This window comes from Melopsittacus undulatus, chromosome 1 (genome assembly GCF_012275295.1).
Source record: "Melopsittacus undulatus isolate bMelUnd1 chromosome 1, bMelUnd1.mat.Z, whole genome shotgun sequence".
Taxonomy (NCBI): domain Eukaryota; kingdom Metazoa; phylum Chordata; class Aves; order Psittaciformes; family Psittaculidae; genus Melopsittacus; species Melopsittacus undulatus.
In genome coordinates this window covers 10,614,376-10,758,554 of record NC_047527.1, presented here as the reverse complement: position 1 = coordinate 10,758,554, position 144,179 = coordinate 10,614,376, and the positions used below count along the sequence as shown (strand labels likewise).

Genomic DNA, 144,179 nt, shown 5'->3' with positions numbered 1-144,179 from the left:
TGGTATCACAAAACCACAGCAAAGGAGTGACAATATGCACAATGTGCTAGAGAATGAGCAAAATCTGAGAAGAAGGGAATGAAACAAAACATCACATACAAATATGATGAGTGGTAGCTGGATATATAAGTTAGTGGTGGCACACCGTCATGCTAGAGTGAAAAGTTTATGTTTACATAGTTCATGTGGGAGGAACATGTTAGTAGGTGCTACAGCCACTGAACAACCATATCACATGTTTACACAGAGCTATGCCATGACAACAGCTGAATTTATAGAGAAGAAAAAGAGCAAACTTCATGGGAAATTGATGTTGTGATGCCCACTCAGCATAATGGGAGCCAAAAGCAGTCTTAATCTTTAGAGCAGGACTCATGAAGAATACTTTCTTACAACTCCTGGTAGAAGTACCCTCTTCTACCATTTCAGGATAAAGGCCTGGAGCAAGACCTATGTTATCACAGATCCTGTGAAAGCAAAAGACCATGTTCTGCACACGGAAAGACTATAAGAGCTGGCAATCCAAAGCCATTCTCTTTTCTCCTTCCTTGTCTAGCTAAACGGATCTTCTCTATCGATGAGAACAAGTAGGTATGTTCAACAAGGAAGTGTAATTGTGCCACGATAATCTCTAGTGCAATAGACAATATTTAACATGTAGCTGCTACTTTGAATATTATTTAAACTGAAAAAAATGGAAAATTAAAACCAAGGCTTTGTACACCTTCATTGTTCTTTGGGGAAAAAAAGAAAAAAACAAAAAAAAGAGCCTATGATAAATGGGAGATTTGAGAAATACACGGAAATCAGATTGATAATCAACCTCAAAGCAGTGTATTTTAACTGAGAAATTGATGACACAAAGATGGAGGCGCTGTTCACAAAGTTACCATAGAATCATAGAATGGTTTGGTTTGGAAAGAACCTTCAAGATCATCCAGTTCCAACTGCCCTGCCATGGGAAGGGACACCTTCCACTAGAACAGGTTGCCCAAAGCTCCATCTGACCTGGCCTTGAACAGTGCCAGGGAGAACCTTGAATAACGGAGATGGACTGGAATACAAAAATACTAAATGCAAGGTCCTGTATCTGGTAACTAATGCCACTAATATTTATCACAAATAGGGGCTTAGGAAATTCCAATCACACATTTTTAAAGCAAGTTAAAATGGGAATAGGTAAAAAATTCTAGAATAGTACAGGAGAAATAAAATCTTGTCAAATAAGAAATACTTTTTCTTACTCAGTCCAGCAAAACAGATTGTCAGGAATAGAGGTTTTTTTCCCTATAGCCATAGAGTATGAACTAGAGAGTGAAAAAATGTATTTAAGCTGAAGGACTTTGTTGACTCAAGAGGGAATCAAGTACACACCAGCCATGAATACAGTCAGTTTGGAAACTAGAAGAAAATTTCTAACTATCAGAGTAATTAATCTCTATAAGTTTCCATAGGAAAACCCCCACAGGATAAACAGCATTATGATGGAACTTGATAAATTTATTAAAGACATTTTTAAGACATATTTACCTCCAACGGACTGGGAACAGATTCAGTGAACCAAGAGACCACTTCCCACTCTACATCTAAACCAAATTCACTCTTTGTACAAAACACAAAACTCCAATTTAAAATGTTCTTAAGCCTACAGTTTAAATAGTTTTAGAGTCTCACCCATGGCGCATTCCTTCTGCAGCACACATCTGTTTGGCTCTTAGGGAATTACATGTAGTTTAGAGAGAGATTTTTTTCCTGTGTTTTTTGGTAACATATGAACACCAGGTTAAAAGCAACTGCATCAAACCTGGCTTAGGCATCAGTGACAATATTAAGATTTTCCCTCACTGAAAGACAGGGTTTCTTCGCGCTCCGTTGGCTAGACATCATTTTTACATCTGGGAGCACAAAGTGAGAAAAGCTTAGGGAAAATATAAAAAGAAATAGTAATGCTCATTCTGGCTGAAGCAAAGTGCCAGATCTTGCTGCAGAAAATGACTGGTTTAGTGCTTATGTAGGCTTTTTCTGCCCAGTTTAAAGGGAAAACCCCTTTGTTTGCTCTGAGCAACATTTCTGCAAAAAGAAAGTTAAAGTTAACACTGGGAAAGTTAGAGACAGCTATATTGCAGGGAGCACATCAGATTTTCTCTTTAGTTGATATGTATCAATGAATTGGAAGCAAATTGCTGAAACCATGCTACCCAGGATACACACAGCTCAGGTGCTGACCTATGTGCAAAGCTTACCTTGACCTTGTGTCAATGTGGTAGTACCAGAGACTGTTCCAGTGGATTTAAAATCTAGGTGAATAGACATTCACAGGAACCATGGAAATTCATATTTGTGTTGGACCCCTCCAATTATCTTGCTGCTTTGTTAAACCCTGATCTTCTTAGAAGACTTAACCTGTGGGCCCTGATGCCTATGTGCACATTCAAGGACAGGGACAAAGATGTTATACATTATCCTCTGCTCCAAACTGTAGTGTCATGAACACCAGCCCTCTTGAGAGCTGATTTCAGAAGCATCAGCACCCTGTGCCTGGCTCTCAGTGCTGTCCATGACACAAGCTGTGGGTGAAGCTCTTCCCATATCTGAGACGTCTACAGGAGCTCTCTCTGGGGTGGATTCTATACTTCCTATCCCACAGCTGAAGGTGTGTACAGAATCACATTTATTATCCAACTGATAATTTTCACTAAACTTAAAAGACCATACTTATGTTTGCAGTTTGTTCTCTTCCACCAAATATGACCAAAGTTAGCAAACAGGTTCAAAATGTGCCAGCATAAGACATATGAACATGCTCAAACATTGTGTTGTAACATAAGCTTCTTTTCGAAGTTAAAAAAGTTAAAAAGCCTGTCCTAGAATCTAGAAAATTAATTAAAACACAGAAGAGTATTTGTTTTTCTTTTCAAGACTTGGGATACAAGGAGCCTTCCTATCACTTTGTTGACTGCTCAGCTGGTTGATGGACACAGGAGTGACTCCTGCACTCACAAAAGCAGCAAGATTTGGATTCATCCCATTGCATGCAGGAAGAAGACTCCCTCTATATTTAATTAATTACCTCCCCATGATGTTTTCATCTCTGTGTTGGTGACAGAGAAAGCCCAGAGTGATTATGATCCTTGTATGTGCTGACTCCGGCTGGAGCACTGTGTTCATCCCACCATAGCATTTTTACTGGCACAAATTGTTCTGAAAAAGCTGAAAAAGCCTCTGAGCAAAAACTTGATCCAGAGCCCATAATAGCTGCAGAGAGCTCTGGTTCTGTGCAATGGAGGAGAATGGTGCAAAGGTTAGTGCTTCAGGAATATTAAACACAGGTAGCAACTATATAATTTATCTTGATGGTACCAGTTTGTCTCCTTTACAGCTCTGGCATAAGGAAAACATTTACTGCCGACTTTTCTGTGATTTGCCATTTTTACTGTGCCAAAGCAAGGTTTTATAAGTGTTCTCTGTCTTTGCACATTAAATCCAGGGTGTGTAAGGCAAAAAGAATGTGGGGCTGGTGGAAAAAAACACATAGGATTTCTTAAGGAAATTTTGCATTGTGTGGTAGAGACAAGAGAACCAAAGGGTCTTTTATCTGTAAAAGCACAGAATTTGAGAAACAAATTTTAGGCAGGAAAGTCTAATGGTTTTTCTGCTTCCTTTGGCCTCAGGAAATGGGGAATCACTTTAAAGATGAATTGTGAGAGAATGCTTTAATTTCTTTTCCCATTTCAATTCAAATGGGTGCCCACTCTTAGATATTTCAAATAAAAGCAACACTTCTGAGTAGCACTTGGTCAAAGAAATGAAGGGCTGGCTCAAAGAAGAAGGTTAATCCAGCAGTTGGAGTATTAGCACAGACTTTTCAAAACCTATTGCAGAACAGAGAGCTGAATACAAACCTCCTGTATGACCTTAAATTAGATTGCCTTTCTTTGCCTTACCTTTGCTTTCCACATTTATTTGAGGTGTTTTTACACTACGGTAGAAACAGGCACTGGACAAAGAGATGGATTAAACGAAGCAAACATGAAAACCAACTTCAAAACCAACTCAGTTGTTGTGTTGAGCATTAATTAAAAAACCCAAAAACTCAAGTGGGTTATTTTAAGTTTCTGGTCCCACTGCAAATACTTTGCACCAGTCTTTAAAATAGAACCTTCTCTTGCACATCAAAAACTTCAGGGGCCTAGCCATTGTCTTATGGGTGAAGGTGGATGAAGTATCTTGGAGGAAACGAATGCAAGGGTAATAAGTGAGAGAAAAAAAACAATCTAAGGTGCATTGTCAGGCTTCAGTCCTGCGAGACTTGAAGTCTTTGAGCAAACATCTGGTGGGTATGCAGACATCTATGTAACTCTGTACCATCAAAGCCTACTGAATCAACTTTTCCACCTTTACATTTCACAACTATACATAAATACAAAAAATACAAAAAATCCTACAACCATCTCTAGCTAGAAATCTCTGACCTCATTCCAGCTAACCTAGCTTTTTTCTTTCCTTAACTTTGTGTTAGCTAGATGTTAGCTATAAAAGCCCCTTCCTGACAGACTTAAAGTCCTTTGTGCTTTTAGTCATGTTCCAGTATGAATGAGATGTTTGAAACATTAGTCATAAAAGAACTATCCCTCCAGAAAAAGTGTCATTATCCGACACTGCACAAAGTGCTTGTCAAATTGCTCTTAACTTTTAGTCACTTAAGGCTTTTAATTTCTGAATGTAATTGTAAAAATGAAAGCTTTGCTCCCCCCTCAAGCTTTGTGAATCACATAGTTAAAAAATCAGACAAACAACATCAACAAACTCAGCTCAGCCTGGTCATGGTTGCCACCTTCACAAAGAGACTGAACAGATTTTTTCATCTCCACAGGATGCAAGAATGGGACTTTTTCAGAAGTGTAAAAGGTGATGCTTCATTGTCTTAATCTTGTTTTATTTTAGTAATCTATCATTTATTTCTCACTGCAGTCACAAATCATAGAATCATAGAATAGTTAGGGTTGGAAAGGACCTTAAGATCATCCAGTTCCAACCCCCCTGCCATGGGCAGGGACACCTCACACTAAACCATATCACCCAAGGCTTCATCCGACCTGGCCTTGAACACTGCCAGGGATGGAGCATTCACAACCTCCCTGGGCAACCCATTCCAGTCCCTCACCACCCTTACAGTAAAGAATTTCTTCCTTATATCCAATCTAAACTTCCCCTGTTTAAGTTTCAACCCGTTACCCCTTGTCCTATCACTACAATATGTTTTTATTTACATTAACCTTAAATATCTCAGAAAAGGCTTCTTTTTCCTTCTATATACCTTTATTAAATACATTTTTTCATCAACAACTCCTGCTTTGGCCTGTATTGGAGACATCACTTTCTGATATGATGCAATACTTTGCATTCACATGTTCATTTCCAATCCCAACTCGTGCAATGGTAATGAGTGCTTCAGGAAGACAGAGAGGCAGATACCCAAGTTTGAGCTCATGTTCTGATTTCTTCCTTACAGTAACCCTCAATCCTGCCTCATTCCCAGCTTTTGTTACCCATTGCCAAGTCATAGCTAAATGCAGGGCCTGAGCATAAAACCTCATCTACCCAGATGGATTCCTGCGTCTCTCTGGAGCCTAGCACCTCTGTTTGGCTCCTTACTGGTGTGAAGATTTGTTTACAGTCATGCAAAAGCCAGATTAGGGCTGATGCGGATGAACCCCTATAGGTATTCTGTTTGACAGTGAAACCTCAGGCATGCGCACAGAGCCAAGTTCACTAAAACTCTGGAGCAGCAAGGACCCACCAGCAAATTCATTTTCCAAAGTAATATTGTGTCAGATCTGCGGATTGCACTGATGCCACCAATACTTTCATCACTGGGTATTAAGATTTCTTCTTCTTTACTTTAATCTTCGAATATACAACTTTCCGCCTGATAAAAATCAGCAAAGTATGTTGATAAGCACATAATCAGTTACGCCTTTAGGTTAGGTTAGATTTGATTTAACATTATTAATTATTCTGCCTTCCAATGAGTAATTCAGCCATGTGATTGTCTACCCAAGCCATAGCAGAGCATCCACACATATTGCGTAACATGCAACTGTGCTAACCTGGAGGATTCTTCACAGTGTAAAGATCCAGATAGAAGACTTGATGAACTACATAGGAATTTCTTCAGTAGCTATAGTCATCTGTAGGCAAAACATCTGGACACCATGTCCAGTTTGAAAGGTAGGATGGACAAGAACTTAAGCAGAAGGATTGTATACTTTGAACACATTTTAACATCAGTAACCTTCATACCTTCTGAGCAATAAAATAGCTGAAGTGTCAGAGTAAGGCAGAGGAGGAACCTAAAAGTGAGCACAAGGCAGATTCCCAGCTAATGTGAAGCAAAAAGATAAGAAAGTGTGGTAAAAAGAATTCCAAAGCTTTATGCCAGCCCAGGGTGCAGTCAAGAGAGTCTTATAAGCACACCAAAACCACTAAATGTTTCCGCATAAATGTAAAGCCAGACAGGGCCACATTAAGATTAAACCTAGCTTCTGTATGACATATTACATCAAATCACATACTACACTTCTGGGCTGAGTGTAGGAGTTTAGGTTTGACTAAAGCTCGTCTTGCAGGGAAATGCACACAGTCCTGATTTGAAGATGTCAAGAAATGGAAGATCCAGTCCTGTCCTGAAGGACTTTACTCCAGATTTAAACATTTAAATAAATAAATAAATAAAATAAAACCTATCCAAACAAAACCCACAAGAAAACAAACAAACAAATAAAAACATAGTGACAAAACTTGAATTCACCTCCCATCCCTTGTTTATGATTATGCCTTTCTGTCCTGAGCAGAGTTCAATGCCAACTATTTTCTTTCCTGGAAGTATTTGTGTTTCGCAGTCAAGTTATCCCTGTATATTTCTTGCTAAATTAGGAAGATGAGTATCTTCAGGTTTCTTACTGTTGCTTCTGCTTAGAAGAGTTTGCTAACTAACCTGAAATTACAGCCAACAATCACAGTTTGTGTAAATTGAGTTACTCTGTGACCCTGAGAATTTTTTTAAGATTAAAAGTGGCAAAGAAGAGAGAAATTCTGATTAAAACATCAACCAGACACAGAATGGGGAGTTCCTTGTGGTCTGTTACTCAACCATTAGATGTCCCCATGTGTCATTGGGATAGGGCACTGGCCCAGCAAACAAAAGGGACCAGGCAGCAGCTCAAACTGAGCAGAAGCCTCTGGATTTGTTGCATTTGTTCTGTGTGTGTTTCATACATGCTTACTACCTGAGATCAGTATGATGAGTAGATTTCATCTGAATGGTGAAAATAACTGAATTGTTCCAGAGGAAAGCTTCCAAAGCTGAAGTTATTATGAAAAATCTCACTCAGGATCTTATTTAAATAGTCACAGGTTGATTCGTAGTTATTAATATCAGTGGTCCCTGTACAAAGAAGCAAGGTTCAACTAGACAACAAAGGCCAACTTATTGATGGATATTTATTTACATACAGATCAAATCTAATTACTTGGTTCTCTCACACTAGTGGCCAAATTGCATTTACCCATCAGAGCCACACATGACTTTAGAAGGCAAACAAGGCAAGACCATATCTTCAGGTGCTCTAAATCAGTCAATTACCATGTGTCAACATAAGTGAGATGTCTGGAACATTACTGCTCACAGAGATTGCCAGCCCTGCCATTGGGGCAGCCCAGCAAATGCCCCAGAACCACTGCAGTTTACAGAAAGGCATGTGAAAATAAACCTTGGTTTGGAGTTTCGGCCATGGTGGTTCAAGATCGGCTTCACCAGTACTTCAGCAGGACAATGACCACCAGGAAAGAAATGGCAAGGACAGCTTGAAGCAATAACTGCCTCAGTCATCTCAGTTCAATCTGCCTGGATTTACAAGTGACCTTCCCCTTTCAGTGACAAGCATAAATACGTTCAATGACATTTTTAGTTTAACAGCAGGTGCTTGAGAGTGATTACCTTTATTTATCTATTATTTCAGTTAGCGGACTGCTGAACTTGTAACCCTGGTTGTTCTACTGAACAGTGCAACTTTTTTGCTTATGATGAGCAAAACATTGTAGTGTTCTAACCAATATTTATTCTCCTTTCCACAAAATCCTATTATTTATTAAAACAAGTACAAATAAATTGTCCTATTTAGCTCTACTAATTACTAACATTTCTTAACTTCAACAGATTAACCGCCAGGGGAAAAAATGATCATTAAAGAATGCAGTGATAGCTGAAGGATCATTTCTAGATATGCTTAGTCAACACACAGGAACATGGAGACACTCCCCTTTTCATTAACCTGCGAGTCAGCCTGGAGATGGCACAGGGAGTTTCACAACACTTCCTTTCTGCACACATGAAAGGCTGCACATTATTCAGTAGTGAAGGTGAGGAAGACAGGAACATCCAGGATGACAAGGATATCCACACCCATTAGCAATTTTTAACCAGAGGACTGAGCCACAAGCAAATACATGTCAGCTACCTCTATAAAATTATTTCTTTAAATCGTTCAAGGACAATGCTGCGAAGACTTCAGAAGAGAATTTGTTGCAAGCCCATGTGAAGAGCTGGGCACTTCAGCAGAGGTGTCGATGCGGTTGGCCCAAGTATCTACAGCTGGAGTCAAGTCAAGACCCTGCACACTCAAGGAAAAGTTTCTTGAGGCATTTGAGGACATTGCATTTTTCTACGTCTCAGATGCTGTGCAAGACATTAGTGGCACTATATGCCTTACATGGAAAAAAACATTAATTTTATGGCAATAATGAATATACAGTCAGAAATGCCCTTGCTCCACCACACACACATCTCTCACTCCCCCATGCTAACCAGCAGGATTACAAGCAGGAATACATGCTCTTCCTTTCTCCCCATCCATCTTTCTCTCCTCTCCAGACAGCAGGTACTTAGTCTGGCAGTCAGTTTCACAGACATACTTGGCTCATCCCACAAGTGGTTAACCAAGACATCAATAAACTACTCAGCGGAGGACTCCGGAGATTTACCTCTGCTCTGTTCTCCCTTGTGGCTGGATTCCAGCAATGCGAAGCCAGCTTCTGGCTCCAGGTCCGCTAGGAGCTGGCTGGAGCCCTGGACCCCAGCCTCTGGCTCCCTGCAGGCTGCACACTGAGGTTTTGGCTCTGGGTCTCCAGAATGCATTGCCTCCCGCTCACTTGCTTTGGCCACTCTCGGACAGCTGGCCTGAATCTTCCCTTGTTGCTGTGCAATAATGGTTTGAGGAGGGCAAGGTCAAGGCAGGCCAGGGGACCTGGAGAGCTCTGGTTGGAATAATGAGGGATTTGTTTCAGCCGACAACAGGCAGCAGGTTTGACACTTTTCCAGGGCCAGAGCCATACTAGAAAAGGGCTGAGGTTTTGACTCCAGGGCTACAGCTGGCAAGTCAAAACCTCCTCGTGTAGATGCACTTTTTATGGGCTAAAACAAGCCCACATAAAGTTTCTGCCAGGTCCCCAAGCAGCATAAAAAGAGCATTTCTGTGAAGGAATAAAGGCAAGCTCACAACAGCTTGGGTCAGTCCCAAAGAGTTGGCTTAGATCCCAGAGCCCTACCTGGTATTTGGTGCACCTACAGAAGCTCCTTGGTTGGACATAGCCACCATCCAACTTAAAAGGAATGAGGCAGGGGCTGTGCAGCCATGGGGACTGTGTCACATTGTATAACCAGGAGAGCCCTGACACCCTTAATTGCACTCCCATGTAAAGCCAGACGTTACCATCTATGTAAATTTCCTGTTGGAGACCAATGTGCAAGGATGAAGGATACACCAGACTAGAGCACACTGAGCTAACTGAGGGGGGTTAACCCTATCTCTCCACCTCCCTGTAGGTTAAACCTGCCTCTCCTGGCTGGTCTCCTCCCAGCTGTCCCCCTCCTACCAGCCTGGGAGCTCCTGAGACCAATCCAGAGGTCAATTTAGCAAACTGAAGTAGCAGAAACCCAATCACTTTTTGCTGGGCAGCTCAGTCTGGAGAATTAAATCAGCTCTCAGAGAAGCCTGCCTCCTAGAAAGTCACAAAGGGTTCCAGTAGCTGGAGTGGAAATGTAATAAGCTTGACCTTGAGACAAGATGCAGTTTCCTGGGGGTAAGGATGATTAAACACTGGAACGGTTTGCCAAGTAAGAGGAGGATTCACTTTGCTTAGATACTTTACAAGAAGATTAGATCTCTTTATCAAACCTATGACTTAATCTCATTTCTGGGGAGAAGATCTACTGTTTAAGTAAGCCAGAGGGGAGAGAGGAGTGAAGCTTGCAAATCACTGCCTCCTTCCTGACCTGGAGTCCATCTGTCTCTGAACATACCATAACTAATGGCAGTGGTGGTGCAACAAGATCAGAAATATTTACTCCTTCATCCAGCACACCCTGCCTCAAAAAAAGAAAAAGAGGTGGAGTGCTGGAGGACCTATGGATTTCTGCTTTTAATAACCCTACATTTCACAAATCAGATGGTTTGATAAGCAACATTGGAAGTGTCTCTTCCACCAAGTTTCCTATGGACATAAAGTCACATTTGAGTGCACGTACTCCCTGATTTCCAAACACTGTGTCTCCTAATCCTGATACAAATGGTAGCTTTCCCCAGTAGGCTACTCTGGTCCCTGAGCTCCCACAGCAAGAATGAGGTCAGATCACATTGCTGCCAGTGTCTGGGATGAGGCATAAGGTGAGCAAGTGAGAGGCTCTCCCAGGTAATACATGAGACTTGACAAGTCTGAATGTAGCCAAGTAGGTTTTAGACCTTCCAGTGATTCCCTTAAAGCAAGTTGATTTCCATCAAAGGTGACACAGCTAATCTTTTCTCCCCTGTGCCCTTCAGGGAAAAGGAAAGGAACAGAAGCAGAACCTGGTCTACAGAGTAGTTTATATCATGGCTAACAGCATCCTCCTACTACATTTGGCTTCTCTGTTCTACTCCTGGGCTTCACACTCTTCTTCGCAAAAGCACATCAGTTCATCCTCCAAACAAGATAGAAAATTAAGGAGAAAAGTGGCAAATTAGTAAAAATTTCTTAGCCAGCAATCTCTGCAAGAATTCCCTTTCAGCTTATGTAAAATATTCTGAAACTCTAAAACCTGTAAGATACCAGACCAATAGACATTCATACTTGGGGGATTGTTACAGCGTTTATTCTGGCACTAATCTCACTACTGATGGTTCATAGAGTTTAAGGTCAGATGCTTAGGATCACTCAGGTAGCATAATACAACTGCTAGATTTCAGACACAATTTCATCCACATCAATCCTGTACCTTCAGTTCAGCAGATTGCTTGGGCAACACCTTTGAGCACAGTGAGATCTTTGATTTGTATACAGACTGTTCCTTTCCATTGCCTTTGAAAATGATGGCTAAGGTTAGAGGAAAACAGGAGACAACAACAAAACTATCTCCCTCAACAGACCTCCCACCCCAGAAAGACAGTGAGGAATTCTGAGTAATTTGCACCAGAGGCACTCACATACTATGCAAACTACCATAAAGTGGAAAATGCCCGGTGACAGCCCCATACTGGAGATGCTGCAGCCCCCAGTGGGCTTATATAAAAAGACATAATACACATAAAAATCTAATGCGCCTTCAAAATTACCTCATCTTTTATTTAGAGGTTATTTCACCCTTGTCTTCCTTTATCGCTGTTTGTATGAGTGAAGTGGGGAAGCTGGACAAAATTGAGGCAATTTTGGTTACTAACTGGAGCTAGAGTTTATGGTCAAATTTAGGCTCTGGAGGAAGAATTCCCTGTCACCACCAGCATAGCCAAGCCACTTCTGCTTTGCAATCAGCTTTATTTAGGTGTTTCTTCCCAGCTCCAATCCCCACCCTCCGCCTGGTGATAAGGCTGTCTACTAAAAGAGGAAAATACAAAGAGAAAGCTATGGAGGGCAGCTGGATGGAGGATAAAAATAGCAGCAGGGGTGTTTGTAGCAGCATCCTTTGTGCCATTAGAATTAAGATTATGACAGCATTTCTGTTTCATGGGGTCCATATCTCCAAGGGGCAGTGACACACATACAGCCACCCATCAAAAGGGAAAAAACCAATAAGCTATAGATTGAATTTGGGGCATATCAGTGACATGAGTGAGAAATCAGCTTGAACTACACAAAAGACAACACCCAGGGTAGCAGTAGAAAACCCTTCCTGGAGCACAAGGGATTGGAGGACACAGGGTAGAAGTCAGTTCTGCTGCTCCCAGCTCCCACCTGCTTGGCAGCCTGAACTCACACTGCCTTCCCCTATCTTTTTGCTGTGCCCCCTCCACCTCTTACCTATTTTAAGGCTATTTGGATCAGGCTGCCTCTATCTGTGTAGCACCTGGAAGACTGATTATGATCTCTAGGCTCTACCGTAACATAAATAGTAAGACTCCAATTGGCTCCAAGGTCCACATATCTCACTGACTGCTAACAAGTTTAAAATTCCTACTTGGAGGGAAAAAAAGAAGACAAAAAGAGCTATTAGTTTTCAAATGAGCAGTAGCAGCAGATCCACAGCTAATTTTTTCCCATGTAAAACAGAAATAGTGCTGAAGAGCAAGATGGAGTCATTGAGGGAAAAAATGCCAATATTAGTTTTTCTTGCTCTGCAGAAAATTCCTTATAGTCCCAAATCCCTCTCCTGTTCTTGCTGGTATAAATTATCCCTAAACCTATGGGGATTAAGGCAACATTTTGACAGAGATTGATTATCTATCTCCTAACGGTCTGCTGTAGCCTTCCAGTGAAGCTGCTAATATTGGGTATCTTCCAACACCAGATCCCAGACCCTTGTCTGAAATTCTCACTCTGCTCCAGCATTTCTATTGTATTCTGCTCCTCTGAAGGCCTTTTCCAACAACTGTTATAGCATAATCTGCCAGTGATATCACTGATGTTCCCCCATCATCTGGCTGGATTTGAAGAACTTTCTGCAAGCTGCTGAGCAAGCAGACTTTGCTGGCTCCTGTCTCTTAAACTGCCAAAAAAACCCTCTGGATCCAAAAATCCAAGGTTAAACTTTCAGGAGAACTGAATTATGGAGTGAATTCAAACTCTGAAATTTCAGTTTGGGGTGTAATTTAAATGCAAACCTGTGGTTTTCAAGCTTACAATACATCAAATCAAATGTTTTCTGAAGTTGACTGAGGACTGAATTAGTCCCTTCAGGTAGATATTCTTCTGTTTGCTTTTGAGGATGACACAGACATAACTCAGTAGCTAATCAATAATTTAATTTTGATCCCTAACTAAATGAAGCTTGATAAATATCAGTCACTTTTAAATTGGGTTTAATTAGTGTTTATGCATGTATTTGAGGGCTCTGATTCATAAACTGTGGTAACTTCACACTGAAGCAACCTAACCTTGTCTTTCTGCTAGAAGCTACAGCCCCGTGTCCATTTCAGAGGTAGTAGATGGTCCTAAGACATTCAGGGTTCATGTGCCCTCATTCTGATGGGAAGTAATCCCATAAACTGTTATCACGACACCTGTACAAAGGGAGCAATGTCAGCGGTGCAGCAGGGGAAAAAAGAACATCAAAGAGGTGCCTGGGGAGGGGCCCAGCTTTCAATTTCCAACTGTGGGTAAGAGGCAGCTCAGGAACAGCTGATGAGAGTGATGAGCAGCACAGAAATACGTCAGCACTGGGAGAGATGGAAGAGATTGCATCTGCTTCCTTCAGAGACTATGCAAACAAGGAGTGACATAGTGGAAGCATGTAAAAGGATTAATGGACTAGAGAAGTAATGGCTACCTATCATGTCTTTCAACACACAAGAGCTCTGAGCAAACAGGAGGCAATTGCATTTCAGCAGATTGATATTTTAAGGGTAAAAACATCTACAGATCTCATTCTTATCACTGGTCAACACAAGAATCACACCAGCTACACACTGAGCACATCCACAGGGACGGCTCCCGGTTGGCCTTATGGAAAAGACTATCGTGCTCTGGGGAGAAGGAAGGATTAGTTCCCTGAGCACAAGCCATGCCATGCCTCTTGCCCTCTGGGTTGCAGCAGGCCCTGGCCTGCTTTGTGCACCAGCACGGACATGGCTGGTCAGGTGGAGGAATTAGCCAGAATCCAAAAGGTTTGAGATCCTTATCAGGACCCAGCATTGCACTCAACGGGGAAGGGAAATATGAAGACAGAAGCCAACAACATTTTGGTGGAGATCACAAACAAACACACTCTAGGGACATGTTATTCCTGACATTTCCCTACTCTGCCTCAGAAGTCACTGGCTTCAATGTTTGGAGAACCATTGGGCTGACACTGAGGCTCCAAAACTGAAGCTTAACAGCCACCACCTCCCAATAGAAATTATCACGGTCCCACCAGCTAACTAGCTCTGTCACCTTACAGCTTTCCTAGCTGCAGCACATACACACACGGCACACACTGGACTGGTGTGGGAAAGCCACATCCCACGGGCAAAGGAAGATATGCTCCTAAATGTGCAGTTTTGTCAGTGTAACCATATTGGCCCTTAGGATCTCTGCCTAGAATGCTGCGGTGCTAGAAGCCCATGCTGCTTCATGCCTTGACATAATGAGGGTGTGTATTTATCTATCCTACTTCATTTTAAATAAATATCAATATTTTTTCCTCTGGGCTCTCCTTTCTTGCTTTGTCAAGAGCAATGATTGTATCATAGCCAACATTATGATGCAAAATTAGAGGGAAGTAAATGAATTAGAAAAGTGGCATCACCTGAAGAGATGCGATGGCTGCTTGTATTAGCTCAAACATCTTTCTCCCTGAAGTCTGACCCTAGGTGTAAGTCAGAGAAGCCTGACGGGACAGAAGGAGAAGTACTATCCTGTTGACCCAGTTTTCATAGAGAGCAATGTGTGTAATTATTTTGGCCACCTGCAGTTGATAAAACAATCCCATGTGAGATTAAAAATTACCCAGGCATTTACTGGTGACACAGCAGTATGCTAGAAACCTGCACGGCAAACCTGCTCAGCCACAGCTATGCTGGAGGGAGGTGTGGTGATGTATGATCCGGGACTGAGATAGCTCTGCTGGCAGATGGCCTCAGCACTGAGAAAGCTATACAGGCTTCTGCTTAGGTGGTTTATTTTGTTCAGGGATGGTAAAATAAGTGATACCACCAGTACCTCCTTTTGTGATAAGCTGCATGAGTGCTGCATGTACAGAACTCCAGCCTGCTGGAATATCAGTACTTTTCAGCAGTAAATAAAGCATTCTTGGAAATACCGCATTGCTGCAGGAAAATCACTCCTCATTGGAAAAGTTATACCACTAAAAGTGCAAATTCTTTCTATAAATAGCATCAGAGTAAAGGATTTCTGCCAGAAAAGCTGTGACACTGAGGGTGCCCCCTCTGCAAGCCCCAGCAGATGCTGTGCCTGTGGAAGCCCACAGCAGAGACTAGGAGGAATGTGCTGAGATAGCATCCTTCGTGTCTGTGTGGATGACGCCACTGCTGTGCATTACCAGACTATGATCATGCTCAGCAAGGACTGCAGTGCTGAGCTTCACAGCTTAGGTTCACACAGTGTGTTTCATCCACAGATGAGGCTGGTGCTCCCTGGCAGCAGGGCAGCACAGGTTAGGCAGCAAGGTATGAGCATGACGTTCAGATGTCCAGTGGGTTCTGCAGCCCCTCCATCATGGTGTAAATGCAGCCCCTCACAAACCACTGACTCGTCACCATTTTTTGTCCTCCCTTTCCTCCTTTCTCAGATTTTTACTGTATTCTTCACAGGCTGAAACAGACCAGAATAATTTTATTTACATATATAAATATACTAGGTTTATGTAGAGAACATAACCTTTTTGGACCACCCAACTGGGGTACGAGGGACAAGGTTTTCTGTTTTCACCTTTTTGCAACTAGAACATACTTCTTTTTTTCTATGTGATGTGTCATAGAGCCTCAGTTAATACCCAGAAATAAATAGTGATATATCTGTTACTAATTCTTCTAAAATTAAGCGACCTACTTGGGAAAGCATTTTCCCTCTAACTAAAGGCAAGAACACAAATGGATATAATTATATAGGCATAACTTTCTAGTCTGTCTTTGCTTCATTTATGTCATTTGGGAAGGGATTTAAGCTCAGCCAGAACATTCAAATTTCTACTAAAAAAGCCTTAGTGAGATTCTTAAGATAAATGATAGTTATATTACACAGTCTAGTACATTGGTATTAATGGTAATGGTATAATGCACCATATAAAAAAAATAATTCCTGTATCTACTATTACAGTTTATATCCTGATTTCATGCAAAATTGAAGTAAGCTATTAATAGCAGTGGAATTCCTAAAGATTTACTCTAGATTTAAAGATCCTCATCTGCTCGTAGTGTGGAAACTGCAAATATTACTTTACTTTTATACAGGCACAACTGAACTGTAAACCAGCTCATTATGTCTCAGATCTATGCTGAGAGCATGCTACATTAGAAACATCAGTACAGGAAGGTTTTCCTTTATAAGATTTCCTTAGGACTAGCCAGCTAAAGAATGGGGTTCAGTCACGATACTGAATTGTTTTCCAGTAATTACTGAGATTTGCACTCAGGTACTGGAAGTATGCATCAGACATAAGTTCCATGTATCAGCACAGTTCACCATGTCTGTGTGATCCATATCCCCATGAGGTACCATGCTTATAATACATCTACCGTAATCATATCTACTGGTGAAGCCTACCCTATGCTCCCTGTGACATAACCTAATGACATCTGTAAGGAGACTGCTGCTCAGCAAGCCAAGCACAACACAGGTCCTCTGCTGAGAAGAAATGCTTTCCCTACCACCAAAGCTAACCAGAAGTCATCATACTGTGGCTCTTGTTTGCCCAGTGCCATTTTGCTGTGGAGGCCAGGCCCAGCACCAACCCAAATTCAATACTCTCTGATGGCTAAAGAAGTGTCAAGGGGTCCCAATGGATGCACTGGTGGGACAGCTGTGCCCTGGTGGCACTCAGATGTCACCCATGGCCAGCCTGGCAATGGCAACCACCCTGTATGATGTGCTGTGGGTGGAAGACACAGGTTGCACCTTCCCCTTTGCTTCTGCTTTCATCCTGCAAAGATTGTGCTTTTCACAGATCAGTTATTAAGGCAGATGGCTGCCTGCAGAGCCCAAGGCAAATGGACAGATGGGCTCCTATCCCCTCAAAACTACGAGCAAAATCTTGCTGACCTTGCCTGTTTTCTTGGCTGGAATCAGTCACAAAAACTTTACTGCAGCTTCCATTCCTACTTCCACTTGGAGTAAACTGGGATCAATACAAATCTTGGTTTTCCTGGCCTGCCAGCAGAGAACCAACACCACCAGGCTGGGGCTTGCAACTCAGAGATGGGCCTGAACTATTCCTAAACTCAATCATGCTTCATCTCCTGAACTCAAATTTCTCCCGTACTGCATTTGTTCCAGATCTGATCAGGCAAAGAAACATTCAGCACTTCACCTCTATATACTCCAAGAAGCACATTACCTTTGTTCATATTAATGATTATATGCATTTATGATACCATAAATATTTAGAAGAGCCTTCAGGATCCATGTGGCTTGGAAGGAGGGAAGAGATAGTAGGGAATATAAAGGAAAAATTTATGTGGGAACATCCTGATCTCAGAACAAATTTAATCTGATGCTTGTACAAGCTCTCACATGGAAATACCTCTGACCATCACATGATTCCCCTGGAGGTAGACATGAGAAATATGGAGGGAGCTAAAAACAGAGGTAACACAATCAGAGCTGCAAAGCACAAAGATCCTCACCCTCCAAAGCCAGAATGGGAGTACCTGTTTGGAAAAACAATACGCAGAAGTTCAGGGAGGGCTGGCTGACCTCTGGCAGTCCCTTCTTACTTAAACTATCATTCAGCTCATGAAAGTAGGACATGGGACAAACATCCAAAAATATCCTTCATGGTGAGAGTGAAAAGAATCAGTTTGGTCCATCTGCAACTTATACCATCGCTTATCCAGCCTCTGCAATACAATTTCAGGTATCAATGCTGTGGGATACATAGAGCAAGGAGAGAAGTGGGCACTTTTGGGGACAATGAGGCCTTTGCATTTGTACCAGAAGTGTTGCAACAATCTGAAAAGTGAACCAGATTTACTGAAAAGAAGCCTATAGAAACTCAGTATGACAGACCTGCCCCAAAGGCTTGTGAGTTTTAGTAAACCCCTCAAGAAGCCTGGTTTGAAATGGGAATTTGTGACACAATTCCAAGTCAACAGCTTTATTGTAAATATTTAACACTGAAGTTGATTTGCTCTCCTTCCCTTTTATAGCAACGTTGCTTCATGTTCTTTCCCAGAACTTTGTTCCTTGCAATGCTTTGTGGTCCTACAATCTTCTGCTCAAGAATGTCAAGCCACAAAAAAGGCCAGGAATATTGCATCCAACAGAAACAGGAATGGAGGAGACAGGTGAAGCCATGGGATGTAACTTCCCAGCAACACATTTTGGTGTCATGAAGCTGATGTTATGATTTCTCGGTAACATCAGGGCAGTCCTGATGAGCTTAAGAGGCAAACTGGTGGCTTTTAGCTCACAGAGCTCTTGACTCACTGGAGCAAAAATCCCCCATCTACTTGCTGAAGTCAGTCCTCCCACAGGAATCACACAAGTGGCCCATTACGTGGTGAAAGTACTTCTCCAACTGCCTATTTGGTCTCCATATGAGGAAACTGCAGGTGAAAATGGAATGCAGTCTTGCCTACAGGGCTTGCCCTAAAAAAAGGGTTTACTCAGGGAGTGGAAATCCAGTGCAGATAATGGGAATTTAAAGACCCCTCTTTGGCTCCCTACCAAGACTGGGGTCAGGAGGTGGGACCCAAAAGGACACCTTTGTCTTCGCAGAGCTTACAAGCACCCTCAGGCATGCCTTTGAGCTCCCAGCTACCCACAATTCCATCTTATTCCTAGAAGACTCTGCCTAAGCTATGAGGGGCACCAAAGTTTGCCCTCAGGAAGAATACCAAACCATTCCCACATCCCAAGCTTTTCCCTTCCCATTCCCCTTTGGACACTTGTCTAGCACACAGTCTTTCACTCTGCAACCTATTTTTATCTTCCCTCCAAAGTAAGCAGCATTTGCACCAGTCCCAACCCTCCAGCTCACTTGTGTGCAGGCTGCTGGCCTCTATTGACACGTCACCTCCAAAGCTTGTATTTGGCAGGCAGTCTGGAAAATGCCAGCGTGCTACATTAACCTGCGTTTCTCTCTTCATTCACCGTTTTTAATCAGTGTTTGGGAATGTATTAACATGGGGCTAAGCCACGAATTTGCATCTGGGCTTTTTGTCCTGTTTTAGCTGAGCTAGCACCAAAGCCTGGTGAAGAGTCACCCCTTCCTCATGTAGCACCTGAAAGCCAGCCTATAGAAGCAGTTCTATCATGCAATTCCTCTTCTGCTTGAATATACAGCCACTGTGATTTGGATTTTTTGCCTTGCTTTCCCAAACCTAAGCCAACAAACAGTCAAGGCCAGGTTGGATGAAGCCATGGGGATATGGTTTAGTGTGAGATGTCCCTGCCCATGGCAGGGGCGTTGGAACTGGATGATCTTAAGGTCCTTTCCAACCCTAACTATTCTGTGATTCTATGATATACTGAAGCTGTTCAGAAACTATCAGCATTTCTAGCTTAACCAAAGTCTTTGCCTTCAGGCAATGATGTAACAAAAAGGGAGCCGTGATAATGGATGAGTTAACACTAAATTTCCCCATAGCCACTTTAGGAATGAATATATGAGCCAGTTATTACTGAGTTTCAGGTGTATGTGTGATAGATAAGTCTAAATTTGCAATAAGATAGTTACTCAAATACCACAAAAAATGAAATAGCTACCAGGTCGAAGAAAGATGGCAGAGGAGACAAGACAACATCCTTTGCTCTTCCTCATGTGGCCCTTCTCATCTGCAAGGTGTTAGGACAGTTTTCAGGATCCATGTGAGCTGAGGTCTGAACTTCCAGTGTGTCTACTTCCGAAGTGCAGTCTCTCCTACACACTGCTATGCTTGACAGACAGATATGTTCATTAATTTCTGTGGTTATGAAGGTGTAAATGGGTCCTGAGTTTCCTGAGGCAGTGGGACATTGAGAAATCCATCCTCACCACTGCCCTCTCTCCCAGGGTCTTCGTGTGGCCAGCAAAACTTATCCTGATGGCATAGGGAAACCTGTAACAGCCAGCAATGCCAAGTGAATGATGCTGCTAAGGATAACTACCAGAGACAGCACTGTGCCAGCAACAGAAGTTACTCAGACAAACTACCAGGGCACATCTGTAGATGACCCCCCCTTTTCCTTCCTTTAGGTTTTCAGCAGTACCAACCCATTTGGCAGCAGGGGTAGCTCCACACTGCACCTTTTGCACAAAGCAGTAATGCAGTGATGCACTGACATATCTGAGGCATCTCAGATACCCAGCTTCTGGTACAGGCTCTCCTCCACCAACTGCTCATCTCAGAAGAGGCTGTAAAACCTCCATGGGCAAAGCTAGGTAAGTGAATTTTGCCTAAGCTCTGAGCTGCCATGGGACTCCAGGTACTGAGGTCTGCTGGTTTAAAGCTCTTTGGTATCTGTCACAGTCTTGTTATGGACACGTAATGCACCTACACTCCTTATGCTGCATCATTTTAATTGAGTGACCTACATAGGTCTCCAGTTTTTCAAGTAGAGAAAAGGAAAGGGCAGTTGGAAAGCTTTATCACTCAAGATAATCTAGGAGGTTTCCCATTTTTTGATGCCTGAAGAACCCCATCTACTCAGTGTTTAGCAAATAGAAGCTTCTGAGACTCTGAGGGAGGTGTATATCAACTCTCACATTGCCAGAAGTGCAAAAGAGAATGACCAAGCATGTAGATGTAAGGATGGTCTTGCATCTTCCAATTAGAAACATCATGACTAAATTCCACAGCACGTACACACACACAGCCTTTGGCTTTATAGACATCATCAAGGATCATTCTTTGCTTGTTTGTGGGGGAGAATAACAAAGGAAGCCTAAGAAAAACAGCAGAGATGCCTTCTGGTTAAATATCAGAGCACTAATAATGTAATAGCTGTAGATATTAGCACATTGTTTGTGGGGGTTGACATACATACCCACTTAAACTTCTCATCACATGCATAGGTAAAACTTGATATTCTGATGCATTCAGTATTGTCAGCTCTTAACTTACACAATTTTGTGGTGAAAGAAAGAAATAGAAAAGAAAATAAGCAAAGAATGCACAGTCCTCAGTGAGAAGAGATAGATGGTGCTAAAGTAACATATTCTTATTCTTTATTTCTGTTCTCAATAAAAGTGACATCCCTCTCCCATCACCCTTTCCCATGACACTCACAAGAGGGTACATCTACACTAGAAGGGTACATCTACACTAGAAGTAGACAGGAACAGTATTGATACAGGAGGGTTATCCTCCATAAGATCCTTTAGCTACTATGGTTTGGATCAGCAGATAAGTCCTAATGGATGTGAACAGGAAACAGAGATGTTCCCTACTTCCCAAATACACAGGTTAGAGAAAATCTGGGACTTCCCAGATTCCCTTGTTCTATTCCTGCATGCAGTGTTGAACCATGTACTTTGGTCCTCCAAACCTCCTTCCCCCATCCCTCCTGCACATCTCACAAGCCCTTTTAGAACTAACTCAGCCAGTGTGATCAGTACAACATGCCTGGCCTTACAAGATGGGGACTGAGAATGGTTAAGTACCTTTGCAATATAGATGATAACAGTGAAAATAATGCTTGTAGCTCACTCAAGACCTCTTCTTTCCTTTCTAAGGCTGGGTGTAAATAATGTTCTTATCTTCTAAGAAATACCTCTGGCATCTCTGACTAGGCGATAAGTAGAAGGAGAGACACTCTTAACTGCTGATCAAGAGGGAGGAGAGTGATTAGCATCCTCTGGGGAACACCTTGTTGATGATGGCTGCTTTGCATTGTTGAGGCTGTAAGAAGCACCTAAATTCCTCCTCCACAGAGCTTTCAGCTGCTGATGAAGTCAGCTCTGCATTAATCCTTCAGCACACTCCTTGTCAGGCCCATTTCTGATCAAAGCTTTTCGTGCTACTGAGGTCATAACTGCAACCCTCTGTAACTCTCCCCAGTTTGAGAAAGGGACATATTCTGAATGTCAGTAGGGAAGGACTGGACTTGAGCAACACCAAGAATTGTCTGAAGAAAGAAAATAAAACAAAAACATCCCACAGAAGAACCAATTAGTAGCAAAACTGAACCAATTTCTGGAGTTTCTACATGGTGGTTGTGGCCCTAGTTCCCTGGTAGCTGGACTTGATATCCTGGATCTCAGCACTCCTTTGGGATTGCCCACCAGTGCACAGCTACTTTGAGAGATTTAGCCCACCTTCTCCTATGCACAAACTTCACCAAGGCAAAAAGAAACAGGCTTAGTGAAACAGCATTGCTCCTCCAAGGTCAAAGCCTGGACTGGCACAAAAGCTTCCTGACTTAATCTTGATGACTGCAGATGTGTGGGTACAACCCACTGCATTGATTTGCATTGGAGAGCATCAACAGATTTAGGGTCTCTTTGTCCGCACCACCCCCAGCAGTGGAATACCTGGAATTCATGTGGCTCTGCGCCCATGTTAGGATCCTGTATTGACAGTCTGGCTCTGCAGCCAGACCCAAGGTGGTTAGTCTGGGTAGCATTGCAATGCACCCTGACATCTTGCTGAGGCCTCCCCAGCCCAGGAAACCAAACACAGGTATGAGCACATGCACATTTAGGCTCTTTCTGCACTGCAGGGTCAAAACTGTGCTTTAAAGATCCCTGAAAACAGCTGTGATAGAAGGTCTCTCCATCCCAAACACGTTGACTGTCCTGGCAAAGTTGGATCCCAACACTGGGTCTGGTTGCACAATATAAGAAAACAATCAACTGAATCAGAAATACATCTCTATCTACATTTGGATAGTGTAGGAAGAACACACAACCTCACGCTTTTAGTAACATCCCACCTTTTGAATCAGGCCATGCAAGCCCATAACACAGATGTTCTTCCTCCCCTCTTTTTACACTTTCAATCTCCCCGTATTATTGCTCATGTGAAACATCCATTTTCAAGCATGGTATTTCCCTTTCTAATAAAATGCAGCAGGAGGTTCCACAGGTTAATTATAAATTGGTTTAAAAAGCATTTACCAAGAAGTGCTTTAAATCCATTTCCAGTAATTTCATTTGATGCGGCACATGTCTTGCAGCGCAAAGGGAAGATGCGGCTTTATTGCCACTATCTGCCAGATGAACATGTTCATCATCAACAGTGCAGGGAGTGATAAGTAGCTTATCTGATACAGAGAGACAAAACATTCCCTCTTTCTTATCAACAAATTGAGTTATCAGCCAAGTCAAGTAGTTTTTCCATAGCCTTTCTGACTTCATTTTGCTTTTAAATCCATACTGGCAGCAAATGTTCATGGATGTATTTGCCTCTCTTATGCTCGTTTCAAAATGCAGCAGATAAGAATGCTTCATCTCCCCAAGACATCTGGTCTGAGTGTTTTTAAACAGGTCTGAATTGGTTCTGAGTTCTGGTAAACTAAACTACACCAAAAGTAATAAAACCAATGCTAAAACTCATACAAAAAGCTTAGAGGAGCACACTGCACCACCGGGGCCTGCTGGCATGACCATCACGGATGACTTAGCCCACACTTCTCAGTGCTAGCCCTTACTTATGGATGCCTGACCCAGGACAATTAGGACTCAGAAACCTTGGAGATTGCACTCAAAGAGTTGTGGTCAATGGCTCAATGTCCAGCTGGAGATCAGTAACGAGTGGTGTCCCTCAGGGATCGGTTTTGGGACCGGTCTTGTTTAACATCTTTGTCGCTGACATGAACAGTGGGATTGAGTGTGCCCTCAGCAAGTTTGCCAATGACACCAAGCTGTGTGGTTCTGTTGATATGCTGGAGGGAAGGAATGTCATCCAGAGGGACCTTGACACACTTGTGAGGTGGGCTGATGCCAACCTCATGAAGTTTAACCATGGCAAGTGCAAGGTCCTACACCTGGGTGGGAGCAATCCCAGGCACAGCTACAGGTTGGGCAAAGAAGAGATTCAGAGCAGGCCTGCAGAGGACTTGGGGGTGTTGGTCAATGAGAAAATTAACATGAGCCGGCTGCCGTGTACACTTACAGCCCAGAAAGCCAACCATATCCTGAGCTGCATCAAAAGCAGCATGACCAGCAGGTCAAAGGAGGTGATCCTGCCCCTCTACTCTGCTCTCGTGAGACCTCACTTGCAGTATTGTGTGCAGTTCTGGTGTCCTCAACATAGAAAGGACATGGAACTGTTAGAACAAGTCCAGAGGAGGCCACGAGGATGATCAGGGGACTGGAGCACCTCCCATATGAAGACAGGCTGAGAAAGTTGGGGCTGCTCAGCCTGGAGAAGAGAAGGCTGCGTGGAGACCTCATAGCAGCCTTCCAGTATCTGAAGGGGGCTACAGGGATGGTGGGGAGGGACTCTTCATTAGGGACTGTAGTGATAGGACAAGGGGAAATGGGTTGAAATTTAAACAGCAGAGGTTTAGACTGGATATAAGGAAGAAATTCTTTCCTGTTAGGGTGGTGAGGTACTGGAATGGGTTGCCCAGGGAGGTGGTGAATGCTCCATCCCTGGCAGTGTTCAAGGCCAGGTTGGACAGAGCCTTGGATGACATGGTTTAGTGTGAGGTGTCCCTGCCCATGGCAGGGGGGTTGGAACTAGATTATCTTTATGTCCTTTCCAAGCCTAACTATTCTATGACTATTTCTATGACTATTGCAATCCCTGATCAAGCCAAGGTAATCCTTTTGCTATACCTGGCTACATAGGCCCAAGTCCATTCAGAATTAACTGCACAGGATAACAAGGCTAGAGAGAAGTTAGTGTTATCAGACATGTGACATCAGTAGGAGACTGTAACAGCTGAATTCATTAAAGGTTTGTAGGGGTAAAGAGTTGGAAGCTATCTGATGCCTTTTTAGGACTCAGCTTGATAGCATGTTTCCCACTGGTGTGCTCTGTGCTGTGAGCAGCTACTCTGAAAGGCTGTGCATGTGGTACTATCCATGAGAAAGGTGCCTGCACTGCAGTAACTTGAGAGGAGGATGAATGCACTCAGCTGTGCTCAGAATGTTCTCAGTGCTAGAGTCAGTATCATTTTGGTTGTGTGTGGCTAGAAAGGTAACTTAATTGGGATAGCACTGGAAAGGGTTTGTCCTTGACTGTAGAGGCCAGCTGTGCTCATTTCCAGCTCACCAACATGACTTTTTACATGTGATTGCTCTCTTCCATAAACCAGCTCTGAGCAAGTGTTGATAGCAGAAACTCATGGAGGACACACACCTCAAGTTAGATGTGTTTCTTGTAAATACCCACAAAGTCCCTGTTACAAGCTCATCTTCCTCCATCCCATAAAGGCATGATCAAACAGAAGCTCTGAGATTAATATAAGGCTGATGACAAGAACATCATCATTTCACCTGCTGAGCAAGACAAGCAAAACCTGTGAGCACTCCTGAGCTTGCTCAGCATGGGGCCAGACAAGGGAGCTCAGTCTTCACCAGCAGCTTGAACCAGAGCTCTGGACTTTGCATTGGCTCAGATGAGTAATTGCATCCATTCTTCCACCTCCTCAAAGAATCAAATACAATCAAAGAGATGCAACAAGACCAGCAGCATCCACAATCTTCAGTGTTTTCCAATGCCCATACATAGCTACTCTTTTAGAGATTGTCCCTTTGTGGGGCTACTGTCTTTCCCAGAATGCTTTCCTGTGGCTGAACATGGTAATTTGGTAGCAATCAGATGGCTCATCTTTAAAGCAGCTATTTTGCAACCAACTGCATTATTCCTGAAAGGGTTGTATACTCTCACCTGTTTAGATGGGATGGGATTGTTGGATATTAATTCACAAGGAGACAAGAGATAATTATAATAATGGCGCAGCTGACAATAGTTTCAATAGTTTCCAGCTTCGCTGTCAGCTGACACATTCCTTCCTCCAGATAATATCTGATATATTCAGGTATTTCAGAAGCTGTGCCTCCAGAAGACGTGCCATAAGAACTGCAGTGAGCTCCATGCTCCTCTGCTTTCATGCCAAACCTGCAAAGAAGTTGCTACAGGAGGGGTGGTTTACTTGTCTTGAACATTAATAAGAAACCTGCCTAATAAATTCCAGTCGTTCCCTCCTTTCCAGCTGCAATGGGGCTCCTTCTCATTCACTAAGGCTCTGCAGATCCCCTCGGCATCACATCAAGAGGAGGGGAACTCTCTACACTTGCAGGTGCAGTATGGAAGTGGCTCCACATGCAAGGGTAGGCAGCTAGCCTCATTCCTGCTGCCCCACCTGTGATATTCAGTCCTGTGCAGTGTGCAGAACGGGGAGCACAGTTCAGAAACTCTCCCCCACTAACACTGAAGGGCTGGAGCACAATGAGAGAGGTTCTGATCCCATCTTAGCTCTAAAGACCAAGGCTTTGAAAATTAAAGAAAGCCTTGACAATGTTGGTACCTGAAAGGATCATTAAGTAGTTGCAAATAGCTTTAATACTTTAAAGAGGAGTTAATCAAGCAGAGCTGGGATGCCTTAACAGTCTGGTAACTGCAGCATGAAATTCAGAGAATGCAGAGGATTCTGGGGATCCAGGACCAGCCTTTTCGGGCTGATTGTCCTGAAAAAAAAACCCTCTTCTTTTTCTTTTTGATAAGAAATGTAAATTACCCAGACTTTCAAAAACAACTGTTTATCTTTCACAAGAGCTGTGAAGATCTCCTCATTTATCACGCACTTAAATCAGTGCAGATTTCCTGTAATTCACCCTTAATCCACAGCTGGACAACTCTCTTCTATCAAGGAATGCCAAAACTACTGGTGTTAGCTGAGTCCCTCCCTGCTGCCTATGTCAAAAGGTGTTAATTATGTAGGAAGGGCTGATTCAAACGTTACTGTATTTTGGGGGTTACTTCAGTGGGACTTAGATCAGTTTACAGTTAGTGTATTTAAACAACCAAATAGCATTAGGTAGCTGGTATTGAGATTTTAAAACAGTTGTATATGCATCTGAATTATTTTAGATAGGTAAAAATAAACTAATCAAGGGCTGCTCTGTTTGAAAATAAACTCAAATTTGATACCCAAGTAAACTGACGGCTTGAAAGAACTGCAGAGTAAAACTGTCTGTAAACAAAGTTAAATTAACAGCTGTGGTAATTTTACCCTGAAGCGAATAAAGTAAACTCTGCAAAGGATGGAAAGACCAAAGCTGGTGAAAAGGATTTTATTCTCTGTACTCAAAAAAGTTAGATTACAATGAAGATATTTTCCTGTCTTTCAATCCTGTTGTCTTCTTCACTTTTACAACCACATAGAATAGGATAAAGCAGGACAAATACATACTGATCAACGTCTGACTAATGGCAGACCTCCTTTAAAAACTGGCAATGTCTTTTTTTCACTGAAGACTTAATTTCATATGCATTGATGAAATTGAAGAGCCAACATCTAAAAGGTTTGGGTTTAATAATCAATAGACAAGATAAATCCTAGCTCTGGACACTGGGCAGGATCGTTTCAAATCTCCTTGGGTCTGAGTTGAAGATCAGTGTTTGCAGCCCAAGCCAGAGGAGCAGCTCAGGATGTCCTAATGCTCCTGAGGACAAAACTCAACTTTCTAGGATTTTAGTGTGTTTCTGTGAGTGCTGGGGGAATAATTTAATATCAGCATAACACTTTCATTCCCCAGCCCTCTCCCCATTTAGTTTTCCTCTGTTTCCTTCTGTGCATTTCCTTTTTCCTGTTAGGAATAAACTGTCTGAATTTTTCCATAGTGAGGATCATGAGAAGCATGGTGCAGAGCAAGAGCCTGCCATGTTTGCTGCACATCGAGAGCACAAGGGAAAGTCAAATAAATTACACCAGATGTCACTTTCACTGACCCCATGATATCACTGCCTGAGGATGGACATCCACAAGGTGAGGTTGCAAACAGCCTTGGCTTCCAGCAGCAGATGAGACCTCAGTATTTGATACACACTACCTCTGGTTTAAAACTGGAATGTTTTATTTCTTTTTATGATCCTGTTCTGATCTTCTCATTCATATTTACTGATGATGTTTTTACACATCATCCACAAAACTCACTGCTTTCTTCTGCACCCTTTGCCATCCCAAAGACTTGCAGCCCATGGCTGGGGCTGCTGTACTTGGCTGGTGAAGATGGAAAGTGCAGTGATGCTTGTCTTTGCTGTGTCTTCAACACGAGGTGTATTTGGGGCTCTGTTTTTCACCAGGGTGCACAGTGGCCCTCACAGATGTCTGTGTTTCTTCATGCTGGGGAAGTCCATTGAGAATGTACATGTCAGTGCAGCATGAGAGTCTTTCAGAGCCTGGAAGAGGGGGGGGGGAGTAGGAAGATGTTGTTAATTTAGTCAATGCTGTGTAGCTTCCAGAAACACTGTCAGCTTCTGCCTACACACATCTCACCTATTGTTAAAGATATTACAGCCACTGAAAGATGAAAAAGTAACCAGTTTATTTTGTCTTTTATAGCCATAGGGCAAATCTGATTCTTCTTGATTCTGTAGTGTGGGGCAGCCTTTTGAGCTGGGGTCTTTTAGGGTAGCAGTGGAGACAGCATTCTAACAGCTCTGGGTGCAAGGACCACTTCTGTTGTGGTAAATCTCTCAGCGAGGAGAGAGGAGTAAGGACTTTCCAGGACTAATTAATACCTGGTTAGTGCTTTTTCCCATTTCTCACCAGTGGAAGACCAAGAACCTGCAAAGCCTATGGAGAGCCAAGAGAAAACTTCAGCAGAAGTTGCTGTAGGTAGCTGTGAGTTCATGGTGACCCTGCACCTATCGGACAGCTTACTGTCCACTGAAAAAGAAACAGCAGGCATCTCCTGAAAGCAAATCATGAGGTAGGTGGTACAGGCACGTGTAACGTTATGAGTTGTCTCAGGGGTTTCCAGACACAGAGGTGCGAGAGGTTTTTTCACCATCTCCACTTCTCTCTCAGGTTTTCCTTTCGTTTCTGCTTCTCACAGGTTCCCACTCTGCCATCACACATAAATTCCACCCAGGCTGCCTGCTCAGCCCCCCTTCCCTTTCCTATTTATCACTTTCCTATTTATCACTAAATGCCCCTTGTCAAAACAATCCTGTTGACTCTGCTGTCTCCTTAACATTATAGCTGTGTATTTATTCTTTCCATATAGCAGCTATTTTGTCAAAATGGCCTTTTTACTGGAGATTTATACTCACTAGTTTCATACCTTGCCTGTGTTCTTTTACAGCTGGGGCTGGACAGAAGAAATCAGAGCGAAACATCCTACTTCATCCACACTAAAAGTGCCACATAAGACCCACTCTGGTACACCTCCGAGTTGGCTCCCCAAGAAAAAGCACAATTGCAGTCTGCACGAGACCTGTAGGAATCCCACAGAATATCTTAAAGACGGTTTCCTCTAAAGGCTGTATTGTTTCAATAGCACATTTCTTCCAATCTTCCTTTCCTGTTTTTCTATTCATGTGAACACAGGGTATTTTAAGAGTCCATCTGCTCCTGTTGCTTACTCCTCACTTCAAGTCATAATCCTCTATGATACTACAGTTAATTGCTTTGACTATGATAATATTGCAGTTAGGAATGGGGTTATAATTTTCAGCCCTATCTGTACCAGAGTGCTTTCAAAATACTCCTACTGTTACCAGCTCCAGCTGAACTTCAATGTCTTTTGCAATTTTGAGGGCATTTATAATACACTTGGCTACTTTGTTGCTGTTCTTACATAGATAAAAGTGCCCACACTGTGTTTTACACCAGTTGTAACTAGACTAATTTTGATCTTACACCTTTATGGCTGAGATTGGTCTTCCTTTAGTCACGTTATTTCCATTCACAGCAGCGAAGTGCACTATAGACAGAAGGCAATGGCATTTAAAAATAGCCCTATATATTTTAAGCCATTTCTGAGCAAGGGCAAATCCGATGCTGAAAATGTCAGTAGGTGAAGCATCTGCATCACGACTTCACTGCTGCTCTCGGCTGGTTCATCACCCTGTGTGAAACTGCTCCTTCACTAATGGGATGTGGGACAGGAGAGAAGGGTCCAGATTTTGGACCATTTGGACCCTTTTGTTTATAGACAAACAGCAACGGGGGTTGGGGGGGCACTTTACAGGGGGTATTTGGGGGGGGGGGGGATGGTGCAGGACAGACGCCACCGTTGGGGGCGGGGGAGCCGCAGGTGCCGGGGCGGGGCTGCGCCGCCTCCCGCGGGCCGGGCCGGCCGGCAGAGGGCGCAATGGCCTCACGGTAGCGGCAGCCGTGGGAAAGAGGCGGCGGGGGGGGCGCTCCCGCCCCTGTCCCCGGGCCGGTGCCTTCGGCTTAGGGAAAGCTGTCGGGGGGGGGGGGGGGGGGGGGGAGAAATAAATGTACAGATAGGAATAGAAACCCCGGATGGGACAGGCGCTTGGGAGCGGGTTGGGGGGTTACCCTAATGGTGTCCCCCCCATCTCCTGCGGGTGCTGTGGACGACGCGGGAGGGGGGGGGGCAGGACCCCCAGGGCTCGGTGGGGGAACCGCAGGTGCGGGAGCGGTGCCTGCCAGTGCGGTGGGAGGGGGCGGCAGTGCCCGTGCGGGTAGCGGCAGCAGCTAACGGTGTGCGGGGCCGGGGTACCGGTGTGACCTGCCATAAACGGGGTGGGGGAGCCCCGTCGGGGCTCGGCAGCCGCTGCGGTTCCGCGCTCCATCGGGGATGGCAAAAAATGGGGAAAGGGGGTTCACGGAGGGGCGGGGAAGAAGGGGTCGCCAGTGGGGTCAGAATGGGGCGGGGGCACCCCCGGGGGCTGTCAAAGGGAAAGCGGTTGCAAGGTGACCCCGGTGGGGTTCTGCCCCCCCGCCCCGCAGCCTCCTTCTCCCGTTTTAATCCCCTGCAGACGCCGGCAGAGGCGGGATAATCAAGCGGCGATCGGGGCGGGGGGTGCCCGAACCACACACGCTCCTTTGTGCCGGGAGCCAGCGCCTCCCCCGCCGGCCCTGCCCCCCGGGGGCCAGCTCGCCCTCCGAGCCCGGGCCGAGGCGGGGAAGGGAGAGGAGGAAGCCCCTTCCCTTGCAGCCGCCATCGGGTGGCATCGCTCGGTGTCCCTGCCGGGAAGCGGGCGGGAGGAGGGGAACGGCGAGGAGCTGCCTTATAATCCCTACTAGTATTTTTTTTACTATGTTTACTTCCGACCTCTCCGTGCCCGGCTCGTAGTAAAAAGGGGAAAAAAATAGTAAAATAAAAGGGCCGCGGAGCGCGCATCGCCTCCCCCCGGCGCACAAGCACCGAGCGCGCCCGCGGATCCATCCGCAGCCAAGCGCGGCTCAAGGGTGGTGGGAAAGAAACGGGGGGGGGGGATCGCGGAGCAGCGCGGCCGCCCCCTCGCGGCGCGCCCTCCCCACGGCGGGAGCGCGGAGGCAAGCGGCGGGCGGGGAGCGGCGGCGCGCAAGGCGAGAGCGCGCATGGGGCCCCGCGGTGCTGCCCCCGCCCCCCGCGGCACCTCCCGCCCGCCCCTCGCCTGCGCTTTAAAGCTACTAAAGTTCTATTGTACCGGACAGAGCGTGCCGCCCGCCTTGGACATACAGCCTGCGCACCCCGGGATAGGCGGCTTCTCTCCGCTGCGCCGAGTGGGTTTTTTAAACCGTGGTGGACGAAGAGATCTACATTCTCCCTGCGATTTGTCTTTTCGTCCTTTCCGGCGGTGCTGCTTTTTTATTTCTAATTTTTTATTATATATATATTTTTCCCCTTGTTTTGTTGCTCTCCGCACCCGCCTGCAATAATTGCTTCTTTACGTCTCGCAGCTGGCGCGTTGGAGAAGCCGGTGAGTTGCGGGGCTCTGCTCTTCCCATCACTCGATCCCCGCGGTTGTGGCGTTTGGACTGACATGGGCCGGTGACACCCGGGCTGCCGCGGACGTGGATACCGACGGTCCCTCCGCTGCTGGGGCACCGCCGCTCCCCATCTTTTTTTCTTGCGCTCGGATTTTATTTAATTTTTAGGGATTTTTTTGGGTTTTGTTTTTTTTTTTTTTCTTTTCTCTGGAGGAGCATTTGCTGCTCCCGCTTACGCGCGGGCAGGTTATGGTTATTGCACATATCGCTTATATACATATATATATGCGTATATATATGTATATGTAACACGATTTGGCAAAGTTTATCCAGGTTTCTGCCTGCCCCCGTGCGTTTCCCGCACGCCCAGGTGGGTGGCTGGGGAGCAGCCCGGCTCCCCTCTGGCAGCTGCCCGGCCGCTCGCCGTCCCTTCCCGCCCGGCTCCCGGGACGCAAGAGGCGGGATGGGGATGGCGCTGCGGCCCCGGGAGGGAGGGAAGGATTTGCGTGCCGGCGCCGCCGGAGCGCTGCTCCGGGTGAGCGCGGCGGCTGGAGCGGAGCTAAGCCGAGCCGGGGCGGCCGAGCTGCCGGAGCCCTCAGCAGCGGGGAAGGTGGACCGGGAGCCGGCAGTCGACCCCGCGGTAGATCAGGTCGCGCCGCCCGGTTGTCCCGTTGTTGGAAGGGGGTGAAGGGAGGACGTGCCTTTATTTTTTGTATTATTATATAATGGTTTTAATTACCAAACGAGTCTGCGTGTTTCCCCGGCGCGGGGAGCGGGAGGGAGCGCTGGGCGCCGCGGGGTCCGGTGGTCCCGCAGAGGTCCGGGAAGAGCTGGTCCCCTCGGTGGAACGCAGCTCACCCGGGAACCCCTTTCCCTCCTCCCCCTCCTGCCTGCAGGCACCAGCCGCCGCGATGCCGCTCAGCGCCGGCTTCCCCAGCAAGAACTACGATTACGACTACGACTCGGTGCAGCCCTACTTCTACTTCGAGGAGGAGGAGGAGAACTTCTACCTGGCGGCGCAGCAGCGGGGCAGTGAGCTGCAGCCCCCCGCCCCGTCCGAGGACATCTGGAAGAAGTTTGAATTGCTGCCCACGCCGCCCCTCTCCCCAAGCCGCCGCTCCAGCCTTGCCGCCGCCTCCTGCTTCCCTTCCACCGCCGACCAGCTGGAGATCGTGACCGAGCTCCTCGGGGGAGACATGGTCAACCAAAGCTTCATCTGCGATCCGGAGGATGAGTCCTTCGTCAAGTCCATCATCATCCAGGACTGCATGTGGAGCGGCTTCTCCGCCGCCGCCAAGCTGGAGAAGGTGGTCTCTGAGAAGCTGGCTTCCTACCAGGCGGCCCGCCGGGAGGGGGGTTCCAACGCCCGCCCCGGCCCAACGCCCACCGTGCCACCGCCAGCCAGCCTCGCCGCGTCCCCCGCCGCTTCGACCGGCCTCTACCTGCACGACCTGGGCGCTGCCGCCGCCGACTGCATCGACCCCTCAGTGGTCTTCCCATACCCGCTCAGCGAGCGTGCCCCGCGGGCCGCCCCCCCCGGCTCCAACCCCGCGTCCCTGCTGGGCGATGACACGCCGCCGACCACCAGCAGCGACTCGGGTGAGTGGGGACATAGGGGACCCCCGTGGGGGTATCGGGGCTGCAGCCCCCCGGCTGCCTCCCGATTCTCCTCCCTCTGGCATGGGCTCTTTCAAATGCCACGTTAGCTAGGCTTCCGATGAGTTTATTTCCTGGAAAAACAGCCCAGTTTTCCCTCCGGGAGCGGAGGGGGGAAGGTGGGGGGGGAATAAGGAAAATAAAGGGGGAGGAAGGAGAAACTTTCCTATCGGGGTCCCGGTGGAGCTGGCGCCCGCTGCCCCTTGTGGGCCGGGAAGGAGTTAACTCCCTCCCGAGAGCCGCGGGGGGAATGTGCAGTCGGGGAGGTGCTAGTGAAAGTGGCTGCCGAGGAGTGAATGGGGCTGGGAAAGTTTTAGAAATGCTTCCTTAGGTATTTGACAGCGGGTTCTGCGCCCTCATAAATTTGGGTTGAGAGCGAGTTTCTACTCAAAGCGTTCCAGCCTTTCCTCCCCCCTTTTTTGCTTTTCCCCTCCCTTTGGTTTTCCACAAATTAGCAGATCAAGAGAGATTCAGAAAACGTCTCTGAATACACATGTGTGTTAAGTAAGCTTTCTTTTGAGGCGTGGCCAAAGCCTTCTAAATCCTTAATTAAGGGCAGCTTGAGTCTGGGAGCTTTATTGCGCTGTACTGCTGACAAGTGAGGTTAAACTTTCCTGCTATCTTTCATGTGCTCCTCGGAATTGCACAAGATCGTTGCAACTTTTGAAATCAGGGAGCTGGGGTTTGGAGTGCTGTTGGTCGGTGTGTTCTATTGCACTTAAAGACTTGTTTCCTTAATGGAAAGGCTCTTGGCAAAGGTGAAGTCCAGCAACGTCAAATGGGTTTAAGAAGGGTTTGTCAATGGCTTCCTCTTTGTGCAGCTCAAAGTAACCTTCCCTTATAAATAGTGGTCTTCTGCGTATTTGCACAGATCAGCTTATGAATCTTTTTCCTTCCCTTGCAGAAGAAGAACAAGAGGAAGATGAGGAAATTGATGTTGTCACATTAGCTGAAGCAAATGAATCCGAATCTAGCACAGAATCCAGCACAGACACATCAGAAGAGCACAGTAAGCCCCATCACAGCCCGCTGGTTCTCAAAAGGTGTCATGTCAACATCCATCAGCACAACTATGCCGCTCCTCCCTCCACCAAGGTTGAATACCCAGCTGCAAAAAGGCTAAAGTTGGACAGTGGCAGAGTTCTCAAACAGATCAGCAACAACCGAAAATGCTCAAGTCCCCGCACATCAGATTCAGAAGAGAATGACAAGAGGCGAACACACAATGTCTTGGAGCGCCAGAGAAGAAATGAGCTGAAGCTGAGTTTCTTTGCCTTGCGTGACCAGATACCTGAGGTGGCCAACAATGAAAAGGCTCCCAAGGTTGTCATCCTGAAAAAAGCAACGGAGTACGTTCTTTCCATCCAGTCAGATGAACACAGACTGATTGCAGAGAAAGAGCAGTTGAGGCGGAGGAAAGAACAGTTGAAACACAAACTCGAGCAGCTAAGGAACTCTTGTGCATAGGAGCTCTTGGGCATCGCTTAGAATATCCCAAACCAGACTGAAACTATGATAAAACATTACTGTTTCCAATATCACTCATGAACTACACCAGTCCATCAAGTATGGAACTATTGCAACTGCATGCTGTGCGATTTAACTTGAGACTACACAACCTTGGCTGAATCTCCCAAAGGTTTGGCCAGAACCTCTAAACTGCCTCATAATTGACACTTTGGGCATAAGGGATGATGGGACATTCTTCATGCTTGGAGATGAACTCTTCAACTTTTTTTCTTTTAAAATTTTGTATTTAAGGCATTTTTTCATATGAGAATCCCAAAACAGAGTTGTCCCTAGATTGCTGTATATATTTACACATCTTATTGCCATGTAAATACCTTTAATAAAGCCTTTATAGAAAAATGTGCAACATTAATGCGCAACAGTTGTGGCAACTGGATTTATACTTGTCTTGAACTTCTGTGCCATAACATTTCACAGTTTTGTTTTTTTTATTTAAGTACATTTTTTCTTTTTAAAATGATTTTTATTTTGGTTTTAGATAAATAAATATTTGCCCAAAATATAATTAGCTAAATCCTGTGTGAAGACTTTGCTTTGTCTCCCACGGTTGCCTTTAGACGCTTATTTCCATAACATCACTCTCTGTGTTATTGTGGCAGTGACCTGACAGAAGTCAAAGGGGAGTTAGGAGAGAGAGGAAATGATTATTGCATTGTAGCTTAGTAGGGAGTTGAATTTCTTCTGTTAATTCAGGTAGATAAAATTGTTGGTGTAGTGTGGTTTATCAGTTCAACCAGTATTGCCACCAGTGCCTTCATGGAGGTGATGGTAGCAACGTCTGTCTTGGCCATGGTCATCTGCCTACTTAAAGTGGGGTCAAGGTAGTGTATTTTTACACCAGCCTCCCCAGCCTATGTCCTCTGCATTCTTTCCAAACATATATAATTACATTTTCAGGACATGACCTTCATTTTACACTAGGGAGCTGGGTATGTATTTTGAGGGCTGCTTTGTAGTAGGCTCACCTTAATTGCTTCCTGTTTGATTTTGAACAGAAGTTAAATGGGATAAGAAAATAAACTCAGAGGATGAGTGTTGAAATGGTTAAAACAACAGAGTGCTTTCCCTTTTGAAGTGCTGAAATCAGCAGAGCTAATCTTCCTGGTCAAACATCTTAACACTTTATTAACATGAATAGTTACTTGGAATTTCTAGGAACACAGAGTTCAAGGGCACATGAAAGGGAGCAAAGAGAAAGAAGAGCTATTTCTTGCTTAGGGAATATACTCAGACAGAATCCTAACATTTGCTGGACATACTAAATCAGGAATTGTCTCACGATCAGCTTCAGCTGGGCCATGAAGTACTTGCTTGACACAGCTCCTAAGATTAGATTTGATCTTTTTCTCCCCTCCTTTCACCCACTTAGCTCCACTTTGGTCAGAACTTCAGCAAGGAATCAATGAGCCCTTTGATGTGGGGGCAAAAGGTGCTTTTTGAAAAGTTAAACCTTGTACTTTTCAGTTTTCATAATTCCCATTAATTACATACTTGGCTCTGATCCATTCATGGAGCAGTGTTGCCAGATAACACCAGTGCCAGCAACCAAACTGAGGCTGAAGGTTCAGGTTTTCTATTGCTTTTGAGTATGGAACAGGAAGAAGAGTTAAGTGTGGGTGCATATGGGATGGGTGGAGGTAGTATTTTATAGGCAGGGTAGATGCCAAAGGTTTCTCTCCTACAAAGCTTAGGGTAACTATCCCAACACTTTTGCACATGTTGTTTCCAAAAGAAGGTGTCTAAATCCCATTGATTAAGTGTTTTGGGCACTAGGCTGAAGATTTCTTGGGGGAAAAACAAAATATTGTTAGAAGAACAGGAGAAAGCAAAGCTTTTGTCTTTAATTTGTCTGCACCACCCGCTTTAATGGGGTTTATAGAAGTGGTCTGCAGTTGCTTTCTTCAGCATGTGATTCAGCTATTCACTTATGAGGAAAAAGAATGATGTGAAATGAAACTGCTAATTGGATCTGAACTATAGATGAGGCCATCTTCCAGCTATGAATAACAGAAAAGTTCTGCTTTATATTAGATAGGATAACTTCAAAAGAACATGAATTTCACTTGCCTGTTGGCATGCACCCAACTCCAGATAATGCTTCCGAACAGGAGCTGTTGATCGAGAATCTCTGACTGCGTTTCCATCCTCCGAAGCAAACCAAGAGGTACAGATCCATCCACAAACTGAAGAATGTCTGTCGCCTTTAGGTCCCAGTGTTTGCAAACCCCCTCAGTTCTTACCATCGCATGAGGTTAGACCACGATGATTAATAAATCTCTCCATATTTGTCAGCTTCCTAAATCATTTGGAGAATAGTTTAGCTTTTTCCTTTGATCTGCAGCAGGTCCTCAGTCTTTTGTTGAACGGGATATTTGCAGTTATTTAATTTCTTACTCTCATCTTCTAATTGAGCATCAGTTCTGCTTGCCACTTTCCTGCTGGAAGTACACACCAGGTCATGAACGTGATCCCAAATTGCCACTCTAAAGGAGTATGATTTTTATGGGCTGATGCTTCATATTTATGATATTTCTAACTTTGTTGAAGGATTGCAAAGTACCTAAATAATGTAATAAAAACAAGTCCCTAAGGGTGCAGGGGTAAGAAACCTCTCCCAGTCGTTAAACTGCTGCTACAATAAAGGGGAAAGTGGCTTCCACTTTCAGAGCAGAGGTTAGGATGTTCAGAAGACGGACATCCCACAGGGGTTTCTGGGCTGGATTCAGTTAGTAATGCATTGTACACGGATAGGAAAGTGTTGGGTTTGCTGCTGTTATGGAGCAATAAAGGAGATAAGCTCATAAAAGGAGCCTCTGAGCCTTGAAACAAAACACAGTAACTATTTGCAGTGCTTGCCAAACAGCTGTACCAAAACAGCACTTGAAATACAAGGAGCATTTTAACTTCATCTCTCTGCTCCTGTACTTTCCCAGGAGATTTCAAGCTACTTGTCTTCCTGGAAAACATTAGGCAAAATATGGCATCAAAGGAAGCAAGAAACAAGCCACTACAGTGAACATAAAATCGCCTTTATCACATGCCCTCACCATTTTAATTTAATAATATTGATTTTTATGCTTCCAGCTTTATTTTTTTTCCTGTGTGTAAGTTCTGTCTTTCCAGCCAACTAATAATCTAAGTGACTTCAATGTATCAATACAAAATCTGCTGCAAGAGTATTGGGATGTCTAAATGCACCTATGGCTGCTTAATTCATCTCCCATCAGAGGCTGAGGAAATTCTGTTTCTTCCAGGGGAACAGATTAATGCCAGTGGAGGATGCTCTTGAAAGTTTTATCACTGCCTATAAAGAACTCCCTTTACTTGCCCCTGCTGTAACCACTCTTCCTCCGTAGCACTTTGCAACCATTACAGGCAGTTGAGAGATGACAAACATTTCATCAGAATTGTATTAAAAGAAGGATTTCAGGTAAGTGGAATTACTATAAACTGGAAATAAGCCAAGCCACTTCAGTTAAAATCTGAATTTATTCAAAACAGAAGGTAGAGGTGGTTGTTTCATCTACAGAGATGAGCCATCTTTGAGCACACTAATGTTTTGGGGTTTTTTTTTGATTGATCTGTGTTAGAGTCATCTGCCAATGAATTACAAGAAAAACAAAACTGAACTTGAGGGGTTCCTAATGCTTGGTAAGGGGCTCAGGATTTAGTTTAGCTTACACATTTGCTATTTCCTTGTTTTAGAAGGATATCTATAGGAGCTTCTGAAAAAGGCTCTGCTGACTGAAAACTAACCCCTCGAGGTTTCCACACAGATGAGGCCTAAGCTCACCTCAGGAAAAGAAAACAATAAAATCAAGAAATTAGACAGATGAGCTGCAGAAGCTTGGTTTAATTTCCAGTACAAAATATTTGACATTTAGCAGCTGTTACGTACATTTGTACCATTTACTCATCTCAGGCATAGCTGTAGAGTCAGTGAGGACAGGCAACAGCAAAAACGTTATCCAAGATTCAGAATAACAGCTAGGAAGTCAAAGGGTATGTTTCCTACTTCTGCCATTCAACTAACAAAGAGATCTTGAGCAAAGGGAGGGTGCAGGCGATTGGAGCATCTTGCTGGTGGTGGTGGCCTCAGTGGTGTGAGTAATGCACATCATAGAATCATAGTATCATTGGGGTTGGAAAAGACCTGTAAGATCAGTGAGTCCAACTAAATGCTGTCGAGTCCACCATGAAACCATGTCCCTAATTGCCACATCTACATGTCCTTCAAATACCTTCAGGGATGGTGACTCAACCACTTACCTGGACAACCTGTTCCAATGCTTGACAATCTTTTTGGTGAAGACATTTTCCCTAATATCTAATCTAAACCTCCCCTGGTGCAGCTTGAGGCCATTTCCTCTTGTCCTATCACTTGTTACCTGGGAGAGGAGACCAACCCACACCTTATTACAATCTCCTTTCAGGTAGTTGTAGAGATCCATAAGGTCCCCCCGAGCCTCCTTTTCTCCAGACCAAACACCTGACTTCCCTCAGCTGTTCCTTACAGGACTTATTCTCCAGACCCTTCACCAGCTCTGTTGCCCTTCTCTGGACCTGCCCCAGCACCTCAATGTCTCTCTTGCAGTGAGGGGCCCAGAACTGAACACAGGATTTGAGGTGCAGCCTCACCAGTGCCCAGTACAGGGGGATGATCACTGCCCTGGCTCTGCTGGCTATGCTCTTGCTGATACAGGCCAGGATGCTGCTGGCCTTCTTGGCTGTCTGCGTACAAGCTGAGTCATGGTCATGGCATAAATCAGCACCCTCAGGTCCTTTTCCACTGAGCAGCTTTTTAGCCTCTCTTCCCTAAGCCTGTAGCATTACATGGGGTTGTTATGACCCAAGTGCAGGACCCAACACTTTGCCTTATTGAATTTCATACAATTGGATTTGGCCCATCCAGCCTGTCCAGATCCCTCTGTAGAGCTTTCCTACCCTCGAGCAGATCAATATTCCCACCCTACTTGGTGTTGTCTGCATATTTACTGAGGGTACCCTTAATCCCCTTGTCCAGATCATTGATAAAGATATTAAAGAGAAAAGGCCCCAGAAGTGAGCCCTGGGGAACACCACTAGTAACTGGCTGCCAACTCCACTCACTACTTCTCTCTGGGCTTGGTTTTACTAAAGTCTAGGTAGACAACATCCACAGGCTTTTCCCTCATCCACTAAGCGGGTCACATTGTCATAGAAGGCGATCAGGTTAGTCAAGCAAGACCTGCCTTTCATAAACCCATGCTAAGTGGGCCTTTATCGCCTGGATGTTCTGCATGTGCTGCATGACTCAAGATGATCTGCTCCATAACCTTTCCTGGCACCAAGGTCAGACTGACACGACTGTAGTTCCCTGGATCCTCCTTCCAACCCTTCTTATCATGGGAGAGTTTCAGTTACTGTGCATCCAAGTGGGGATGGGACTGGGTGAGACACTTGGCAGGAACCACCTCTTCATTGCTTCTTGATTACATGACAGGGTATTTTTTCACATCTTTAGACAAGTATCTTGTCTGCAAGTGAGTCCAGATTCCACTTCCTAGGAAATAAGTCAGTTTTTCTGGGGAAAAGAAAAGATTATTACCTTTGCTGCACATGAAAGTCTTATTTTCCACTTGCCAGAACTGTTTAATATTTGTAGTTACTTAGCAAACCTTGCATCAAGTCGTGACCAAAGCATGTGAGCCCAAGCTATACAACACATTTACATGGTTGTGCTTGAAGCCATGAGAGAGGAGGGAGAAGCTGTTGACTGAGAGTGAAGCTGCATGACTCTGGCTGACTTTGAAGGCAAAGTATCTTATTCCCACAAGCACTGTTTCCAGTTTCCAGCCTGATTTATGGAAAAATATATGGATATATGTGTATTCCTTGTTCTACACAAGTCTAGGAAGAAGCAGCTAAGTAGATTAGTTCCTAACATTATTTATTAAGGAGATTACATTTTTTGCTAGATTCACCTTTCATTTAAGTCTCTCTACAGATCTTGCCATAGTTACCATTCTGTTGAATGCTTTTCTAATGCAAGATCTTCTTTTCAACCATGTGTAATTTCCATTTCAAGCTTCTATGTCCCAATTATGTGGAATTATTTTTTCCCTTGTCGTGGTTTAAGCCCAGCTGGTAACTCAGCACCATGCAGCCAATCTCTCACTCACTTCTTCCCCTCTCCAGGCAGAATGGGGAGGAGAACCCCATGGGTTGAGATAAGAACAGTTTAATAACTGAAGTACAATATACTACTACTAATAATAATAATGATAAGGGAAATAACAAAGGGAGAGAATATAAAACTAAAAGGGAAAAGGAAAAAAACAAACCAATAAACACAAGTGATACAAAATCACCGTCGGCTGACTGATACCCAGCCTGAATATGGAATATCCCTTTGTCTAGTTTGGGTCAGGTGTCCTGTCTCTGCTTCTTCTTGGCTTCTTGTGTCCCTCCTCACTGGCAGAACATGAGAGACTGAAAAGTCCTTGATCAGAGTAAGCATTACTGAGCAACAACTAAAACATTGGTGTGTTATCAGCTTTGTTCTCAGACTAAAGCCAAAACACAGCACTGCACCAGCTACTGGGAAGGTTAAAAAAAAAAGAACTGTTACAGCTGAAACCAGAAAATCCCTATAGGATCAAAAAGGGGAAAAAAGACTAAATAAAGGATTAGGTGCTACGAATGAAGAGGCTTCAAAATAGAAGCTGCAAAACTGGAGTAATCCGACTGGGTAACAAAGAGTTCTGAGCAGAGAAATTAACAGTGCTTGGAACTAATTAGCCCCACCAGCTCCCCTCATGCTAATTTATCCATGATGAAAGAGGATAGAAATAGCAGGAGGAAAAATAATAAATTGAAAATCAGAGGAATTATGCTTTACATACAACTACTATGCGTAGGCAAAGCCCCCAGAATTCTGCAGGGTAATGTGTGAGCATGTGTGATGAAAGGCAAAGCCTTGTTCCCTCAGTCATGTCCCTTTGGACATCCCCCTGGATTGTTGCAGGTCGTTGTGCAGGTTGCACAGCAGCACTCCCATTTTCCAGCACATTTTTCTTCCAGGCGCCACACGTGTGCAAGGGGCTGATCTTCGGGATGCAGCTGCTGGAGTGAGAGCTTCTTTCCACTCCTTTTTCTCCCATTAATCTGCTCCGTGACGACAGCAGAGCCAAACAAAGCCTCCCAATGCAGGTAGTTCCTATGATCTAGTGCCCGGCTGAGTGTCTGACAAAGCCCTTTTTGGCTTGTGACCAAGGCTGTGATGTGCTACGGATGAATTAGGGGAAGAGGGATCAACTCTGCAACTGTGTAGATATAGCAAATGTGAACTAAAGGTTTCCATGCTTCCCCACGGCATGAAATTATCCCTGCAGTCCCATTCCCTGCAGAGGAATGGTGTTTACAATAGTAGGTGGGCTCCTATCTCAGTACTAGACAGACCCCACATTGCTCCGCTTCCAAAAGTATTCAATCTGATTTATGTAGTTTACTTATCAAATTTGATATGGGCAATGCTGTTTCCTTGAATTCTTTGAGCTTTCATTTGACTGCACTACAACCACTTCTTGAATAATTTGGGTTTATTCATGTCATATGCGTCCCAAGAAAGAAAACACGCTTTGTAATAACTACTACCAGAAAACTGTGCTTTTAGGTGTTGAAGTAAGTGTCTAAACCCAAGTAAAAATGTAAAAGATAGGGTGAGGATTCTGGCTCAGACAACAAAGATGAGCCTTCCACAGTTTTTTCACTGTTCCACCCTTTACTAATGTGCTTTTAGGTTATATGTTAAAATCAGGAATAGAGGAGAGACCTGAATCTAAATGAAAAGGTGACAAGGTATATTGCAAGCATTATGCTATAATCCATGTTCCATGAGCATACACATTTCAGAGAGAAATCAAATATGATCCATTAGTTTCTGAGGAACTTGAACAAAGATACTTCTGCCTTGGACTAGGCTGAGTTTTCAACAGCAAACAACACCACTGTAGAACAGCTTTGAAGTTTTGACTTTTTATATTGAATAAATGCAATGGAGAGGAGAGGAAAAGGGAGTTTTGGGTTTTTTTCATTCTTTTTTATTTTTTATAGGCAGAGATTTTACAAAATGCCCCATCAGACTCCAATAGTTCACCATGTACTGGCTGCAGACATCGTGATTGCAATGGATTCAGAGAAGAAAAGCTGTATTATTTTGATAAATCATGCTGTTTTATAATATTAATTTGATCTGCAAAATTCCTCTCATCTGGGGTAAAGGAGATTTTTCTTTGAGCACACATAAAATCTTATTATGTGTTCTCATTATCGTTCATCATTATGGTAAAGACTAAGAAAATACTGTATTGTGTTTAGACTTCCACACTTGGAGGCAATGTAAAAGGCTATATAAATATCTTATGAAGTGATTGCAAAAAAAACCCTGACATCAAAGTGATTCAAATATATAATGTATTATACCCTCCTCGTAAAATTGGATTCTTACTGAAAAACGCTTTCTTCAGTTTGCATTTATGAAAGAGAAAGAAAATTTAGTCTCCGGCACTTAGAGAAAAACACAGCATTTTCCCACATTTTACAAGGGCAAAAGTACCCATCTGAATCTCTACTTTTAATCAAGTTAAATTTTTGGGGCTTGGTTAAAGTGAACCTACCCCTTCCCCATTAATTCCATCATGCTGCTTAAAACTGAGATGAGCGTGACACCCAAAACAGTGAACGCAAACTGTGAAAGCATTAACGGGGCTCCTGGGGCCAAAATAATCACCAGATATTTATGGCCTGCTTAGCAGCTGAAGTGAAATGTCTGGGCAATGAGGTGACTGCCATGGAGGTCTCTGCAGCTGCACCACATGGCCTGGCCATGGGATCTCCTCCGTCCCTCTAACTCCTTTTCAGACTCTCTTCTCTTGAAATTGGTGGCGGAATTCCCATTAATGTCATGCACTGCTGCTTGGGAATGCTACATGCCAGAAGATTGTAAGCTTAGTTGATGTATCCACAAGGCTCCTCTGTACATGTGGCTGTTGCTGGCTCTCAGGGAGCTTGCTCGGAGGAACAGTAAATCCCAGTGATGGCTTCTGGAACAGACACACTACATCCACACAACCCAAAGTGTCCATCCAGTGTGAATGCACTTTGCTGGTTTAAATCCATTTAAAATGCTTTGAATAGAAATGTTTGTCCTGACAGATATTATGACAATCTGGTATCCTGCCACAGCTGCTCTAAAGTCATCATAGATGAGGTGTGAAGAGGGGGACTGGTCACAGAGGAGAGCAGTGATGTTGAACAAAATAGTCAGAGATGGAGGAACACCCAAAACCATTAAAAGAGAGCAATATCTAGAGGAGAATAGGTAAAGACAGCAGATTATCTGAAAATCTAGACATGAGGCTAAATATGAGGAAGAAATTCTTTATGAGGGTGATAAAATGCTGGCACAGGTTGTTCAGAGGGGTGGTGGCTGCCCCATCCCTGGATACATCAAGGCCAGGCTGAATGTGGTTCTGGGCAACCTGATCTAGTTGAAGATGTCCCTGCTCATTGCCGGAGTTTGGACTAGATGAGCTTTGAAGGTCCCTTCCAACCCAAACTGTTCTATGGTTCTATGAACATCAGAGTGTGAAGATCAGTGAGAACATTACTATAAATCATATTTATCCTGTTGGATGCTCCAGCCACACATGTTTTCAATTTTGTGACTATGAGGACACCCTAACTTATTTATTCCTTAATTTAGTTGCTTCTGTGTATATTAGCTTTCAGCTTATACCTTCTTTTGTCTTGATACACATTGGGAGCAAAATCTCAGCCTCCTCATGAAGCAGCACACAAACCACAAAATACTTATTGACTCCAGCAGGGCCAGGATTACAGCCTTAATTTTCCAATCTTTCTTTAATCTTCTCTTAATTAATTTAATTCTGATATCATTATCTAGATTGCCCCATTCATTTAGCATCACAGCAGCTATCTGTTCATTCTCATTGGAAGGCTTTGGTAACTTTGCAAATGCTGCTGCTCTATCTCCCATTCCTACCTTTTGATCTTTCTAACAACCTTCCTTTAATGTCTACTGAGCTCAGCCTTTTATCAGGAAAAGCACTCCACCCTCCTTGGTAGAGGGGGCACTGCTCTGATCAACGCAGGCATGAGGAGCTGCACTTCTGCTGTCTGCCTCTCAAGGTGATCCTCCTGGCCCATCCTGGCTCTCCAGTCAGTTTTAAAACCGGTTCAGCCAAAGCCAGTTTAATACTGAAGGGCAGACAGGATTCCATAAAGTTTTGCAGCTCATTCTAGTTTTAACTCATTTCAGGACCTGAATTGTCTCTGCTGGGGTGTTTTTCCCGGTAACTGCCGCAGGTGTACAGTACTGGTGTGGGTGGGGAAATGCAGTAACTCACAGCTTAGAGCAGGTAGTTTAGGTTAAAAAGTGTGTATAATCCATACTGTGCTGTTATTCTGTTTACTTTGGTTCAAGCTGAGGCCTTTTTTTTCCCCAGCCACACAAAAATACCATGCTATTGCCATACAGTTAACCTTAATGGTACCACCAAAACAGAGATGAGCTGTCCCCTCTTCTCTTTGATCTCAGTGTGACTGTGGCTCCACTGGTGCTAAGCAGGGACCTAATGAAGGAGACAAACACTGAAGTCATGTCTGGGTGAGAGAAGCTGAAGTATGAGGTGCAGAGTGGTAGGACTCGCACCAGGACACCCCACTGGTCCCCAGTCCATCCCGTACCACTGGAATAAAAATGTTTATTCTGGTATAAACTCTTTCTAAGTGGAAAAATGTTATAATAGCTACTATGCCCATCACTGTCACTCTTTGGTTTTCACTTGGTGACTTACCTCTATATTGAGTGGCCCATGGTGAAAAAGCTGACATGTTGGATATCCTCATGCCCTTCATTGCCAGCTCACAGATGAGTTTGGGTTAGAAGGGATCTCTGGAGATTGCCAGGTCCACCCACCCTGCTAAAGCAGGGCCACTTTCAGCAGGCTGTCCAGGGCCATACTCATTTTCACAATGACCATGGCTTCTGAATATCTCGAAGGATGGAGACTCCACAACCTCCCTAAGCAGCCTGTGCCAGTGCTCAGTGATCAACATGCTTTGTAGGATGGGTCTTGTTATTACATATGATTTAACACAGAGTATGGCGATTTTCAGAGGTGCTGAACAGGTCCCATTGCCTTAAACCATGGTTGGAGATGCTCATTGCTTTTAAAGATCAGGCAAAATAAACTGTTGTGGTTTTCCTCTTCTGAAGCAGTAACAATTTCTGAATGAAAAGACAGCAGAGACAGGATAAATCTGGGGCACAGACAGATACAAGTTCACTCCCTGCCCTCTGCCATTGTTTTCTGGGTACCTTTAAAGTGATGCACTCAGGAAAGGCACATTTTCAGCAGCTCTCAGTGGATGCAAAGCTCAGCTGAAACTAAGCACAAATGGAAAATCCTGTCCTTCGGTCTTTCCTGGCACATTAAGGATTTTCTTTGACCTCTTTAAAACTTAACAACTCTGCCCTCATTTTCTCACTTCCATCCAGTTGTACCCATTGGGATCATGTGGCTAAAAGGCAAACCATCCAAGCAGATCAGCGTGGCTTCACTGTCAAGAGCTGAGAAAAAAAAAATAGCATTCCTAAGTCCTAAGGGCAGAGACTGGACACTGGCAGAAAGGCAAATAACAGCCGGCAGCATTTGTGTGGTGCTGGTTTTCTGGAGCAATAGTTTATGTATGTGATGGTTTTCATACAACGCATGATTTCTCTACCCATCGTTGCCGAGGTGCAGCTATGGAGCGTGACAACAAAATAAGCTGCTCTGCGTAGTAATGGAAAAGTCTTTTCCCAACACATCCTACAGTCTGCTTATATGGGTGACTAAGAATGGTGTGTTGATTTTAACAAAGATTGATAGTCAACATGAATATGCCGTCTGCCTCACTTCTCTGCTGGACGCTCAGCAGAGAGCCTGGAAAACCTTAAACAATGGGATCGCCTGTTGATTTGTGGATTAAAAGCTGTCTGTGGAAGAGCGTGCTGAGAAAATGTGCTGAGAGCTTCTGCTGAAGGGGCTAATTCATAGTCTAGTCAAGTAGCTTCATAACCATGCCTATCATGAAAATTCGCTATCAGCATAGCGTTTGAATCACAGATCAATGCACACTGATTTTGGCAAATCTAATTAGATTTGATGGGGAAGAATGTGTTTGCATTTTTAGACTCTGTAGTTCCCATCTCTTTACGTGTAATTTCATTTTTGATTTGTTTAACAGAGATTAAGGGTTGTGAATCATGATACTGCAGAGATGTTAGCCATGGTTATCCCACTCATTTAGCCAGCCTCATCTATCACCCAATGCTCAGAATGGAGACTGGGAGCCAGGAGTCAAATTGTGTTCCTTGTATGGCCCCAAGCAAGATATTTTACATAACTGCGCCTCAGAACTTGGATATAGCATGTATATATGCATCTGAGGGGCATTGTAAGACTTCATTGATCACTACTTCTTCTAAATTGCTTCCATTTCTTCTGCTTCCATGGCACAACACAAAATTAAATATCATTGTTTGAGATGTGGAAGGGGCATAGCCTTGTGCTTATCTACCTTTGTGAGTACTATGGCTGCTCTGATTTCAAGGTTTGCCTGTAATACACAACTGCTTAAATCTCTTCTTGCAAGGATACAGCTACACAGATGTCCATCATGAGGTCAGGGCTTAACTGGGACAATCTCTGGGACTAAACCGGTGAGCTGGTGAGCAGCTTATGAGAGATGCCCACACCAGATACTTCTCCCTCCCTCCTCAGGTCTTTTCTCCAGTGCTTGTGGAGAGTATTTAGGGGCTGCTAACCAGTTTGCCTATATTCATGTTCCCATGCCAGGGGGAATCCTGTGCCTTGCAGTGTAGGAGCAGCAGCATCATGGCTATGAAATTGGCTTCTAAATCCCAGGATAGTACTCTGATCTGGGACACACCTTTACCTCTGACACCAAAGGTAGGAAGAAAGGGTCCATTGCGGTCCAAAGGCTGAGATGGCTCATTGAACCTGGGGTGAAACCACTCTCCAAGCAGTAAAGAGATAGATGCAAAAGAGGGTGCTGAACCAGGTCTCCCACTTCTTAGGGTGGTGCTGGGTTATTATGTGAAACGTGGGCAGTGGTGCCACCATCTCCAGCTGTGCTATAAAGAACACAGGTCTCCCAACTACCCTTGAGGAAGATCCCAGGCCTGAAGCAACAAACCAGCCTGTCTGAGCCCCCAGAGGACCCAGCCTCAGTGCCTGCCCCGCAGCTGTGCCCATGCTGGGACTGTGGAGCACTTCCATAGACTAACACTTTGGGAAAGTTAAACTTTGAACATGAGTGGAAGGGACAGCCAAGTGGGCTGGAGAGGAGAGGTACACGAGATCCAGCGTGGGTTTCACGTGCTGTCCCCCTCTCCCATCCTGCTGCTGGGAGAGCAATATACATCACTCCCAAGCACAAGTCATGATGTGGTTGAGTGAATGTGCCTGTCGTGACACTTCATGGGCCGCCAGTGTCACTCTCCCTTGAAAACCACTCACATGAATGCTGTATATTTGTTATAGATGGAGAGATTAGCACGAGGGCTAAAAAAAGAAAGTAAACAGAAAGGGAAGGACCCTGGGGATACCGCAGTGATGTATGCCAGCTTGGCTGGTCCGACCTGTTTATAATGTCTAACACAATCACAGGTGCCAAAGAATAACCGACAAGTTAAACAGTTTCCTCTCTGCGATTTGGCAACAGGATCTTTGTGTGAGGAGGGCAGGGCCCCTGCTGTTTTCCCAGGAGCAGGGAAGCAGACACAAGGCTCTCCTCTGGAGGCTGGTGGCAGGGGACACACAGTCCTCATGTGGGCACAGGGCTCTCATGGAGACCAGACCTACCACTCTGATCTCTCATCTGAAGACGTCTTCATATCCTGGGTTTCTATCCCTGCTGACAGCACCACTTTCCGCTTCCTCTCCCAGGCTTGCAACTTGTGTCGTGATCTTTCACCCTTCACACAAAACAAACAGACTTGGCTCCTTCTCCCCAAGGACACATTCAGTCCCTTTATCTGGGGTTTCCTTGGGAATCAGGCTGGGACCTGAATGATGCTGCCTCCCCCTCTCTTGAATTCTCTCTTCTTTTGCTCACAAGGTTTGTTTTTTCACTATTGATGCTAAACCTCCAGTTCACCATTTTGTTGACTCTCCCCAAAGCCCCAGCATGCTCATCTCTGGATCTTGCCATCCTGTCCAACACAAATTTAGTAGCACAGCCATTTGTTTTCACTTTATTCCACTGCTTTCTTAAATCACATTCAAGCTACTTACCTTAAATGATTTCCATAACCTGAAATGGAGTGTTTGCACCTCTCTGCCAAGTTCAGTCTTGCTGCACACTCAGAAAGGCAGCACTCTAAAATGTCATATTCCTTTTTCTCAAACTTGGGAATATATGAAGAACCTGAGTAATGTGCTCCTGTCTTAGGGCTGTTGGTGACAACCCTGTTATTTCTGTGCTTCATATCAACCCTGAATATCCCCTTTCTCTGCTCTGGAGTCACAGCTAAGCTACCCTAAATCAGAGCCTTAAGAAATCTCCCACACTTTGGGACATGCTCACAGTTATTTGCCAAGCATCTTCCTTACAGTCTTGAAGAGGAAGATGCATCATGCAGTTTTGGGGCCCTAGCAAAACTGAACCCAGCTTCGTTAACATAGCTGTGTTACAAAATGGACCACCTCCATTCCTTTTACTCGCTTTCATTGTTCTCAATATAGTCATCAAGAGCAGCACCAGCCTGGACACATTTGTGCATAATCTGCATGAAGAAATGAACAGGTAGAAATTATAATATTATATTGGAAAAAAAATTACATTAATTCTGGGGAGTGGAATTGGCAATGATGATGGTGCAATCTGCTCCCACAGCTCTGGATGGGGGTATTTCTTACGCACCTGAGTAGCCACCTTACTACTTTAACATGTTCTTCTCTCCATCTTACATTCACCATAAAGAACACATAGAAGGCAGTGGAAGTCTTTCCAGTAGATTCACAAAGTATTAGTCTTTGCTTTTGCTCTGCTCTGTTACTACCCCCCACTCCTGGCTCTTGGAGCCAGGGGCTTTGTCCCCTCCAACATCACAGGTGAGCCTCTGTCACCTAGACATGGATCACTGTTTGGGGACAAGAATGCATTTTCTTTAGATAAATATGAGTACTTACATTAAGAGACTGGGGAGTAGAAACAAATTATGATAAGTACCATTTCCTTATACCACTACTTTTCAGAGAATCAACTTGATATTGGTAAATACAGCAGGGAGGTGTGTGTAAGGGTGAGGGGATGAGCGGGTTATGTCAAATCGTAATACCTGCTACAGAAAAAATGGGTGTACACTGGCTTTGTATATGTTCAGGATGGAAATTAGGTGTTTTTTAACCTGCACAGAAGAAAAGTTCCAAGATAATAGCCAAGAAGGTGAAGTGAGGACAAGACACCAATGCTCAAACGCGTGCCTTTGTCTGCAGGCAAATGTGAAGTAATGTGTTCCATTAGGAACAGACGCAATGACCCAGACCTTTCTTCTGAGCATCTAAAATGGCTTAGGTTTTTGGACAGTTCTAGCATTAAACTGGAACAAGCTTAATCCCTGGGTGGGGGAAGCTATAATTATTGTTACAATTACACATTTTCAGCTGCTTTTTCTGCTGTGTTTCTCCATGACCCACGTTTGGGGTGGTTTGCCCCAGCCTCTGCTGCACCCACCTGCCCTGGTTGAGGACACTGGAGTTTCCATCTGCCTGTGGTCACCCACTGGAGGCTGTCACCTCCACGCTATGCTAACCACAAGGAGCACTTTGCGGCTCTCCTTGTTTCACCTGACTTGGCCAGCTCTGCCTGACAGGGTTTAAGAAGCACTCATGTGATCCTAGCAGCCGGCAAGGCTGGTGGGGCCATCGGCAGAGAAGCAATAGCAGAGCACTGGAGGGCAGAAGCCTTAAGCTGGCACAGCCTTGTTGCAGCCTGACCCCTGATCTTTGCCTCAGATGTTTTGGCCTCGAAAGAGCATGTTGCATCATTTGGCCTTGACTTTGCCTTCTTTAACTTGCAGGGTGAACCTAGAGCAATGCAATAATGCAATTTGCCTGGGTAAGTGTGCTAATCTGTTACGGAGCTGATTATACTCAAGTGCTTTATTGACAGGGACCGAGTACATCCACATTATAGACTAGATGATTTTTAGAGTACAAGCACTAGAAAAGCTGCAGGCCTGAGTGATACAAACACAAGACATGTTCTACATGCCTGGGGAAATAGGGTCTTTGTGTTATATCTTTGTGGTCTGACTTCTCAGGCAGGCAAATGCTTTCACCCTTTTTTCCTGTTTTCTTGGCTTTATCATGCTGGGAATTGCACATGGAGTTACCTGTCTCTCATCACGGCACTGCTGCTGGGGATGGCAACACATAGGCAAGTCTGTGGCTTCAGGAAAAGCAGTATTACTTTGAGCTGGTGTGGAAAGCACATTGATTCAGGGTGTGTTTTGCTGAGGAAGGAAGGGAGTTCTAGGGAGAGGGGAATGAAAACTCAATTTTCAGGGCTATTTGATGCATATTTCTCTCCTGCTCTGGCAGCCGGGAGCTGTGACAGAGCCATCAGGGCCCCATTTAAGGGCAATACCCATGTGAAGCCAGACTAATAGATTCATGCCACCACTTCCCCCAAACTATGGAGAGGGAACCGGCTTGGAGGAAAAAGTGTGTCAGCTGCTGCAGCACTCAGGCTCGTTTCAGCTGCCAAAATGATCCTTTGGTCTCGGGAGTAGCTGTAGATTTTTGGTCTTTTTCCCAGGTTCACTGACCTCAGGAGGTCATTTATTTAGGACCTGGTCTCCAGCCAGCTGCAGGAGCAGGGCCCAAAGCAATCTCCTCCACTCCTGCTGCAGCAGGTTGCTGAAGGGAATGGCACCAGGACCTTCAATCCACTTGATTGGAAGGGCTCTCCTCTCTCTTATGGTGAGCATGCAAAACCTCTTTTCCTAGCCCAGCATCGTATCCCGCTTGAACTGCAGGACCACAGAACTGCTGTTTGAACGAAGCCACATTTTATACTGTAATCATTACCTTTCACACTGGCATTTGCTTCTCCTATGACAACCGAGTTGTTCTTACAGATCACCTTTTTATTGCAATATTCAAAGCATCGTAGTGGAGGTGGGGGCACGTTTACTAATTAAATGAAACAGCACTTGCCATCACATGAAAATGTGGTTACGCTGGAGGTAGACTTGTTGAATGCAGACTTACTGCCTTTTGCAGCAGCTCCTAACCGGGCTCAAAACCTTCACTGGTGCTCATAGGTCCTCATGGGTTGTGCCCACCGGAGGACAGGCACACTGTGGTTCCCATATGGCTGCCAGGATGCTGGCACACTGGGATTTTAGGTTCCTTCCTGGATAGAGCAAAACCTGTTTTGGGGGAAAACCACACGTGGCATTGAAGCTTCTACTTTGCTTCAGTTCCAGCCTGGAATCAAGGAGGCTGCATTTCAGTTTTATTTTAGTTTGTTAAATAAATATATATATATATATATGCATAAACATAAGGAAATTAAAGCTTGTTTTGTCCATATACCAGACATGTACTTTTGTTTTGCTGTTTCAGCAGCCTGCAGCCTGGTCTATTTCTGATGTTGTTTCTCCCAGTACTTCAAGATGTGTGAAGCTGCTTTCCCTACTTGTATTTGAGATGTCTGTATCCTTCTCTTGTCTGACCGCTTGGAGACATCCATGACATTTCTGCACATCAGGCTGGGGAGAATGGAAGAATGGGACCTATTTTTGCAATCTGATTCTGGTCAGTGAGTGAACCCCTGGGGTTCAGGATGAATGGGACCGATGGCATCTGTTAAGGTTGAAAGCAGCAGCAGACAAGCAGTGAGGTTCTCCCCTGCTTCCTTTCTGCCTGTGCTGAAGCTGATCCCCTTCTTCCACGATGTGCCGGTCTGAGAGGGCCACCCTGCCCAGGACAGGGACCCTCAGCTTCCCCATGCCGGCTGCCCCACGCCTGTGGAGCTCCACTGCCACCCAACCAGGTTTAGTTATCTATTTATGTCTGTATAGATTTCAATTATTTGAAGTATTTTGGGGTGTACTGGGTGCAGTGCAGTGCGATGCTGTGTGGTGCAGGGAAGCAGCACAGTGCCGTGCAGGTCGGTGCAGTGCAGGAGTGCAGTAAGGGTCAGTGCAGTGCAGTGTGGGCCGGTGCTGTGCTCTGAAGTGCGGGTTGGTGTGGGTCGGATTGGCATGGTGCTGTGCAGTGCAGTACGTATCAGTGCGGTGCTGTGCAGACCAGTACTGTGCCGTGTGGTGCGGGTCGGTGCTATGCTGTGCGGGTCAGTGCTGTGCTGTCCTATACTGTTCTGTGTGGTGAAGTGTTGGTGCAGTGCTGTGTGGTGAAGGAGTGCAGTGCGGTGCGGGTCGGTGCTATGCTGTGCGTGTTGGTGCTGTGGTGTGTGTGTCGGTGCTGTGTGGTGCAGTAGCTCAGTGCGGGTAGGGTCGGTGCTGTTCGGGTCAGTGCTGTGTGGTAGTGCGGGGCCGGTCAGTGCTCTGCGGGTCGATGCTGTGCAGTTTGATGCTATGTTGTGTGAGCTGGTGCTGTGCGGTGCTGTGCGGGTCAGTGCTGTGTGGGTCGGTGCTGTGTGAGTCGATGCTGTGCGGTTTGGTGCTATGTTGTGCAGTGTTGTGCGGTGCTGTGTGGTTCGGTGCTATGTTGTGCGGTGCTGTTCGGTGCTGTACCGGTCGGTACTGTGTTGTGCTGTTCGGTGCTGTGCTGTTCGGTGCTATGTTGTGCGGTGCTGTTCGGTGCTGTACCGGTCGGTGCTGTGTTGTGCGGTACTGTGTTGTGCTGTGCGGTGCTGTGCGGTATCGCGGGGCGGTCTCTAACGCGCTGCCCCGGGCTGCGGCCGCCGGCGGCGGGGGGCGGTGACGTCACAGAGCCGCTCGCCAGCACAACGTTCCATTGAGGCGAGCGCGTGCTCCGGCGAGCACATGGGCAGCGGGGCCCGCGGCCGCTCCGCGTCCCTCCGCGCTGCTCCGCGGCCCCGGCCCCGGCCCGCAGCTCCCGTTCCCTGGCAGGGCAGCGCGGTGAGTACCCGGGCTGCAGCCGCCGGAGGAGGGGGCGTGTGGGGGGCGATATAGGGGGACGTCGGTTGCGTGTTTTGGGGGGGGGGTGTATTTGTTTATTTCCCCCTTTAGCCCTTTATTATTTATGTCTCTCGGTGGTCTTGCGAGTCGCGGCGGAGTTCACGGCTTAGGCGCTGGGGTTCGTGCGGGTGGGAGGTGGGAGGGGGGGAAGGGAGGGAAAAGATTTAATTTCATCCCATCTATGTATTTATTTATTTATTTTAAAAGCACTGGGTCGACGGTGGGCTAAAAATAGCGATTGCCAGCCGAAATCCGTGCGGATGGGGAGGAGAAGGGCTTCGGGATGCCTTCCAGCCTAAAGAGATGGCCGCGGTGAGGGGCGGCGGTGTTAGGGGTCTTGCCGTGCCCGAAATGACACGGAGCGCTGTGACCCCCCCCCCCTCCGCCTGGACCTGGGATCTGTGTGTTAATGGGTGCCCCCCCCCCCCCCCCCCTTGGCCTAGGGACAAACCGGTGTCAGGGGGGATGGGAGGGTCCCCGCGGCTCGGGGTGCTGGTGTTTGTTTGTGCCCTCTGCAACTGCGCGGAAAATGCGCCCTGCGCGCAGGCCGAGGCTCGGGGCTGCGTGCGGAGCCGGCCCGCAGCTGCCTGCTGCTGCCTGAATGTGTTTGCGGGGCGAACGGAGCTCTTAACGTGCAGAGCCCAACTGTTCCGCTCGGGCCGTCGTTGGTGCGGGCCTTGGGGTTCAGATCTGGGAAGCACGAGGGCCTGAAGAATGAAAAGCAAAGATTCCATGAAGGCTCCAAAGACCATTTTTACAAAGGGATTTTTAGGCCATTTTTTTCCTTAAAATGTTGGATTTTCCAAGTAGAACTTTAATAGGCCACATTTATATATATATATAATGCTAGGATGTTATTGACAGAGTGCTTTAGGACTTCAGTCTCCATCTATTAAACTGTTGGTTGTTGCATCCTAAAATACGGAGTTAAGAAATCCCAACAGAGCTGATAACTGTATCTGAAAGATGCTGGAGGCCTTCAATGAGACCTTTTTAATGCTGATCATGTTGACAAGTTTAGACATGTTTGCCTGTCCACGTATCTGGTTGACACAGTGAGTGGTGAACCCACACTAGATCCTTTTTACTAAGATGTTTAAAAATAGACATTATTTAAGTCATTGATTTGGAACAAAAGAGCTTTTCTGGAGGTATGTTGGGACATATTAACCATTGCTAAATATAAAGTGCATAATATGTACAGGTTATGGCTCTCTGAAATGGGAGTATTTATTTCATCGAGCAGAATTACAGCCTCACTAATGTCAGTTTGTGCCAACTGGCCTGGTTTATTGTAAGAGCACTTATATATGTTGTAAAATATGAGGATATTAAAAAATCTAGTTCTGAAGCACTGACATCACTATAAGAAACAAGGATACAGTCTGATATTTAGTCATGTCTCATAAACATCCAGTTTCCTTTCTGTTGGGATTTTTTAAATGATTTCATAAATATGTATATTTTCCGAGCACGTGGACCAGTCAGATGCTCTTTTGTGCTGGGTGCTGCATATCTCTGATAAATGCCAGTTCACACCCCAGGGAGTTTCATATGATCTTATACATACTTTGCATCATTTTATAAATGCTCTTCTAACTTTATTTATTTTTCTCCCTTCTCTCTTTTCTATCTCTCATAGCATTAGGTCATGAGTTGAGCTTACAGCTAGGTTACCGTTGTTGTAATTCCGATCGGTCCGACTGTGCCTTTGTGTATTTTAAGTTATATTAAGGCAATTAGTCGTACAGGTGCAGTTTGTCAGCCAGTGGGAATGCCTCTGTTCCATACCTGGTAGGAATAAAATACACTCTACATCTATACATCTGGCGTTGCTGGGAGAGGGGCTGCGCTGGTCTGGCTGCTGCCAGCTCTGCCTCGGCACGGCCTGCGGGGTTTTGCATCCTCTGCATCTGCCCGCTGATGTCCACACGTCGAGCAGTTCTGCAACAGCAAAAATAAGGAAGGGCTCAGGCCTGCCGCCCTTGCAGGGCCCATCTGTTGCAGGAATGAATTGTGTGTTTGAATTAGTTTATAAAACGGGATATTGGCTCCCTGGGTGAACGTGCATGCTTGGAATGTAACTTTAGTGGGAGCTGATGGCTTTCAGAGGCGATGCTGAGTTGTCGCTGCGCCTGTGCAGCTCTGCAGTCGTGGTGTTCCCCCTCCGTGCCCCTGCCGAACCGAAGCATAGGTTTTCGTTTGATTAAGGACTTAATCTGCTGAAAGTTGAGTTTATGCTTAATTCTTTGCAAGATTTGAGCTGTGTCTTCTTCTTTTTAACCAGAATGCTTTACAAAGATGGGTTATGCTTCCTGGCTGCGTGTTTTTCAGTAACTTTTATACGAGGAATTACTGTCGGGAAGGGACCCATAATGCCGATGTCATGGAGGGATAAAAAACTGTGTGTCTGTATACTTTTAAGATAACAGTGTATCTTGTGTTCATCTGTCACCTTTTAGCTGAACCTTTTAGTTTAGTGAGTTGTTACTGTATCACTGTTTTCCTGCAGGCCTCTCTCTTCAGGCTTTTTTTCTGTAATCATGCTGGTGCACTTCTGCTAGGAATTGCAGTTTAGGGCTTGCAAGACATCTTAATAAGAAAAAAATACGTTTATTTAGTTTTGTCTTCCCCTTCCCTCCCTCCTCCCCCCCCCCCCCCCCCCCCACCCCCCCCCCCCCCCCCCCCCCCCCCGCCCCTTTGGTGTATATAGACAATAGTGCTGGCAGGCCATGGGAAGGGGAAATGATGTTTTTTGTGAGCTGGGTGGTGTTTCTGTTGCTTGCAGGAATACGGAGGGTTTCTCTTTTGCTCCTGGTACATGGATTTAGCAAAGACTGTGACAAGTACCAGTGGTGCAGTGCCCTGCAGCTGTGTATCCAGTTCAGCAGTAAATAGGTCCATGAGATCCCCAGTGGAGCCTCTGCACTGGTCTCAGTGTGTTACTGCTGGAGAGGCTGAGGTGATAGGCACATCACCCTGACCCCTCACTTCTGGCACCGGGGATGGTGGCATGGTCTGAGGTCCTGCACTGTGAGCCAGGAAGGGTGCAGAGCTGCAGACTGAGCTAGCAGAGAGGAAGATGCTTGCATACCTGGTCAGGAAACTTTCGTGTGCTTGCAGCAAGATGATACAGAGCTTATTTAGAAGCACGGTGTGTTGTTTTCTGTCTCCTCGCTGGCTGGTAGCTTTAGTACTGAACAACTGCATGGTTCCTGGTAATATTTATGAGGAGTGAGGACGGAATAAAGACATAATCTGCTTTTTGGACACATGAGCACTGCGCATGGAGCACGTTTTCCCTCATCATGGCTGCATCTGTGCCTGAGCTGTTCCGTCTTATGTAGCAAAGTGCTTAATGCCCTGGCAAGCACTCCTGCTGTATGATTGCACATGGTTTATTTATACCTAGAGGTGCAGTGCCTGCTCTTTGCTTGCCTTGCTGGTACAGTTCAATGGAGGACAGCGTTTTGTGATAAAGCAGCATGCTTGAGTCTTTCCTCTGTTTTCTCTCTGGCCAGTGACAGAAGTTGTTTAGGACAGGACTTGCTGATGGTGCTTTCTTCCCATTACTCCAAGGGTGACAGATGTGAAGCAGCAAGATGATTACACGATACATCAGCTCCACTCAGCAGAAGACATCAGTTTGAAGGGTGGCACAAACACAGGTATTGGTGGGGCACACGGAACTGTCTGGATAGTTTGCAAGCATCTGCATCTGTACCATACCTAAATACCTTTTTAATGCATCCCTAGGTGCATAGTTGTTTGTGTGAATCCAAGGTACAGATGTGAATATTGATGTGGAGCTGTATCCTGCAAATCAGGACCAGTACCACAGTACCACACAGGGTTTCCAGACAGGCTTGTCCCACCCACTTTGATGCCTATGCAGTCACATCTTCAGTGCTATTGAATACCTTATACTTGTCAACAGATATTGCGGTTGCATCCCCCGTTACTTGGAGGGAAAAATGATGTGTAAATTGCTGCTGGTATAGTACATCAGGCACTAAAGGGCTCTCAAATGCAGCAGTGACAGGCAGAACTGTAACCAGTGCTTCGTAGGTAATTCATATTAGAAATTATGGCACATGTCTTTAATGGCAAGGGTGGTTAGCCACTGAAACAAATTGCCAAGAAAAGGGGCAGGTTTTCTCAGTCATTTCTGCCTTAACATTTGAGTTGGAAAAAGCAGTAGAAGAAGTTTTGTGTAAAAATTACTGTGTAGGTTCCTGCAAATCAGCTCACTAGGAAGTCCCTTGATGGAAGCAGGGATGTTTGACCATGACACCCCGCTATAATGTTGGGCTGTGCAGGTGTTAGAAGCCAACCTGTGCTGCTGGAGTTGGGTCTTGCAAACCATCCTGGTAAGAAATAGTAACCTAAAGCCCTGAGAGGACTTTATATGGGGGAGTGACATTGCATGGGAGAGTGACATTGCCATGATATGTGGTTTGGGACACAGCGTTATGTCACCTCTTTTGCACACCTCAGTCAGGAATACCCAATGCCAAAACGTGTGTGAGGCCAAGAGGTGACTTTGTGACCTTCCCGAGGTGAGAGGATGGCATCACTGGGGTTCTCACCTGCAAGTGGGGTGCTGGGGCTACGAATGAATAGCAGAGAAGCCTAAAGGAAACCCCAAAAGGCTCTCCCTGTTTTGGGTACAGATGTGTGTACCGCAAGAACAGAGCTGTAGGCTGCTTCCTTAGGGGCAAGTGGAGAGCAGAGGTAGTGGGAGAGGCAAGACCACATCCCATTACATAGTTTGTTATGGAGGCCTTCAGTACAATGCAGGTTGTGCTGGGAAGCTCCAGGCTCTAAAGCAGACCAGTACAGGGATTTTGACATGGAAAACTTTGATCTAGTCCTAACCACCCACCAGTGTCTTCCCTCCATCCAGCTTGTATTGTCCAGTCACCTCCTCCCTGGCTTTCTCTGAGTGCTTTTGGACTGCTTGCCTTGAGTCTTGGGTCATTTTGTGCTTTTCCTCAAATCCTAACCTCTGGATTTAAGAGATCGCTTGCTTGACTATTTTCCTCTCAATCAGAACTAAAACTTTGATCTTTTCACCAGTGCTGTAGGGGCAACATCTTGTGAGGTCCTGCGTAAGTCTCAGCTGGGGTTGGGGAGCTATTGCCAGTAGCTTAGGAGAATTTTTACTTTAAAAAGGGCAACAATTTGTGACTCTTAAAACACTTCTTGTTCTGAGGCCTAGATCTGATCATACTGCAAATATCTCTTGAAAATGTTCCTTGAGCAAATCTCAGCCAAAATAAAATGCATTGCATTGCTTGTGCAGTTCCCTGCCCAGGTAGGGAGTGAGCTCCGAACGCATAAGTGGAAGGGGCTTGCAGGCTGTGCAAGGAACAAGTGGTGCAAGAGGCTGGAGGGTTATGGCCTGTGTAGGTATAGGAAAGGTGGCTTTTCCTGGCCTGCTTTCAGCCATGTGCTGTGTCCTTGCAGCTCTGTGTTGTATCAGGTATCGTTATTCCCAGCACTGATGCAGTGCTGATGTACACGTGATGCTGTGTGCACTGGCTTATGTGGTGGAAACAGCAGCTGTGGGCTCATGCCTGAACATCTGTGTTGTGGAGCCATGGCCAAAGCCCAGGTTGTGCTTGACCCCTTTGTTACATCTCCTCTGTGTTGAAAAAGGCCTAGCATGGGCCTTTCTTCGCTAATATTAAAGTTTGGTAACATTATTATTATTATTATTATTACTGTTATTACTGTTGTTGTTGTGTAACATGATTATTATTGTCGTCACTATCATTATATTAACTGTTTTGCAGACATAAAGCTTATTATATGTTAATGCAGTCATACTAAAGTAGTCTCTCGATGTGATGTACCAAAACCCTTTATGCTTCAACTGGTGTTGTAAATAGGTATCACACCTATCAGTGCAGTGACCTGGAATTTAGCATGCAGAGCTAATAGCTACCATACATCCTGGAAATATTTAGTAATGTTTCCAGCTGTATTTACATAATAATGGGTTGTTTATTTTATTTTTTCCCTCCTTCATAGGAGTAGGAAAGTCTGAAATAAATACACTTTCCTAGACATGTCTTAGACATGGTCATGGCCGGAGCAAAGGCCAGGAACTTTGTACTGCAGCACAGGCAATTGAGATACTGCTCAGGGGTTTCAGATGATCGTGTTTGCTTGTGTGAATTGCTGGATCATTTGATTTCCAGGTATTGCTCATCTGGCTCTGGTTGTCCTCAGTTTGCTTTTGGGGGTGGGTTGGGCAAAACTCTTCATTCTTCTTGAATGTTAAAAAAGCTGATATTAGATTATATAAAAATACTAACAAAAAAGGACACGTGCTTGATGTTGCAGAGGAAAATAATCAGCCTTGTTTACGAGCTGGGAGGTTGGACTGCAGACCCCAGAGGGTTCTTCCCACCAGCACTTCTCTGTTTCTGTGGTAATGGGGGAAAAACTGGAAAGCTGAGCTTCAAGTCTCTGTTTGTGGAACAAGATGGAAGGAGGCCCAGCTTTTGTGAATGCACAGCATGAGTAAATGTGATTAAGATGAGAAGGTTCAGAGGGGGAGGAAGATGTTGCTCTTTGCAGTCCAAGACACAGAAGCGGTGAGAAGCTCATCTTGAGTTGTTTTCTTTACCTTGGGTAATTAGTATAAAGATCCACTAGTCCTGCTTGTTATTAGTGGCTTGGAGAGTTGGTGGAGTTCCCAGTGCTCAGCCATGGGTAGGATTTGGGGGCTTTTGCCCCTTAGCAAGCCAGTTCTAGTCCTTCCCTTTCCCCTCTTGCCTCTTTCACCTGTAAACATGTTGTGGCAGATGCTTTCTGTTGTAATGCTGTCTACAGCATAGGACAGCACCAGGGCCCTGATGTCAGATGGACCCTCAGACCTTCACAGGGATGGCTGAGGTTCTGAACGGCTGCTTGACATGGTCAGAAATGACAACAGTGACTTCCATAGGCTGCAGGGTTTGAGAGGGAGGTCTGGTGGCTGCCACCAACACAGCTAGAGAGGAAAAAAGCTTTTAAAAGCTGCTCACCCAGTTGCTGTATATTGGAAGTGGAAGTGTTGAAGGTCTGGAAGTAAGACTTTCCTTAGTTCCCAAGTTAGTGTGACAGATAAATATGAGTCTAGCTTTTTATCTTCCATAGCACCATTGATGGCCATTCTTCATATGGAGGAGGAAAAGGGGAAGGGAAGTTTGCAGTAATCTTAACATTCTAACTTTAAATATCAATGTATCAGGTCCATTTTACATGCTACTAGGTGGTAACTTGAGTGTAACTGTCCTTGACTCAGGTTGTAGCCTGTTCAGAGCACAAGAGATGTTGTCCATTAGCATAAGATATAACATTATATTACCTGGTGGTGTAGCCTGTATACTACTGTTTTTACCTGTTGTTCTTATCTTCCTTGTAAATCTTGATGACCTTAGAGACTTGTAGCAAAGACCTTACTTTGCAGGGTGCTTTTAGTAACTTTTAGTGAGTATTTTTCTTGTGTGCTTTCCTGAGACAAATTGCAGTAAATAGGATTTCACTCTGTCCATCCTTCTACTAAATAACTGCTAACACTGCCTCATGGAGCAAGGCGGTATGGGAGGGGTTAAACAACCTGCAGCTGCTTCTGCTCATTCACCAGATTGGGAGAGCTCACAGCTGGCCTTGCTAATACTCCTTCTAATTACATCAGGAGTGCTAATATTCATAGTGACAAACACTTGTATCTTGTTCTGCTTGGAAAATCTGCATGTTGAGCAGGTAAAAATGCAGTTGTGTCCATTGTGTCAGCAGAAAAGCAGCAAAAGCTCATGAAGATATGAGATGCCATCAGGTCTGGGGCTGGTGTGTGGGATTCTGGAGGTCATGCTTTCTTGAAAGTCTTGGAAATCTGGGCTAAATCTGTTTAAGGTCTCCCTGAGGCATGGAAAAGCCTGCAGACCTATGAAATACTGCTTGTAACATGAGTATTTCATTTTAATATACTAAGGGTTTTCACTGACAATTAGAAGTTGGCAAGTGTTAAGGCAACATGGAGCTGTGGTGTCACTGCTGGCTTGGCTGGCACAGTGGGTCTATCCAGAGAGGCTTCTGACTTCCCTCCAGAGCAGCAGGCCATGGTGGCTCCAGAAGAAGGAGCTTGAAGTCTGTCTGGGTCCTTTGGGGTGGTTGGTAGCACAGGAGAAGTGATGAAGTTACCTCCTCCCACTGGTCTTCTCGCTTGGAACAGGCAACCCAGGCTCAGGTGACCATGGCATGAGGATGATCCATAGCTCAGCTGTTGCCAAGGAACCCGGTTCTCTGATATTGTTGCCTCATTGGTGAGAAACAAGTCTCTGAGCTCCAGCAATGCAGAAGAGAATCAGGAAGGGGTTGAAGAGTCTGCCACTGCCATGGTGTTGGCTGATGGTACTTATCCACAGCTGGTCAGTTCAGCTGGTGGGCTAGGAGCACTCTTGGGTTTCATCTAGTGATCAGCTCTTCTCTAGCTCTTCTGGTGTGATCTGTGATTAGGAGGTGTAGCCTCATTGGAAGACTTCTGGTCTTGGACTTGACATTCAGTGCTCCTTGGCTTGACAACAGCAGTGGTATAACTGTGTAGGGAGCCTGCAAGTGAAGGAAGCTCCAACCAGTCCAGAAAGCTGCAGCCCATCTCTGCCACCGCGTGGGCAGCTGGCCATGTCTTTCTATGCTGGCTTCTGTTGGAAATACAGATTCTCTTTTTAGGGTGCTCCCTATACTGCTTCAGGTAGCAGAAAGACTTCATAAAGCTTTGTGCCAAAGACAGCAGGAGCTTTCTGCAAGGAAATGAAGCTCTGCTCTATAAGGGCCCAGTTTCACATGGACTGGGCAACCCCAGGAGATGTGGACTGTCACAGGCTTTGTCGTATTATTCTCCAAGTGCAAGGTATGTTGAACTGAACGTTCTTTTTCTAAATATATAGCATCATTTTGTATAATGTTTAAAGACAGTTAAGGAACACACAATCAAAACAAGACCTCTGGGTTGGAGGAAAGAGGAGAAATAAGATTTATCAGATGTTAGTTCATCGCTTAGTACAGTACCTGAAAGATAACCTGTTGACTACTTCAGTGTTCCAGCTGAGCCCTGAGGAAAATACATTTGCCTGTAATTCCAGTTACCTGTAGCGATTTGAGCCTTTTCATCACATAAAAGAAGTTATGTATTAGCAAGATTGAGATATATCAGTGCCCAGGCATCCTTAACTCTGCCCTCCCTTTCTTCTCTTCACCCCTTTCAGACTAAGGTTAATTACCAGGGATTTTCTGCAGCCACAAGACAGGTTTGTAATACTCTGTAATATTAACAGGTCAAAGCAAGCTGGTTTATCTCGCAGATGTGTTAAATGTTAATTTATTGTTTTTAATTATGCTGCTTTCTTTGTCACCTTGTGGATGTGCTCATAGATCCCACATTAATTCATGTATGACTTCTGGTCCCCATTTGCTTTGTGTGCCCTCAAATGTGATATTTAAACAAACCAGCAGTCAGAAGAGGAATCATGAAGTTAAGATTATGATGGACATTGTGGCCTCGTTAGTTAGGGGTTGTTCTCTGTGTGGTTTGATGGATGTGGTGGTTCTGATGTGGGTTACTACTTATTACTGGTTGTTTTGGTAATGGGGGATCTTTACAACAATCTCCATTAGTGGTTTAAGTGGGATTTTGGAGAACAGGGGATGGGTGGGTGTTTGCTTGTGCTCTGTTGTGGTTGACCCCTTCCCAGCTTCCTGTCCAAAGCAGGACTGTTAGATGTACCCATCCAGGGTATGGTGAGAGGATGCTGTTGCCTCTGGCATGTCTTTTGCTCCACTCTGGTCAGCCTACCTTATTTATTTGTATGTTCTATCCATATCTCGGTTTTACCCTAGGTCATTGGGTCTCTGAGACAGAAACTGGGCTTTCTATTCTATTTTTATATAATGGCTAGCACAGGCACATTTGGCATCTCAAGCTCTTGGTGGTGCTGTATGTAATGCCAATAACTATTAGCACTGATATTCCTCCTGCAGATCTGTAGATATCTGTGCATATGATGGAGATGTGATAACCATAAACGTGCTGATGTAGAGTGCATTTTCTTACATGGCTTATGTGTTATTTTAGCTTTGAATTTAGCACTAAATGTGGGAGTCAGCTTGGTGCAAGAAGTGTACAGAAGGCATTTCTGTGCAGGTGAAAACTTTCTTTGCTGACCTGTCAGAGCCAGGGGCTGGTAGGGAAATCTTTGCTTTTATTTACAGCAGTGTAGGTAAAGCACGGCACAGTTTTTCTGCTCGTGCATGTATGTATTATCTATATCCACGTAAACTTTATTTGTAATTTTGTATATATACAAACTTATGTGTGAAAAGGTCATTGCCTGTTTAGCTCTAACTTTGCTTCCTCCTCCTAGTTTCTCTCCGCTTCTCTTTTTCTGTTCCACTTCACATTTGAGTTTTATGTGTTTTTTATAGGCATATTTCCTTTTTTTTTTCTAATTATCATCTTTTCCCTTTCTTTCCTATTCTGGTTTTCCATTCTTTACCTTATTGTCCACATTTCTACTCCAAATTAGTTTATAGTTTCTCTTCTGCCTTGCTTCTCCTTCACCTCACTGGATCAGGTTGGCCAAGTCCCCTGTCAGCATCTCTGCACACCCTGAGAGTTTGTGGCCCAAAAAGCAGCTGTGCTGTTACCGAAAGAAAAAGGAATAAGGGAATTGGAGCTGCTCTCATTTCCCGTCTCCCTAAATGAGTCTCAAGCTGACAGTTCTGGCTTCCCTTGCCTGCTCTGGGTTGTGGCTGGTGTGGTCAGCTAGATGGTTCTTAGATCTGATGTTTAAGAATAAAACTAGGACTAAAACTAGGTCATGATGCTCCTCCCCTGCATCCCAGGCTCAGTGATGCTTCTTCCTTGGCGGCTGCAGTCCGCGCTCCAAGCCCAAGCTCTGCATCCCTGCTCCTGTTACCTCTCTTACCTTCCTGCTGCTAATTTTAGGAACCTTCTGGCTTGCTGCAAGCTTAGGGCTTTTCCACCTGGCTTGAACCCTGTTTCTACTCTCCAGAGGGATGTGGCTTCAGTTTGTCATGGTCCTGTGAGGGCTGCTATGCCTTGGTGTCTTTTGGGTGCATGACCAGTTGTGCAGGCAGGTTTGTGCATGCATCATTGATGGCTGTATTTGAGCAATCCCCATCCCCAGAAGAAAATGCTGCCCGAGGAGAGAAGGCAGGCAGCAGTGGGAGCAGTGGGGCTTTTAAATGGAGCTGTGGGCACATCCTGCACAGCCCTTCCTGCTTCTGTGCAGGCAGTGAATGCTGTGAAACACAGCATCTTTTAGGGGCTGACTTGCAGACGATAAAGCCGAGTGTTTTGACTGCTTCCAATTATAGAAACAGAGGGATCTGAAATCAGGAAATGCTTTGATGCTGGCGATCTGAAGAACATGCTCAATATCGCCTGACAGCAGACATTTTATTCTCGGCCACATCAGCCTTGCAGCAAGCCAGTTGGTTGGGTGGCTTTGCTTGTACAGCTTTCTTTTCTCCTTTTTCCCCAAAAAATCCCAGGACTCAGCACTGCATTTCCTGTGCTGGAAAGACGATGCTTCCCAGCCCTGGTTTGTGGCATTGGTTTCTTCAACGGTGGCAATTCCTGAATCTGTGTTCCGCAGAGGTCAGGTTGGGTGAGCTCTGTTCAAATGCATCTGTGGAGGGGGCTTTTCTTTAGATATATGGAAAGATTTCTTTTCTTTTTTGGAAAGATGTAACGCGAGCAGAAAATTATAAGGGATGTCATCAAGGTAAATGAACAGAAATCAAACTCCAGACTGTCCCCTGATGGCAATATGTGAGGCTGTTTATGTGAAATGTGAACACTCAGTGTTGTGTTTCGTTCAGGATGACTCTTCATTTCTCTTTTTTTCCCCTCTGCAATGCAGATTGCATTAATAAATGTGAGTCTCGTGCCATCCCCCTTTGCCTCTCAGTCCTCAAGGTATGGGCTATTTCAGGCTGTGCTCATAACCTGATCCTGTTGATGACCCTTGTACCCAAGGATCATCTAGTGCCAACTGTTAGGGTGTGTTGGTATTTTCAAGACAGTTGGACCTGATCTGGTTTCCCTTGCACACCCAAATGGGACTTTTTTCCCCTGGTTTAATTTGTCTTGGGAATGGATTGTTTATCCACCCTCAACTTTGGTTCTGTCAGTCCATCACACATGTTCGTAGCACCTCAGCTTCTGTGGTAGCTGCAGACACTGAATGACACTGGTTGACTTGGGGATGCAGATGACCTTGCCATGGAAAGGATAAGGAGCAGGTCATGGCTGAGGTTGCCTGGCAGACAGCTTTGTTTTTCAAAGCCAGTTCTACTTAATGCAGAGCTGACAGCATTCAGGGTGTCCCAGGTTCAGTGATGAGGCTTGTGGTGCTGCTGGTCCCACGTTTTTGGACTCTAGAGTGGTAGACTTGCTATACTGGGTCAAATGCTAATGTTTTTCTGAGGCAGCATCCTGCCTCTGGCCCTGGTCAAAGGCAGATGTTTAAGATGGAAAAAAACAAGGTGGTTGAAAGTGAAATCGATGGCTAAAAAGTAGCCAGATTGTATGAGCAGTTTTCTACCAAAACATACCAAGCTGAGTCTGGCTTGTGCCCAAGTCATGCCTGCCCAGCGGAGGGCTTGGTGTTGAGTTGTAGGTGGCAGATTTAAGCTCGTTTACAGCATCTACACAAATAAATCTCCTTTCTTTCTTCCCTTCAGTATCTAAGTGTGTGGCCTTTGCTACTTGAGTATCTCTTTTAGGCAGCTAAAAAGTTTTTCTAGGTGAAATATGTTTCTAGGCTGCCATAGAGAGATAAATATAGCTGGTGAATTGAAAGAAGGCCACAGTATGTGTTATGTTACCTTACACAGCCTTTTTTCTTTTTGTGGTGATTCTGTGCTAACTCAAAATGGAAAACCTCCTGAAAGATGTTATTTTTCCCATTGAGAGAAATTACATGACAGAATGCCATTCACTGCCTTATGCTGCAGCCAGTTAAGGATTAAACCCGGCACCCCTCTTCTTCAGCCCAGCGCTGTGTGTTTGGAAAGCAGGCGGGCTTGCAGCTGAGCCAGCTCTAATAATAATAATTCGTGTTGAAGAGCACAGAGCAGCCTGTGATTAGCAAAATAATTATTGCACAGTGCGGAAGTTGAGAAGTGGGGTTTTGACATGGAATGCTTGCTGCAGCTGCCTGGGGAGGCAGTCAGCTCCTGTCACCCTACCGATGTTCTCTGTGTGAAGCTGGGTGCAGGAGCCACACAGAGCAAAACGTGCTTGTAAAGTGATGATGGCTTTTGAGACTTTCCAGTAAATTCTGATGAAAGGGCAGCCAGAAAACTTGTAAATAGGAATTTACACTGTGCTCTGCTCCTCAGGGTGATATTTCATTTTTAGAAGGTTTTGATGCGGTTGTTGGATGTTCTCTCTGCCAGGAGACCAAATTTTGACTAGCTGTTGGCTCTAGGACCTAAAAAATGGGCTAGGAAACCTTCCAAACTTCTCCTTTATGGTTCTGGTTCAGATCTGGGTCAGCAGAATTGAGAGAGACATCTCTATTAAGTGGTGCTTCTCTGGCACAGAATCATAGAATAGTTAGGGTTGGAAAGGACAAGATCATCCACGGATGTCTCACACTAGACCATGTTGCCCAAGACTCTGTCCATCCTGGCCTTGAACACTGCCAGGGATGGAGCATTTACTTCTTTTGTCAACACGTTCCAGTGCCTTACCGCCCTTATGTATAAAACCACATTTGTAGGCTCATAGCCGGTGACTCTGCCTTAGAAAACAATCTGCCCTGATTCAGAACAGCAAACAGGCCATTTTAAGCATACTTTCATCTCTTTGCTTCGCTAGCAAGGTCAGGGTTTGTCCCCAGCCAGGTGGGGAGGTGGCAACATGCACACATGGGTGCCATTGGCTGTTATCAGTGCGAGGCTTTGAGGCAGAGCTCACTTCGGGAATGTGCACAGGAATTTGGAATGAGGGGCTCTTGGAACTGATCCAGCCCCAAAATGAGCAGAGCTTGGGAAATGCCTCCTAAGGGTGGGCATCCTTGGACCTTGTGGATGAGCCTCTGCCTGGGCTACTCTCTGCCTTTTATAAATAATTTATATACAAATAAATATTTGTACTATTTGTACCAATTTTTACTAATAGAAATAAGTCTTTAAAAGTCAGGTTTAAGATTAAATGAGTATAGGGTACTCTTTTGGGTTGCATCAGTTTAACTGAAGCCTAGTAGACTGTAGATCTCTTCCAGACTGCCTCAAGTATTTGCATAAGACTCATACAAATAAGGCCCCGATTTTCCCTCCATGATGCTTGCTACCATAATAGACAAATAATAGTGATTAAAAAAAAGTGCCTTAATTAAGCTTGCTTTAACTAGAGGCAAACAGGGGGAGCATCCTTTGATCTTTCCCACCCTCTGATTATTTTGTGATTTTGTGTTTTTCTTTCCTGTATCTCTTCTGTTGACAATAATCAGAAGGATGTGTGTGTTCACGCATGTATGTGCGTGTGTGGATACACATACTACACATGCACACACATATACCTGCTCTTTTTGTGTATTGTAAAACACATGCATTTTTCCCCTTTGTCAAAGACAACTCATGTTGTCTGCATGCAGCAGGACAAGCTGTTGACTTAATACCACCATGTAAAGTTCAGGAAAGCCCAGTCAACTTTTTTCTAATAAGAGGATATTCTGGTCCTCTTGATAATGAGCCCCCATTGTAAACTCGTTTTGAGTCATGGGTTTAAATCTTTGTTCCAGTGGAAAGGATTTTTATGGGCAGCCCAAACAAACATTAATTCCTGGTGGCTTTATTTTTTAGCAGAGTTGCTTAAAATAGTGCAGATTCTGACTCGGAAGAGTGACTCCAAGGGAAAAGAGAAAAATTGAAACAATACAAATCATGGTTTGGTGGCACAAACCTTTCGTCCCACCCTAACCCCTGATAGAGATTTGGCAGGGGCAGCAGGCTGGGTTTCCTCACTGTGAGGCACTGCATGCTTGCCATTGCTCTGTGCAGTTGGGTTTCCGTCTTCTCTACTGGTGGTCACCCCACTTTTGGGGATGCCAGAATATGACTTTGGAATTAAAACCTATGTCAGTTTTATGTAGATTTATTCCTGCTGCTTCCTGCATCCCGCCTATATTTGCAGGAAAGGCTGTTGTGGAAAATATGCCAGTGTTTTGGAAGCGTGCTAGCCCTATTATTTTGGGTTTTGGCCTCTTTTTCCTTTACCTTCCTCTATACTGTGAGGAGGACATCCCTAAATGGTCCTGTAGCTCTTCCTACCTATCCCGCACAGTTTATCCATCACCTTTGTTTTCAGTGATTGGGACTGCTATGTCAGCAGCATCCCTTGGGATTATGATTTCATCACAACAGAGCATGTGTTGAGACAGTCTACACCTCAGGGAGGGTGTGAGTCGTGTGCTGATGAGGTGGTGAGTGGCTCACAGGTCAAGATGTGCTGGGAAACCTGTCCTGATTTTCCAGTGCTGTAGAGCACCGGAATGCTCCTGGATACATGGTGTGTTTTGCAGGAAGCATTGCAGCTGTGAAGCTCAAAGCTCTTGAATCAGCTTTTGCTCTTCATTCCTGAGAAGTGCAGTGTTGAAAGGTGGCATGTGTAATTATCTCCATTTCCTCATCCAGATGCTGGGTTTGGAGCTGGTACCCCTCAGATGCGGCATTGCCTTTGCACCAGCAGTGCTGCAGGTGATGGATGTGCTACCTCCGGTGTGCCCCTTCTTTATCCTAGTTGGAGACCTTCTGGCAGGTGGGAAGGGCTCTCCTCTTCACCAGCCGTAGCTATCGTGTTGCATACCTCTGCTTGTACGCAATTCGCCTGAGCAAACAAGAGCTCCACTTTCATTCCTGCTTTATCACACAGGAATAGCAGCTGTGGTGTAAAGAGCTTTTGCACTGCACAGTTCCTCAGCTTCGGGTACTTCCTTTGTTCTCCTGTCTCTGATACTGAAGCATCTTTCCAAAACTAGAAAGTGAAAACCATGTTAGTCTTTTCCTTACAACAGTCCCTGAGCAAAGAGGAATGGTGAGGTTGGCTTCTGGAGCTGGTGTATTTAGTGTTAATGATGCCTTTAAATGATTAAAATTGTCCTTGCATTATGCAGGGGAATTCTGATATTCATCATTAGTGGAAAGATGTCTGTGGAAGATGTCCCTGCCCATGGCACGGGTGTTGGAACTGGGTGTTCTTTAAGGTCCCTTCCAAACCAAACCATTCTATGGTTCTATGAAATGTGTGATTCACACTCATAAATACTTTATTTCCTTCTTTTATTATTTGCTGACTCTCCTAGCTCTTGCATGTCCTTTTGAAGTCAGTGTTTGTCCTGCTGCTTTTCCCCTTAGCATAGGTGACCTGTGGCTGTGTAAGGGTGAGGTGTCGTTTCTTCTTGACAGGTAATGTAACTTGTATCACTTGTGTCACCTGCACTTATATAGGGGATGTAGTAATCTGGATGAGGAAACAAGGCTTAGAAATTCTTACATACATTGGAGAGCTCTTTCTAACAAATGTCATTTGGATTAACATTCTTTATTTTACTGTCAAGGGTAACTGGAAGTATGAACAAGCCTGGTGTTAGGTGTGCTTGTCTTCCCATGATCTGATGCAATACTGCAGCTGGGTTTTATTGCAAAATGAGACCAATGTTAACTGATAATGTGGTTGTGACAGGGTAGGCCTCCCTCTGCAGATGACAGCCCCTCTGCACAAGTTGGTTTTCTGGATCCTTCAATCATTAAAGCACAGCACATTTTCTTTCCATGCAGCAGAAACTGTTTCCAGGGTGTTGTTTTAGACATGAAAATATGGGTGTTAGTTTACCTGCTGCCCTGCAGGATATCAGCATCCATTGGTGGAGCTTGGGTTGACCTCCATATAGCAAATTCAGGCTTTGAAATTAGTTGTCTTAAATATTTCATCTAAAAGTTATTATTACAAGAAGAGGCATTTAGATGGAATCTTAATTGTTGATATTCATTCTTTTGGCTGAAACTATATATCTTGTCTCACGTAGTCTGGCTCTGGGAGGCAAGGGGGCAGGAGAAGCATGAGTAGCTTCCACACTCAGGAGATACAAACCTCAGCTTCAAAGGGATATGTGGAAAGGATGAAAACTGCACTTTGAGTCATTTGCTTCCTCTAGAGCATGTAGAACAGGTACAGACTTAAGTGAAAACACGAATCCAGTTAAGATATTCCCCCTTTCATTCTTCTTTCCACCTTTACCAATGATTATTTCTGGCTTTCAGACTCAAAAATCCCTTCTGTAGGAGCCTGGAAAAGGGTTAGTGCTTTTGTAACTTCTCTATATATAGCTCTGTAAGGGAAAATGTTTTCTTTGCTACTTCTTCACCCTGTTTTATTGATGCCCTTCTTTGCTAAGCCTCTCATGCTGGAGGAGATCAGGTGCATCTCACCTGGCATCTCAGGCTTGCTTTAGTGCTCTTCCGTGGTACTTCTGGGTAAAGTGAGGCAGCATGAGCAGGGACCTTAACAGATGTGGTTTTGGGAGTGGACACAGAGGAAGGTCTCTCACGTATGTCTGTACTTCATGTTTTGCAGCCCTCATCCGTTGGGCAAGCTGCTGAACCCCAATGCACTTGGGTATGCAGGGCACCATGATGGTACTGGGGGGAAGGAGGCTCCACTCCTGCTTTTCGCTGCCAGTCAGTTCAAGTCCAAGAACATAAGGATTTACTGTTTTTCTTATTCCACCTAATCTGTCTACAGAGGCTCTGTTTAATATCTTATCCTTGTTTGAAATGTGGAATTTATCTGCTGCTATTATAACCCCAGTGCAGAGGGGCCGTGAGACCTTTTGTTTGGTTCAGCCCAGCCTGGATCACTTCTCTCTGGAGGTCCTGGTTGTAGGATGAGGTTGCCCAGGCCTCGTCTGCAAAACAATGTTTTTCCACTTACTGTACATCAGCCTGTCCTGCAGCTACAGCTCATTTTCCTCTAAAGATTGCAAGAGGGGTGGCAGAGTGCATGGGATGCTTCTGGAGGTCTCATTCCCTGCAGTGAGGTACCCTTCATCACCAGAAGGTGCAGAGGAGGCAGGTAGAAAATCCATGCAGCCTCCATTGTCCTGCTCCAGGATTCTTTCCCAACGTGTTAACCCATCTCAGGAGCTAAACTGGCTCTGTTCTAGGTAGCTGCTGCTGCTGCTGCATAGGATGCATCTTGTCACTGGCAAATGACTTCCACCCCTCTGAAGCCGCACCTGTCCCTGGTGTTATCCTCTGCATATCCCAGGAACCACTTCACAGCCAGCTGTCCCTTGCTCCTTGGATAATGTCCCACTTATCCCTGTCTTGTTCTGCGCCTGCGCTTGCAGCTGGTCACGCGTCTCCCAGGGGCTGTGTGGGCTTTACAGTGTTAAGCACCCACATGGGTGTGTGATCCGAGCATGCAGCGCTCATCCCCTCTGGACCCTGCTTTGGCAGGGAAAGAGGGATAAAAACCCCCGGAATTCTTCACTGCTGACTGCAGTGAGCAATTATATAGTGGGATTTTGAACAGAGGGAGCCCAGAACAGATTCACAGCTCTGAATCTGAGCCGTGAGGCTGCAGTGGATGAATCACGAGGGGGCAGGAAAAAAATATCTGTGAGTCATAATCCCAAATACTACAGAGCGGATTTGCTTCAGGGGGTTTTTGTATTCCTGCGTGCTGACTAATGCGCAGGGAAGCAGCGAGAGCCCTTTCTCTGCTGTTTCATCCGTGAAGAATGCAGCCCTGTCTCTCCTCTCCTCATCTCCATGGTTTACCCAAGCGTGGTGTGTTCTCCCCCTCCTGCTTCCCTGCAACCCCCTGCCATCTGTCTGGTCACTGCTTCTCCTCCTCAAACCCCCCACAAATGCCGGTGGCAGCAGGGTGGGCATTGTCGCTTTCCCTGTGGAGGGGATGTACGGAGCAAGGACCATGCACCAGCAGCTGTTTGTGCCCCACCAGGCAGCGTGAGGGACTTAGAATACACTGTTCTGCACAGCACCTGCTCTTTGAACATCTCAAAATGATTTATGAAGGGTGTTTAATATGGTGATGGGCACCCAGCACCCACAGCTTGGTGGTATAAATATAGTGAAGTGAATTAGCTGTCATCTCCCTGGCGATGTTACTACAGTTGCCTCAGCCTAAGACCCCAAAATAATCTGAAATCTGCATATTTTATAGGGCATGTGATATTTGGCATTTTATTCCATCAGCTGCTCTCATTGAGTTTTCAGATTCAGACATCACCATGATTCTTACTCTTAAATTCATAGAATCACAGAATGGTTTGGGTTGGAAGCGACCTTAAAGATAATCTAGTTCCAACTGCCTGCCATGGGCAGGGACATCTTTCACTAGACCAGTTGCTTCCTTTTGATTAGATGTCCCTCCCCAAAAGATGTATAAAATCAATATTCATTTAATAAAGTATACCTGCCCCTAGCCTTTTGCCTGCACCATATTAGAGCCAGGGATGGAGCACCAACCTGCGTCCCCGCACTGGTCCTGTTCACAGAGGCAGCAGCACTAAGAGGCAGTGGATGTCCCTAGAGATGTGACTGAAAAACCGTGGTGCCACAGGGGGTAAAATGTGTCAGAGCTGGTCTGCCCTGAAAGAGCAGGTTCTCTCTTGGAAGCCAAGTTTTGGCTGTCTTGTTATTCTGATCAGATTATTTTCCTAGATGGAGTAATTAAGCTACATTATTTATGTTATATTACCAATATGAGTTCTGGTTTAGACTCTGTATGCATTGAAAAATATGTTTTAGTATTTCCTTTGCTTAAGGCATGCAGATTTGAAAACTTACAATGCTCCTGTAATTCCATACAAAGAAAAGCAGTGCAAGTGATTTAAATTGCAGTGAGCAAAGATTTTTGTTGGGATATGAGATTGTTCTTTTTTGCCTGCAATGCCCTTTATTATTCATTATTACAGGTATTGGTGGTAAGATAAATGTTCTTCCACAAGGAAAAGCTGGTAGCATCCCAGTCGAGGAGTGGCAGGTCGGAGTTCCTGGTGCTGGACAGTTTCACTGCCCCTTGGGTTTCCTACACCTACAACTGCTCAGATGGAGTGACAATTCACACTATGGAGTTCATAATGTTGTTTTGGGGTTTATTCCCCTTGTCTAAGGTTATTTTTCAGTTCCTTGGTGGTATTTGCTACCTTCTTGTAGGAAAAGAGGAGGCAGCATTTGGAGCAGGGCAACGCACATTTGGGCGATGCAGACACCACCTGCGGCAGGTGATGGTACCCACTTCCATAATGCTGCATATGGATCTTCTGCTGGGCAGCTGAAACCGACTCCTAAACAAAACAATCTTCTTCTTCAGCAAGAAAAAAGGCTTTTTCCCCCCCCCTGGTTTTCCTTCCCCACTGCCTCCTCAGAGCTGTTTCTAAATCGATTGCATTTCATCAGCAAACCTACACTGGTTGGGGCTGTGGGTGTATTCTGCATTTTATTTTAATCTTCTTTTCATCAGTTTACCAGCTCCTGGCATGATTTAAGTACAGATGAAGCCAAGGCAAATGTGAGATGCCTTGGTTTCTTGTATGCGGAAGGGAGCTAGTATGCCTTTGGGTGCAAGGGTGGGGAATTTGCAAGTCTCTGGATTATTTTGTTTTCTTCCTTTGTCTGTGTGTGATTTGAGGAGGAAAGAGAGTCTTTGGATACTAAAGTGAAATTTGTATTTTTAAGCAGTAAGGTATTTGCCTGTATGCAAAATACTCATTGCTTGATATTTAATTCTTTAGCCACATTACCTCTAGCAATGCAGGTGTTGGAAGTAAGTGCTCTTACTCTGCTTTGCAGACCTTTTCCCAGTCAGATCCAGCGCCTTAACACAGCCTCACCCCACAGCCTGCCTTCCCTGCTGTCTTGGCCAGCCTTGCATGCTGATGTGATGTGACCTGTGGTGGTACCAACCCCTCCCATACAAAAAGGCAAGAAGGGTGGTATCTTCTCAATAAATATCCATCCAGCTGCACCTGGCCAAAAGTCTGAGATGAAAAATGGATTTCCTTTGCCAACATCCCCTCCCTTTGCACTGAATCTAGATAAAATGGAGATACCAATTAAATTCATGCTCTTCTGGCACATAGAAGAGGCTAGAGACAAGTGCATTAAAGCAGGTGACAATCCTAGCAGCTTTACTGGGGGGAATGCGTTATTGCTGTGAATCTTTGATAGAATGAGGGCAAACTTGTATAAGATGTTAACGTTTCCTCTTTGCTTTGTATTTGCATAATTCCCTGTGCTTTCATAAGGCTCCTCACTTGCAAATGGGAGGCCAGACATTAAGTAATCCTCAGCAGCTTGGGGCTGTTGGTGGCTATGCTTTGTCTTGAGGGGTGGGGAGGCTTTGTGCTCCCAAGAGATGGGTACCTGGCCACCAGTGCCTCAGACAGCCTGGCTGTGCACAGCACGACCTGCCTAATCTCAAGCTTGTTGTATTCCAGAGTAAACTTGAGTGCTACTTTAGTATGGATTAAAAGCAAAACTCCTGGTTATTCCTGCGGCTGGAGCATTTTAGAGGATGCACCCTCTGGTTTGTTGTGCTGGGGTGACTTTGGATGTCTCCTCAGCTGATTGCCCCCCACGCTTTATGGAGGCTGGAGAAGCCGTGCTCTGATTTTTCCCTGTACCCTCAGTGCCAATGAGGTGTATTTCAGCTTAGGCAAAAGCCTGTGCTGCAGCTGTGCCTGTATACAGCCAGGCTTTCCTGTTCACTTGGCAAAGAGTTCGAAGGCAAAACCAGGGTCCCAGGTTCACTGTGCACTGTGGAGCATATGGGACCACTCAACAGACAGAACCATAGAATGGTTTGGATTGGAGGGGACCTTAAATATCATATAGTCCAAATCCCCGGCCATGGGCAGGGTTGCCTTCCACTAGACCAGATTGCTCAAAGACCCATCCAGCTTGGCCTTGAACACTGCCAGGGATGGAGCATCTGCAAATGGTGTGTCTGTAAGGAGGTGAGGATGTCCAAGCTGATACAAATGCACTGGTCTCATGAAAACCCTCACAGCTCTAGAGTCAAGCCTTTCATTAGAAGGCAGTGGAATACAAGAAATGAATTCATTCACATATCCTGGTAGTTGTATCGGAGCCACTGGGGATGTCCAGAAGGAAATAGTGTCACACATTGGCAAGACAGCAGCCCCATTTACAGGCTTAACTGAGATTGGGTCATTGAAAATCTGCAGCTGAAAGGCTGAACTGTGAGTCTTGGACTTTAAAGTAATTTTTATCTAAACTCATGGGTCTGAAAGCTGGAAGCTTATCAAAGATACAGGCAAAGTGTCTGAGTGTCTTTGAAAACAGATGGCTTAGAAGAACACAGAGCAGTAATCTCTACAGCGATGGAAGTATTTGGGAATATGAAACCAGAGTGTCTGCTGTAGCAGGGGGGCTGCTGGGTAGTGGGATGAAGACACTCTGGGATGTGGTGGCAACAGCTTTTCTCTTAAAACATGGTCAGAGAAGTTTACATGGGATTTACTGTAGCATGTGTGTGAAGAGCTTTCACTGGTAGACAAGAGTGATGGAGCCTTTCTTGTTTAAGTGGTGGCCAAGGGTAGCAAAAAGTGGGCAAACTCAGCTGAAACAGTTCTTTTCCTCGGAGGAGTGGGGTTATCCCTACAATATATGTCACTTTCTGTCATGGTGTGGTGTTGTCCTTGCAGGTAGTGTGGGCTTGATGCCTAATTCATGTTGGTGAAACATAGCCCAGGGCCGAGAACTGGTTCCTTGCCGTGTGGAAGCAGATTCCTCCTATTATTGTTACTGTACCTGCAAAATTGGGTAAATGATGCTTCTTTCTCTGCAGTAGACTTTTAAACCTCCGGGTTTCCAGAGTGTCCTGTTACATATCCAGAATGAGTTGCCATCGGAAGGGGTGGTTGTAAGGGTTGCAGGTGGTAGAGGATAAGCAGTAGCCAATTAAGAAATGCTGCTAATGAGAGGAGGAACACAGAGTGCATTATGCTGCTGGGATCACAAAGGGCTCTTCCTTACCCTCATGAGCAGCCAAGGGGTATAATCTCATTAATAAATACATCAAGCTGCATCTTAAGACTGATTGGGCTGCCTGCCCTGTGACTGTTGGACAGCATCCAGAACTGGGCATGGCTAGAGACCTTCTTGCTGCAGCCTGAAGTTGTTCATAGCCAGCTGATACTTACTCATTCTAGTGCCAGTGTTGTCCTTTAGCTTAAATTGCTATTTCCATGATGCAGACAGCAATCTCATGCCCTCTGAGCCATGCATATCCAGCACAGGCAGCTCGCTGTGTCCTCTCATCCAAGAGGGGCTTGTCATGGCCCTCCTGCTCCTGGCAGCTTTATCCTCTGTCAAGCTCTGCTCAAACACATCCTTGAATGTAAGCTCCCGGGTGGGACACAGCATCTCGGAGGCAGGGTGTCCTGCTGATGCTCATGTAGCGTTACATCTTTACTTGCACGAGAAGTACTAGATGACCTTTGAAGGTCCCTTTCAATCCATACTGTTCTGTGATTCTGTGATTCAGTTCTTTGTTTAAACTATTTACTTATTTTTAAATGGAGGTCACAGGGGCTGCAGTGAAACACCAAACCTTTTAGACAGTGCCATGGTTCGGTTGGCGTTCAAGAGGTCCTCCTCTGTGCTGTGGGTTTATTGCAACTACAGCTGCTCATGCAGTGAAATCAGGACAAGCCCCTGCTGTAGATGAGCAAAGATGCTTTTTGCAGCAGTGTAGTTTGAAGTGGATGTGTACTCTGCTGTAAACATGGGTTTTATCTTTGGGAGAGGTTTATTTGTCCAATTGTACTTGTGGTTGTAATTTGAGGTCCACCTCCCTGGCTGGTCCTTAAGAGTGACCAGTGCAGAACAGATGCTGACAAGGCCCTTGCTTTCCATCCTTCATTTCACTTTTGTGGAAGGGAAGGGCTGGGGAGGGGGAAGAGAATAGCCAGCAAAATTGAAAGCAGAATTTCTGCTGCAGCAATTTGAAACAATGAACAAACCATATTTGATACTGTGGGTGTTTGTTTTGGTTTTTCCCTCATTTCCTCATCCAGCTCTTATTCTTTCTCAGTCTTGGCAGTGGGAAGGACCTTTCTCAAGACATGGTGCCTTGTTGACACCCTGAAACCAGACGTACCCCCATTCACTAGAGTGCAGAACCTGTTCACACTAGCTGCTTCCCAGCACACTGGGTAGCTTTGCCTGTAGGAAGGGCTGTCTGTACAAGATGGTCATTAGAACTCATCACTGCAGAGCCAGTACCTGAGCTACCAAACTGGGGAGTTGAGGTCAGGATGTCACATAACTGCAGTGGCATAATACACAGGGGTTTGGCTTGCAGAAGGTTCAGTTGGGGGAGCTGAAGCACTTGCAGATCCACACCAGTTCTGGACTTTGGGGAAATGGATATGTGGGAATGGAGGCCAGCACATGAAGCAGCTCAAGCATTGTCATGCCTTGTAATGTGGCACATTAAAGTCACCTGAAATGGGATGCTCTTGGTGCTCTGTGCTATTCCGCAGAAGGAGCAGTCAAGTGGACAGTGGTGGGTGGCAAATATTTGTCCTCAGTTGGGCTCACCTTCCTCTACTGCCAGACATGAAGTTATACCTTGGTGAGATTCAGAATAGGTCTGATGGTGCAAAACACAATTAGAAAGCTATCAGAGATAAAAAATACGTATCTATATATTTAGATGGAAGTATGTGGGTGGTTTAAGCAGTGACCATGTGGTTAAGTGGACCTCTAGGAGCTGTGGCAGGTGATCTCCCAGTGATGCAAGCCCAGTGGTAGATGTTATCATCTCTCAGCTCTCTGCTTCTTGGAGACTGCCACACTTGCCATGGGTGGTAGAAGGGGAACTGTGTCACCTTTTCAGCTGCAACCAGTCACAGCTGAGGAATTAAACTGTTGGTTAAATTAAGATGGAGAATGTAGCAAGTCATTTGTGTGTTGGTGGTGAGTGCCTGGGTGCTGGTGGTGGGAGCATCCTCTCACTCGTGATAAGTACATGGGTTTGCTCTGCAAAACATCTGAGGTTGGAGACCGGATGCTGAACATCAAAGGTGGGTGGTTTTGATCCCATCAGGTGATTCTTATGTTACTATGTTTAAAAACCATCCCTTTCACTGGGAGGCTCATCACATGGTTTCTGGAGGGTTCACATTCTTCAGTTATTCCTGGTCCGTTTAGATATGCAGGGCTGTGATCTTGAGGTCTTAACAGCTTAACGTGCCTCAGGCCATCCTAATGAATAGGACTTCATTAATGCAATTGAACCACTTAAATTAATATACAGTAAACTACTGCAGGCTTCCAGGTTGTGCCTGACCATGGGGATGTCAAGGGCTTGATTTAAAAGACAATTTCACAGAGGTCCCTTTCTGGGGGAGCACGTGGAGGAAGTGGGTGGCAGGAAGTGGTGATTGGGGTGGTTGAGGATCACAAGGTCTCTCATACCCTGGTGTCCCACAAGTGGGGCCATTTGTACTTCTTTGTTACACTGCATTAGGGTCAGAAGAGAATGGACTTCAGTCACTCTTCCCATTCCCATGTAGTCCTGAATGGCTTTCTGCTGTCATAAGCACTCATGAGAAGAAAGGAAGGGAGGATGCCCTCGTACTGGCTTGGGCACATTGATGCAGATTTCTGGCAACTGAATTGTTTGGTTCAAGGGAAATCAGCAATTTTGGTTTTGGCTCTTGACTAGTGATGGTGCTGGTACATGAGCTGTGTAGGGAATGGTGTGGCAGCAGTGCATGTTCCAAAACCTGGCAGAGTGCGGTCAGACCTCCTCAAATAAAGTAAAAATGTGCTCAAAGTTGATGCAGATTCTACCTCTTGCTTGCAATAAGCTGTTTGCGTCCAGCTGGAGTAGCCAGGTGAACCGAGGTTAGCAGCTGTGGAAGCATATAGCCTTGAGAGGGTGAATTCATACACAGACTTGGCTTGTGTTGGTGAGAATAACAGCTATCAGTTAAGCTGGGCTTTGTCAACTTAAGACCCAAACCGTGGTGTAGCTGTGGAAAGAGCAAGCTGGCTTTGGCATGTCTGGATATCAACATGATGCATTTCCTGGTGGTGGGAAAGCCCACATCTGCTGTGAAACGAACACTGCTTTCCTTGGAAAAGTACTTGCCAAGATAGGGATGATGGACAAGTCTCTCTTGATAAATGTGACTTCACAGACCATGTTTTCAGGCTTGTGGAAAAAAGATGGAAAAAGTATCTAATGTGTCAAAGTTTGAAGGATGGGTCTGGAGGTTTGAAGGTAATGCATTCTAAAAATAAACATTTAAAATGATTCTTGAGCTTGGGCCAGGTTATTTCAAGATCAAAATCAAGGCCAAGGCTCTCCAGTACCATTTTCCAGGTCATTTTTGTCGGCTTTATTAATCCATTCTGCTTTTGAGGTAGGAAAAAATGGTGATGTCTGCCAGGGTCTTTCCCCTTTCCATGTGAAAATATGTTCCTAAGGAGTCCTGACTCTCCTGCCAATCTTATGTTTGCAGCTTGTTTTGCTGTGTTGTCTGAGGCTCTTTTTCTTTAATGTATCAGTTTACCCATCAGGGAAAGAAAAGTGTGGATGACTTTAAAGGGGCATAGAAAGACTTTAAAAAGATAGATAGCAAAATAAATAGGCAAATTAAAATTTGCCATGGGTGAGCCCAGATAGGCAGACCAAAATGTAGCAAACACACAGCTAATGTAAGTTCTTCTTGTGTTTTCTGAGGTCTTACTGGCTGGCTCCAGTACCTCTGATAGCTCAGAAATCAGTCCTGCTGGATGGCACAGCTAAAGTGAGCAGATCAGCAGGACCAGCTGGGCACTGGGGAGGATGTAAAGGAGAGTGAAGCTGAGTTATAACCAGGCATGAGCAGCCTGGGCCAGCCCGAGAGGCAGTGAGAGTGTTTTGATGGAACCAACATCAGATTTGTATCTAAACATCCTTTTGATGGTAGCTTCTGCCATCTTCCTCTGGGGTTGGTGCATTTCTGATATGTTTTCACTTCATGAATGTCCTGGTGTCTCTCAGGTCCTGAATCTCTTATGCTTTGCTGCTGGGGTGGAGAGCCATGGGGTTGGAGCTGGAAAAGCCGTTGGAGCTTTTTGACATGCTGGTGATGCTCTTGCTGCACTGTTCCATGATGGTCCTTTTCAGGAAGGGAGCATCATTCCTCTGTGTGAGGTGCTGTGGCTTTTGCTTGCACTGGTACATGGAGGCAGCCTCTGCAGAGCAATGGATGGGGGCTGAAGGCTGGCAGGATGTATCAGTCCCCATGAGGGATGAGAATAGGCTCCTTTTTCCTGAGACAGCCTGCTCTGATCCTTGCGTCTCTGGAGACTGCTTTGGTCATGGGCCCCCCCATCCCCATCCTAGCTCACTGTGTCCTATGAGGACCTAACTGTGATTCCAGGACTTGTTAGAGCAAGCAGCCACGACAGTGCTTGTTTTTCCAGGATAATCAATCTTGCATTGGGAAAGGGGCTTGGCAGATGTAGGTGAAAGGTGATGCCCGCATGCTGCCAGCACAGGTCGGCCTGCTCTCTCCTGGCTGTGCCCTCAGCTTTTTATAGCCTTACTGCATCACACTGCAGCTGCCAGCACCTCCAGTGGCTCCGGGATCACGGGACAGCATTGGGACCATGTGGGAACACTGCAGCGTTATGTGTGCCGCGTTGCATCAGCCACAGATACGTCTAATCTGATAGCCTGACTCCCAAATAAGCAGCGTTGGGTGGGTCAGGGGAGGGCAGGAATAAAAACTGATTAAGTTTAATCTGCTATAATAAATCCTTTTTCGTAAGTATTTTCTTTCTGTTTGCTAGCCCTGATCCCAAAGTTCAGTTGTTAGTATGCCACTAACTGTGATATTATTGTTGTGTTTAGGTGTCCCATCCTTGCTTCTTTTCCTTAACCTTGGGAGCTTCCTGCAGCAAATACATCCCGCAGGTCTGATTATGTACCTTGTGTATCAGCTTTGAGTTTCCTATCTTAAGTAAATGGAGAAAGCTATCTGGAAAGGCCACTGTGTTCTGTTCCAGCATCATCCCCAAGAGAAATGAGTTCAGCCTGGGAAGGAGATTGGTAAAATGGGTGTCCTGATAAGCAGTCTTCAGAAGAAAGGCATTTTAGATATTTTAGCCAAATAGCCCTGCAATAATCTTCCCTCATTCTTTGTGATAAAGATTGGGCCATCTACAGATCTTCTGTTCCCCTCCCTGTGTCCCTATAGCAGGGAGGTGATTCTCCTCCTCATGGTCATCAGGTTATGACCATGAGAAAGAAATCCTGACTCCACTGAACTCAGTGGGGAGGCTGAAGTGGGACTGTTTGCTCCTGCTAAGGGTAAGTTAGATGCTTAAGGAGGCTGATCTCCCTAAAGCAGCTCTTGGGAAGGAGAGGAGCTCAGAGCATAGGCAGCAGCTCTGTGGTGGCGACAGATGGATCTGCTTCTGGTGTTAAGGTGTTTGCACAGTAGATAAGAGACATCCCTGATTGGGGGTTAGGTAGACATGCTGGTGGGTCCTTCTCCCACTGAGAAGCCCATGTGAAGGTTTTATCTGAGCCTGGGGCAGGAGAGCCATGGAAGCAATGGATGTTCAGGGCTGCAGGAGCAGTTGTAAGGCTCCAGGCATTTTCCCTCTCCATCCAGTGAACTCAAATTGATGTTTAAATGGCTCCATGCGACCTTACCTTTTTATTTCTTTCCTTTCCCTGGAGCAAATCCAAGAGCACTCACCTGCATCTGTGTCTTGGCATGGCAGCAAAGGCCGTGCTTCCAGTAATGGGGCCACGGCAAAGAGCAAAGCGTGGTCAGTAATGCCTGACCATGAGATGTGTTGACAGAGTGAACCCTGCACCTTCCAGTGCTGCGTCATCCTTGCAAAACAAAAGGGACCTTTTGGACTGGAAACATTCCAGGCTGGATGTGGTTCTGGGCAACCTGATCTAGTTGAAGATGTCCCTGCCCATGGCACTAGATGGACTAGATGACCTTTGAAGATCCCTTCTAACCTAAACTATGCTATGCTTCTATGACTGCAAATTCAGCTGCAACTCAGGGAGCAAGCCTTGTATGTAAATACAGTATTTAACTGCATTCCAATACAGCAAGCGGTATGGGGCTAGGAATTCTTTTGATGTCTTTAGTTGCTAATGTAGTGATAAAATAATCCTGGTTTTCCTTATTTTTCTCTTGCTTGCAGCATGCAAACTCTTCAGAAAACCTGGTCATTGAGCATTTAAGAGCCTGAGTGAGATTAAAATAGAAATTTTAGTAGCAATAGCTGAGAAGAGGTGCATTCCATTGCCAGTCTTGGAATAAAGAGTAAAATTTCTCCTCCTTGGGTTGCAGGAAGGTTAGTTGGTTTTATGGGCACGTTCAGGCATCATAATGATGGGGATGCCAACCCTGAGGAGGTCATCCGTCCATCCAGGGGAGCTGGAGCCTGACTGCTGCCTTGTTGGTGGGAAGCAGCTCAGGGGGTGAGGAGGAAACAACTGGTTCCCTGACACTGTTAGGCTGTATATTTATTTTGCAAACATAACTTTGTGTTTGTGTCTTTTTGCTCTTGATGTGGCTGCAAGAATCTTCACGCAGGATGGAGGCGATGTAGGTGAAAGCAGAATGATGGGAACAGGGACTGGGTGGGACTGACTTGGTTTTGGTGAGGAGGGTTGAAGCTGGCATGGAATGCTCTGCAGTGAGCAAAACATCCTTTCATAAACACATGGGACAGGGCAGGTAGAAATGGAGCCCAGTCCTTGATGGAAAACTTTGCATCAGCAGAAAAAAGATTCACTCTTGGATAACAGCAGAAAAATGAGTCCTGTAATTTTGTAATGTAACTGTATGATGCAATAAATAAGACTTTCCCATGCTGGATTTAGTTAAACCAATGCAACGTCTATATTTGGATGAGGCTAAATCCTACACTGTTATGAAATCTTTCCTAATAACAGTATTTTCTTTCACCTCAAGAAGGTCCTGAGCTTGTGCCCGTTGACTTCACTGAGCTGCACTTTAAAGCTGCTTGTAACAGCAGGGCAGGCATTTATTTGGATTTGCCTTCTGAAATGAGTCAAATTATTCCATGGGCTTCGGTTTAATGGCAAACACTTTGTGTTATTATTTACGGAATATTGAACATGTGCCCTTAATGAGTGGGAGATGTAAAAAAAGTATCAGGAAGACAGAGCCTAATCTGCCAAAACATCTCTGTGCTGCTGTTCCCAGAGATGTTTTGATATCTTCACCTCAGGTGCCTTTGTGGAGCCTTGTGCCAGCCCTGGAGCACGTGGGGCTTCTCCTGGGCTCAGCAGGGATGCTCAGACCTCAAGCCAAGTGTGACAGTGCACAGGGAAAGGCATTAACACTGGGCTTCTGTCCGGTTATCAGAGGAGGAAGCAGCAGCCACTTGGAATTCGGCTTCAAACAGAGCCAAATATAAAGCTTGCAGTGCATCAGCTGTGCAAGGGGTGATTTTTGCTCAACAAAAAATGTCTTTTTCCTTCTTGGCCCTTACCCCCTTGCTGCTTCTCAACTATCCTTGGGCTGTTTTGCTTTACCTGCAAAAAACACAGCAAGAGCAATGTGTAGCTTGCTTTGAGTTGATGAGTGGAGCTGGTCCAGAGGAGCACAAAGAGGAGCAGTGGGCTCAGAAATGTCCCCTTCTGGCCTCATTGGACCAGCAAATCAAGCTGGTGGGGCTGGAACTGTGTTGATCCAATGCTTCAGTGATCGAGCTTCACCAGCACTGGGATGTTCTACTGAGTTTTTCCCTACTGGTGCCTTCAGAGGACCAACCCCACTATCCCAACTCCAGTAGCTGGCACATCTCTATCTTCTTGGAGCTGAAGTACTGGCAGTTGGATGGTGTAACAGGGAGAATTGCAAATCCAGTTTAATAGAGAGATTTCAGGAGGCTGTGGTGGTAGGAGATGGATGAAAGTGAGCGTCAACTGTAAAGGAGATGACTTGAGTTGATGGATTTTATCTTTGAAAAGTAAAGGGCTGGTGTCTTTGGTGTCTTTTCTTTCCAATAGCATCTAATTAATCTCACAGCCACTTCTATAATTCTAGCTCAACTCCTTTGCTCCTGGAGTGGTGTAGTCTTGTGAGAGCTTCAGCATTTGTTTGACTATAAAGCATGCTTTTATTTTTAGCCTTTGTGGTGACAGCCTAGATCCTGAAGGCTTAAAGAATAGGTCTAAGATAAAGAACTGAAAATGTAATGAACAGGAGGATTATTTTTGTAGCTGGCTTAGTGTCTTTTTTTTTCCTTTTTATTGTAAGTTGGTAACTAATGCTGTAGATGAAAAATCATAAATAAAAGGTAGCAAAAACCGACTGTAAGCTTCAGACTGAGCACTGCTCTGGGAAGCCAGGATGGTTTGTGGTGACCAAGCCGGGTGTGGGAAGCCACAGTTCATTTTGGTCAAGTCAAGAAGCAAGTTTGCAGCCAAGTTTCCCAATTTCCCAGTAATTCTGCAGTGGTGCCCAACTGTGCATTGGGGTGCAGCTGAGCAGCTCTGGATATAGAGCAGCAGTTCTCTTTTGTACCTCTGAGAGCTCTTGAAGGTCTTTGTGGCTAGACATGGACCAGTGGAGAGCTGATGGTTTCCTTGCTGCCATGTGCCTACATATGGGACTCAAGGAAAGAGAGAGGCTGTTGTCTGAGCCTACCAATGGCACGGGAAATGGTGTGCATTTGGGTGTGAACAGTGGGATGGAAACCTGGGTTAGCCTCAGTCTCCAGTGGATGGACAAATACCCAATATCTGTTTTGTAAGGAATTAAAATAATTAAAACATGTGTACTAATTAGGCTCCCAATCAGCGTTATCTGGAACTTCTTCTCTCTGGTGGACACACCATAATCACTGTGTGGTTCCCGTGCCCTTGTTCTACACTTTGCTGGATATATATGGAACTCCAAAGTGGTTGCATCCCCATCAGATCTAACAAGTGCCTTTTGTTTCTTTTGGAAGATGAGAAGTCAGCTGACTGGGAGGGCTTGCCCCTAGCAGTGTTCACACAAAAAGGGTTTCTGTGTGGCTGAACTCTTTAATCTCCTGCTCGGGTCTTCACTGAGGCTAGTGGCTGCCTCCTGCACACTTACAGCAACTGTGGAGTCAACAGGAGCTTTTCAGAAGTTGTGGAGGACTACTGCAGGTTCCCAGCTGCCTTTCCTCTGCATTTGTGAATTCAATGTGCAGACCATGCAGCCTTGTCCTCTTGTCCTGAGGAGGTTGCAGCTGCAGGTGTGGAGGCAGATATTTAAATGGTTCAGTAGCTTGAACTATTATAAGTGGACATTGTTTTCTCTTATGTTTAATCTCAGAAAATGCAGAGTACTGGTAGCACTTCATAAAATCTTTATAAACATGAACCACTCCGATTCCTTTTAATGGGGAGGAGAAACCCTGCTGTGTATACTGTGTACTGCTGTATGTTGGTGACCAGGTAGTGATGATCTGTATCTGCTGTGGGCATCTCCTGGCTCAGTTGTTGAGGGTTTACCAAGATACAGACCCAGCCCTCAAACATCGTTGTTCAAAGACATGTGTGCATTTAAGATCAAATGGGGTGGAAGAGCAGCAGAAAAGTTAGAGATGGAGTGTCAGGCTGTACACACCAGAGCCTTGGAGGAATAAGGACTAATGTACTACAGAGTATTGCAGTTCTTGTCCCTGCTCTGTCTGTGGAGGGCACTGCTCTCACTGGTGGGTTTTCAGAGGGGTGTACTGACTCTCACTCCCCCTAATACTAGATGTGATGGGATGGGTTGTGCAAGGCCTATTCCACTGCCTCCATCCAGCAGCACTGCACAACCAGTAATATGCCTTCCTGTGTCTCTCAAGGCCCATATGAAGAAGAGATTAGAAAGATGTAGCTTAGACCAGTGTGACTCTGTTTCTGGAAGGATGATCTCTGTCTCCTTCCTGGCCAGTACAGATGGGCTGGAGAGTCCCCAGTAAGTGAAATATCTCATCTGCTGAAGAGAGAGATGAAAGATCTGTAGCTGCTCTTGCAGCATGGCTGGGGATCAAGTTGGGGTAGTGACATTGGTCCTCCTTGGGCTGATCGATGTGCTTCACTTAACAGAGCTGTCAGGAAGGGCCTGTCCTCCACCCAGATTGGGGAGCCTGCCTTTCATTTTGATGCACAGATCTTGTTTTTTTCCTTTGGTGGTTGAAGTTGATGAGTGGAGATTATTGATTTGAATGAGAGCCTATTTTAAAAGAATAAGCAAACAAGCAAAACAGAAATCCATTTCCTCCTGCACTTGAAAGGGCACAGTTTATCTCTGCAAGCTTAGTCTGGGCCAGCATTTCTGTAAAACAGCTTTGAAGCTGGAATCCACAGTCCTTAGGGAGGATGAAGTGCTGTCTTTAGCTTTACATCCCTGTGTGTTGGATCTGCAAGTCTGATTTTCCCTTTATGCGCATCCTATGCCAGCATGTTTGGGAACCAACATGACCAGTGGGTACCCAGCTGCAGTGCCCTGTGCTGCTGCATGGTGGGAATGCAGCTGGAGGGGAGAGCACAAGGGTTGCAACTCCTCTGGTCTCACCCAGCTGAAGTTATAACTACACAAATGGGGCAGTTTGTGCTGGGATCTTCCACGGATGCTCAGAAATCAAAGAGTTAAAATAAAGGCTAGGCTTTTTCTATGAGTCAGGTCATTATTGAGTGACCCAGACTCTCAGAGCACCCCTGAGTGGTCAGAGGATGTTCCCTCTACCCAAGGAGGCTGATTGCATCTCAGAGGGAATGCAGCCATTGTCTGAGCTGGAAATGGTTCAGGGCTGAAATGGCCATTTTTGATAGATTTTTTTTTTTCTGTGACCTTTCAATTTTTCCGGGTGAGGCGATTCAGCATCTCCTGGGAATGACACTCTAAAATTTATTGTAAGGCATCTTTTGCAAAGAGGAAGGTGTATGGAATGCTTTGAAATGCATTCCATATGAATGTTTTGATAGCATGAAATAGAATTATTTTTCCTGGTACTATCACCTACTAAGTTGGGGAACATTCCTGTCTTAAATACCATAAAAAGGCTAGTTAATACCTTACAGCTTGTTCCTCTGGTCTTTCCTATGCAAGTCTTCCATGTATTAGGAGAGTGTCTCCCCCCACTCCTCATTAGGCAACAATTTAAAGTTTTCTTTCTCTTTGTGTAACTATGTCAGCTGGTGCAGATGGAGCATAAATCTTAGTAAATCTGACTTTGAAAATGGTCCAAGGTGACCTTATGTGGTTAAAATGTCAGATTGTGGAATATTTGCTTGAAATTTTGCTTTTTGTCTTGAAAAAAAAGTTGGAAGAACAGGGTTCATTGGAAGGAATCTCAGCAGTGCTTTAAATAATAGTATCCTGCTTGTGATCCTTATTTGGAATCATTTTGTGAAGACAAAATAGCATAGTCATGACCTGTGTTTTGTGTGAGAATGTGAGCTGTGAAAATGCAGCCCCTTGGTCTCTTGGCCTTCGGTTCAGGTTGGTTGGCAGGTCCATACTGAGTGTGGGTGGAGAGTCCTGGATGGATGTGAATGAGAAGAATGTGTGAGATGATACCTTCAATGGAATATCTAGGATTACTTTTAAAAACTACACTTTCTTGTGGATCTAATACAAGAGTCAGTAATTCTTGGAAACATCTCTTTGTTGCACTTCATGCTTCATCAAACAACTCATCTTTGGACAGTGTGTAGGTTGGAGTTCCCAATCTCCTGGACAATCCTTCAGTGCTTTTCTTTCTCCTTCAAACATCTTTTGGTTGGAGTTTGCAGGAAGGAATTGACTTTTAAGATGAAAAATGGTAGAGTGGGACATGATGGCTAGTTCTTGCCTCCACCTTCTTTTCCTATAACACTGTAATGCAAACAGTGGGTTGTATTACAGAGGGTACCTCAGACTGATGCAAGTTTACCAACTCCTGGGGGTTAATGAGCAAACTATAATGGTCTCCTCCTGATTTGCACTGCTAATTTGGTATGCATGTGTCTTCACCTAGCCACAGGCTGGTGGAGCATCTGCAAAGTGCCATCATCTCATTAATCATGTCCCAGCCAGAGCTGCTTTTTCTGATCTAGGAGCAAAAGCCTAGAGACTGCCTGGGATGTGGCTGTTGGCTAAGCTTGTGAAGGCCTCAAACACAGGTTACTTCCATGACTCTATAAAGCAAACAAGTTCATGGTTCCTCATTGATACAAAACGCAAGTCCTATCGACCTGAACCCCCCTGATTTTGCCACTTTCACAGCTATCCCAGGTTCAGTCGATAACTCTTAAAAGTACATGCCTAAGGACAGGACGGTAACAGACAAGGAGATGGCTTGAGCTGATTCACCACCTGGATATTGTTGCAGGGGAATAGTCTGGGCTTGATCCTGCCCTCTTCCTTCCACCAGCACTGGTGCTGAGCTTATTTTGGGTTACTGAACCAGGAGAAAACCACCCCCCGTGGTAGCTTGGTTACCCACTGTAGTGAACTGCTGACTTTCAGCAAGGAAATAATACCTGCAACAAACGAGCTGGAGAATTAATAGAAAAAAATTAGAGAAATTGAGGGGTTTGCTTATTATTTTATTCCTCTGCTGGGTAGCATTGACTTTGATAAGCAGTCTCTGCACCTGGAGGTGTTCTGCAATTAAACAACATTGGGATATTCACTTTGTGTTTAAGAGAGGATTTCGGTGCTGGTGAACAGAGCACATGCCGCCCGCGGTGCCTGGTGGATGGAGCAGCAGAGGCGAATGCCCCTGATTGCATTCTTGTCCATAATAAAGTCAGTGCTGGAGCCTACTACAGCAGCTCATGAGGTTTAACAGGTCCCCTACTGCACTTAACTCACATGGCTGGGTAGTAATGAACATGCTGAAGTGGAAAAACAACCCATTCCTTAAGGCAAAAAAACACAGGCACAGAAAACACCTTTTGTGTTTTAAAATGAGCCCTTGCATGTGGGGACCCTTAAATGGTCAAAATTTAACAGGTGAAACTCCTTTCTTTCCCCATGTATTTCTTCACTAATTAGCAGCAAGTCTCTTAACTTTTTTCATGTGGCTATCAATCATTTGGGGGCTCTCTGTAGCAGTGCATGCTTTACTCACTGCTGGTTTCCTTCAGCTCACGTTGACTTGTTCCTGCCGTGGGCTCAGAGTGCTGCTCTCTGTATTGAAGCTGATGCTTTATTTGCTCGGAGCTGGACGCATGCTCAGCACGTCATGTTTCTTCGTGTGGGACATTGAACCCTTGTTGTGTATGAGTAACAGAGTCATTCCTCATCAAGGGATGAGCAGGATAAATGTGTTTTCCAAGTGCTGGCCCATGACTTGCAAATTCTACGTGTTCTTCAGGGTTGTGCTGCCAATCTACTGCGTGACCTTTAGCAAGTTATTTAGAGCAAGACCTAAACTCTTGGTGTTAGGCAATGCTCATAGACAGTCTGCAAGGAAGACCCTCTGATTAGAGGGAGAAGCAGAAAGCTGCTGAGAGTGAAGTACAGTGAGCTGGAGAGGAAGCAGGATCTTCATAGCAGTCAGTGCTTAGCCTTAGCAACCTGGTGCCCTTTAAGGGTAGAGTCCAAGGAACTGGAAAGTTGGCTTTTCAGGCACCTCTCCAGACTGCAAGAATGGGACCTTCATCTGCAGCCCAAACTGGGATGCACTGAGACAATATCTTACCTGAAGGGATGGAAGGTGCTAAGGATCCTCTATACCATGAAGGAAGATGCTTAAAATGAACATTAATGTCTGCTATTGGTTTATCTATTGTTCTGACCCTTATACCCTGACTAGAGAAGCCCATATGTTTATGTAAAAATACAGTGTGTGAAAGAGTTGAGCTCTTCCATAGCCCCTGGGTCCTCTTTTCAACGAGCTGGGCTTGAAGGCAGATGGTGGGAATGATGAGTGGTTTGGTGTGTGTGAGGTGGGGGGGAAAATTAAAGGAAGAAAACAAGAAAATGATGGTTTGCTCATTGGATGGTGAGGACTGTTGGGTTCATCTCCCAGGAGAACTGAGCAAAGTACATATGGAGAAAACTGTTAGCTCAAGGATTTCAGGCAGGTGTTCTTGCAGAAGAGAAAGGTTTAATAGGCATTTTGAGTGTCATATCAAAGTGGCTGAGGGTTGCTGTGTAGTTGGTGGGATGAGAGTTACTTTGGGAGATCCTTCAAATGTTTTTATCTGCTCAGGGATTTGGGTCAAGCCTTCTCCATCTTCTGTTCATTTAATGGTGTGGGAGGTTAGGGAATATTTCATTTCATATAAGCAAGGGCAGGGCAATACAGATGTTTTCCTCCATGGGTTAGCAGACTCAGCTACAGCTCCATCTGCAAGACTTCTAGTTGCCTTGTAGTGACTTGTCTCCTGGGTTTTGTACTCAACAGTCCACACTGGAAAGACACCAGATTTTCATGGGTTATGGTGTTGTCCAGTCCCGTTGGTGGCATCACAAGTCAGGATAGCTTGGGCTGCGACGCGGCTGCGTCTTTACCACAGAGTAGGCAATTTTATTGTTTTCCCCAGGGAGGAAGGAGTTTTGATTCAAAGCAGGTTTTGTACTTGAGGTGATTTAAACATGATCAAAGGCAGTGGAATTTTACTTAAAATAAACACCTGATGCTCCTAATCAGCCCTTTAAAGAGAGCATATGGATTAAAAGTGATGGGGTTTTGTACATTGAATTGTTCTTTTCTTGTTGATATCTGATGTTTTGTTAATACCTGATGATGTTTCCGCTGTTTGAGGTTAGATAGGACTTTATTGACACAATTAGCAAAACAAATGATTATCACACCTTGTATTTAACCCTGTGCTGTTTGGTCTGTTTGCTTGCACTTTCATTACTCCTTTGCTTGGTTACATTACACAATGATATCACCTTCCTGTGCTGCTGCAAGCTAAAACAAAGCAGAAAAAGGCCACCCTTTTGGCTCTCAGTTGTTTTCTGCTGTTTTTATTACACATGAACTAGAAAGTAATGTTGGGCAAAGTGTTATTTGAGTTTCCTTTCAGTGCTTGCTAGGCATTATTTCCGGGCCTGGCAACTGCCTGTGTTTGAGCAACAGTTTTCGTATCTTAAAATAACAAGCAAAGTCCCAGCAACTCTATTCCCAGCACAATTAGTAAAATCAGATTAAAAAACAAAACAAAAAACCCCACCCCAGATTACGATGGGTTTATATTCATCAAATACTAGAATCTTTATGACTAATGCCCTAGGTATTTTAAGCCACTTTGCTGGGATGTGTTTGTTTTCTTTGAACGTAGAGGTGGGAAGCGTGGCTCTGCCTGGTGGGAGGTCAAAGAGGGTTGTGGTACTCCGGAGCTGCTTGTTTCTGAGATGTTGAGGGTAGGATCCCACTGATGGATTGGGCCAGAGCTTGGCATGGACCCCTGACAATGTGATGCTCTTAACGTGAATGGACATTTTCCTCTGCACTCAGGAGGGCAGATGGTGCTGCTGACCCGCCACCTTGCAGTCCTTTCTGTCCTTCTCTTCCCTGCTGGAGAAAATACCTCATTAGGCTCAGAAGGGTTGGGGAAAAAAGGAAAGGGGAGGAAAACTCTCCTTTCCTCTGAGATAAAAACAAACAAAACAGAGAGGTTTGGAAGGATCTATTGGCTAGGTGAAGGCTTGTCCAATGTGGTAAGAGTGGTCGTGTAACAGCCTGTCCCTTTCCTCTCTCTGAAGGTCCCAGCCCCATGCTTCCCACTGGTCCAGAGTAACGTTTGGAGGAATCAGAATGGTCCTTTCAGTAGCTCCCAAGGATTTTTAGGATCATAGGATGTGTGGATGCTCAAAACCTTCTGGAGAACGTTGGCTGTGGATAAAAGCATCTGGAAGTTCCTACCGTCTTTTTACCGTTTTTTCCTGGGTCACCTTGTGTCATTTGGGAAGGAAGCCTCTCTTGTCCTGAGGATTATAGCAAACTGGTCACTTACTGGAATACCTCCCTGTGTGTTTTCTCAAGATGAAACCATTGCTTTACCCAGGAAAAGGATACTTTTTTCTTCTTCCAGAGCTTTTCCAGTGCAGCAGGGCTCGTGTCCGGCAGGTATGTAGATGGTTTTCTCATTCACTATTGAGTCTGCTTTCCTGATCATTACAAGCTCAATTTGTGCTCTGAGGGCTAGAGGGAGACCTTATAATAGCTTTCTGGTACCTAAAGGGGCCTACAAAATACCTGGAGAAGGACTTTACAAGCGCATGTAGGGATAGGACAAAGGGGAATGGTTCTTAGCTGAAAGAGGGTAGGTTTAGGTTAGACATTGGGAAGAAATTCTTTACTATGAAGGTGGTGAGGCACTGGCACAAGTTGCCCAGAGAAGCTGTGGCTGCCCCATCCCTGGAAGTGTTCAAGGCCAGGTTGGATGGTGCTTGAAGCAACCTGCTCTAGTGGAAGGTGTCCTTGCCCGTGGCAGCGGGTTGGAACTAAATGATCTCAGAGGCCTCTTTCAGCTCAAGCCATTCTGTGATTCTGTGATTGTGTTTCCATACCAGCTTCTACTGAAGGTAAGAACTTCCAGAGTCACAGAATCGCAGAATAGTTGAGGCTGGAAAGGACCACCAGGGATCATCTAGTGCAACCTCTCTGCTCAAGCAAGGTCACCTGGAGCACACTGCTCAGGGTTGTGTCCAGATGGCTGTTGAGTATCTCCATGGAAGAAGATTCCACAATCTCCCTGGACAACCTGTTTCAGTGCTCAGTCACCTTTACAATAAAGAAGTTCTTCCTCATGTTCAGTCCTTGGTGCCTGCTCTGAATGTGGCTTTTCCTCATTAGGACAGAGACCCCGTTTGAGAGGTAGGTTTGTGTAGAATGGTAGGGTCAGCTTCTTCTGAAGGTTTGATGCCCTACCTGAGCCTTACATCTGAGGAGGGGGGTGGAGGTGCTCATATCTGCTGCTCCTTATCCCTTCTTCTGGGTCACCCCAGTCTCTCTTGGGCAGCTTCCTACTGGGTTTGTAACAGCCAGCACCAGCCAAGTGTGGATCAGCTTATTGGACTTCATTGTTTGCTTGCAAAGGAGGCAACATGAGCATTTAATCTGTTCTTCCTCTTCTTAATTTAACATTGTTTCTGATGAAGAATGTAATTTTGAGGATGATTTATTCCATTAAAAAGGGGGTGGCTTTCATTTTAAAATTAAAACTATTTCTATTCAATATAGACATGGATAACTCAATAGCTGTAGTGATAACAACCAAATTTGCATTTTTATAGTCATTCACAATGAGCTCTTGTGCAAGTGACAAGCTTTTCCATTTTCTCTAATACAAGAATTAGATCATTGTGTTGGTCTCTGTAGGTATCAATTTGCTGCTAAAATCATCCTTTTTGGCAATTGTGCTGGTATAGGTTGAAACTGCTCATGTGTGTTGGTGAACAGATCACTCCTTCTACAAGGTAGAGAAAAATTTAGCTCTTTAAATCTAGCTTTACTTATTTTTAATGTACAAAGAGGAGGTTCTGAAGGGAAAGGGCTGAAAATGCTTGGCCATACATTCATTCTGCATTCTTATCAGCACTTGTGAGGCATTAAAAGTTTCATCTTCTTGCTTCATAAGCTTGATTTCACATCAGATTAAAGGAAGGAAATGGGGAATAGAGCGTGTGCAGCAAGGGGGGGGGGACAAAATGAGCCATCTCACTCTTAAATTTGACTGTGACACATAGGCCAAATGGAGATGGGAGACAAAGATTGGGGATCAGAAAGTTCTTTGCTTTAACCTGTAGGAAAGTCAAGCACTTACTGTGCCTGTAAGAGAGGCTAGAATTAACCATGGCAATTTGGACACAGCAGGTGTAAAAGTAGCGTTGTGGCAGGTTGGTGGGATGGTCCTTGGTCAACCCCTGTCCTGTGTGGTCATATGCCAAGACAGGATCTTCTTTAGGAGCACTGCCTAAAGGCTCAGCAGCATCTGCAAGGTCTCGCCCCTTGGAGATGATAGAGAACCTCTGGTATTGCTTGCATGGGCTTTGTGCTCTGCTGCAGAGGCAACCACTGGGACTGGGATGTTCAGTGTTTGACTTCCCTGCCTCCCCCCCGGCCCTGAACCTTGCTGCTGCTTTACTCACTGGGCATGCTTCAGTCCAGCTCAAATAATGTAGAAAATGCACTGAAAAATGGCTATATTTCTTCTGCATGATGCCTCTCCTGTACTTCAGGAGGCTTTTCCTGATGGCCGAAAGAAGGGTAGCTAGGAAACCTGCATTCTGCACCTGACTTCTCCAGTGATTCCATCTGTACCTCTGGTGAAGTTAACAAATAATTTTTGCTTGCTTGGGTCCACATGTGAAAGCTGGTAACGTTGTGTATAGCGGTATTCAGGTCTTCTCTTCTGCCGTAGCCTTTTGTCCTTCAGCACATGCAAACTAGTTATTAAACCCAAATAAATGCTGCTGCAGTTCACCTGGTCTCACCAAGCCAAACTCCGCACTTGTTTAGATCTGCTGCAAAATGCCTATTTGCAACTCAGGTTTATGTTACTGTGGGTTGGGCAGCAGAGTCGGAGTCACTCACTGAGATGTCCTTGGCTGGTTTTTCTGATAACTCGGTGTCATTGTTTAGACCCAGGCTGTAACTGAGGGCAGGATGAGGAGGAGAATGAAAAGAATGTAAACCCCATGGGTTGAGATAAGAACAGATTAATAGCAAAAATAAAGTAAAATATAATGATAATAAAATCCCAACAATAATGAGAATAATAACAGGAAACAACAAGAGAAGAAATGAAAGCTCAGAAAACACAAGTGATGCACAAAACAGTTGCTTGCCACCCACGAACTGATACTCAGCCTGATTGGAACAATGATCATTCTCTCCCAGCCAACTCCCCCCAGTTTATATACTGAGCATGACATGGTGTTTTATGGAATACTGCTTTGGCTAGCTGGGTCCAGGTGTCCTGTCTCTGCTTCCTCCTGGCTTTCTCTCCTCACTGGCAGAGCATGAGACTGAAAAGTCCTTGATCAGGGTAAACACTGCTCAGCAACAAGTAAAACATTGGTGTGTTATCAGCATTGTTCTCAGGCTGAAGCCAAAACACAGCGCTGCGCCAGGTACTGGGAAGAGAAATAGCTCTTACAGCTGAAACCAGGACACTTGGGCATCCCAGGATCCAACCGTCTTCCCATGCTGGTGGAATCAAACAGAAGGCATGGTTGGTCTGTGCAGAGGCTGGCCCTGTGTGAGCAGGCTGGTGGTTACTGCCATAGAGCAGCCCCAGGGAGGGCTTTGCTCAGGGCCTCTGATCTGAGCACCAGATTAAGAAGTGACTGAAAATCCAGTATTTGGCTGTGTCTTTGCTTGGTTCAGAGGAAAGAGTTGTTTTGTTTCCCTTAACCTGAATTAACTTTCACAAGTGGGCAAGCCCCACTGTGTGGGTTGATCAGGAAAGTTGTTCAGGCTGTTTTTCTCTCTTGGGGGTACAGAACAGCTTTCCCATCACCAAAATTCCTGGTGTTTTATTAACTAGCTCCTAGCAACTTCTAAATTACCTGAGAAAGAAGGATCACTGGCAGTGTGTTTTATCTACAATGAAAGCAAACACCATTCATATCTGAAGTCTTTTTTTTTGCGGCTGTTTGATAAAGACGTTGCAAACCAGATCTCTGCTTGTTCCTGTAAGATGTGAAAAGGTCCCTTGTCAGCAGTGCATTGTGGTGGAATGAGCTTTATCTTCTCTATGTAGCTATCAGCTTGGGCTTTCCTCCTTGCAGTCAAAGAAAATCCTAATTAGAGCCCTAGAAAAACCTAATTAGAGCCTTGAACACTTCTAGAAGTCTTGCAGCGTATGGGCAAAATGTGTTTATTGGTCTCCTCCTAGCCCTTGTTGCTCAGCCTTTTCGGAAGAGCATCTCTATAATTTGATGTGAGGGAGTTGCTTGGGTTTCCTCATGTTTAGAGAGCTACAAGAGTTGTAATCACTGCTTGCACACAGATTTCTTCATGGATGTTGGGTGTGAGAATAGGTGTTGGCTGCCTCTCAGGAGTACAAGCAGTGCTTAAGGTCACCCAAGAAGATGGGGTATTAGGTTGCTGTGCTCCAGCGGTGCAGTCTGGTTTGAAGGTCCAACAAAACCTGCCCAGTACCTGGGTAACCTGGAGCAGCCCCAATGGTGCTTGCCCTCTGTGCTGCATGGGTCTGCACTGACACAGTAAGGAGAAAAGCTGTGTTTGATGTACCCCAAACCTTGAGTTCTGCTTTGCTTCTTTGGGGCAGCTTCAAAAGGGGTGTTAGGGTTAGGTTTTCCTCTTGGCCAGCACAAGCATCTGGGCTGGGGGGCTGCCAGGTCATCCCTGGGTGCAAGTTAAAAGATGAACTCCTTTAGCATTTAAAATGCTTACTGATAAAATAGCAATGCCTTTCAGTCAGGGTGCAAAGTGTTGGGTCAGAATGTCCTTTAGGGGGTAGGTCGATGGACAGATGCATGTTATCAATTAAAGAAATAATACAAAAAGCCTCAGTTCTTGTGAGTGTAATGTGAGGGTGTGTGTTTCAAAAGCACATAACTGATTACACAAATCACAGATGGGCTAAGTCAGTATTAATGATGGTTGGATGACAGTGAAAAGCAGCCCTGGCACATTGCAGGGATGTTCTTGTCATGACTAACCCCTCTCACTCTCACCCCAGAGGAATTTTTTAGTGCCCAGCACAGACAAGCACTGAAATTGCAGGTTTGCAGAGGTTTTCAAATCTCTCCCCAGCTGGCAGCAAATACAGGAATTGCAAGTATTTATTGGTTTAAGGGGGGGAAAAATAACCTCAGAGCTATAAAGTAAATTTGACAATGAAGCTTTTTTTAGGGAGTCTTAACTTTCTTTATGGTTGTGTGAGTCGAATGTATTGAAGCCTGGCAGAGGAAGAGGATTTAATCTACAGGTGCTGTCTCTTGCTTGATGGTTTCCTGCTTCTAAAATTACTCCCAGTTCTCTGGAATCGGGTCTGAAACTAGTTTCAGCTTTCAGTTTGCGGGCAACCTACCTCACCACTTCAGCAGGCTGGATTTGTAAGGGTTGGGGACAGCAAATATGAGTGCTTTTAAAGGTTCTTGTCTTGGCTGCCAAAAGTCCATTTGCTACTTCTAAATTATTTATAACTGAAATTTCGTATTCACTTCTCTCTCTGCTTGGGGGAAATGCTGAAGCCACTGATGCTGAAATTTGGCTTTGATCTTTCTTTCCCTGTCCCTTTCTTCCCTCGTTGATTGGAGGGGACCCTCCCCAGGGTGAGGGATGCTGGTGGACCTGCATTCATCCTGCTGCTTTTGACCCCAGGACTGTGCTTTAGAGGGCATTGACTTCTGTGCACATGACAGCAGCAAGAACCAACCTTAGCAAAGCGAATTCATTGTGGAAGGTTATGCTAAAACCTTCGACCCCTTTTGCAGCATGTGTTTTTGCAGAGGGTCTGTTCCTCTTTTCAGGTGCTTGCTAACAGCATCTCAGTGTGTGCCATTTGTGCCCAAAGTTTGTGCCCTAATTGCAGAAAATGTAATTGGAGATACACAAAACGGTATTTTTATTTCTATTTCTATGAGTAAACAAATACTTATATATTTTTAAAGACTTGGAATGATCTTGCTGGCATGTTTTGGATGGTCCTCTATTTATCGCTTCAAGATCATAGAATCATAGAATAGTTAGGGTTGGAAAGGACCCTAAGATCATCTAGTTCCAACCCCCCTGCCGTGCGCAAGGACACCTCACTCTAAAGCACTTTATATTGACAAAAGCATCCTAGTAATTACTTTCAGAATAAAGATCTTTCTTAATATGTGATCTTTTCTTTTTCCCTGAGTGCCTGCATCTACAGGTGCTGGCTTTTATGCACAGAAAATACTTAACTATCTGCTGAATCACTGTGCTGCTTCAGGTTGCAAAGAAGGAGTGAACTATCACAAGATATATCCTTGCTAAAGCCAGCAAAGCAAGAGTATCTGCTTGTCTCCTGAATCCTTTGCATTGCTTTGTGGGGCTCTACAGAGCTGAAGGTGTTGACAAGGGCTCCCATCTGCTGAGCAGCATTATGTGGATTAATACCGAGGAACTCGCAGTGAAATTTGTCTCATGCCACGAAAATGTAAAGCCTCCAAAGCTGGCTGGCATCCCAAGGCTGTGAGAGGCCCTTGGAGGGGCCAGTGGTGAAGGTGGCAGGATTTGCACTGTCCCGGAGCTGTGAATTGGACATGATCTGAAGGGTTTGTAATGTTTGCAGCAGTTCAGAAGCACAAAATACTGGTTTGTGCAATATTTTTACCCTGAGGGTGTTTCTTGAGCTGGAATCAGTCTCCCACCAATACTCCTGGTTTTTGCCTTGCAGTGTTTTGGGGATGCTGTGGCTTTGCCCGCTTTGCTTTTGCAGGTAACCATCATTGCACCACTTCCTTTTTACCTTTGCAGTGTCAAAGCCAGGAAATTGAATTAGAGACCCGAGGTTCTGGCAGCAATAAGGGGCCTGAGTGTGTGTTCTGCTGCTCTGCAATAAAAATCCTACATGTTATTATACAGGTTATCATAGGCAAGTCGGGGGATGCAGCACAGATGCATCCCAGACCTGGTGCATCTGGAAGGTGGACCCTTGCCCATTATCCAGTTGTGAGGTCCATCTCCATATCAAAACCTCAGTTTTCATGGCCAAAGGCATTGATGGAGACATTCACTGGGATGCTGAATGATGGTGGGACCCCCATGCTGCCCCAGCTCCTTATGGGCTATGGGGATGCTGAAGTGCCATCAACTTCCCTGCTGTCATCATCACTTGGTTTCATGAAGCTTTTTGTGAAGGAGCAGCTCTTTCTGCTGGGGTCCCTGTGCACTTTTATCCAGTGTTGCATTTATGTCAGCATCAGGTGGTTCTCATTTAACCTTTGCCCTGCTTAAAAATTAAATACTGAGGTACTAGGAAGAGAAGTAGTCTCCCAGATAAACATTTTTTCCCTACACTCCTCTGTAATTCATGGGGGAGCTGGCTTACCCGGCCTCTGGATGACTAAGGAGGAAATTCTTTTTTGGTTAGGATAATGCTGACAGTTCACTGGAATTTTTTTTTATCATGGGTTTATCACTTCCTCCCCTTGAATTCCTAACTCTTATGTGCAGTACAGGAGAAAAAATAATGGTGACCACAAGTTATGGAATTTGCCTTCTGTGGAAAAGATGCTGAACAGTTAAACGGTGCTCTCAGGTCTGCTATAGTTTTCATGGGGGGTTTGCTTCATATCCAGTTATATAAACACGCTGGGTAAGAGTCATGAATATTCTAGCAGCTACCATCATTTAAATGTGGGGTGTTTTTTATGTTGGAGTTAATTAATGCTCATATCCCTTGAATATAGGTGAGCATAAGCTCGTTCATCATACAGATGGGGAGGAGGTCTGGATTTATGGCAGGTCTCTGAGAGATGGCAGGGTCAAAGTTAAGTTTATGTGTAAAGAGTTTCTGGTTCATCTTGTTAATCTCCATGCCTCCCTTTTTTATAGAGGGGATCTGGATGTATGTCTCTAGAGAACACAGATTGAGTTTGGCCAGAGAGACCCTGGCTTTCCGTTAAACACGTGTTTATTCTTGCAGTGTTTGCCTCCCAGTGGTGTTAAAATGATCCTTCTGCAAAGGCTTGACATGCTGCTGAAAAGCTTTGACACTGCAAAGCATTGTTTACTTGTGAAAGTATTATTATATTTTTAATATCTATTATTCATCTTGTGTGCTAAAAGTGACATTATAGCTTGAAATTGCTCTTAGATTTCAGAGCTTTGAGGAAAAGCTGGTTTTTGTCCCTGGCTCCTGTGACAGTGCTTTACCCTTTGTATCTCTGTAGTCCCCTTTTATGAATTGTGAGTGACAGCAGGAAAGTATAAAAGAGCGCAGAGGAGCTGGTTTTGATGTTCATAAAAGGCTTTGATAAAAGATGCAGCACGTAGACTTGATATTATTTCCTATTTTTAACTTCTTAAGAGCATAAAGCGCTCAGATACAATATTTATGTAAAGGGGGAAAAAGGGAAGCTGTATTTCTTCTTTCTTTTTTTTTTCCTTCTTCTTTTATTTTTTAGGACCAGATGAATTAAATTGGAAAAGTGTCTCTTCTGTGCCCCAGTAAAATTTTGCTTTCTTCCATAAAGCATCTATGCCTGTCTTCCATGAAGCATCAGTAAAGCTAACCCCATGGCATTAATGGTGTAGAGAGACCAGCTGTGGTTTCAAAGGCTCCTTGGTTGTAGGCTTGTGCCTTCAGCCTCATGGTTCCATCTGTCTCCCGTGGACCCACCAGCTGTGGGGTGTGCATGGCAAAGCATGCACTTCCAATAATAAGTCTCTCCCCCTGAGACCCAGAGAAATAAAATATGGGAAAGCCATGGCAGTTCTCCTTCTTTCTCCAAAAGTCAGATCACCGTAAAGGCATCTTTGTAAGGAGTAGCTTTGCTTGCTCCATGGAGATGAGAGGCTCTGTACAGACTGGGTAATTGGGGTTTTCCTAATGAAAGTGCTTGTCATTGTTTCCAGCCTCCATGTTGCAGTCTCCTCTTTAATCTTCTTGTCAAGCATTGGCATGCTTGCGGTGGGCCTGTGTACTCGTGCATATTCATGTGCATGTATATATGAGCACATCCATAAAACATAAATCAGGTGCTTTCCTATTTCCAAGTGTGTGCATATGTGTGAGGAGAAGTGTGTAGCACATGCATGTATACCATTGGAATGGCCATTTGTGCGGTTGGGTTCTTCATCCATCCAAGGCCCTTCATGCTTGCTATGGAAACTCCTGATGATGGCAGCATGCAAACCTGACCTTGAGATCCACCTGATGACAAAGCATTCTCATGCTTGACACCACATTCTTTATTGGGGTGAAAAGCATTGAAACACCCTATTTGGGGGAGAATGGGTCCTGTTGTCCCATGGAGAACTCCAGGACAGAGCAGTGTTGCCAAGTTCCACCTTGCTGCAGTGCTGATGAAGAGTTTAACTTGATGGGATGAGCACAGTGATACCTGTCAGTGAGTTCTTCAGAACTTGCATTCATCCAAGTGGCTGTTCAAATCAAGTGTTGGGTTTGAAGTAGCTGGACTCCTGCAAAGACATCCCAACCATGCACCCATCTGAGGTGAATAAGTACCTTCTGCACTGTTCCTCATTCAGGAACTTTTATGTGAAACCTTAAAAACAAGGGGAATCACCAGCCTTGGATGGTCATCAGAAGATGCTGAGAAGTATGCTTGCATGGTGACTCCCTGCACCTGCAGTTCCTCTGGGAGCTTTCAAAGCTGGATACTGAGCATCTACCGTGTGAGATGCACTTTTGGGATGTATTGGCATAGCATTATGCCTGCTTGATGACCTTGCCTCTCGTGTACACCTTTGTGGTGGTGAATCCTTAGTTATAGCCCAAATTGAAGACTCCAGGGGTGTTTCACTGGGCCCACACATGACTTTATAGGGTGAGTAAATTAAAATCACCGCACCTGAAGCACAGTCTATTTTTTTTCTTGGCACTGGGTAACACCATGCGCAAGAAGGTGCTGTCATCCTCTGCTGTGTGACTTGCTGGACTTGGCTAGTTTATGGCAGAACTGTGTTGGCATGTACAGGTTTCTTTTCAGCTTCTGACAGGTCATCCAGTTAGCCAAAAATTTTGTGTATCCTCAGTTATTCTGTAAGGTGTGGCAGGACTTCATTGTGCCGTTGCAATGTGTTGAATTGGAAAAGCTGTTGCTGAATCCAGGAGAGACAGAAGGGACAGATCAGGGTAGGACTTACTGAGCCGGAGTGACACCATGCCGTGCCTCACTGTGCAACAGCATGGGCTTTGACACCTGGAGGTGTTTGCACCCTCCTTTGCTGCATGCTGTGCCAGCTGAGGGTCTTCAGTTATGTTTCCAGAAGCAGTCCATCCGCCTTGCTGCAAGCTGCGGAGGAGCAGGCTCTGGAGCACAGGGAGGCTCCCCAGAACCTGGGGCTCCATGGCATTGAGCAGAGCTGTTCCAAAACATCTGATGAAACATGGACCTTGGCTGGCGGGAGCTGTGGTTCCTATTCTTTTGAAAGAAGCTGGGAAAGGTGCCCCAAAACAACCACCGGAGAAAGTGTCCAGATGAAAGGTCTGGTGAGCATCAGGGTCCCCTCTGCCATGTTTTCAGGCTCTTCTGTAATCAGCTGTCATTTTGGGATCTGGGCATATTGAACCTCAATGAGTATGGATTGAAACTTAAACAAACACTGACTCTTCTATAAATATTTAGCTCACACTGTTTAGGAGCTGCTGGGAGCAGGAAACAAAATAAATTTGGAGTTGGTGACTGTATAAAGAAGCTGCCGGAGGATGGCACCCGGTCACCAGATTGGCTGGCATGTAGGTTTTGAAGAGCTATTTCTCCTTGTTTTTTCCCTGAAGAAAACAATGTATTTAAGCATCCTTTGCAGACGCGTGAGGTTGCGTTCTTCCAGTGTTTCCATGGCTGCAATGGGGATTGCGATCAATGTAAAGCCCTTCTTGGCGCATTGAGCTGGGTGCCCAAGAGGAACCATGGTAAAGGGGTGATATTCCCTGGCCCTGTATGTTTTTCTTTGCAAATTCAGACTGATCATCTGGAGTTTTGTGTGGAAGGGGGAGGATGTGTCCCAGTGTGCTTTTATCTGGCCACCTTCATACCAGGACAGCAGCTCACACCCGAGCTGGCTGCTGACAAAGGAATTGGGGTCCCTGTAGAGCTTTGTGTAGGCAGTGCTAAATCTTGGGCTGCCACATTGTTCCTGCTCTTGCAAAAGCCTCGATAGGGAGTAGACCTATCCCTGTCAGCCTTTTTTGCCTCTTAAATATGAAGATAATATCCTTTTTTTGACTTTGCAGAGCTCTTGCAAGAATGGGAAAGAATGAAATGTGCTGATAAGAAACAGTATCACTAACTGAGATGGGCAGAAGTACGCGTGCTTTGAATGAGTAGGGAACTTCACCATGCACAAGAGTCTGGGTTTATTGATCAAAAAGAAGAAAAAAGATCAATCATTGGTTATTTTCTTTCTCTCTGCCCTTGCTCTTGTAATACAAAGTACTTGCACTTGGACTAGATGATGTCTGAACATCCCTTCAAACTGAACTGTCATATTCTATCGTATGCTATCATATAGTATTGTATCCTATCCTATCAATATAACAATAAACACAAGATATTTTGCATGTCCTGTGAGGTGCTTTGCAACCGCTCGCATCACCCCTATCCCTGGTTGCAGCATCCTGGGGCTTTCTGTACCAGGAGGCTCAGCTTGCTCTATCCCTGTGGTCGATTGCTTTGCCTGAAAGATTAATGACAGAGACACAAATGTGGGGGGAGGATGGGTGAGAAAAAGGTAAAATCCATGTTTGTCAGCTGCTTGAACCACTTTTGGGGTTTGAAAGAAAATGTCAGTGTTTAAGTTGGAGGTGGTGGTGAGCTTGATGGTTTTTCTCTTTCAATAGTTTCTTTTAGTGCCCTTCCTAATTTAAAAGGAAAAGTTTAAATTATTAATGTTTCACCTCCAAAGCAGAGGGATTCCAAAGCCTTTGGCAAATCTCTGTTAAAGCATCTAATGTAGAAAAAAGCTTTGTGCTTTTTCCCCACTCTGTCTTTGACAGAAGCCCCTTCTCATGTTCATGAGAAGCACTAAATCTGTGGAGGTGGACAAAGAGCTTGAGTTATGGAGGAGGTAATTTTCTCCGATGGTGTTTGGCCAAAAAACATAAAGATGATAATGATTTTTATTTTTTGGCATTGCCTGTGCAGATCTATGTGTTCTTGCTTGTTGCTGAAGCAACACTGCTGCAGGTCAATGCTAGTGCTTGGTCTGGGGTGCTCAGGTGCTGCCTGAGAAGGGTAGGTGCCCTTACCTGCTCATTTTGTCAGCCTCCTGGAGGTGAGAGATAGCTGAGGCTTCAGGTATCAATCCTCACCAAAGCTCTAGTTAGAGCTCAAGCCTCCTGTTAGATTTACAACACATTTGCCCTCTAAACCTCCCTGTTCACTTTGGGTATTTGTCCTCATTTTGTACCAGATCTCCTTCTTGCTACTTGAACTGAAGAATAAAGTATTATAACTTTGGCTCGGGGCAGCTGTCCAAGGGATATATTGGGATACACTTGGCCTTTGAAAAGAAGGACTTTAGTCTCCAGCCCTGTCAGTCGCTCTGGCTCCTGGAATTTTTCCTTCCAAATGGTTACTTCAAACCTCAGAGAAGAAGTTTGTGTTTTTTCAGGGCTATGATTAATACCATTTTTACGCTTCGTTGCAAAATGCCGCACAATGAATGAGACCAGCAGGATGGTGGTTTATGGGTAGGAGGAAAGAAAAAAGTCATCAAACAAACACTTTCAGACCCTGTTTTGGAAGAGGGATGTGTGTGTGCGTGTTATATAATCTCCTGCAAACTGTGGGGTTGCATTCCTGTTAAAAGGAAGGGGTAGAAAAAAAGAAAGGCTTAAACCTCATCTGTGGAAGCAATGTCAGAAATAGTTGAGAAGTTGAATAATTACAGCCTTTTTTTGCACCAGGTCAGTGAAAGCTAATTTAGCGTGCAGGATTGCAGTGCAGTACAACTTTGCAATTACAGGATGGTTGTAGCTGGAAAAGGACCTCCGGAGCTTATCTGGTTGAGCCTCCCAGGCCAAGCAGGGCTACCTACAGCCAGTTGCCCAGGACTGTGTCCAAATGGCTTTGGAATATCTCCATGGATGGAGACTCCACAGCCTCCGTGGGCAACCCGTGCCAGTGCTCAGTGGCCCTCACAGTAAAATCAGCCCCAGTATATCACGTTACAGCAAGTCAGCCATAGGTTCCTGCTTGTTCCTGGTGCAGCTTGGAAAGTTTGGTGAGAGAAGATGTGGTTTTGGATTAGAGCTGGCTTGAACATGCTGGAGACATGGGTCTGCAGCTAAACCCTATGGCTTGGACTTGGTGCTGCTTAGTTGCGGATTAGGAGCTGGTTGGGCTTGATGCAAGGTGCCAAAAATGGCCCCCTCACTGGTGTGCAAGGAGGCTTACTGCGTGATGCTGGGGTGTCTGAGAGCTTGTGATCCTCTGGTTTGGTTTTGAGGCTGTTAGCTCAGCCTCCAGCTAGCTCTGCTGACTTTTGCTTCTTTCCCTTGACACCATGTGCCTATTCCCAGTCAGTGAGTCACTTTGCCACAGGAATCTGGGACTCATTTGTCAGCATAAAATTAGGCTGATTACACCTTTGAAGTGCTCAGCATCAGTGGAGCTGCAGCACCCGGTGCTTACTCAGAAAGCCCTGTCTTGGTGGCAGACCCCAGGGAAAAGAAATGCCAAGGGGGTTACTGTGGTTGTGTGCTCAACATCTCTCCAACCTAGGGACACAGAGGATGCTATTGTATGTGAGATATCACCTAAGCATCAGGGGCAGCACAGATTTGCTTCCTGGTGGCTTCGTGTGCATCTCTCACACATGGAAAACAAAAGCAAAGCCTAAGACTTCTCTTGGGATGTGGCTCTTCTGCTTGGTCTTCATGTTTCCTCCTGTCCTCCCTCCATGGAAAACAGTAGCCCCTGTTTGTTGTCCTGGATGCATTTTTTTTGTCTGTAAGCCACTTTCTTTTTGTGCCGTTTTGGTTGCTGATAAGTGACGGGAATGGCAGGAATGAGATGATGGCTCCCAGAGAATGCTCCCGCTATCCACAGACATGTTCCATCAGCATGTTCAGCCCTTGTGCCAGTGACAGGGGTGTTTTCTCATTAAAAATAGACCACAGACAATACCACTTCCCGAGGACTGTGATTTATCATTTAATAACAAGTGGTTACTCATTTCCTTCGGAAAACTTTCTGGAAGTGTTATTTTGCTTTCTCCCTTTGCTTCCTTTTTTTTTTTCAGTTTCCTTCAAAGCCCTGCATTACCCTTCAGAGCCACCGTGTCTGTTAAATGAAGTGTTCCCTTTTCAAGTGGAAATCATATTTATGATTTAAAGATGATGAAAAAACAAGTCTTACCCCTTCAGGCATGAACTTTTCTTTATAAGCTTTTGCAGCCCTGAAGTCCTAGCTCAGCCAAGGGAAATAGCAATGGGGAGACAGCTGGTTAGGTGAGACTTGAAGAAAAACGGTGGTGCTGGTACTAAATGGGGAATGGATGATCTGCTTGATCTGCCTTGTAAGAAAACATGAAATGACTGCAGATCTTGCATCGTTTGAGTTGCCAGTTCTTAAGTATGCTACCTCCTGGTGTAGCAAGTTCTGGAGGATGGAGGGCTTTCAGAACTACAAGGCAAACTCATAGCAAGTCTGGTATTTCAGTGATTACCAGAAAAAGCGCTGAAAGCTCTTGAGTAGTTCTTGAGGAAATCCTGACAGCTCAATAAACAAACTTGGGAAATGGGCTGAAGATGAAATCATCATAAGTGGGCACTTAAGAAGCTAAAAAAAATGGTTTGCTGTGGATCAGGAAGGCATTTTGAGGGTCAGCAGCAGATTAGATGGTAGACTACCAAGGATAAAGAAGATTAAATGCATCCAGAGACATTGCAAGTACTTGAGGTGATAGCATCTTCTCTGACAGCTGCAGGGGTGGTTTAAAGACAACAAAAACAAATCCAACAAAGACAAGTGCAAAGCAGTGCTCTTGGAAATCAGATGCATGTATCCAAAATGAGCAGTAGCAGGTGAACTGCAGAAAGTGATCTGGGACCTGCAGTGAATCACAAGGTGATGAATCGTCAGTCGGATGCTGGTACAAGAAAGGCAGATCTTGAATAGCCCCCAGAAAAATGGCAAAGGTAGTAATTCAATCTTGGTTGTCCTATAAAACCTCGTTTGATATACAGCACCCACTCTCAGCCCCTCTGTTTTTAATATGAAAGCAGGCAGCTTGGGAAGGTGAAGCTTCTCTTTGGGAAACTTCACTTTTGAGGAATAGCTGGAAGATTTGCATATGTTAAACCTAGTGAAAAACCAACCCAACCCACAGGTGTCAGGCCATTGTTTGATGGAATACTGTCTTCAGCAATAATTTCAGAGCTAGGTATCTCTGCTTTGCTGGTGTTGGCTGTACTGCAGCTCATCACGAGGTGAGTTGTGTGGTCACAACCTGTATGTCCACACTGTGAGGTGAGACGAGGAACTTCTGTTAGCATAGAAAAAGCTGGAAAGTGTCCCCAGAATTATTTCAAAGTATGGCTATGCAGTTTTGCCCAGACAACAGATGGCATGCAGGAGGAAGGAAGTCGAAGGAGGTGATCTTGCTCCTCTACTCTGCTCTTGTGAGACTTCACTTGGAGTATTGTGTGCAGTTCTGTTGTCCTCAACATAAAAAGGACATGGAACTGTTGGAGCAAGTCCAGGGGACTGGAGCACCTCCTGTATGAAGACAGGCTGAGAAAGTTGGGTCTCTTCAGCCTGGAGAAGAGAAGGCTGCGTGGAGACCTCATAGCAGCCTTCCAGTATCTGAAGGGGGCCTACAGGGATGCTGGTGAGGGACTCTTCATTAGGGACTGTAATGATAGGATAAGGGGCAATGGGTTCAAACAGGTTCAAACTTAAAAAAAGGGAATATTAAATTAGATACAGATTAAAGATTAAAAAGGGAAGAATAGATCAGGTACAAGGAAGAAATTCTTTACTGTTAGGGTGGTGAGGTAGTGTGGGTTGCTCAAGGACATTGTGAATGCTCCATCTCTGGTGGTGTTCAAGGCCAGGTTAGACAGAGCCTTAGGTGACATGGTTTAGTGTGAGGTGTCCATGACCATGGCAGGGGAGTTGGAACTAGATGATCTTAAGGTCCTTTCCAACCCTAACTATTCTATGATTCGAAGTGGAAGGAATAAAGGCAGGGAGAGGAGAGGTGTTTGAGCACCTGGTATTGTTGAGACTTGAAGGGACTGTAGCAGATTTGAGACATTCAGGAGGGTGGTGTGTGGAGTGCAGCACCTGATGTCTCTCCATGTCTGAGGGCAGGACTGTAAGGAAGTTGCATACAGGGAAGTTCTTCTGTGGACTCTGTCTACCAACATCATCTCCATCGTGCCAGGTAGCAGCAGGGTAGACTGGCACTTCTCAAAGCGTAGGTCCCAGCTCCTGTTGGTGATGGTGAAGGATAATGAGTGGTGCTGGAGCTGGCCCAAAAAGCATTAGAAAACTCTTTGTTAGCAGCACAGCAGCCCTTCCCGGATGGTGGGGTGAGCAGTGCTTGTAGCTGGGAACTGCAGCCGAGTCCTGCTTCCTTCTTGGCAGAGCTGCACTGGTGTTGCCTTGGAGAGCATCATGAAGACAAACAAGCCAAGAGAGGGTTTGGGACTGGGTGGCTGTTTAATGTCCCTCCTGGCCCTGCATTCTTGCAGTCCTTGCATCCAGATTTTGGCATGATTTCTGCCCCTGTCAGTCCTGCTGAGATTAAATGTCCCAGCACCTCCTGATACTCTGAATCCAGACTTCCAACATTACTACATTGCACTTGGGTTTTTGGCTCTTGAGAGTAGTTTGGTTGACCACAAATTGGTCACTGTGTGCTGTGATGCGAAATGATGATTTCCTCCCCTGCGGATGCTAAATCAAATACCCCTGCAACTGCTGTCTGACAGGGATGTTACTCGGTTGGTGTCTGCAGCTGGTGGGAATGTTCTGGAGCTGTGCAAACCTAGATGATTCAAACTGATACTTATGATTAAATGCTAAACGCGTGGTCTGTTCTCCCCTACCAGCTGTACCCAGTAGGGAAAAGAGGGGTTTTACTGCAAGAAGAAAGGATATTCTGGTATTCGTTGGTTGATAATGAGAACGTGTATCATCAAAGCTGAAACAGTGTGTGCTGGGTTTTAAAATCACAGGAGGATATAAAAGTGCCTTGAAGAGGAAGATCACAGATAGGCAGACCTGCTGGATATGCCTGGTCTCTTTTTTTTGTAGGCTGCAAAGCTTTCTCCTGTGATTTTCAGGGTTCCCTTGTCTTGCTGCATCCCTGTACAGCACAAAGCGTAGTGTCTGTGCATGCTGTCATGGAGGGTGTAGATACGAGCTTTGCTAGGAAGATCTAGGCTTCAGTCCTAGTTTAGTTGATGCTAAAATTCCTCTGAAAAGACATATAAATATATATAACATGCATATATATATACATATATATAAAAATGCTTCCTATGCTTGCTTGTGACGTGTGAAGTGCTGGCACTGAATCTTGACTTATGTTGATCTGGGTTGCTTAAAAAAAGAAGCGTGGTAATTTGTCTTAAAAATGGTACAGAGAAAGTGAAGAAGAGAACAAGTAATTTGCAATTCATTGCCTTTTCAAGGCTAAGGGGCTGGGAAGAAGTAAAATCACCAGGCAGTTACAACACAACACATAACATCAAAAGGAGGAGCACTGAATGAAGTTTGCAGGATGGCAAGCTTGTGACAAGACTGCTGATAGTGGAGCTTCAGAGGAGTTAATTATGGTCAATCAAGTTGTAGTGGTATCCCCATCTTTCTAATGGGCCCTTTTTAAGAACTGGAAGGCTGCTCTAAGGTCTCCCCAAAGTCTTTTCCAGGCTGAACAACCTGAAGTCTCTCAGGTTTTCCTTACAGGAGAGGTGCTCCAGCCCTCTGATCACTTCCTCATCTCCTGGCACGCTTACTTGAGGCAAGACATAAGTGTGCTGAAAGCAGGGAGCCTCTGCTGTCAACCACTAGTGATGGATGGACTGGGTACTGCTTTCCTGGCTCTCTCTCCCCATTACTGTCCTCAGTTTTCCACTTGCCTCCCTCCAGTCCATGGCTGGGGGCTGCCTGTGACCATCCCCATGGTGAAGCCTTGTCCCAGCACCTTCTTCCACTCCTCCACCTTTTGCTTTTCCCTCCCTCTCTGGCTGCTGGGTTGTTCTAATCGACTTTGGCTGCTGTCCCAGGAACAGCCTCTCAAAACACACAAACCAGGAAGGCTAAAATAACACTTTAAAATTGTTAAATAAATAGCGATCGGCCTCTGCTTAAATGGGAAACACAGCTTAATTTGTTAAAGGTTTTTTTGTCCTCCCTTGAACAGGGGATTCAGCTGGGCGTGTGTGTGTGTGTGTGTGTGTGAAGGTTTCTTGTAGCTCATAATCTGCATGTCCCAGCCCCAAGTGGACAGAGAAGGGTTATGTGACTCCGAGTTACTAAACACTTACAGTAAAAGTGTAGTCATCCTGAACCGCATCCAAAGAGCTTTGGTTGTTTTTCTTTTTTCTTTCCTTTTTTTACTTTTTCCCTCTCTCCCGGCAGGATGCTGCTGCGTCACTTGCATTCTTCACCCCAGCCGCCTTGTTGGGAAGGCAGAAATCCTCTGAGCCTGGCTGTAACTCTTTCCAGGCTGCCAGCAGCGGTCCAGGCGCTTACATCCTGCTCCATTCCCTCTCCAAAAGCTTTGTAGACAGGGCAAACACATTCTGTTTCCTCCAGCAGAGGAATGGGTGCCTGCACAGGCAGAGGTGACTGTCTTCCTGACACCCCAAAACCACTCATTTCTCTCTCACAGCTTTTCAGATCTTGAGCAAAAACAGAATAGCAGTTATTGTTATGTGAGAGAGTGAGGATGAGAAGCTCTGGATAAACGTTTGGAAAATATCCAGGGAAAACCGGCTGCTGGCAAAGGCTTCTCTGAGTGGGAGCAGGGATTGACTTGGGCACCAAAATGAGTGTCTCAGGGTGAGAAATGCATTCCTTGGGAAGGACAAGGAAACTGGACGCTTCCCAGCACATGAGTCCCTCCTGAGGCTTATCCTGTGGGAGCCTGGAGAGGTGGCACTGAAGCTGGTTGTCTTTTGTGCCTTGGTGTTGGATGGGCTGTCGTTACCACTTCCTGCTCTTTAATCCTTCTGTCATCTTTCTGAAGGTGCTTCCCTGCCTGCCTGCCTATCCGGTCAGGATCGGTGCATGTTGTCCCACTGCCTGCATGCAGAATACATTAGTGTGTCTTTCCCAGGCAGTTCCAAAGGTATCCTGAGGCTCTTTCCATTGGAAAGCAAGATGTTCTCCATGATTGTGCTGGCAATCACCTCTCTCAAGCAGCAAAAGGTGCCCCGCTAGGTTATTTTAGCAAGGGAGAGAGGCAGAAGTTGCTGTGGTGTCTGGGGAAGCTGCTGGGTCATTGATGCCAGTGGTGAGCAGGGGTGAAAGCAGCAAAGCATCTGCACCTGACAGAGCCTGCTCCCAGGGTCGGGCTCTTCTGCTGGTCCATGCAAGTCAAAAGACTGGCAGCAAAGTGGGTTTCTTTACAAATCAGTAACTGTAGTTAAGCTCTCCCACCCTTTCAGAGGGACTATTCTTGAGGGGTGCTTTCTATGCCAGTTCCATGGAGGTGGCAGGGCTCTGTAGTGCAGCAACAAGCTGTGGTCCCACCAGGTACAGGTCTGTGCAGAGCCACAGAGATCCAGCTTTTTGTTTTCTTCTGGGTTACAGCTTCCCCTCATCCTTCCCTCATCCATGGCAGGGTGCGTGGACCACACTGGGCTCACCTTTCTCCATCACTCCCCACTGCAGCACCATCTGTTTGGGTGAGTGATGCAGGATTTGCACCCTTACACTGGGACCTACTCCTCTCCCTCTTTTAAACACATGCATTATCCCAGTTCATTGTTCTGAATAGTAGAAACTTTGTGTTTGGGGAGACAGTTGTTTCTTATTAACTAGCTGATCTTCATATCCCCAAAGCTGTTCATGTAAGGATGAGATGTGAGTCAGAGAGGGGCTTTGTCTTCCTTCCACGCTAGCTATGAGGGCTGCCAGCGTTGTCTGTCTGACTGTCTGAATGCGTGACGAGAGTGGAGTAAAACTGCAGTCATGGCCTGGGCAGGGATACCCAAAATTAACATCAAAAGGAAAGGAAGGAGCTGTCTGAATACAACCTGCAAGCTCTTAATTCTTTGTGACAGTGATACCCAAAGCCTGGTTATCTCGAGCATCACTGCTCTTGCAGCTGATCCTGTATGGGAAGAGGAAGGTTTAATAGAAGGTATAATAATCTCTCTTAGATGTTTTGACTTTTTTCCCTTTTCATTCCAAACTGTAAGTGCAGTTTCCTCCACTTTGAACAGGTCTTTTTATGTTTGGCTGCCTTTCAGATCGGGGAGAGTCATGTTTCTTCAGTATATAAAATGAATCTGGCAGCCTGGTTTTGTGCTTCAACCTCCCAAAGAGACAAGCAAGCATAAAGTAAGAAGATTCACAGTGTACTATAGTGCTCCACTTATTAAAAAAGTGGATAATAAAATCTGCTGTGAACCTCCTGTTTCAGCTCAGCAGTAAAACTCACCAGTCAGTAAACTGGGGATCTCCTGTTCCCATGGAGAAAGGCAGTTGCAGACTTAGGAGGTTGCTGTGGGAAAAGGGAGGGGATCAGAAAGATCCACTCTTGGCCTTGCACACAAAGGTTGCCTTGGATTGCAGTCACATGTTGTAAGTTCAGCTGATCTCGTTCATGCCAAAAGGGGAAAGATTTCTAGTACTTGCCTAAACCCCACTGAACTGGTTTAGGGAATTCATGACAAGAAAATCATTTACTTTCTTTTTTCCTTTTCCTTCTTTTCCCCAGCTGATTTTCTATTAGATCCAATTGCATGGACTCACCAGGCCAGGGGAGCCAGGGGGAACTATAGGGACCTATAGGGACGTATAGGCCTATAGGGATGCGGGGGAGGGACTCTTTGTTAGGGACTGTAGTAACAGAACAAGGGGTAACAGGTTAAAACTTAAACAGGGGAGGCTTAGACTGGATATAGGGAACAAATTCTTTACTGTTAGGGTGGTGAGGCACTGGAATGGGTTGCCCAGGGAGGTTGTGAATGCTCCGTCCCTGGCAGTGCTCAAGGTCAGGTTGGATGAAACCTTGCGTGGCATGCTTGTGTGAAGTGTCCCTGCCCATGGCAGGGGGTTTAGAACTAGATGATCTTAAGGTCCTTTCCAACCCTAACTATTCTATGATTCTAACTGGGACAGGACCACCTCCTCTATGGTATCTGGCCACTGAGTGAATTTAACTGTGATTTAATATTGCACCATTGACAAATGTCTTCTGACTTTTCGCTGCTGAGGATGAAGAAGCCTCTCAGGTACCCAAATCTGGGATGCTGCCGCTCTTTGTAAATCATACCCAGTGGCTGAGTTGTACCTAGCATTTTGGGGCAGAAGCACCTGAAAGAACATCTGGGGGTTAATTGCAGACCCCAGGCAGATCAGATGAACTGATAATCTGGTGTTGGTGGAAACCTCACTGTGCATGCAGCTGTGTTCAGTAAATACTGGCCAAGTCAAACTCCTTCTCTTGGGTACACCTTTCTGTGTCCATGCTGGGGAGGATATTCAGGAGACCCTCATATGGCTGGACATCATGTGGAATTAAACAAAATGCACTGCTTTGGTTTCACAGAGCTGGTATTTAGGTAGGTATGTATGTTACATGTGTTATACAGAGCTTTCTGAGACAAAGCCAGTGCAACAGGTTTATCTCTCCTCCAGCGGTTTTCTCAGGGCTTAAGGTTTAGTTCTCTGTAAGTTGTATCAGGTCCTTAGGTTTCAGAGGGGCCCTCTTCTGAAGGGTCTCAGCAAAGACAGGTATTGAAATGCTTTCCCTTTTCCATTATATTTTCCATGTCATTGTGCCCACGTGTGTGTTGGGTCTGGCTGGGTCTGGAGAGCTGCTGAGCTCACAGTCCCTGGGAGTGCCACTGCCCAGCTCAAGCCATTCTCTGTGACACCCCATGTGTCTTTAACTATTGGGGGAAAGTCAGCTATTTGCAAACCCTCCAGAACTTTTCGTTTTGAATGGGCTGGTAATTGTTTTCCTTTTTATTTATTTAAGGTTTTCTTAACCCAAAACGTTATGGATTAGGGCTGCTGAATGAAAAACAAGCAATGAAAAGGATTTATTTTCTTAATTTCAGTGAAAAAGCCTATTTCTGTTTCTTGGGCGAGGCAGAATGAAATACTTGCTGCTTCCCAAGCTTCCTGTGCTCCCTTGTGGCATCACATGCTTTGTTCACAGCACCCAGTACTGGAGATGAAAAGCTTTGGTGCGTGCTCCCTTCGGGGCAAAGTGGATTTCTACTCAAAAACCTCAGTTCTAGCGACTGAGGTTTTTAAATGCTTAAAAAATGAGGCTTGTACCTTATCTCTTGGGAGATCGTTGATGGATCCATTTCTCATAGAGATATTTTATTCAGTCCTTTAATGCTATGCCACTCCCTTCATTCAGATGCCTGGAGTCTTTTATCACGTCTCCTCTTACTCATTGCTTAGCCAAGTTGGGCATATTTTAGTTCTTTTAATCTTTCCTCGTAACTCAACTGTCTTTAATCATCCTTCTTGATGTCAGAGTGTTTGATGCCCACTTTTAGGTAAAACAAGCATAGGTTTTTATTCTGGGGTGTGTGTGAATCGCTTGGGAAAGGTCCCAGGAGAGCAGCCCAAGCTCGGCGGCCAATTGCCCATGTTCATGCCTGGATCCCTCAACAGCTTCTTCGAATGTCTTGATGTAGGTGCTGGGGAAGATTTCTGGCTCACCTCATACACGACTGGACTTGGCACCCCGTGGGGTTAATACCGTGTTTATTTGTTGGGTGTAGGCAGCAGCACCCCCCTAAGACGTTTTGTGGGCTGTGTTTCCAGGGGCACATTTCTCTGGGCATCTGCAGGAGGGTGCAGCTGCTGATGGTGTTTATGGAAAACGGGCCCAGAAAAGTTACTGTAATGTGTGTTTCCTTCCTGTGCCCTCAAGCAACAAGAATGAGAAAGAGCTTTCATTTGCTTCTACCATCTCAAAAGCAAAACCTGATGATCAGATGTTTTCAGGTGCTGATGCTGCAGGTCAGGGCAAGGCAATGTTTGTAGGTGCTACCAGGGACGGTGGCCCCTTTTTACTTGCAGGTATTGATGCAATCCTTCTTGGGTACTTCATCTATTTTGCACTCAAATAGTCATTCACAGCTTCTTAGATCAGTTTGAATATAGTGATTGTTGCCAGCTGTTGCCAAGCTGAGCACTGCATCCCTTCAGGGCAGGGTCTTCAAACTAGGCTATCTGAAGCTAAGTGCCTCCTTTCCTGCATGGAGATGTCCCACATTCCCCTCCACATACCTCCTGGAAACCTGTTATGTCAGTGGGATCTGTTTCAGAAAGCCTGACTCAATCATCTTTAAATAGACAAGCTCAGATGCTGACTCCAAGGGGTTAAGGCACTGGATCTCAAGGTTTGCTGGGTCTGGGCCATTGCTGCACAGCTTGGGGTAGCATCCCTGACGTGGACTTTGAATTACAGAGCACTTGGCAGGGAGTTAAAGGAGGCCAAAAGCCTGCCTGTCCCTCCCCCACCATTCTGAGGGAATGCTTCTCATACTCTCCCAAATTTAGCAGTGCAAATGTGGCTGGGTTAAGTAGGCTGAGTGATGAGGCTATTCTGATGGTAATAGAGGTCCCCTTACCCTGCTCAGCCTCCAGCTCATGTGTGATATATGGCTCTGTGTCTGATATATGGCTGTGTGATATACAGCTGCCCTGACAAGGGGTCTAGTGGCCTGAGAAAAAAGACAGGACCTTAGATGGTGGGAGAAAAAAGCCACTGGAACCACCACCCCACACAGTGCTGTGTGCCTGAGCAGCAGCCTGCTGTTGTCTGGCTGTCCACTGCAACCCTTGGGCTGTAACATGGGGTGTCAGCAATGTGTGGAGAACACCATGAGGAAAAGCCCACATCCTCTCCATGATGCTGCTGGGATGCTCTGGGTCGTGGAGCACTGGTCCTCTGCCTCCCCTCTTTTTCCTTGCTGTTTTTGGCCAGCCCTAGGTGGGCACCTTGAGGACATTTCTTTGTCATCCCAGGCTCTCTGGCACTCCTGGCTGTGTTTCCTCACATTACCATTTAGAAACATTTGAGGGATTGCTTTAGAGCTGACAGTGAACATCACAGGAGGACGTGGTGCCCTGTTGCTGGGTCATCCTGGGTGTTCATCATCGAACAGGCTGTAGTGCTCCAGCACTGATGCTAGTTCATTTGCTGCTGCCTCAGCTGTTCACGAGGGGCTCCTGTCACCTCCCCAGTTTATATATCTATTTAAATAGATAATGTAGGTACAAAATAAATATGTATATAAATATTTAAATATATATGTAAGCTATGATTTCTATACACTTGCTTTCCAGTGCAGCCTGATTTTTAAGAACTGAGGAAATGAAGCTTTTCAGCTGGAGGGATGGGACAAAGTTGGGATTGCTGACGTTTCTTTTGTTGTAATGTCATATAGGTCCTGGTTGACTGTGAAAAGGAGAGAGGAGGAGCATGTGGAAGGGAGGCCAGATCCTGCCACGGTTTCCTGGAAAGTGAGGTGAGTAGTGATGGCTTTCAGCACTTGTAAGCCTGGAGATACAGCCCTCCTGGGCTTCCCTGCAGCCTTTGGGAGAGACCTCTTCTACTGAACCTCCAGATGTAATGTTTATTATGTGTTTCCCTGTGTTTTGCCTCTTCAATGCTGATGGGAGGATTTTAGATATGCTGATGTGCTTGGGGTCTCAAAAGGGTTAGAGACAACCTTGAATATGTTGGAGGACTATGGATCACAGAGAACTTGTTTCTGGTTGTATTTGGGCTTCACAGCAGATTTAGAGACCTCTTCTGCCTGTTACTGAGCCACTCTCTCCCAGCCTCCTTTTACAGTCACTGGAGGGAAATGGATATGTTTAGGAAGCACCTGCCCCTGACCTGCTGTAGGTATCTGCATGGGATGAGTCAGTCCCTATAATAGTTGTTCTTCACACTGTCAACAGAGCGGGGATGGCTTGTTTGGATGTGGGGTCTGCAATTCATGTCTAATATCTGCTCCCTGTATAGGAAGACTTGGAGGTCATGGTGCTTGATGGTGGCTTGGGGTGTATGAACCAATTGCATGAAAGCTTAGGCCTCTCCTAAGCTTTCCTTAAATCTTGTTCAAGGTTTGGGTACAGTTTAAATCTATAAGCCACTTGTCTGAGCCTGCTCTCAGTGTCTATACACCCTGAGTGGCAGTGTATGTATGTTCCTGAAGGATAGGGTATGATCACCAATGCAGTTTCAGTCCAACTGGGTCATCTCATGCTGGATATTGCAGTCCCAGTGGGGACCAGCAGGACAACTCCAGCACCAGGAGCTGCTGCACTGAGCCCCAGTGAGGGTGCTGGGGCTGCCCACAGATCTCCTGGGAGCCAGCTCTGGAGGCACTCTGGCCTCTGGCTTTTCAAGTAATATGGTCTGTGGCTTTTCAGCCACAGTGAGAAGGTCTGGAGCGATGCTTACCCTGTCCCTGTGGGAGCCCGACTCCTATAGTGGGAGCATCCACATCGCAGTAACTTGGCTACGGTGCAGCAGCCCCTAGGTATGATAATGTGAAGAGCTGAGACCTGCTTGTCAAATCTCTGTTGGTTAGCATCTCCCTTGAGAGCATTTGTGCAGTTCACTGCATCTCCTGCACAGGGGAAATTTCACCCCTCAGATACCCATCTGCTTTTGCTGAGCCACCTCCTCTGCTTCACCTCTGTTTTTGTTGAGGGACAGGAACATTGTTTTCTGCTTGTGTTTGCAGAGTGCTCAGCCTATGCTGGGCAAACTGCTGCAGTGTGAATAGAGTAGAAAAGGTTAAAATTTAGATGTACAAGCTGTTGTACCTAAGCAAATGCAACTCTTAAGATTTTTTGTATGCTTTTGCTTCTGCTGATGCCCTCAATATGTTCTCAGAGGTGCAGCTGTTGGGAAAGAGGGATTGATATTGATGGTCCGTCATCAAGATTGTCACCTTAAATCAAGGAACAAATATAATTTGCTGTCATATATCACTCTTGTTTAGTTTTAAGTAGGCAAAGAGAATGTGTGTGTTTTTCTTATACAGAGAGTTTCTCCTGCAATTTACTGTTAGTGTTTCTGTGTTACAAGTCATTGAAGTGTTCTCACTGCAGCCCCAGAGAGAGGAAATGTTCAGTTTTATAGGGAGGGAAATACTGTCAAGGTGAAGTTGTGTGGTTACAGCCCTTTGCCTGAACCTTGACCATGTCCAGGTGGGGAATACATACGTCTTCTACATGCCATCTGTCTACTTTGGGGACCAGAAGATCTTGTAGGTCTGATGGTGGCCTTGGGTTCAGTGGTCCTCCATCCGGAGAACAGGAAAGCAGAGACTTCGAAGTTGTGTGAGAATTACATTAAGGATGAGTGATGTAAGAGGAGATCTCAGTGCTGTGCCTAAGCAGGGGTGATGCTTTCTGCAGAATCACTGGTTCCCAGCAAAGAGCCTAATTTTCACTTGGCTGCTGGCCATCTGGCTGGCTTTTCCCTGATAAAGTTCACTCCAGCTGGCTTCCCTTTTCCATTCCCCTTTTTTGGAAGCATCTTTGCACTGGACTGACACATTGGACATCAGTGAGAGCATCTGGGGCTCAGAGATGTGGAACCACCAATCTCGTGACCTAGCGTGGCTCTTCACTTTCCTTGGGTTTGGTGGGCTGGGATGCTTTGTGATTGTGGGATATGGTAAGTGGGAGAATGTGCTCATCTTCACCTTGACCAAGACAAAGTGAGAAGGGTTTTGCAAGTCTCAAGTGACACTGGTTGACTATTCTGAAGGGGTGTGAATTGGGGGTGGGTGGAGAAAGAGGTTTGTTATCTGCTTCCCGGCAGCTAAAAGCAGGTGTTCAGTCAATGGGGAGTTACCCTAAAGGCAGAATAAGGATGCAAATGACCTGTGAAACATAAAAGGAACCGTCTGAATGCCCTTTTCTGCCCCTAAGGAAGTTTACCTCCACCCTGTGTAATTTGCATGGTGCAAGTTGATCAGCCCTGAGAAAAGGCAGTTCAGTCCAAGGTGACAAGATAACTCTGTCAAGCCTAAGGATCTTGCAAAGAGGCAAAAAATGGGGCAAAACCCAAATACCAGGTCAGAAGACAATGCATGGCTGTGGAGATGCTTTCCTGGTGGGGAGCTGGGTCCCTGGGCTAGCTGGGTGCTCAGGTATGGGCAGAATTTCATCAGCAGTTAATTGCTAACAGTGGCTAGTTGGCTAGTTCATGTCCAAGGTAACTCCCTGGAAGTTTAAACCTACCTGGAAGGGATTTTAGGCTGTGCTTTGCCTTATGTTTAATGCAGAATCCAGCCAGCTCCAGGGGTAACAAACTAAGTGGTGATAATTCCCTAGCTCAAAACCGCTGTGGGTTTAGGCCCACTCTTGGGCAGAGTGGTGATGCTGAGTGCAGCAGGGAGCAGTGCTGAGCTGTTGCTCTTCCGTTCTGCCCCAATTCTGACGACTTTTACACCCAAACAGGGCTTTTGCTGCTATTGTTCTTTTTTTGTGCCGTGATTTGGACCTGCACATGTGTCTCGTCGGGCACCATCAGCTCAGCCGTGGCTGCAGATGGTTGGTCTCCCTCATATCTCACCTGTGCTCTCTTGTGGCATGCATGACACGCTTAATTTCATTGAGCCTCACTAGTTTTCCCAGTGTTAATAACCACTTCCTCATTGTCCCCCCCCCCCCAAAGCTAAGACAGTGACTCTTTCAATGCAAGGGTTAAATGCTTATTTATTTAGTGGGCTGCTCCTCCCCCTTTCTGATTTCATTTGATATGTGCAGGATGTAATGATAAAAATCCGTTTGAGCTATCCCTTATTTCAGGCATTTTGGTTTCTTTAAAGCCTCTTCTTGGGTTGATGAGTGTGTTCATGGATGCCTGGATAGGGACACTCTTTGCAGGCTTCATCTTTGCCTGCATGAACACCCAGGCACTTGATCAAAAGTTTCAAGGTGTTACATCCTCTCAGAGCTGTTGCTATAAATCTGGAAGAAATAAATGGTGACGTTTTCAGTCTGGTCTTCCCATAGCTCCTCGCATTTTGCTCTTCAGGATTCAGCTGCTCCTCATCAGAGGCTCCCAGCATCATCTGGGCCAGATAATGGCTTGCCACGTTCTCTGTTCCACGTGTCTGTGCCTAGAAAGTGCACAGCATTGCATAGATTCATGCAGTCTCCTTTCCAAATTGCATGGGGTGTATGGCCATGTGGCTCTTGTGTGTTCCTGAGGGGATCCCGTAGCAGACTGCATATATTTAGTTGAAGCAGGTGTTTTCTGGTCTGTTTTTTCAGGTTTTGCATCAATGGGTTGTTCAGTTCTGCTGGTTCCTATGAAAGTTAATGGTGTCTATGGATGGTTAAATCACACATATCTAAAAAGCTGCTGTCAGAGGTGGTTTGTATCATCTGTATTATTTTCTTGATTGTGTTTTCAGTGCCTCCATGCCTTCACCTTCCTCTGCACAGAACTGCCCTGACCTTGGTGTCTCCCCAGGGTGTGTTTCCTGGGAAGCTTACGAATGTAACAAGAGGTGTTGAAGGACATCATCCAGGTGTGGTCCATGTGGGGACCTGGGGAAAACTAAGCTGTGGGAGAGGTGGAGAACCTGGGGGAGCATCTGGGCCATTGGTGTCTCCTACAACACAGCAGGACTCAAGGGAGAGGCCCCAAAATGCTGATGGAGAGGGACTGCAGGAGGTCTCCAGTGCTTACTGGAGGAGGACAGCCAGCACTTCCAGAGGTGGAGATGTGCCCACCTCTTGAGGTGACCCTTTTCAACACTACAACGCTTTGCTCATAGGAAAGCTTTCCACATGTCCTACATGGCCACAACTTGTGGATGTCTTGGCTGAGATGGGATGGATGTTGAAGGGTTTGGGAAGAAGCAGGGAGAGGTGTCCTTTGGGCCTATTGCAGACAACAAGGGATGGCACTGGTGGGCAGTGTGCATCTGCAGAACATCCTGCAGAGTCCTCCTTTGAAGAGATGTTGTCCTAGTGCAGATGTTTTTCCCTAATGGATTTGACCCTTTTGAAGAAAACCATGTTCTTTTTCTGAACTATGAAAACCAATATGGAGTAAAGAGAGCTTAGGTCAAAAAGGATTAATTATCAAAACTAGGGCATATTCTGCTAATGCCCCAGTCCCCTGGGGATAATGTTTCTTAACCATAACTCTGAGTCATAACTGCCTGCTTGATTGCAGGAGAGGATGGCACACAGGCTGGAGCCAAGAGGCTTGAGAGCTCCATGTTGACAGGGCTAGTTGGGTGCATGGTGCCAATGCACCTTCATGGAAGGGAGAATTAAATACTGGACAGAACAACACATGAACCAAAATGTCAAATGTCTGCATGTGTTGGGTTTGCATTTTGTTTTCTTTTGTTTAAGTATGTTTGCCTGACTTTGTCAATTGGATTCTCAAAATATGAGGACCTGAGAGGTCTTTAACAGCAATAGGTGGAGCTCAGCTGTGGAAGAAAGGGTTATACTTGTGGTAGGGAGGTCTTATTGCTCAAGCAGACACACTTGGAGCGGCTGGCTTGGAATGAGATGGGTGGTGGTTTTTGATCTTGTCATTCCCTGTGGTCATGACAGGGAAAGCTGATGTTCCTGCAAATTGGCTATGTGTAGTGACATGCCAGGAGTAACTCCTTACTGGGCTGCATCTTTCTGTGGGAAGGCATCAGATATATGTTGTGATGGGGATTAATTTATTAGACCTTTCCATATAGATAATGCTTTACAAATGATCATTTCCTGGGAAGATTTCCTATCTGGGCATAGTCCCAAGGAGCATAAAGTGGACGGTTCTGGTTATTTTATGCTACTTCCCCAGTAATGCCTCAGTATTGAATAAACAACTGAAGTTGCAACCCTTTTCTTGTGTTCTTGCCCTTGCTGTTGCTGCTGGTGTGGGCACTGCTGATGGACAACTGAGCAGAACCAGGTGAGAGTAGGGCAGAATGGTCATTCCTTGCATCTGAATGCTGGGAAGTCATGTACCACATGGGTTATCCAGCAAAGATGTCTTGGCAATGGGGGAAAATAGATTTGTCTTCCCAAATTGGGTTTTCGTATTTCTGTAATAGTTATACTTAAAGAATAAAAGTCTTGAGGCTTCTTGGGATTTGTTTTTGTGTGCTTTTGAGAGCACAAATGAGGTCTTTTAAAGCAGTTTTGTTTTCCAAAAGGGGGAAGAGCCCAAGATTGAGCATGGGGCATCCCAGTCACATAGTTCCTGTGTGACTTTGGGCAGGTCACACAGTTGAACCAAAAGCATCCAGAAGCATGAGTTGGCAACTGAAATACTGACCCATTTGGAGACATTATACCAGCATGATTGTGCCAATTGGAAATGGTATTTTGTGGATTTCATTGCTCCTGAATGGGTGAGGTTAGGTGTGAAATCCAAAAAACCTGTTTTCCAATGTAAACTCCGCTTACATTCAGTGGGAAGAGGGGGAGCAAATAATGCTTTGGGGTAGCCTGTTCTTTCATGGGCCGTGGAGTTTTTCCAGACAGTTGGCTTACATTAAGTGCCTAAATTCCAGACAGCTGAGCTTAGGGAGAGACCAGTCCCACCTTTCAATTCCTTGGTGTCTCTCTTGCGTGTATGTAAAATGAGTTTAATATTAAGTCCTTGTTCCGCTGAAACAGGGGGTAAATATGAAATTTGGGCCTGCTGCCTGGCTACAGCAGTAGATGGGTGATTGCATTTGAGACAACAGTCTAATTTTGGCCATGGACAGTGTCTTTGAAACTGACAGCATGCCAGGAGTTAATGGACACACTTGGGTTTCTCCTGGTGAACCCATGTGTTAAGGCTTGAAAGCAATTTCACCGCTGCACGCCACCACAAACCTTTTTATTTAAGACGTTCCTTTCATAGAGCTTCAAATAGCAGCCAGGTCTGACTGAAATCAGAATCTCCAGGAGAGATTAGGACAATTTCGCTTGAGGTTTCTGTTGTGGTTGCTTGCAGGAGAAGAAAAAGAGGGTAAGATAACCAAGGTCAGCACCTCACTTCAAGCTGCCAGTATTGCTGCTCTGGAGGAGAGAGGGATTGAATTACCCCATGCTTGTAATTCATCCCTCATGCCCACAGCCAAATAATCCACCAAAACAGCCACAAAAAGGATGGGAAAGTTAGAAAAACTTTATTCTATAAGCTGAACTGGGAAAATGATGCTCAGAGCTGCGTGGGTGTCTTGGGCACGTATTTGTCTTCGGAAGGCACTGGGAAGGGATTTTTCCCAAGGTTTTGAGATAAAAGTGCTATGTCCATAAAGTGTGAAGCAGAGCATGCCACTTCAGATGCACCATACTTGCCCCTGTCTGAATTCTGGGTCTGGATTTTGGGTGTAACGATTCTGATTGTGTTTTGCATTTGTTATCGCTCAATGTAAGTATTGCCTATATTTAACTTTGATTAATTATGGCTTAATACTGTAGTAAGTTTTGTTATAAATTAGTACTACCTTGTATTTCTTAGTCTTACTTTTCTACAGGAGCTGTTCAATGGTTCCTAGCCCTGAGATGCTCGTGTGCCCACTTCAATGCTACTGGATGGCAAAATTGAAGGGAAAATTCTGGTTCAGATATGGAGATCATTAGTTGGGGCAATCTGGTTCCCCCATTGTTTCGTGTGCATCTTGCTTTGCTACTTTGCTTACTTTGCTTTCCTAGTGTGCCTGCTAGGTCATGTGCATGTACTTAATGACTGGATAGAAAGACACCAATAGTGCCAACATGCTTTGGGGGCAGAAAAGGAGCCAAAGTTAATCATGGGGTCAAGTCACAGGGGAAAAATGGAGCCTTCTCATCAACTCCAACCTGAAGGAATCAGTGAAGCAAAATGCTCACATAATACGCCCATCTTTTGGACTTGATTGGAAGAAGACGTTCTTAGTGCATGGACATTCATGGTCATTGTTATAATGGCATCTCTCTAAGGCTTCCACATAGTCATGATGGTGACTACCAAGGAGATGGAGACCTGTTGTGACTCTGTCAGTCTTACATATTTTCCTAATGTAAATCGCAGTCCAGCTGAATTGTAACTGGCTTTGTTGTAGCAAGTAAAGGTCTCCAAGGAGCTCTGGACTTTCTTAGTTGATGACCTGAAAACAGGCACATAAAATGTGTGAGGTGTGAAGTAGGGAGGATGGCTTGTTCCTTTGAGACAGTTGGGTTTTTACTGGAAGAAGGATGCAAGGATGAAATTATGGCAGGTAAATGTGCTGTGTACCTTGACTTGAGGTCTTCAGCTGAGTCAGGCCTTAGGCCAGACCAGGACACTGCTGCCTCCAACAAGGGTTTTGGTGGGTCTGGTATGACAGAGAAGACTGTAAACTGGATTTCAACTCAATTTTACACCAGGTTGCTTGGGTGAAGGACGAGGCAGCTCTTCATCTAAAGAGAACCACAGCTTGCCACTGAGGGCTGTGACTGATCAGCGCTGGTGGCCCTGCATCCTCTCTGCTGAGGTTGTTACTGATGGTGGGGTCAAAGATGCCATATTCCAGGAAAGGAGGAGACCTTACGGTGTGATAGAGGCGACAGAGGCATTAAAATGTTGAGCCTGACTTTTGTCACTGGCACCATCTATCAGCAAGAGCTCTGAAGATGGAAAGGTTTCAGCAGTGTGAAGTTACTGAAGGAGGGAAGACACTCAACACGATTAGCTTAATATTAACTCAAGCCATAGGGAGTTTAGGATGAGTTGATGAGTGTGTGGGCATGAGCAAGCCTCCCTAAATTGATGTGGGTCATATCAGCCAAAGGGGGATTTTCCCAGGTTGATCCTTATGTTCTCCAAGCAAGGCAGGTTGAATGTCATTGTAGCTGAAGCTGCAGGAAGGCTCTGGCTGACACTGTGGCAACAACACTCCAAATGTATGTATTATTCCTTTCACAAATAAAGCTAGAACCAGAAAAATGTCTTCTGTCAACCTGGCCTTTGAAATACAAATGAGCAAGACCAACCTTAGTTGTAAATGTCATAATGTGCCTTGTGCTCTCACTTCATAATGTGGTTGTTTTTCTTTCCTGGTTAATGCATTTTGAGCCTCTTGCTTCAAGTGATGCTTTGACAAAAGGGAAAGGTGAAGTGAAGAGAGTTGCTGTGCTGCATGTGGAGTCCTGCAGTGCTGTTTCTCTGCTGTAGAGCTGCATTGACCCTGTGTCAACTTCAAACCATCAGCACTGTGCTCCTGTGAAATCCCAGCTGATGGAGGAAGTACCTGTGGCCTCATTTTGCTGTGTTGTCAAATTTGGGGCAGTGGTGGGTGAAGGTTCAATGCACAACTCTCTGGCTTGAGAGAGAGAGGCTTTTTCTATATGCTGCCTATTCCACTTAGGGTCTTCTTGTGTCCATCTGTCAAGTAGTGTGTGCTTACTTGCTAAAACCCATTCCTCCTGTTGTAAAGATGTTATTGTGTACTAGACCACTGATTAGCCATGCTCAGCCAGCTGGCAAAGCCTGCTGCAATCCAAAGTACTGTGTTTACCACATCAGGTTTGGTGTCAGCTCTTCACTGCCTCTTGCATAATGCGGTTTTGATCTTTGCACTAACCCATGCAGCCTCTTTGTGAGCTTCTTCCCTTCAAAAGTGAATCCCAGAGCCAAGACTGGAATAGGATATTTTGCTTCTGCAGCAAGGCTGGTTATGGCAACTGATTGTGTTATTCTGGGTTATACCACCGTGGGCTGGTTGGTTTTGCTGCTGTTTCTGTTCTGTCTGGGATTAACCTGATGGTGACAATAAAACAGAAAATAACATTGAAAGGGAATAAAAACCTCAGAATGATATTTTGGATGCCAGAGGATGCTCATCCTCAAAATGTAATTGTTTTAAACTAACTTGATGATTATTTCAAGCCAGCTTTACAGACTCCTGTCTGAATAATGGGCATTTCTGTGGAGTTAATCAGAAAGAACTGCAGTTTCTTTAACAACGAGCAGAAATAGCTCTCAGACTCGGGACAATGTGTAACAGCAATGACTCGATCTGTTGACTTAGCCAGAAATATGCAGCCAGTTTAAAATATAAAAAAGTCTGGAAATATCATGGGTCTGTGAATCAGTGCTGGAAATTGCTCTGGAGCTTTCCTGGCAGTTGGTGAATAAAGTTGTTGAGAGGAGTAGCAGGAGTGCAGGAGATGCTCTCTGGGTTCAGGTGAGCCAGAGAGATGCTCATCCTCCTCATCTCTCGTTCTGCCCATCTGCAAGAGCTGAGCATCCCAATCTGAACTTAACCCTGTGCCTTTTTGCTTCAGGCTCAGAGAAGAAAGAATCTGTGGGCAAAAAGTAGAGTCCTGGACCAAATTTTTGGCTGATGAGTTTTGCTGGGTCAGAGCTGTTTTCTGAGAGTGACAGAGCCTAGAGAGGGCTTGTCCATTCCAGCTTGGATACCGCAGGATTGTAGTTTCAATGCCTACTTCAGGATTGTAGTTTAAATGCCCACAGCCAGTGCTGCATACTGTGTTAAGTGATCCAGCTGGCACAGAGGTGCTTGGGTGCCTCAGTGAAGGGTTTTTCAGGATATCACATCAAATCTGCATTATCCAGTGCTTAAGGTCTGGGAGATGACTTGTGCTTTCCCCACATCCATGCCCATCTGGGAGCTGGGATGCACTTGCCTTTCTCTGCTATGCTCAAGGGTAACACTGGGCTGCACCTGCATCCCAACCCAGGGCTGTTTCTGCAAAGGATGCATCGCTAATTCAAGCCATGTGGATTTGGCCAGGATATCAAGGTACTATACGGAATGCAGGGGGCAGGCATCATATACCTCCTTTTTGGCTGGTTAATATCCTAGTTTGCAGTGAATTTCCTACCACCACCCCCATTTTCAGCATTTTAGTTAAAAACACATAGCCTGGAGTTGTGTAACAGGCTGTTTGCTCATCCCTATGATGCTCAGTCACAGAGGATACACACAGGAGCCAGTGTTCCAGCCCTGTGCCCAGGTCCCTCCCTGCACATGACTGTGACGTGAAAAAATGTGGTGGGAGCCTTCCCATACTGAAATGTGCTTTGCCTTCCTTGGATGAGCTCAGCTCTTTTCCAACACTCCGCTTATATGGGTTGATGTCTTTCCAGGAGCCTGGAGTTGGGATAGGGACCCAGGGTCAGAGCTCCCTGGACAAAGCACTGAGCCTGCCGGGCAGTTTGTCCATAAATTGCTGATACCTAATATGGTGAAATTGGGTTTATAAGAAGGTTTAGTGATGGCCAGTTTGCTCAGTCACATGCATAAAATAGTGTCTGAAGGAAGGTGCTGAAATAGTCCCCATAGCCTCTTGCAAACAGCCCATGCAATCAGTGAAGATTTACTGTCCTCTCTCAATTTCTGTTTCCTGTTCACCTCTGTTAATAATTTCTTGTCTTTCTGCTTGATGTTTCTTTAACCTTTTGCTAACTTAAAAACTTCCAAGGCATGCTGTTAACTATATTGAGTTTAAAAGCTTTTGCCTTTGCTGTGTGGAGCAGGGCATGCTGCTTGGATCATTTCTGTTATCTCAGGTTTCTTTGCATATTCCCTCAGGCTGCTTCTGATTTCAGAGATAAGAGTTGTTGGAAGAAAGGAAGATTTCCACAAATCGCCCCTCACACCTCTGATGCTTTTAAGCATGACTCCTGTTGAGCATCTATCCTGTTTTACCTTAGCAGTTAAAAACTGATTCAAGGAGCAGGAATCCTGATTTCAGCTATTTTTATGTGTGACTTCATGTGCATGCTGTTTTTGCAGTTGGATGTCCAGCAGACTGGTGATGGTTGCAGGCATTTTTGGGCATGCACATGAGCCCATGGCATCACTGCCTCTTGCAGGTACCACAGCATTGAGCATCAAAGTAGGGACCCCTTGGGGAGATCAGCAGCACTGGGTGGGAAGCTGGGGAAGCTCTGCAGGGAAAATGTGTGCTTCATCTGGCTGAGCCCCCTCCTTCAGATACTGGGAATAGGTCCAAAGTTCTCATTTGCTGCACCTTTCCATCCTGTGCAGTCTCTTGTCTCCTATCCTCCCTGGTTGCTTCCCATTTCCCAACCCTGCAGCAGACATGGTTTTGGTAGGAACATCACAGGCTTCTGTGCATCTTATTGGCCTTGTGCTACCATGCTGACTTCCCTTGGTGATCCCCTGAGGGACAGCCCTAGCAATAGACACCCTTCTGAGCCCAACCCTTCTTTGCTGGGTGTGTTGCCCACCCTGGTGGAGACAGAAGAATCCTTGGAAGCCTGAGCATCACCTCCTTGGTGGAATCTCATTTGAGTGTGAATTTGCACATGAAGGTTGTTTGAGATTGGGTACAAAGCTTTTCCAAATTGTTGTGTTTGGAAAGCATTCCTGCTTTGTGGAAGCTGCAGGGAGGCACATCTTGGAAGCTGATGCTGTAGGCAAGGTCAGCAAGTATTGATAATAGGTGGTGTGTGGGGCTGCCAGTCCTGCTGGTGGAGGCTCCCTGGCCAAGGTGTCATCGTGATGGTGGCTGGGGTGCATCACCACCAGCATCTACTTCCTTACAAGCTGGGGCTTGGTGACTCTTCAGATGCTTCTGTGTGAAATACTCAAGGCTGTGCCAGTGAGAGGGTTTTTTCTTTTTTTCTCTGTTCTTAAACTTGGTTTATGCAGGAAACAATAAAAAGTGACAAAACCGTAACTTAATTTCTTTTACACCCGCTGTTCCCCACTGTTCTGGATTGCTGATTGTTCCTCACTGTTGGATTGTGAACCAACAGCAGCAGCTACTGTCTGTCTCATTCTTCCTCTGTGTGAACCTGCTCTCTGGCAGCAAAACTGGGTTCTGTGCTGTTTTCCAGTCCCAAGCCTCTCTCAGGTGCTGTTTTCATGATGGTTACAACCTGTTGCTGGCACCGTGGGGTGAGCCAGGAGCATGGCTTTGATCCAGATCAGCCCTGGGCATTTGGTTCCCTCTCCGTGGGATTGGGCTAAACTCTCCACGTGAAGGTTACATTGGCTTGTGTTTGGGCTGGCTTCATGCTGGCCCTGGGAGGACTGATGATACTGGATTGGGTGCAAAAGTAGTAGAGCACACGGATGATGCTTGATGTGGCTTTAACTGTTTACGTCTGGTTTTGAGCAGATGTGGGCAGACCGAGCATCACCACATTGTGCCATCTCACAGAGATCCTGTAGTGGCAACAGGGGCTGCAGAACCTATGCCAACGTCCTGCTGAGCTGTGGCCTCAGGTCTTGTGTCAGCCACAGATGACATTACTATACACAAATTACACAGTATTCGGGTTTTAAAAGCGATTGTGTGAATTTTATGTGTCATTTCCTGAGGTATTTTCATCCCAGCTCAGATCGTTAATCCAATGAATTGTGGCTGCATACTGCCTGATGTGTCTCCCTGGTATTCAGTTTATCTGCCTTCCCCATCCCTGTAACATCCCCACGCTGCAAAGAGGCTCCTTATATCCTTTGCTGTGTTTTCATCCTTGTTGCTCTTACACTTTTTGTAGGATTCTTCCATCTTTGTTCTAATTTCTGATGGTTTGGATACTTGTTTTTTCTTTTTCATTTACTGGTTTTCCACAAGTCTCTTGTGCACGATACTTCCTTCTGTGTGTGAAGCATCGTTTGCATATTCATAATATTTAGGAATGACGCCAAAATACAGAGGACCACCAAAGCTTGCCTAAGATAATTGAAGATCTGGTGATCTTTTCCACCAGAAGTCTTCCAGAGTCTGCAATGCCTGAATTTATGTGGTTCTCGGGACAAATATCTTCTGGGAGCAGGAATTGCATGTGGGACGGTGGTGTGGACAAGCTGGGTCACGAGGTGCTGCACATTGGTGAATCCAGGTTTTGATTGGTATATCCAATGCCACCAGTGTGCTGTGGGCAGGAGGAGCCGGCACAGCCCCTGCCACCTCTCCTCCTGTCAGACACTTGCTGTTTGCCTGTGTCCTTCCCCTTCATTTTGCCTGCTTGCCTTCACTGCCGTGGCACAGAACTGTGTGCCAGCCCGTGCACTGACTCAGCCCTGCTGGAGCATCCCTATTCCCTTGCCCAGGGCTGTGAATTTCTGGGTGCTCATTTGAGCCACTTCAGATGCCTGGTGAAGTCTTGTCACCAAACTCATCACTTCTGACTTGTTCCTTGCATCCCCACAACCCAGCATAGAGCATGGTCTGCCCACACCATCGCTGGTGCTGTCTGTGCCATACAGATGCAGCCACTCTGTTGACCCTTTGAGCCTGGATGTGCAAGGGGCACATGATCCAATTTGACTGGGGGTGGGATGCATGACAGCATCATGCTAGCTTTACAGGTGATGGCTGATGTGGGATAAAGCCTGGTCATACAGAATGGATTTTTTTTTGTTTAAATGCATGTTTCTGCTGATAAATAAGTTGTGATTAATTTAGCACTAGTAAAAGTGACCTTAATAAAATTATATATATGAAAAATAGAAATATTATTTATGTTATAATATACATATATTTAATACTAATAATATATATTATATAAAATACATAAATAATGTATAATATAAAATTTTATATATAAAATAAGATTGTTTTTGGGAGAAGATGGCTCTAAGAGCTGGGTGGTGGCCATGCTGCTGCCGGGAGGCAGGGCATGTCCCAGAGGGCAGCATCCCTAATTCAGATCGATGGAGCCACACCTCAAATCTGTTGGAGCCCTTTCTGGCAAACCACTTCAAAAAGGGCATTTTGGTGTGGTTTAATGAACAGATGGGAAAGCCCAGCATGGGGCAGGCACAGGTTTCAGGACAGGAGTTTCCAGCTGCAGGCATCTGTAGGAGTGATCAGAGCTTCATCTTCCCTTAATCTGTACTATGACATGAAGGGCACCAGGGATGACAGCAACTTTCCTGTCTGCTTGCTTGCTTCCTTTTCTATCCCACTTTAGTGTTTTGTGCAATTTTCAAAGCATCATGTACAGTTCTGTTTCTCTTCTGGATTAAGCAGGCATCTTCTTTTTCTTAGCTGGTTTGTTCACGTGGAAGTAGGGAGCTGCAAAATACTAATTCGGAGATAAATGTGTTTGACTGGTCAGAGACTCTCAGGATGTGTGATACCCAAGAATAGTTTTTGCTGTTTCTAGCACCTTGGAATTCTTAAGGAAAATCAGAGACATTTCCCTTAGGATGAGCTACTGTCCTAACAATAAGACCAGGAAACCCCAAGCAAAACCAAAACAGAACCCAGCACCATTCTCTTCGGCTGCCAAATTTGGATCTGATTTTGGGTTTTATTGGTCAGTTTTGTAAAACAAAATGAGCCTTCTATTTATGAGAGTTTTCCCTTCATTCTTCGGTGCCATCTCTCCTTCCTATAGCTTGTTGGCCTTGTGATGGGCTGTTCTAGGGGGTGCTGAGCTGTCGCTGTTCCTGCCACCAAAGGGGATGGCACTACAGGCTTCTCCATCCCTCCTCAGCCCTTGTGCTGATCATCTACAGCTGCTGTGCTGTTAGAACATGATGTTGTGTCTGTGCTTGGTGAGCTTTCTGCTGGTTGGTGAGCTGCATCAGCTTCTGGAGAGATCTGGTGAGCACCACAGCCCGCCGTGGCTCTGGGGAAGTGACGAAAGGGTACCTGGTGTTTGGCAGTGATTGAGGTGTCATGGGGCTGAACAGTTTCAGTCCTTTGAGGTTGTATCCACATGATTTATAAAATGGAAAGGTTTTGTGTGTTTTTTGCTCTCCATAATGTTCAACTTCAAGAGTCCTTAAAGAGCCGAGGCAGTTTTTTCCCCTCTAACTTATCTTGAAACTAATCCAAGCCCCCTACAGATAATGCAACATAGGGTGTAATTTTATTTAAATAGAAGGAAAAGGTCTAGTACACCATCAGCTCCTTTTATTTCCGTATGCAGTTGTCTTGTCACCCATGTACATCTAGAAGTATGCTTTCTTTTCATGTGTTTACTGAGGCTTCCAAGCTCAATGTGATTGAGCTGGTGGCTGCTTGGATGGTTCATTGGACACTTTCAGGTGCCATCTGTACATAGGGACGCTGGTGATGCAGCAAATAGGTATTTTTTCCTCCAAGGGACATGCGTTATTGGAGGTGTCTTTTGATCACACAGGATCTTAAAACCTTTCTTTGTACATGCGCATTTATCTTTGTATTGGCTGGATTTCAACTCGCTTTCTTCCTTGTGCACAATTTCCTTTCTGTTAAATAAACTGTTCTGCACAAACCATAGCAATGAGGTCACTGCTGTTGTGGGGGTTTTGTTTGGTTGGGTTTTTAGCAGCTGCTTCCACCCAAGGGTGGAATTCCCTTCATTATGCACCTTTTAACTGGTTCTGAAACCTTTCTCACCTTGCAGGTTCCTAAATACTTTCTTTTGATGGAGGTGTACTTCAAAGGAAATTTAAGTCTTCCAATAATAAGAGTTGTGTTTCTTGTATTATTTTCCACTGATCTATACAATACTGTACATAGTTTCCCAAGGTCCAAATGGCTTGAGAACCACTATTCAAACAGGGCAGAGTAGTACACTGGTTCACTTAAGTCTCTTCTAATAGTTACTAGTTATAGTTATTAGGAACTTTCTGGATCACTGATGATTTATAACCCTTCTATTCTCTGTAACTGTTGTATAGGATGAAATCAAAGGTCTGACTGGCATTTGCTCAGGGCACCCACTTAGGGCATATGAGCTTGGTCAGAGTGCTGTACTAATTGTGGCTCTGTGGGTTTTGTCTTAAGCTGGATCGATTCCCAGTTGGCTTTGGGCACAAGTGGAGCAAGCCCAGGTCTGTCTTCACATGTCTGTGTAGACACATCCCACCTGGATCATGTGAAATCCCTGCTCATTAGAGCCTTAAAGGGACCTTCTTGCCTTTGGCTGTACCTGTGAACTGGGTAGCACTGAATGTACAAACTAATCAAAGTGAGCCTGGAAAAGCCTCTAATGTGAAATTGTTAGGTTAATGAAAGCAAAGGGAGTTGTTTGTATTCAGCTGAGTGGAATCTTGCTGTTTCTCAGAGAACAGTATTTTCAGTCTTGTAGTCCTTGGAGAAACCCTGGTCAAAAACGCTGGTACCTGACCTACAGGGTAGGTGATTATAAAGTGATGGGCACAAGTTCTTCTCCAAGAAACATTTTCATGTGCATATGTGTAAAATGCCATGGGAAATGCTTCCCACTGGGGAAGGCAGAGTTGTCTCCAGCAGTGCAGATACCACAGGGTCCCTCCCCATGGAGCAAAGCAATCCACCCTCTGCAGAGATGTGGCTCAGTCCCAGTGAGAACCACTAAAAGAGATAGGAGAGCTCTCATGTTGCGTCTAAGGTAAGGCCTGTGGTTTATGCCTGGTTTCTCTCATTACAGTGTCAGTTCAGGCCAAGTTCAGCTAAAGGATGAGTGAGAAAGAGGTGAAAAAAACCAAACCCTGCTGTGTGTGCATCTCCTTTTTGTGCTGCGGTGCACAGGTCTCATGTGGCTATTGGATTTCCATCAGTCAGCAGGCTGCCAGCGCTGTGCTGCATGGGGCTGCTGGCACTGGGAGCAGAGTGGGGCAGGCTCAGCCCTGCCCATGTCATGGCCAGCTCTGGAGCCTGGTGGAAAAACTTGCCTTCCAAGCCTCTTCTGGACAATCAAGGGAGAGTCACCTCTGCGTGGCTTGTTCATATTTATTACTGTCTTTCAATCCGTTAGTAGTATCGGCAGAGCTGTGCAAAGATGTGACTTGGTTTCAGAACTGCACAGGTTGTGAGCTGTGATACTCACAGGTTGTGTTTCTGGCAGGTTGGGTATCTTCTTGATTTGATAGCAGAGATATCAGTACACATATTGGGGGGCAGAGCTATGGGCAGAGATTGGACCAGCGCGCTCTGACATCTTGCTGAGGGCTGCCCCTGCTCCTGGGGCTGAACGGCAGCAGAGGCTGCTTGGTGGTGGTCACCTTTGGATGACAAAAGTGAGGGGATGGCAGAGATTCAGAGATTGGACCAGCTCATCTGGTCCCCAGGAGCACAGTGACTCTGGTGAGGACAGGCTGATGGAGTTGGCTGTTCAGCCTGGAGAAGAGAAGGCTTCAGGGAGACCTTAGTGAAGGCTTTCAGTACTTAAGGTGGGCCTGTGAGAGAGGTGGAGAGAGACAGTTCAGTAGGGCTTGTTGAAATTGTAGAAGGGGTAATGGTTTTAAATAAAAAAAGGGGAGATTCAGACTAACTGTAAGGAAGAATTATTTCAGTAAGGGTGGTGAAACACTGGCACAGGTAGCCCAGTGAGCTGGTAGATGCCTCATCCCTGGAGTCGAAGTTGGATGGGGCTCAAGCGACCTGATCTAATTGAAGTTGATGTCCTTTCTCATTGCATGGGGGCTGGACTAGATGACCTTTAGAAGTCCCTTCTAATCGATTATTCTATGATTTCCAGTTTAGCAGAGAGAACATCACTGAAGGGTAGTCATGCTTGAGCAGTCTTGGTTGAGTAGTCAGCATGGAGCTTTTCCTTGCAAGGAAAGGTAACACTGTGTTCTTCCACATGTACAAAAAAATCTTCATGGGATGCCTTCCATGGTACCACGAGTAGTGCATCAAGGGGTCTTAGTAGTAGCCAGTGGGAATGGTTTGTGCTATGATTTGTTTGGGAACAAATAGGATGTTGCTGTAACTAGATGCAACAACAGGGCACCTTGATCTTGGTGCACTGTGAAATGTCCTCAGGTAACTTGTGGCTTCCTGGCAACATTGTGGAATTCTTAGCCATGTTTTCTACTGTAGACCTGAGGATCATATTTAGTGCAAGCAGGTATCTTGACCCTGGTGAGTGTTTAAACATGTTATTTACACCACTGTGACATGAAGAGAACTAACTGTACCCCAGAGCCTACTGCTCTTTGTAAAAATGTTGAATCAAAGGCTGTCCATTCCCCAAGGAGCTTATGGCCTGGATCAGTGATGGAAGGTTGTGGTTGGATATATGCAAGTAGGGGAGTAAAATAAAAATGCCAAGACAGTATTGATCACCTTGACAGACATGTCTCAGAACACCAGCAACCTCACAGTTATTGAGCTTTCTTGTAAATGTCACAGCAAAGGGGAGTTTTGATGAAGTCGATGAGGTGGTTTGGCAGGCATTAGGGAGGAATTCCTACCCGACAAGAGAGGGGCAGGAAGGGAGAAAATGTCATTCAATATCAAAGACGTTTTCCACTGACTGGTCCAGGAGATCAGCTTCCTAAGTGGAAGTCAATATTGTAAGAGTCAGCATTGTAGGAGTTAACATCATAAGAGTCAACAGCAGATAGTGGTTACTGTAGGGCATGGGATGAGCCTTCAAAGCTAAGGAGCTCTTGTGTGATGAGATAAGGAAAGGGGGGAGCCTAGAGCAGCTGAGGTAGGATAGAAAACATGACCTGTGTGGTGGCATACCCTTTGGTCAGGAGAAGTTAAGTTTCTCAGAGAAGGGCAATTGTGTTGGCTTTGATGTAGGAAAATAAGAGCTTTGAGGACAGCAGATTTGGATGCTGAATGAAAGAGCATCCAAAAGATGTCCTGAGACTTGATTTGGAACATAAGGAGACCATTCTGGAGTAGATAGGAGAGTCTGTATGGAGAAGGGCTGGATGTGGGGAGGTGAAGGGCAGCTAGAGAAGGATTGTAGCAGGGCTGGAGCCACATGCACCACAGGGAGAAAAGCCTTAAGCTGAGCTGGAGGATGATGGAGAAGGGAGAAAGGAGGGACAAGAGATGGTGCTGTCAGAGGCAGGCTTGAGGAGGCAGAGCCAAGCAGAGGGACCTGTAGATTCTGACCTTTGGCTAAGGAGCCACTAAATTTTTCAGTAAAATCATTAATAAATAATACTATTGCTTCCAGACCCAGACAGGATCCACTGCAGATAAACCAATGCAGATAGTGAAAAGCTTTGACTGTAGCATCATCCTGCACTATGTCAACCACAGTATAACAACCCTGTCAAAAGATGTGATTGTACAGCTTTATTCAACATTGGTGCAGTCTCACCTTGAGTGGTGTGTGCAGTTCTGGGCCCCACAATTTAAGGATATGGAAGTTCTTGAATGTTCTTGAATGTCCTTGAGGAAGGCAACAGAGCTGGTGGGGGGGCTGGAAGGGATGATGTCCTGTCAGGAGGGGCCAAGGACTCTGGGCTTGTCTAGTTTGGAGAAGAAGAGGCTGAGGGTTGATGTTGTAGAGCTTCCTGAGGAGGGGAACTGGAGAGGAAGGTGATGAGCTCTTCTCCCTGGTATCCAGTGATAGGATATATGGGAATGGTTCAAAGCTGTGCCAGGGGAGGTTCAGACTGGACATTAGGAAGCATTTCTTTATTGAGAGGGTGGTCAAACACCTGGAGAGGCTTCCTAAAGAGGAAGTCAATGCCCCACGCATGTCAGTGCTGTAAGAGGCCAGCCCTGAAGTGGTCAGGCACTCCTCGCTGCTCTAGTAGAAGGTGTCCTTGTCCATGGCAGGGGGTTGGAACTTGATGAGCTTTAAGCTCCTTTCCAATGCAAACCACTCTATGCTTCTATGATTCTGTTCTATCATCAGAAGTGGCTTTCTGTATGTGCTTTGGTCAGGGACCTATTCTGCATGCCTGTCCAGCAAGGTGTCTGCCTGGCACTGCACATTTTCTATCCCTTCTCCACACACTCGTGGTGGGGATACTATTCCTATAAAACAGGCCTGTGCTGACATCTCTGCCTGGTTACACAAGCCGGCTCTGGAAAACCTCAGCTCCTAGATTACAAACATAGCAGGGCTCTGTCTGCAGAGGTGTACGGTTACAAAACACACACTCGCACGCTCACACGGCTTAACCAAAACCACCGCATTTTTAGCAGTTTGTGAGGGTTTATTCATTACACAGCGGCACAGGAATGCAGGAATGTGAGCAGCGTTAAACCTATTCATTTGATGCGGAGACATCTCCTCTCTGCTGCTCCAGCCTGCTTGGCTTTAACGATAATTGCACCTCTGGAGTTGTTGAGCTGGCTCTCTGCCACACCAGCCCTCCCCAGCGCAGTACTGGGAAGGAAGGCTGGAGCCGCTTAGGTTGATGCTTTGGAGAAGGGCTGTCCTTCCTGCTGGGATGCTCCCTGCATCCTACCCTGCATCCTGCCCTGCATCCTGTCCCACTTGCACATCTTCCCAGGAAACATCTACCTGCTTCCAAAAAGGCTTTTGTGCTGCTCTTGGTATTAGCTATGCCTTGGAGGGAAAACCTGCTGGTGCCTTCTCCCAGCACTCAGCCCTGCAAATGGCTTCAGCTGAGGTTTGAATGGCTCCTACATCCTTCCCAAAGAGCCTGTTCTGCAAATCCTGGGACACCCTGCCTGCATGGCAGTGCCCCAGTGGCAGCATGGGATTGATGGATGCTCTTTGCTCTGGAGTCTGAGCAGGGAGGAGGAGGAGGATGGTCACTCTTGAACTCTTGTATATCCTGCTGGGGAATTTATTTTGCCTTTTTTAGTATTATTTCTTTAGTGCTTCTGATTAACCAACCCCACATGCATCTAACAATATCCTGGCATTTTAAAATTAACTGTTGATTTCAAAAGCCTTGTGACTTTAAAAATGGGAAATTAAAAAAAAAAACCCAAAACAACCCAAAAAAAGGCAGCAGTAATTTTTGTTGGCTTTTTAAGAATTTGAAAGATGCAGTAGAATCAGATTTTAGGTTTATTCCTGCTGCCTGTTCCCAGAGGAGGAATGACGTTCTCTGCAAGTCCTGACTGCTTGCAGCAGCTGCTGCTGTCGCTACCATCAGCTCAACTGCTGGAGTTTCACATAAAGGGCCTGGGAACTTGTGGAACACTGGATCCATAGCACAAAGATGAGTACTATGTGTTAGCTGCAGATGCACAGGCTGGGTGGCTGGACAGTTTCCTGACAGAAGTGAGTGGCATAGGTACAATAGAACTGTCAACTTAATAGAAGCTGATACAGTTGAATTTGAGCAGCAGAGACACATAGAAGGTTTTACTGAAGGTAGCATTAAGCTCTGTATTTAAAGGACACAGTTTTGAAGGGTATATGATGAGAATGGAAGCAGCCTAATTCATTAGGGGGACATTAGCTGGGGACGATGAGGTTTCTCATGCTGCACAGCGACAAAGAGGAGACAGCCTGTGCCTGAAAGACAAGATAGAATTAGTTGTGCTTCAGCAGCTGGGATGTATTTGGCAGAGTACAACAATTGCACTTGTTGTACTGTGAAATTTGAGTTAAACCCTCTTTCCTGGTAGGACTGGGTGATGGAGAATTGAGCAGTAAAGAGGTCTGCATAGTCCACTCCCCATGTTTGGGATGTTCAGGTGCAGTGCTTTGGTACCCAACTTCTGGATTATAGGCCAAGCCACTAAGCTGCTTCAAGCCCATGATCCACGCTTGTACAACAAGAGCTAGGGCAGAGGTTGTCTTCTTTACTCTGTATCAGGCTGAGTTTTGGTCATGGATGTCACTAGTAGATAGTTCCTGTCCAGTTTCCTCTGTCAAGTTGGTGGACTTCTCTAGAGATGTGACCTTTAGAGGCATGATCCTTAGTTGCTAGGATGATAATCCTTTAATTGTTCATTTGTATGGTTATTTAAGAGGTTACAAGAAGGCCACGTGAATTAATAGGAGGAAGGTGAGGGAACAGGCTTGCCAAGATGGGGTCCTTAGAGCAAGTGGAGGAATTAATGAAGAGCAAATAAATGAGGCTAAGTGAGAGACTTCTGGCTGCTCTCTTCACCTGATACATTCACTGCCTTGGACTGAAAAGAAGCAGTTCCTTGACAGCACACTGGAGAGCACATATGGCAAATAGAAACACTTCACTTCGTCTTGTATCTTGTCAATGCTCCAGTCAGTGTAGACCTGATGACCATGGGATGTTCTCCATGGTCACCTGTACCAGTGGCTTAAAAAGTTGAGTACCATTGCAGCCTCAGGCCCTGGCTTTGTGCCTAATGGAAGGATCCAGCTTTGTGGCCTTTGGGCAACTCTAAAGTCCTGTGTGGTTTGACAGAGACTCTGTATAGTGAGGTCCACTCCGTACTACATATCTCCTGCTTTTCTGAGATGCCTTTTCCTGGTGAGCTTGATGCACAGTTGTTTAACCTGGACCTCAGACACAGAAGGTTTGTGACTAGACAGGGGTAACAAAAACCCTCAGTGCTTTTCAGTGTTTTTTGCTTGCAAGCATCAATCTTATGTCATGGATGGGGAAACTGAGGCACACCTGCCACCTTTTCTGACAGCCCTTGCTCTCTGCAGAAAGTCTGCATTCCTGAGTGTTAAAACCAGCTTATTTCTGATGGGGGCAGGAGGAAGGAAAGAAACAAGTGCTGTATTTCAGACTATCCTCTTAGCAGGGACAGTGGCCACTGCTTTCCATGCTGTGTGAAGGTTGGACACACCCCGCTCTGGGAAATACGGTGGTGCTGAATAACTGCCCCGGCTCGCCTGCCAGGAACTCGTACCCTGCGGGCAGGCAGCCTGGTGGAATGGATAGACTTGTGCTAAACCAGTCCTGCCTTCCCCTCTGCCGGCGGCTGGTTGGGCAATGCTAGATGGGTTGCTCAGCCTTTCTGAATTGCAGTTTCTCCATCGGGATGATGATGCTAACAGCGCTTAAAGTCTTTCAAGTGCTTTGAGATCTATGGAAGGGAATTAAAAGAGATAGGAGTGGGGGTGTGTCAGGTGCAAGTGTCGGGAATTGAATTGGGAAATCTTGTCTATCCTATCACCTCTGTATTTATCCTGTTGCTACTGTTGGCTTTCTAGAGCTAGCTCAAGACTAGTTCACACAAGGCCCTGAACCTTGCTGTGCTACTGGGTGAGGCTTGACATCATTGCTGTGCTGACAGCAGTGGCACAGCTGATAAAAAATATTTGTGTCTTCTGGAATAACACATCTTTGGAGGTTACATTTGGAGAAGAGGTCCTGGCACTGCGCTCTTCCCAGATCAACCGCAGATAACGGAGTTTCTCCTATTAAAATCTTAGGACGATGCTCAGTCCTTTCATAGCATCCTTGCTGCACCAGCACTTCTCCATGGGCTTTCTCGTCCAGCAGTGCGTGGTCCGCTGCCATTTCAGGTCTCAGACCAGGCAGAGCCTAGCTGGTGACTGCACACTTGCTCAGCAGTTGCTGCATCCCTCTCCTGTGATCTCTGGCTGAGCTCAGCCCCGCGTGTACGCACACGCAGGGGAGCGGGTGAGTGCCGACAATCCTTCCTTCTCCTCCCCGGTGCCGGGGCTGGCTGGTGAGCCAGCATCAAAGCAAAGCTTCCAACCCGTGTCTCTGTTCTCGGAGGCTGCCTGGCTCCGGCGTTGGCTCTCGGTGGCGTTGAAGCCTGCCTGGGAATGGGCGCGACTCCCGCATAGCTCCTGGGTCGACTCTCATTAGGAAGGGCGTGTGCTCCATAGAGGGTGAGCTGCGTCTCTCCTCCTGTTTGGCTGCGGAGCAGCCGGGCTGCAGAGCCAGGGCGCAGAGCTGGGTTTCTTCCCCAGGGCCTGTTCTCACCAGCAATCACACTGGCTGGCAGCCCTGGGCAGTGCTGGGCTGTGATTAACACCAGCACGGTGGCAAAGCCCTGCATGGCCAAGCTCCTGTGTACTCTGGGCTGTTCTGCTGGACCCCTGGGTGAGTGCCCCATCTGCTCCGTGGTTTGGGGTGGAGGTCTTGCCCTAAGTTTCCCCCTGCATTCTGTGGTGGGGAAAGACATCTTCAAGGCAGAATTCGTGGCCCTCAGTTCTGGTGCTGCTCTCCTGCAGGGTCCTCCCAGAGCTGGTGTACCCAAACCGGGTACTTTGCTAGAAAAAGAGGGGTGGCACTGAGTGCCAGACCCAAGAAGGGAGTTGTTCTGCCCTCTCCAAGGCTTCAGAAGCTCCCCAGGGATGGTTGCCAGCTTGGCAGAGCTCACCATTACTGAGGTCACTGGGTGAAATGCTGCAGTCCTGTCCCCATATCTTCCCACTGACCTGTGTCATCATCGCTCATGCTTCAGACCCATCAGAGTGTAGCACCCAGAACAGCTCAGGTGCTTTTAGGAGGTAGGGTGTGTGTGTTGCTTACTGGTCTCCTTCAAGGAGGAACAGGTTGCCCAGGGAAGTGGTAGATGCCCCATCCCTGGAAACATTCAAAGTCAGGTTGGATGGGGCTCTGAGCCCCATCTTCCTGCTTATTGCAGGGAGGGGTGGACTAAGTGACCTTTAAAGGTCTCTTCCAGCCCAAACCATTCTGTAATTCAATGAGGGCAACTTGCAGCCTGGCTAACTCAGAAGGACAATTGTGGTGTGCAGAGCATCCCCCTGGCCCTGGCATAGAGCTGCAGGAGTGGAGGACACATGCTGACCCAGCACAAGGTAGTGTGGGCAGCAAAGGGATGGTGTGTGTTTAGGGGAGGTCTGAGCACTCACATTGCTCACTTGCAAATTCCTCCCCAGATGGATGGCTCAGGGCCTTTTTAGAGGCCATCACTAAGTAATACAGACCTTGCTCTTTGGTATCAGGATACATCAGTCTCAAAGCTGCCTGCAGAGGCAAGGCACAGGGGTTTTCATGCATCTTCCCACAGGAGGTGACTTTCTGGGCATCGAAGGACATCTGAATTTTTGGGGACACAGCATGAATACTTTCAGGAGATAATAAAATAAATACACATATTTGTCCCACATGGGTATATAAGAAGGTACAAGATAACTGCACTTGAAGGGATTAGCATCTTGTTACTTCTTCACTGCTTGCTCCTGTGTTGTCCCTGGTATATACCAAGCTTCATCCATGGGTTCAGCTGTTTAGCACCTAGCCAGAAATAACTTGCATTGGGTTTGCAGCCTATACTTCTGGCTGGTTCCTCTGGTGCTGTGGGGTCATGCAGTAAGCCAGTCAACTGAGAAATGGGATAACTTAGCTAAATTCAATCTAGTTTTTGGATAGTGCATATAAATACATCTAGTCATTACAGATAAAAGCCCATGGCCATGTTAGGTGGGTCATCCACTTCAGCAGCCAAGCAGTGTTACCATGAAATCCAGGCATCCTTCTGCACTGCTGCATCTGAAACCATTTCAGGCTGCTGACAGTGAAAGATGTCGCTAAACCCACCTACAAGGGGGACCCATCCAGCTGATGTGACTTTTCTTTCCCCTGGATTGTTATTGTGTAGATTTGGTTCCCCAATCCAGTTTGTGGTCTTGCATGGCAAACTGGCATGTGCTGGCATGGCTGAGAGGGAGGAACGAATGGAAACAAGATCACGGTGCCAAAGCTTGTGGGGGAGACTCCCAGGCGTAATCGCACCGAAACCTCGGGAGTTGCAGATGAGCCAGGAACCTCCTCGGGCTTCCTGCCTCTCTGCTCTGCCCCATTCCCCAGGGTGGTTTGGTTGATGGTGATAAATGGGAAAGTCTCCGCACCCAAGTACCTACATGCGCAGTTTGTTACTTTGCTGTTTTGCTTTTAGAGTTAACAGCACAAAGTGGTGGAGGATGAGAGAATTTTCCATATTTTTTACATCCTCATTTTTTTCCCTATTTGTATTCTATCCTGATACTGTATCAGCATTGGTCCAGAGCATGACCATCCCTGATAGATATGAGGTTGAGAGGAGCTGGGCCACATACCAGGCTCAGAGCCTGGATGTCCACAATGGCTTTTTTTGTTCTTCTTGCCCCAGGTGAGCCAAGATCTCCCTTGAAGAAGCTGTATTTCTAGATAGCTTGTGTGGAGCTGGGTTTTGAACCTTTTGCTGTCTCTTTTCTCAGCAGTGGGCTGCCAGCATCCTCACTGCAGCACAGTGATGGAACCATTGATGTTCCTGCTCGTTGCAGGGGTATTGGAGTAGATGACCTGTAAAGGTACCTTCCAAACTAAACCATTCTATGAGTCTGTGATTCCCAATACTCTGGTCCAGCA

At 45.5% G+C, this 144,179-nt stretch overlaps 1 protein-coding gene across 2 annotated transcripts; it reads left to right on the top strand.

Moving 5' to 3' along the window:
- Positions 1 to 31,661: 31,661 nt before the first annotated feature.
- On the top strand, positions 31,662 to 35,650 carry MYC (MYC proto-oncogene, bHLH transcription factor). 2 transcript variants are annotated; one of them, XM_005143854.3, is made up of 3 exons: positions 31,662 to 31,940; positions 32,847 to 33,549; positions 34,511 to 35,650. In XM_005143854.3, the coding sequence occupies exons 2-3, from the start codon at positions 32,862 to 32,864 to the stop codon at positions 35,071 to 35,073; spliced, it is 1,251 nt and encodes a 416-aa protein (XP_005143911.2). In that variant the 5' UTR covers positions 31,662 to 31,940; positions 32,847 to 32,861; the 3' UTR covers positions 35,074 to 35,650. The 2 variants fall into 2 exon arrangements, with proteins under 2 accessions (XP_005143911.2, XP_033923044.1); XM_034067153.1 differs by lacking the exon at positions 31,662 to 31,940 and having other exon boundaries at positions 31,951 to 33,549.
- The last annotated feature ends 108,529 nt before the right edge of the window (positions 35,651 to 144,179 follow it).

What these genes read in the sequence shown, in the direction of transcription:
- MYC (XM_034067153.1), top strand. Translation starts at nt 32,676, where the DNA reads ATGGTTTTAATTACCAAACGAGTCTGCGTGTTTCCCCGGCGCGGGGAG. An exon ending in GACCACCAGCAGCGACTCGG is followed by an intron (nt 33,550 to 34,510) that starts GTGAGTGGGGAC and finishes CTTCCCTTGCAG; the next exon opens with AAGAAGAACAAGAGGAAGAT.